The sequence below is a fragment of the Paramormyrops kingsleyae genome, chromosome 4 (assembly GCF_048594095.1).
Source record: "Paramormyrops kingsleyae isolate MSU_618 chromosome 4, PKINGS_0.4, whole genome shotgun sequence".
NCBI classification, from domain to species: Eukaryota; Metazoa; Chordata; class Actinopteri; order Osteoglossiformes; family Mormyridae; genus Paramormyrops; species Paramormyrops kingsleyae.
The window spans coordinates 4,538,844-4,683,022 of NC_132800.1; the positions used below are offsets into that span (position 1 = coordinate 4,538,844).

A 144,179-nucleotide genomic window follows, 5' to 3' on the forward strand; every position below is an offset into this window, starting at 1 on the left:
GTGTCTCACGGTCAGTGCACGAGATTTTAGAGCCCCGTCTCCCGCATTCATCGGATCTTGTTCTGCCAGGTTCATCTTGCCTGCACTCTGTGTGTATGCATCCATGAAATAATGTGCTTACAGCGGGATCACGTGTAACTTACACTATATTGCCAAAAGTATTGGGACACCTGCCTTTACACTTACATGAACTTTAATGACATCCCATTTAATGACATTTAATATGGAGCTGGCTCACCCTTTGCAGCTATAACAGCTTCAGCTCTTCTGCGAAGGCTGTCCACAAGGTTTAGGAGAGTGTTTATGAGGCGCCCGCTCTGGGCTCTGCACGGCTGGAACGCGTTTACTCGCGGAGCCCCCGCAGGCCGATCAGGGGTCTCACGCTGTTCCAAAGCTGCCTCGGCCTCTCAGAGGCTCCTTCCTGGTGCCCACCTGTATGACTATGTTTCCCATGTAGAACAGCTGCTTCCCGGATCTATCAGTTACTCCTGCTTGTAATCATACAGCATTGTGGCATTGTGGTGTTTACGTTTGCATCAGCACTGACCCCTGATGGTCTGTCTGCACGTTATAATTGCACATCTGACATTAATATTTCAATGTTTCGAAAATATTTCAAGAGAGGTGGTGGGGGTGAAATCTGAGGGGAGGGTCCTGTGGTGATAAAATGTGCCTGAAGAGGGGTGGGTTGGGGTGGCTTACCCCATGATAAAACACACCAAGCAGATTGATTGCGGAGGATCGATCTCATGTTCCAGATTAAATTGCATTTCGGTCCTGAGTCCGTCATTTGAGTACCCCTGATACAGTTGGTATATTTACCTTTAGATGAGTGAAAAATACAGAGAGCAATTTAGGGGGATGGTGAGGGGGGATGCTGTATTTTCAGAGGGGGTCAGTTTCTGTCATTTTTTCCCGCAGGGTGGACGGCAGCCACATGCCTCCCCTCACAACAGTAACTAGCCTGTATTGTGCCATTGTTATCTTCCTGCATTGCACTACTTGAATATGTGCAAACTGCTGTATTTATCACACACCTTGCATTTACTCCTCTCTGTTCTGTATACTGTATCATATCTTGCATTTAATGTCTGTCTGTGTTACGCCCTAATTGTTGGTTGTCTATTGTCATGGCGTCTCCAGCAGAAGGAATCTGTGCCAACAAACATTTCCTCGGTTGTGTGGCAATAAAGATTCTGCCTCTGATTCTTTGCTCTGTGCGCAGCGCCAGTATCTGATTGAGTGGCAACTAAGTGGATTCTGGGAACTATATCAGCATGCCGTTAGTAATCTTTAGTGTATTGTTGTGCTGGTAATTAAATCCATTGCGGAGTGTCATGACCGTTTCATGGCCTCGGGTACGACGTCATCGCTCACTGATCAGAGGCCTCATTCTCAGGCAGAGTGACACACTTCTACAAAATCTCCAGTCTCTTACGTTGTCAGTTCATCAAGGCACAGCAGGAGAAGCAGAGTGGATGTTTGTCATAAGGCCGCTCAGTCTCTCGACCCCAGAAGCGAGTGGCTGTAAATCGGCTCTCGGCACTTTAGCGCTCTTGTTGAATCTGAAACCTTTAACATGGTCACAGGTCACCCTTGATTTCAAGTCCTGTGCTGTGGGCTCATAGAGGGGGTTCTGGGGAGGGATTCTCTCTGCCAGACTCCCTTAGCATGTTTATTCTTGCAGAGCCATCCAAGACGGGGTTTGGTTGGTGGAGGACGTGGAGGAAGCAGCTGCTCTCCTAGTTCTAAGAGGTTCCTGCATATTCATTCTACCCCTTTCCCATGTGTCTTTTCAGGAAATACCCCTGTGAAAGGACACCCAGGGACACATGGACTGGGGGGGGGGGGTGGCAATGGGTGTGTGTGTCCAGTGTGCTTTCTCCTAAGAGCCTGGAGATACAAGGTCACTTCACGATCCACTCATGGTCTCCTAAGGTGAAGGTCCAAGTCCCTGGACAGGCCCTGCTATAGATGGAGATGACACTGGAAGTTACTGATAAAAGCATCAGTTAATATGCCCCTCCCTTCCGTGGTGTGTGGCTCAGCAGGTTAGGACACTGTGCCAGTGATCAGTAAGTTGCTGGTATAAATCCTGTGATCGGCAGAGTGATGTCACTGCTGGGCCTCTGAGCAAGACCCTTAAGCCCTAGTTGCTCCAGGGACTGTCTGACCCTGCTTTCTCAATATGTGTGTACCTCCACCCATGGAAGCAGTGGCAATGAGATTACACATGTTGTGTTTTTTGTGCACCAAAAAGCAACACATAAACAGAAACTCTTACCATTCTTACCATTATGTGTCTTTGTCCAGTCAAAATCATTGTGATTAAAACCCTCACAAATCTTTATTCTTTGAGCTCTTTGCATAGTCAGCAGTGGCTGGCAGTGTTTTCCTGATTCCGATACTTCTTATGAAAGTAATTAAAGTTGCCGTAAAGGCTGTGCTTTCTCACTTCTGCGTTGCTTTGGACAAAGAGAGACCAGCTCGCAAAGGGCCCCAAACGCCCTGATTCTCCGCACCTGTCATTGTGAGGCCTTTTCACATTCGCCGCTGTGCTAAGATTCCCGGGAAGCTATTAACCGGCCTACAACTGAATCGCTGACATTTCTATGACTCCAAGGTTAACGAATATATAAAGTCGATTTCATAAATCATCATATTCCCTTAACTTGCGCTGCAATCGTATGGCCACAGAGCCCTGGCCCTTGGACTAACAATTGAGGCAATTATAAATGTCTCACTGAAAACCAATATGTATTTTTGGTAATAGGTTAACAAATATCGCACATAATTACTGTTTGTGCAGGGCGATGACACTGATGATATACCCTCCAATGGATATTTTCATCTTCTATAATTATAAGTAATATAAGTAATTCGGCTTGAAAAGGGATTGAATCCATTTTTTGCATTCAGCAGAATTAAACGTAGGAAATAAAGCTGGGAATTAACATGAGAATGGCATCCACGCCAGCATTTACTAGACAGATAATTTGTAATACATTTTCACAGGAAGGTAGGTGAAGGACACATTTGGAATGTCATTCGGAACATTTCAGAAAAGGTCGTTTTTTGAGAAAGGCACGTTTGATGTCATTCTGCTTATTGAAGCCAATAAATCAGGGGGTGATTTTAATGAGAAATCACTTTTATTCCCCCGAAATCAGAGACAGCACTTTTGACTATCAGGAATAGGAGGACCACGTGCTAGATAATATCCAATAAGGGCATAATCCCCCCTCTGAATCCAGCCGCATCGCCCATTACACACCCACAGGTGGGGTGAGGGTGTTGATTTCCCACCCTCCCACCCCAACCCAGATGTTCTTGAAGAGTGGAATCGACCCCCCAGAGAGTATGTCTGTTTTCATGCAGGCTGTAAAAATAACCTTCTGTAATGTAGCCTGTACATTACACTCAAGGTCATTGCAGGGAAAAGGAAAAAAAAATATAGATTGCATCCTGACTGAGTCTGCAGTGTCTCCCCCCGCCCCGTAACGGCATTAGGAATGTGGTGGTAAGAGCCCCTTAGAGCCCCTGCACCTGACAAGATATCCCCCCTCCCTCCCCCCACAGAGTCATCATTCACAGCAAGGCAGTTATACATCTGCATGTCCTCTCAAAGTCATATTGTTTTCTCAAAGATTTCAGCTGCCCCCCTCCCCAGCTCAGCATTTACATACATCATCCCCACCACACCATAAATGTATGTCTATAAATACATACTGAGGCCTGCCCACCCCAGCCATCATCATCCTATCATCCTGGCTCATCATCATTGGTGGGGGGGGAGGGGCTTCCTCAACATGCGACTGGGAACTTGAATAGTCTCGGGGGGCTCCGAGTGTCTTGGCCCACAGACAGAGCCATCAGAGATACAGATTAGAGGGGTAACATCACAGCCTTTGATACTGAGGCACCAACTTCATGGAGAGGTGTGGAGACATTTCTGAATGCTACATCATCGCTCTTCTGCTAATGCACTGCTTAACTGCATAAGGAATGAGATGGCCCGGTGCATTGTGGGAAAAACACTGGCAAGTCACTGAGCTGGCCTGCTGGGTACAACACACAGCGAAGGGTATAGAAAGATGTTCCCAGGTGCATGTGAGTGCTCCCATAATGGTTAAGGATAAGCTACATAAATAGGCTTGCTGCTGTCGATGGTGGGGCTTTGTAACAACACATTATGTAATAATACCACATTATGCAATAACCCAACAGAATGTAACAAACTGAATGATGATAATAATGATGATGATGATTAATAATAGGGTAATTTTGCAATATAACAGTATAATGTAGTCAATAAATTTGTAACATTTTGTCGGGTTATTACATGATGTGATGCAACAGGCTTGCTGTAGTTCCTTTAAACGGCCTACAGAATTATTGATGGTCATGTGCTGCTCCAGATTCCTAAATGCTGCAAAGTATGTGTATGAAGAGCAGGTGGCCACCTCCTAACCACGGATGGAGGTTGCAGAGATTTTCCAAAGGTGTCCAACATCTTAGCCGGAGGATCAGCAACCAAAGTGCCCAAGCCCAGTAGGTTAGACCAACAGTGTCACCCATAAGGAGCATTCCATCACCTGCGCTGTGACTCCTCTCAATAATATCCAGGGTGCCCTTCGAGATGAAGCACCTTCTTTTGGGATCATTAGCAACATCAACACAACCCTCAGCAACCTTCAGGTTCTTGTCGCAGAAGGTCTCCCACATCGCATTAGTCAGCAGTCGCACCCAAATCTGCAAGTTCCTCATACACACTGCATGCAAACTCATTAGAAACAGCCTGATCTTGGAGTTTGGCCAGGTCATTCTCCTAGTAGGTGGACCTAATGGAATCTTCAGAGTAACAACAACAAGTCTGTGGTCAGGATTCACAAACTGGGCACATCTGTAGACTGTACAGTTCTGTAGGACCCTCCAGCATCTGCCCATGAGGATGTGATCGATCTCCTTCATTGCAGCACTAGTACTGGAGTACCAAGTCCAACGATGCAGCTTAGGGTGGTGGAACCAGGATCCAGCGACCCGCAGACCCTGACTCTTTGCAAAGTCAAGGAACATGGAACCACTTTCACCCCGGTCTCCAGACCCATGGGGACCAACACAGTCCTTATACAGTAGCAAGCCCTGTTAGTGCTATTCATCAAATTCTGGTCTCCCCTGACCAGAGCAGTGCCACCTTATGGTTACCCATGAACCATCAAGTGAAATTGTGAATAAAATGTCTCTGGACGAGACATCACTCACCACAGGCAGAGTGTACACTGAGACAACAGACAAGGCACCCAGAGAGTCTATTAATACCCAACTGCTGCAGTACAGCGGGTGACACCTCAGCACCACTCCAGTTCTGATCCCTAGCAGGCCTGACCTCATTGGTTCTCTGGTGGTTTTGACTCTTCCAGGGATGAGACCCCTGAGGGCTTTCCTCCATCCACTCCATGGTGCGTGTCGTCTTCCTGTGGGAGGCTGCAGCAGCGCTACTCCCATGGGGAGCAGAAAAGAATCATGTCTGCCATTTCGGAGGTGGGTGAAGTTTTTATGGTGGCTGGAGTGGCAATCCCACCACCAACCTCCAAATTTTTCCGTGCAAGATGGAGGGCCGTTTGCAGGGTCGGATGCAGTTTAACGTCAGTACTTTTTGTTTTAATTTTGTCTGCCTTTAATTAACACTAAGAATCACCACTTATTTAAACAACTAATTACCTATGTTCCTAAAGTAATACCCTAAGTAATACCCTAAAAGAGAAATTTTCTCCAAAATACAACTATCCCTTGACCGATGAATTTATGACTGATGAGTTTAAGTTTCATTGTGGTTCCTATGGCAACCAGCTGTACGCTCGCACTATTCTATCTGATGGATGAACATCAGGATTGCATCTTTACCAGTTCACAGCAAAACTATTGCTAGAAAACAGCAGCTTTTAAATTTAAAAAGTAATCTCATTTAAATTCCTCCTGATTATTGCCGGATTAATTCTCTCAACCAAAACACCCAATGTTAGTTCTTCTCGGCGCCCAGACATGCTTCCGGCATCTAATTTCGGCTGGAACAGCAAGCAGCTTCCAACTTTAATTTGTACAAAGTGGGAACACACCAGGTTTTAGCAATTTTGTATTGTTGTATTCATCTTTTATTTGCACAGAGCAGCGGGGAAATCTTAAATGGAGTCCAGGGGAGAGGCTATAATAGCAATTGGTAAATGATTGAGACTGTAATTACATTCTAGGAATCTCCCACAATCATCCTTTGTTGCCTCATCATGGCCCCTAGATAGAGTTCTGGGCATATTTACTTCAAGGGCAATGGAGTGTGTTTTTTGTCCTCTGCAAAAACACACCCGTTGAAACAGATCAGCTTGCCGAGAGCCGGCAGCTGGCACTGACCGTCCATGGTTAGAGCGACTCTGTGTGGGGCCGATTCCTGGCAGCTGGATGTATCTGTGGGGCAAGTCACTTTTGTAAGAACTGGACCCAGGATGGACCATACTTTGAGGGGGAGGGGGATCCAGGGTGACTCCCCTTATTATGCAACCACATGGCGAGCCACACATTTCAGACAGGCACAAAGCATGCTCTGCATGAAAGCATGGTCACCTCAAACTGCTGAAAAGCTGTCTCTTCTGTGCATCTCCCCTTTTTTCCCACCAGAAAATGGTTTGCCTTTTTCTCAGCTTTGGTGGTCATGAGTTGGTTGGCATGTGTGGCTAAGTGAAGTTTTGGAAGGTTGTTGGTTCAAACCCCACAGTAAGCAGAGCAAGGCCCTTAACCACCAATTGCTCCAGGGACTAGCTGATCCAATTTTATCGATAGGTTCTAGCTGGGGAATATAATGAATTCATATTATGTTTGCTTATGATGTTTAAATAACACTCTTCAAATGGTTGTTTCTATCCACACTTCACCATCTCAACAAACGTTTTGCTGTTACCATGAGCAGTAAACATTTCAGTAAAGATGTGAAGGGAATTGTTCAGGTATCTTCAGCACATGTGTCACGCCCTGCATTTCTTTCCCCTCATTCTCTCCGTTATGTGGCTTTAATGAGCCACCTCTGTTACTTCTTTTATCTCTCCTCTCATTACAGCCCTTGTGTGGATCCTCTCGTCTCGTCTACTGTCTTATACTTTGAGAGACTCTCTCAGCCCAGCTCTCCAAACTAAGAAAAATCATGGATTTGATCAACTGGTCTCTCAACGCAATTGACACCATCTTCTCGACAAGAAGCGCAGCTGGCTACACGATGGACGGATGGGAGAAGTGGAGGGTCGTGCATCTGGCAGCTCTTTCCGTGGAGGACATCGAAGATATCTACATATTCGGAACCATGATTACAGGTCTTATGCTGATTGGATTAGGCATTGCCCTGGTTTATTGAAGATTGAAGAAAACGGTGACAGCTGCTCAAAGCCCCACTAGGCTGGCCGGGATGGCAGAGCTGTTGGCACTCAGACTGTGACTATTGATCGCAAATTGGATAACATCACGGAGAAGCTCACGGCTTTGCAAAGGATTTTGGATGGCGGAGACCAGTGTGGACATTAGAGGAGCTGCGAAATTATAGCTTCTCGCCGGAAAACCTAAACAACCCTATCCCATCTGCTTTTGGCTCCCCCCTAATCAGCATTGGTCTCGGACAAGGCCGCTGCTGAATTAACAACTCCCCCGGAAGAACAAGGCAGTGAGACTCTCTTGCATTCCTTTCCCCCAATCCCAAGGACACCTGGATACACACACACATATACATACGTACAAATACGCACTCACCGCACCCTCCCCCCATCCCACGCCTTCGCCACTTCATACCCCCAGCGTGAACAGGCGGGTCTGTGACCGGCGCTGGATTTGGCTGCAGGACCGGATGGCTGTCTGTCTATGCTGGGCTACCTCCACCTCCCCATTTCCCTCCCCTGTTGCAAGTCACGACTTTTTATGTTGAAAGGTGTAGTGACCATGTGCTTATGTTGCTGAGGTGTACTACTGGAGTACAGTCTGGGGGCTGTTTTTTTATTTTCCTCCTCCCTCCTAATGTAATTCTGTTTTCTCTGTTCTTTCTATATCCCCCGTCTTCCTGACCTGTCTACCCCCTATAATGTGATGTTTGTATATGTATGGTCAGCTTGATGGCCAGTTTTTCGCTGGTACTTCTGACTAGTGACATGGTGTATTGCAACAGCAATAAAGGGTTTCATCATCATCATCATCTACGTGTAGTTGTGTTTAATAAAGCCCCTTTTGCTTTTCCCCATGCCTGCCTTCAGCTCCGTCTTTACCCATGACATGACAACATCCCTTCCCCAAGGTAGTTTCAATCCTCCCATGAAAGTTCCAGAGTCCTGGAAGGGTGCATATATTTTAATATTTGAGGAAAAAAATCATTTTGAGGGCTTCTGTATTCGGGGTATTGATGCTATATGACCATATGAAAGGCTGCCACCCCGTCTCAGGGTCTCCATGGTGGGGGGTGGGGTGCAGGATTGATGGAGCTGTGGGGGCCTGGTGACATGATGCATTAAGATGGGCATCCAGTGTGTGGAAAAACTGCGGAGCCCTAGTAAGAGAGCAATAAAATAGCAAAACAAGCAGCAGACGGAAACTGCTTGTTGCTTAATTTTATTGAGTTTTTATTGCGGGTGGAAGGGGGTGTGGGGGTACCCACACAGTGCCATTTTGAGGACCTTTGGAAACCACCCTGATTAATGAAGCTCCACAGAAGACCATAGCAGCTTTCAGTATGTGGGGAAATGGCCATTGTACCTCAGCATAGATATTAAACCTGATTATCTGACCCACAGAATACATTCATGAAATAATATTTGCAGACAATATACAATGCATTAGCCTTTTTCTAGAATTGCCCTAGCGGTGCCTCCAGACACAACTCCCATCAGGTATTGGGGCTTTCTGGTACTGATATGAAAATTGTTGTAAGGAATCATACATTAAGCGCCGTGGGAATTCTGGGAAGATCCTCCTCTGACTACGCTGCAGTCTCTGGTCCCTGAATGTGTGATATCTAGTTCCCCCGCGGCATAGCCGAGCCCCGCATCATCAAACCGGCGATGATGGCGGCACGTCAAGCAGGCTTCTGAACTTTCGATTGATATCAGAAAGTCTGTAACAGCATTCAAATGGCCATGAAGCTGTCTCCGCTTTATTCCTGCAAGAGGGGATCCCCACAGTGGGACGAGGGTGATGTGTTTATTTCGGTAAAGTGCTGAGCTCACCGGAAATTCCAGGAATAATGTAAGGTGCCAGAAAGACAAGGCAACATGAGCTAATTATTGCCAGGGTCAGCTCCTGCTGTCCCACTCTGTGTCCCTTCCCCGTTTGACCAGCAGGCGTTGCTGGTCATCCCATCCCTCGTGTTGTCAGTCTTTGTGTTTTCCCCTGCTCCCTGTTGGCTGCGTGGTGCAACTCGTTGCGCATGTGGTTGTCTGTGAACTCCTCTGTCGCGTGTCTGAATCCTGCCTCCTGTTTTTTGTATTTTCTTCCCTAGTGCTTCATTTGTATGAGTTTTTCTAGTTCCTGTGTCTGGTGATTTGTATTTGGTTTTGGTTTCATTCTTTGCGCCCGTGTTTGTGTTTCTACCTGTCAGTTATTCCCCCAGTGTTAAATTCTGTTTTCCCTATTTCTTGGTTAGTTCTTAGTTCCTTGAGTTAATTATTAGATTCACCTATGACCTGTTTTCCCAACTGTGTTGATTAATTTCACCTACCCCTTGTTAGTCTTGTTACCCCTCTGTACTTAAGTCCCTGCCTCTGTTTAGTTTGCTAGTGGTTCATTGATTGCTGGATGTTTGTGATGTAGGATGTTGGATATGCCTGCCTGCCTTCCTGCCCCGTTTTGTAATTAGTCTTTGTTTATCCCCATTTACTTTTGACCCCTGGGGGGTATTCCACGAAGCAGGACTAAGGGAAAGTCTTGCTTATTTAAGTGAGAGTTCCGTTCCATCAACGTGTCTTAAATGAATCCCATGGTAATTTACACCTGCGAACAAGTCTGCTCCGGACCAGGTTAACTGTCTTGCTTAGTTAAGCTTTGTTTCAAAGACCGTCTCCCAAAAGATCGTTCCGTTGGACGAAATTCTGTGATCTTACTACTCATATCATGTAATCTGTTGAATTATGTGTCCTCATCTGACATAATATTTAACATTATCTGATTGAATTATTTTGCTAATCTGTAAAGTGTACCAAAATGAAATGATTTTGTTTGAGTTAGTGGGAAAGTGAGTCTTATATATACGTATATAAAAAATGGAACCCTGCAGTCAGTGCTGTGAGTAAAAGCAAGCCGAGAAAGCTGAGAATAAAAACCATCTTTTCGGAAGTAATCCTCTGCATGATACTTTCATAATATGGAGAAGAGAGCTGAGATTGCTGCTTAATCAATATAATAAAGCCTATAAAATCACGTCTTAGCATTCCAATTAATTCCAAAATAATTACAGTAAAATCTCGTTATAGTGGACTAAACGATAACGGAATATCATTTATAACGGACAAGGTCCACTGGTCCTTTCCGTGCGCCTTTAAGAACATGCAGAAAAAGCATCGGATATAGCGGACTCACATATAACGGAATTTCGCTTATAACGGACAAACAATTTGGTCCCCAGGGCCGCTTTTAGCTGTAGTTTTGTTCGGCTATAACAGACATACAGACTCCGCCGACAAGGCGCCTGGCGTGCTGGTGATATCCAGCGCAGATACGTACGTAGTCGGGATTATTAATAGTCACGCATCTGCTCAGATAAAGTTGGATTACTACATGTACAATATAATAATCTATACCACAGGTGTCTACTGAGGTGTGGCATGAGTAAATGGTGTCCTGTAGTTGTGTTCTGGGCATACAGCAACTCTGGATATGACTGTAGCAGTAGGAGAAAACGAGGAGTGTGCGCTATTAAGTCCTGGGGGTGGGTAGCCAATAGGAGAGGGCACCCAGACTATGAGGGTTACGGGGTTGCCCCGGCACAGACGTGCTACGCTCCTTTTCGGCGGTCATTTCAATTGTTGGTCTCCCAGTTCGTTCGCGGATTAGTGGTCGGCACATCTTGTGTGTAAACAACGTGTGTTTAGCCCCTGAGCGGTGTAAATGTTACAAGCGGTGATAGGACGCCTAACTCACACCTTCTTCCAAGGTGTGAGTTAATTGTTTTGCCTGGTTTGTATGTAGGCAGATAGCGTTACATTATAATTAATCAGCCCCTTACCTTAATGTTTTATTACCACAGGGTCCCGTGTGCTGTGGTGCGGCGGTGACTGCTGCTTCCTCTTACGTGGAATCACTGCTGCCCTGCCTATGGTGGCTCTGCTCTGCCTATAACGGCTCTGCTCGGCCTCCGGCCACTGTTTGGTGACGCTTGCACTGTTTCGCGCTTTGAGCGCTTCCGGTTTGCCTTGTTGCACTCCGTCCAGCCTGTAGCCGGCCGATTTCATCAGCGGGTCCTTAGCTGGGGAGCTATTTTTTTTATTACTAAGTTATAAAGAGTTTATTACTAAAATAGCAAAGACAACATAAGGTTATTTGTGCAGAATATTTCACACGGATGTGATTTAAAGTATTTTATGGAGAACAAATAATATTATACAGTAATAATGACAGGCGAAATCAACACAGAAGGTTCCCCGTTGGCTATGGGGATCGAACCAGCAATTTTCGCATTATAAGGCGACGGTATAAACCACTGTACCACCATGCCACTGTACTAAACACGTTTAACATTTATGTAACTTATGAATTTAGTCTGTCTGCAATTCAGTATTTTTACTTATATATTTATACAGTTTTAGAAATTGTTTTCTATTGTTTTTATTGTCTATATTGTTCCTATATTGTTATTTTTGCTGATCCTATGGATCTTTTTTATTATTGCTGCTGTTTCTAAGGAATTTCCCCATTGTGGGATTAATAAAGTCTAATCTAATCTAATCTAATCTTCACTGCCAAGCCAAGTCCCTGGCTATGTTTATGGCCACAATATTGCCTTTTTTTTAACGATTACATCTTTGTATTTTTCATACAGCTCCACCAGTAGTGTTTGTTCTGCGGTGGAAAGAAACACCACTCTTGATTTACAGGTTTTCCGACTCATTTGGTCACATGGTTTTTGCATTTATTTCTGCAACAGACTTTTAAAGTTTTGTGTCATGTATACAAGCCTACAGTGTATATGTGTGCAGTGAAATGCTTTTCCACCTGCTTCCCAGATTGTGCTTGAAAGGAAATACATGATACAAAGAAAAACAAGATTATATAAAAGGATAAGATAAAAATAATACAATAGAGGACAAGGAAATGAAAATGAAAGTGTTTTATCATTACTGTTTGCGCCTGTAATACTAAATGTTCCCAAAACTTATTCATATCCAGTGTCACACCTGCAGACAGCCACGCCCCCATTAAGCCACGCCCACTCAGTTCCAGCTCCGCCCCCTGAACACTAAACCACACCTGTCCCTCATCAGCTGGATCAGTCAGGCTCAGATTAGAAGCGCCTGGGGTCTGAGATCTTCTTGTGAAGCACTGAGTGTTTCCCCCTCCCTGAGTGTCTGACCCCTGCTTGTGCTCCTGCTTCTCATGATCTCTGCCTTGCGTTTTAGGTTTGGTCATCGCTTCCTGATTTCCTGCCTGTGTTTGCACTATGGACTCAGATCACTCTTTGGATCTGTTTGCCTTCATTCGCTTCTACCTGGTTTCTGACCCTTGTGTCTGTCTGCAGACCATGACCCTGGAGTTAAACCTGGAGCTCCTGCCCTTGGATCCTCTCCCTGTCTGGTCTTCATGTCAGGATGATGACTTTGTTCCCCACAGATGGTTATATTTTGAAGCAACTATGTGCTTTTTTGACTTAAGTACATGGGACAATCGACCCCTAAATGAATAGATAAGTTGTGTGCAATGTATCAATGTAATGATAAACGTAATATCGCGATATTGTGATAAAAAAATACCTCAAAACCGTTGTCGGACTGTTCTGATATCAACCAAGATATCACATGGAGAGCGCGGGTTGTTTTTTTGTCGAAGCGGTTGAGGCTGGCTGCAGCTAGTGCTGCCATTGGATTTAGAATACGGTAAAAAGAAAACTTGATTTCACAGCTTATGTCGTGTAAGAAGATCTTTTTTAATTAACTAAACTAAAAGAAAGATGGAAGAAATGTTTTAAACAAATAGTTTTTTTTCTGCGCTACATTGACACTTCCGAAGATTTGGAAAGGATATTTCTGCATATGCTTCGCCGAACAGGGACCCACCGAACGGAGTTCATAGCAGAGTGACTGAATGGACTGATGGACTGAATTGAACTGTATATTAACCTTTGGACATTCTTATGCCTGAATTGAACGGTATATGAACCCTTGGATATTATGCCTGAATGGTATACAATGTGATTTTGTTTTTTGCCTTTATACATGTTGAATTTTGAGTTTGTAATTATTTTATACGACCTGTGCGCAGTCAAAAATTAGCAAAACTGAACTAGGATATAACTAGATTTAGACCTAGGATTAACTAGGAATAACCGATTTAACCACTGGACTCAGAACCCAAAACAAACAATACTTAAATCCATATTTTATAAAGAGGTAGATTTACTTTTTCCATTTAAATGTAAATGTATGTAAATATATTCATGATTTGTCATGTTCTACAATTAATATTTACTAAAGATAGCTGTTTGAAATTTTGAGGTGTCATTATCTTTTTCCCTACCACTCCCATGTACCTAGAACTGTCCAGTAGCACTACTAAGTGGAGCCAAAACAGGGTCTTAAATATTATACGTACACTGTTTTCACGCATTATTTAGCGTGTTAGTACTGTATGTATGGGCGTGGCCTATATTTCACGCGGCGAAAACACTACTTCGGAATTGCAGAATGTGTTTTGATTAAAAGATCCATCTGCTGCAGTAATAATTAATTTTTTATAAATGAACTACTGACTGCTTGTTTTTGTTTTATAATTAAGTGCATTGTTCAGTCATTCATTGAAAAGGACAATTACACCTATGTTCTGGCAAAGGCTTAAGGTCATAGCTGGATATTTCACTACTGAAGAAAAGCAGAAGCATGTTATGTTAAAAGCAATAACTAATTTGATATAAATGACACACCGAGCGGGGAAAAGAGGCACGGATCCAGAAATGCGAGGCAGCCGAGCTTTATTGAAGCTGACAACACACAGGTGAAGGTAAGCTGAAACAGGAGTGAGCTCCAGAAGGAGAGCACAGCCCTCTGGGAGACCGGAGCAGCTGTACCCGGTAAGTCAGCCTCTCTATAGGTAGTCCTCAGGCAGACGGGTTTGAAATCGGCAAGCAGGGATCGTTGTCGTCGTACGGGTGCGTGGGTCGTAATCTGGGAGGTCAGTCCAACGAAGAAGCACGGGACTGGACGACAAGAGGGAAGGAGGACAGGAGGCACCGGGCTCAACGAGGTAGAAGGATCAGGAACGGGACTGAGGAGGGAAGACACAGGAGGCAAGGGTTCAACAAAAGATGAATTGGAAAGGTATGTGACGGAGACGGAGGACAGAAAACTGCTCGGTATGGCGTCTTTTCATCAGCTCAATACTTCACGATCAGCTGGAGTTAGAGCTTCTCTTTTATAGAAGAGCTAATCTTCAGGTGCAGGGTTGCATCTGCTCGACCCCGCCCCTGTGGGCGTGACAATAAACATGTTGATTATTAATTATTAAAAGAGGTTTTTTTTTTAATTGTGATAATTATCATATTGTGAATTTTTTATTGCGATATTATCATACCGTGAGTTTTTTGTATCGTTACATCCCTAGTTCATAATGTATGCTGATCCAGAGATAAAGGAACTGACTGTTTTCCATGCTGGTCTGTGTTTCCGGCATAGCTGTGCTGGTCTACCTGCACATGAAGCTGGTCCACCAGCCATATTTCATTAATGATGCTGGTCCACCAGCACCAAAACACAACATATGCTGGTATAACCAGTATGCATTATGCTGGTCATGCTGGTAAACAACAGTACTGATCTATGCTAGTTTTTTCAGCAGAGAGTGAAGTGAAAAGTAAATTCATAGTATTCTCCATCTGAGCTTAAGGGTCTGTCCATATAGTGTAAGGAAACTGAGGTGAATGTACAGTATTTTCCATCTTAAGTAATAAAGGAAATATCTGTTACCTTTACGGAAAATGTAATGGTATTTTTTTTACAGATTTTTGTTTTACGGTAAATTAAATATTTGTAGAAGCAATTAAATTGCCTTTTTATTATTTGTAGGACCAATTAATTTGTAATAATTTAATACCGTAGGCTATAACCTACACTAGTGAAGTGTGCAATGGAACGTAATGAATGGCACGCTATCCAGAGTTGCCGACTCATTAGGCCGGAAGGTGAGCCACATTTAGCCCAGTTGGTGCTCGGGCTGACCTAGATTCAAACCAGAGGCCAGCCAATCATATTCAGGTCGATTGTGGCCCGACTGAATTTTGCTACCTGGTTTTATGCTGTTCTGCATACAGTTCCAGTGTCATAGTCTTCTCATACACAAAGCTTCCTCTACCCCTATTAACATTCACAACAAATAGGCATGTATGAGAAGGCTGTCCCATTGCTGTCTGGTTGTGGCAGAGGGTAAAGTAATGTTTTCATAAACTGTAGATTTAGGGTCTATGGATGGGCTCTTTTTATTATCAAGTCTGAGAAAGAGGGTTGTAGGGGAAAGGTTGTAAAGGTTGAAAGGGGGGGGGGGGTGTGATATTTGCTGATGGCTTCTTTATTTAACATGTTTAACAAATAGGCATGTATGGGAAATGTTGTTCAAGAGAGCCACTGTTGTATCAGAGCTGTCCAGTAGATCAGGTGCTGTTTATTGTACAGAGGTTGGGGGTTCAGATCCCCTGACTGACACCTTGATTGGGAACATATTCCACAGACTGGCATGTAAGAGATAGCTAAAGATTGTGGGTTCAAATCATGTTCTGTAACAGAGTGGTAAGGTGCTGGTTCCATAAGTTGGAAAGTTGGAGTTTGATTCTATAGGCTGTGTGTTTTTTTTAACATGTTTGCCAAACAGGCACGTATGGGAAAGGATGTCAAATAGAACCGTCGCTGTAACGGAGTAGCACAGCGCATACGGTGCCAACACCTTAACCCTCAATGGGTCCTTGTCAGAAAGTTACGTTCCAGGTCCTTGGGGTTCAAGTTGCACCCCTATCCATTGGCATATATAATTCAATGGTACCAAGCTCAAATTCAATTAACTAAAGTTAAGATACATTTATTAGTTAACTGAATGATGCTTGCACAGCTTACGCAGTGAGATAGTGCAGTTAAAGGGGTTGCGGCAGTGGGGGGGGGCAGCAGAGGGGACTGGTCATATAATGCACATTCCGACTGTATCCTCTTGCAGAATGTGTCGAAGAGCTTCAGCTGTGGAATACCTAGCCATGGTGTTATATCTTTTCTAACAGTTGAAATGTAAACAAAACAAAATGGCTGACTTTTTTTAATATCCGAAAATGTTCTAGAATATAATAACATAAAAAATTATAGTAGCAATTATCACTAATTAACTGAATTTGTCGATCATATCAATGTCATAAATTAACCCTAAAAAGGGTTATGTAATAGCAACTGGACTTTGTTTTTCATAGAAGATGTTTTGCACTCCATCCAGAGTGCTTTCTCAATTGTGACTGACTGGCATAGCAGGTTGATGAACTCTGTGGAATCCTCAAGTTGTTAGCACTAGATGGTCACCTGTGGGTTTTTGTTGTTCCTCCTGGCTTTCATGTGTTTCACTGATACCACCTGAGGCCGAGCGTGAACGACTTTGGAAGCGTCTTGGCAAAGGTGAAAGAACTGCATTGTAGGTGGACCGGGAGGACAACTGCTTCAAATGAATGACCGTCGTTGAACAGAGGAGGTGGCCTAAGACGTCTATCACCTACCTACAATGCAGTTCTTTCAACTTTGCCCAGAAGCTTCCACAGTCGTTCACGCTCAGCCTCAGGTGGTATCAGTGAAACACATGAAAGCCAGGGGGAACAACAACAACCCACAGGTGACCATCTAGTGCTAACGACTTGAGGATTCTACAGGGTTCATCAACCTGCTATGCCAACCAGTCAGTCAGAATTGAGAAAGCACTCTGGATGGAGTGCAACACTTCTTCTATGAAAAACAAAGTCCAGTTGCTATTGCATAACCCTTTTTTAGGATAACCATGACCTGGATAACTGAGAATCTCCACAGACATCTGTCATAAATTAAGTTTTTTTTGGGGTGCATTTTGCACCCCCGAAGAAAATACGCCAGCGATAATTGACGTAAACACTTTTTCTATCATTTTCTGCATGACCGTATGTAAAACTGGTGCACTTACAATATCCTAGAGGATAACTGCTGTAATTTTAATAACAACATGGTAGTAGCCATAGAAATGGGCAGGGGGTGCAGAACGCACCCCAAGGAACCATTGAGGGTTAATCTTGTGCAGCATTCAAATCCACTGATGGCTTCTTTATCTAATATGTTCAATAAACTGGCATATATGAGAAAGGTTGCCAGCTTCCAGTATGATTGTGGCGTAGTGGAAAAGGTACTGGCTCCCTTACCTGAAGGTTTACGGTTCAGCTCCATGGATGGTTCAAATATAACAAGGAACAACCTGTTTTCCAAAAAGTCCCGCAGGCAAACATTCATCAAGCAGTTAAGCTGAAACTGCCTCCAGCACTGGCTTTGTGGTGATGAGGGTAGGGAGCTTAGACAACCAACCTCAGCGTAGCAAGTTCAATCCCTGCAAGGGATAGCGGTACATTCAGACTGAATACCTTGGATGGCGGATGGAATGGGAAGACACTTCAAATACAATGCAACAAATTAATGGTCCTTTGTGGCCATTATGGTCTGGACAAAAAAGGCAGGAATAATTTTTGCTAACAAATCACTGCTTTTATAATTACCTGAGGACAGTTTCAAACCCAGCACCTCCACACTCACAGCCCAATGGCTTACACAATGAACCAAGGACATAACACATAGACTTACACAATGAACCAAGGACATAACACATATATGCTAATTCTTTCAGTTACTTTTATGGATAAATGTTGAAATCTTTCCTGCATACCACGACACCAGAGCCGATTTAAAAAGACAACTCAGAAAATGGCCATTAAGGATCCAACTAGGCATCAGTGATGCACAAATACATGGATTGTTTTACTGCAATAATGTGTAAAACATGAAACTCCCGCTATTAGATATGGCACTTAACTACTGACTAATATCTCACTAATTACCAGCATTACTGGAAACAATATGAATTAGCTTTAAGTTCACACTGTACGTACATTAGTAAGTTCTGAGTATCACGGTAAACGTGGCTATTGCAGTAACTCACTCATGCTGATGTTGTGTGCAGCCATATTTCTCCAGTAAATCAAACCTTACATTTACTGTGTTTACATACATATTTCTCCATTAAATCAAACCTTACATTTACTGTGTTTAAATACATATTTCTCCAGTAAATCAAACCTTACATTTACTGTGTTTAGCAGGTGCTTTTTCCCGCAGTGACTTATAAGTGAGACATGCAGCACATTACAAACACATGGCTGCCAACTAGGGAGTCGACTGAGCATAAGTGCAGCTAGGCTGAGCTTCCAGTGAAGGTTCAGGTACAAGTGTATGCAGTACTGGGGCAAGAGCTGTACAGACATCATTCAAGCAAAGCAAGAACCTCATAATGCAGCTACTCAGATCAACAGGCAAAGACTTTTAATATCTACCATTTAAAACAATGCTAAGTTTCCCAACCCTCCAGCAAACTGGCCACTGTCTCGCAAATTGACTGGAAATCAGCTGCGTTCAAAGGACCGAATGTGACAAATACGAACAGCAGAGAGTATGGGCCCCCTCTTGACTTAAACAGTTTGAGCCATTTTATTTACTGGCCAAGATGCTCACATGAATTTTTCCCCAGACCCACAAAAGAGGAAGCGATATTGATGTCTTGGGGTAATTATGCTTCTTTCAAAGCTGTTTGGAGTCAACTGGAGGAGAAGAGCTGGACCTTAAGAGGTCCCTTAATTGACCGATTCCACTCAGCGATCAATAAACAGCAGGTAGCACAGGGGGCTGCGTGCAGCGACGGTCTCGGGGTCAAAACTGGGGGGAGGAGGGGAGGGTCCTATTTCAAATGCACAGCTACCAGTAGATATTAATTTAACTCAGTAAGTATTTATTAAACAAAAGGCGTCTAGCAGAAATATCCAGAAGCTTGACAACTTATCTGGAGCAGGGAAGCAGGATCCAGAGCCGAGGAATCGGGTAAACTAGGGATTTATTTGGAGAATCACAAGAAACATGAGGCAACACCAAAGACAGATGTCAATGACCACACTGGGGAAACATACTTAATGCAGACTTAAATACACCAGACTAATTAGACACAACTAGAAATGGCTGGCAACGCAGGGATGCCACACAGGGTATATGAGGGGGCATGGCACACGGGAGGATCGGACGATCGGGGCAGGACACAACTAGGACCTGACCAGATCAGAGTCATTAAGTTAAAGTTACTCAAATGGTGAAAATATTGTAAATTTATTTGGTAGCAAAGAATATTTAATGTAGCTTTAGTAGATATTAACTGAGTACTGTAACTTGCAAATGTAGAAAATTTCAGTGTGTTCACTGGTAGTGTTAGTCAAGAGAGGGAGAGACCAATAGTGGAACGGAGATAGACAATCAAAGCAAAAGAAAGGATGAAAGAGTGGAATATACACAAATTTTGCAGATGGATTGGCAATGTTTATTTGAGGATGCAGTGGGACCATTAAAGGCAAACTGAAAAGAGCTGTTTCCTGATATGTGGGGGAGATTCTCATGCTGCCCCCTCATTACAAGCCTTTGGTTCTGCCACTCAGGTACGTCTGACTAGTGCACGGCATTCTGGGAGCTAAATGAGGTGGCCTCGAAGAATCCGGATCAGAGCCATCATCCTGTTAGAGCCATTTTATTAATAACTTTTTATTACTCCCGGCAGCTTAAAGCCGTGAGAGCGTACGGGTCCCGCTACCCTGATACACAGCCAATAAAATTCATATTCTATCTTATTTTCCTCAAAACAACATAATCTCAGGTCTTGACTGAATAAATAACGGTACTTTGGTCTGCGACTCCTATGTTTTTAAATTTAATTACATTGGGGGCCTCGTACAATGAAGCATTTGCTCCTGACAGATCAGCATTTTTTAAAATTTGCCAGTATGAGAAGTGATTGAAGACTCCCCACGTGATCCTGACACACTCATACATATTTAATGAGGTAAATGATATCCCACATTGCTGTCACAATTTGACTGGGCGAATCCGGCACACAGGATGAAATGCTTTTTTTCGTTTTGAAGTTATGGTAAGGTCGCCACTACTTCTCCAACCAAACCACCAGGGGACGCTCTGATGTTTACCTTCATGTCTCATTGCCGATACAGGAGGATGTACTCAGTTCAGAGTAAAGTTTTCTCTCTTGCTGTACTTACAGTATAAGTGTTTTCTTACTGGAAAAACTTTAACATGTAGGCTGCCCATGGGGCATAACAGAGTCAGAGACAGAGGAGACTCCTTAGTAACCAAAAACAGGTCTTTGTTTTTGTTAACTGAGGCCTAGATGGCTTGTAATGTGTCTGACCTGTGGGGTACCACAACGATGAGACTTGGACCTCCAGGGTCTGAATCCCCAATCGCATGTCCAACAGGCTTGCTAACGAGGCTTCTGGGTTCGTTACTTACCAGGACAACTTCCCCCTGAAAGCCTACTGCAGTAAGATAAGCACAGGGACAGAATGAGAAATCCTGACAAGTGGAACTGAACAAGTGGAAGAACCCAACAGGATGGGGTCCATTTGAGCATCAGACTTGCTAGTGGGCTGAGTATTTCCAGCAGAATTTGTCGACAGCTCTAAAAAAAACATGAGGTGCAAGCGAATATAACAGTGTTTTTTATTTTTTTTCCTATTGAGCAAGATAAATTGTTTCAATTTCCTCTGCAGAAGCACGACTTAGAAAGCTGCTGAAATATATCACGTGTAGGTATAAAGGCAAGTTACAGAGAGAAAGTTTTTGCTCTCCAGATTGAGCTCAAGTGCATTCATTCCCAAGATGATACCACAAAACCAGCCCTTTTAAAAAAAATATTCAATTTCACAGATTGACTGTTGCCTTGCATGTGAAGAGACTGTTTCAGCTCATAATATGTCAGACAGAATGGGTTATTTTCCCTAAATCTGTCACAAGCTGTGAATGTATTCCTCTTGCATAATTCCAGCGCTTACCATCAGAGGATTCCTAGCCGGCACGGACGGGGAGCGGAGAGCGCTGTCTCAGTCCCACTGTAGGAAGTCACTTGGGTGCTGCTTGCGACACTTCAGGCCCGGATGAGGATGTGCTGATTTGTGCTGATTTGGTTCTAGGCTGAATTAATGACAGGAGATACATTGAACATGGGTGGCATGGTGGCGTGGTGGTTGGCACTGCTGCCTTACAGCAAGAAGATCCTGGGTTTGGTCCCGAGTTCCTGCCTGTGCCCATTGTTCCCAGGGTAGGCTCTGGTCCCCCCTGCGGTCCCAGTTGGGGATGATGGATGGATACACTGAACACATCGTAGAACTCCAGAATGGAGATTCCTCTTACAGAGGAGAGAGTCAGGGGAATTAAAGTTGTAGTATCTCCATCGAAACATGCAGTTGTAAATAAAAAACAAACACTGTGGATCACATTTACTGTGAATTTATTACGTTTTTGTGTGCACTTTTTGAAAAGAGGAGAGGAGAGGCAACAGAGGGCAAAAAGTATCTATCACTCCTAGTTTAAAAAAAAATCACCCCTCCCTTGGTTATTCCAGTGATTTTATACCTCTGTTGGGGGCTGTTGGGTGGGCTATGGTAGCAGAGATCAACTACCGGAAGAATCAACCTGAGAATTCATGGTCCCAGTACTCATCTACTTAGAAATAAATGAGAAATGTCTTGATCAAAACCCAGTATTACATCAATATCCCTGTGAAGGCGATAGCCTCTCTGGGGGGGTTGGGGGAACCCTGAAAATGAATTGAAACAGATATGCTGTTTATGACACACCGTGTTGGGTTGTCCCTGTCTACTGGGGACAATGAAGGAGGTGACAGAGGCTAGAATCCCAGGTCACTCTGTTATGGTGGCCTGTTGATGCCTTTGTTCAGAAAAGCCTGGAAAAGGTGGTATGTTTTCATTCAAAGAAGCTTGGACCAGACGACATAGAGAATCTCTTTTTATTACAAGAACTGTGACATCATTACTCAGGCCACTCTCTTGTTCTCTATGGACTAGCACTGTGACATAGATCGACATTGTTCTGCTTTTGTGAAAGACCAAATGAAGACCGTTTGGTTAATCACACAGTTATCCTGTTTAACATACAGGCAGCATCAGTGCTTACAGTCACTCATGATCAAACCACACGTCTATGTGGGGCTCCTGAGGTTTGGGGCCCCCTGTTGGGCACAAACAGTCACTACACCAAATAAACATGTTCCTTATTTAGAATATGCTGAAGCAGTGTGTTCTGCTAAGCGGCTAGCCAGCTAGAATCCTATGACTCTATAGAATAATTTAGTTTCTGAAACAACTGAGGAGGGTTGGGGGGGGCTTCTGAGTGGGGCCCCTACATATTGGTGTATAATCAGAGCCTCTCCTTTGAATCATGACAATGGGGTTAGGGTTAGGGTCCCCCCAGTCTCAGAGGCGCTGCTCAGAGTCAGATATACGGGGTCCAACTGTCCCCCCAGGCTCAGAGGCACTGCTCAGAGTCAGATATACGGAGTCCTACTGTCCCCCCAGGCACAGAAGTGCTGTTAAGAGTCAGAAGTACAGTGTCCTCCCACATACCCCCCACCCCACCCCACCCCACAGAGTCAGATATAAAGTGTCCTAAGCCCCCCTCTCCCACAGGCTCAGAGGTGCTGCTCAGAGTCAGCTATACAGAGGCCTACCTTGCCCCCAGGCTCAGATGCACCATTCAGAGATATACTCCTCTCACACCATTATTTGTCACAGTCATCTACCTTTAACCCCCCCCCCCCCCCCCAAGTCCTGCCCATATCATTGTTTTCTTATCTGACTTTATATTTGTCTCGAGATGCTGTGCTTTTTGGCAAAAATGGATAGTAAGCAGTTGTTTGATCTGTGGATCAGCCAAACTGTACGTTGGGATTCAAAGGGGCTCGCCAATAATGTCACAGGGGCAACGATGTGAATACAAAATCAAAAATGGAGACACTGAACTCACCATTGGGAATTCAGAACAGTTTAATGAAAACCAACTCATTGAAGGATAAATCAGGACCAGTGCCAGAGAGTTTGGGCAATTCCTGAGCATCAGATTTATCAGGAATTACAACTACTGCATATATATGACTTTTGCGTCCTAAAGATACAAACAATAATGAGCGTGCTAATGACAGAAACAATACAGATCTGAATGAAAGAAAAACTTACAATGCAAACACACAGCACAGACAGTATAAATACACAGCAAAGAGAGTACAAACACACAGTACAGACAGTGCAAACACAGTACAGACAATACAAACACACAGTACAGGCAGTGCAAACACAGTACAGACAATACAAACACACAGTACAGGCAGTGCAAACACACAGTACAGGCAGTGCAAACACACAGTACAGACAGTGGAAACACACAGTACAGACAGTGGAAACACAGTACAGACAATACAAACACACAGTACAGACAATACAAACACACAGTACAGACAATACAAATACACGGTACAGACAGTGCAAACACACAGAACAGACAATGCAAATAAAGGACAAGCAATGCAACCACATAGTACAGACAGCGCAAGGACCCTAAAGCCTCATTTCCACCAACACGGTGCTGGGCTTTGTCCCAGCGCGGCCCTGGTTCTGTGCATTTCCAAAAAGCCCAGAAATAACGGCTCCAGCACAGCACCACAGAGAAGTTGGGCTTCCAAATTGCTATATCAATGATGGAAAACAGCGAAAAATTAAGCCAGTGGTTAGTGGACGAAACAAATGCCCGAGTTAGCTACATGGTCATCAACTGTGATGCAACATTAATTAGAAAGCATGCACTGAAGTAAGGTATATGGAGAAATAGGGTCGCGATTGGAGGACGCAGGCTATCGCAGACACATACACCAAATAACAAACTAATTTTAAAAAGTTAAAAAGGATAAAAAAAAGAACCAAGATAAAGTGGTGGAGAAAGAAAACAACCATAATCCAGAATAAATTTGTACCTGCTGCACAACGTGCTTAGCGATAAGCTTCTTCATAGTACACACGTTTAATTTAGCTTTTTAAAAAAAAATCGACAATCTTGATGACAACACTGCATCTAGGGAAATTCAGTGAAGCCGACGGCACCCACAGAAGTCAGAGGAGGTAAACAAACGGATATACTTGCCGGTGTTTAGCTTGTGCAAACCTCCCACCATGTGTGCATCTTGCAGTTCAGCGTCTGACAACCTTGTGTTTCCCGTCTGGGTTTTTGATTCGCTGCTCGTTGGATGCCTGATTTAGTCCTTTTAAGGACTGCGAATAAAGAGCGTGTTCTCCCGGGCAAGCAAGTGTCTGTGTCTTTCTCTGCTCCCACGATGCCTCGGTCTGCCCAACGCCACAATATCATTCTGTCCTATGACTATGAATGTGACGATACATAAGTAAAAGGTGGGGTTCATTTTCGTGTGCTTTGATTTAATTTTCCCAAATTCATCTAAAGGTACCGACGCTCCTGAAGATACTGGTTCTACTTCATGTACCAGTGGAACTCCACAGTCATCACCATGTACTGTAGAAGGCCCGCTGTAGCCAGAAGAGGTAAAAGGAGGACACTTCATGCAGTACAGCCGCAGACAGCCTTTCGTGAATTGAATGTTTTTTCAGCACTGCTATGTTCTTCAGAGGGAAAAGGAAGCCAGAAAGACAGGAGCTGTTGGACTATTTTGAGCAATCAGATGAGTGATTCCTGGACCAGAGCAGAGCAATGACTGCCTGGTCAAAGAGGAAACACGACATCGGCTGTGCTGGGCATCATGGAGCAGATGGTTTCAGCTACGGAGAAAGAATAGTTAGGGCATGGCAAAGACTTGTCTAATTTATTGGGATGTAGCACTCTGGACTTTTCAATAAAGCGTTTTGTTTATAGCTTTGTCTTCATTTATCAATTGTGCACATAAAATGCTTTTGCTTTTAGAGAGCAGCTTTATTTTCAGCAATCACAGACTTAACACATCAATTTAAAATGTGTACACTCCAAGACATTTTCACTTTAATTTCTGGAACGCATCAATTTTCCTGGGCATTGAAGCAATCCATTAATATAGCTAGAACTTCACTTCCTTCTTGCTGGCCAGTCTCGGGTAAAACACTGAGGACTCCACGTTCAAATGCTCTTCACAAACAAGTCACAATTCTCTTCACAAATGTTGTGCAACACACACGTGAGCAGCATTATTTTTGTCATGTCCACTTTGCAGTCATTTCTCTTTGACAGACACCACCATCTTCCTTTATGCCTCCCAAGTTATATAAAGATAAGTTATATAAGCAATTCCAGTAACATGTATAAATGGGTATGAACATCCTAATACACCCTGGATTGGAAGCTGAAACACTGTAGCTACATACATGTTTTCTAAAGAGGCACATTGGTGACGTCTCTCACAGGATCTGAGTTATCATTCCCAACCAATTGGGCTCATGTGGAATACTTCATTAAGCTATGGTCCCACACGGATGCACAGAGAAGGACATTTTAAATGACAAGCAGTGCAGCGTCCTTCTTTTGGACAGAGAAAACTATGAAACAAAAACACTGTATGCTGTTTGTCATTAAATAATTTAAATCCACCTCTGTATCCCATTTATTTTACTGGTTCCCTGACAGTGTCTGACAGCATATACACTATATTGCCAAAAGTATTGGTGTGCAGTCATGTTGAAACTGGAAGGAGCCATCCCCAGACTGTTCCTACAAAGTTGGGAGCATGAAATTGGTTTCAAATGCTGCAGGACCTGTTCATTCAGGACCTGCCACTGCAGGTTCCATCGTACAAACTCAATTCGTGGGGTCTTTTACCATTTCTTATATGATCAGCCCCTTGGCGGTGCGTTTGAAGCTGTGTAAGAATTGGATATCCATAACATGCAATATCGCACGTCACCCTGCTCTGTAATATACTACAGCCATTTTTGCAAATCAGTACAAGTTGTCATTTGGCGCCGGTACCAGTTTTTATGTCAGTATAAAACCAACACCTTGAAGTACCACACTTTTGGACCTTCTTGGGGGGGGGAGCAGAGACATGGAAACATCAGAAGATCCCACACAGAAAATCCTGAGGCTAATTTTGACCACATTCAGGTTATTGCTGGACCTTGTAATTCTGCTATCAGCTTCGGGGCTGACCAGCAGTGACAGGGGGCTTCCCTGGACGTTTACATTAAAGGCAGGAAGCGTTCTGTGACAGAAGTGCTCAGCCTTAGGCGTCTCACGGGGCAGTTATTCACCATGCCGCAGCTGTAAAAGCCTTCACCAAACAGTCGTTTTAAAATGCATTAGAAAATGCTTTGGCTGCAGGAGCGACTGTCCCCACCGGCTTCTGCGCGACTGCAACATTGCATTTTGTTTACTGGCTGCAGCCACAAATTCAGAGGGGGGACCTCTCCTCCCTTCTTTTGTGTCTGTTTTGTTTTTTTTTCCCTCTTTCTTTTTTCCATCTTTACTGGGGACTTGAGAATGGCAGCCAATAAGGAGCAGAGTTTCCCCTCCGTCTCAGCCTCCCTGCCACTGAAAGTGATGCTGCGGGACACAGAGGGGAGGAGGGAGGGAGGCAGGGGGTTAGAGAGATACAGAGGGAGATAGAAAGAGGGAGTGAATGAGAGAGAGAGAGAGAGAGAGAGAGAGAGAGACGCAGCTGGGCAGGGGACTGCAAGCCACAGAGGTTATGCAGCAGTGAAGGGCTCCGTACCGCTCCGCACCTCTCAGCGTTTAAGGAGAGTCTCCCAGCTGGACACCGGTAAGTGACAAGCAAGTTTATCCCCACTTTCCCTTCGTCTTAAAGCCCGACGATTCTTCCGGGCACTTTGGGGAAGAATGCATATGGAGAGAGCAAATGCGGGCTGCCGCGAGTCTTAATATGGGGTTAAAACATGCATCTGTATACGGGAGTTATAGCATGTATGCGCTATGCACGCGCCTCGCACCTGCCTCTGCGGTCCGCACGAGATAAAACACACTGTGCCCCAGATATTGCATTTTAATGCTGGAGCATGCGTTAAACCGTATGCACAATTTAAAGATTTATATCGTTCTTAAAAGACCATATCACTCATTTGCCCAGTTGTATGCAGTAAATGGAAAATGTACACATAGGATGTAGGGTACCTCTCACTTTACAGTAATAGTATTTATTCAGTTATTAAGATGGAAATTGCATATTACTACCATCATCTGAGTGTGGGAAAAAAAACTCATTGGGAATCATGTGGAGTCTATATTTGCACGTTTTATAATCACTGGTAACTATGGCCTGTACCTCCTCACCACCTCCACCCCAAGTCTGTTATCGTTTTACCCACCCCCCCCATTTGATTCTGCTTTCTATGTACAGATAGGTGGAAACATCAAAATGGGTTTTCATTACCATCCTGTCCAGGGGTTGGGATGGAACTCCAGTGGTGGGGTTAGGGTTACACATGGACCATCCTGCAACATACGATTTCCACATGGCTGGCTTGCATTGTTTTAGTTATTAAAGAGGCGCATGCATGCAAAAGGCCAGAAGATGAGGGATCGTGCATATAAAATGCAGCACTGTACTGTAATGGGTCTTTCACGATAGGGGGAAGAAACTGGTTTGTCATGGGGATCTCTGTCAGAGTTTTCCGGGGCTGTGGAGCAGTGTGGCCGTGATCTGGGTGTTTAAACGCCCTGCCCCCCGTGTACACTGGACTGGTTCGGGTCGACATTAATATATAAGGGGCACCTTGCAACATAAATTACGCTAAATTTGCGCGGATGAATATCCCCGGCTCGGGGAAAATGCAAGCGCTGCAAACATGCGCATTATATGCTGTGGCTGGAGGGAGGGGATGAAAGGAGAAAAGGACTCAGCGCGTGTTGTGATGTGATGCCAGAGGTCCCTGTGGGACAGAGGGGACAGCTGCACGAGCGCAGTCCCGGGCTCGCGTGCCCCACAGTGGGATGGGGGATCGTTGAATGGACCTTTAACACATAATTATAATTTCATTTGAGGATCTGAAGGGGTTTTACAGTGCCTGTCTTGGTTTGTTTTTCATGCATCACTAGATTACGTGCAGTTAATATGACGTTGGCCATTTTAGTTGAAAATGATAAATGATGGACATGGATTGGATTCTGCACGTTCAACATCTGTACAATGCAATTATATATAGCATAAAATAAAGAAAATGAAAAATATATATTTGTTAAAATAAAAAAAGATATCTTACATAGTCTATATACATATTTTACTCATTGTGTATAATTGTTTAGACAGAAAAGGACTGTTTATTACCAAGATGTGGCAGTTTAATCAGTTTGAATCAATATTTGCAACAAACGGACAACAACAACTGAAACTGGCCAGCCAATCTAAGTGCCAGTTTGAGGAAAGTAAAACTAAGTCTTCCTTTAGATTGATTTAAATTGTCCATCCATTCATCCATCCATCCATCCATCCAATAACTTCCGCTTATCCGAGGTCAGGTCGCGGGGGCAGCAGTCTCAGCAGGGAAACCCAGACTTCCCTCTCCCCGGCCACTTCCTCCAGCTCCTCTAGGGGAATCTCGAGGCGTTCCCAGGCCAGCCGAGAGACATCGTCCCTCCAGCATGTCCTGGGTCTTCCCTGGAGGCTCCTCCCAGTGGGACATGCCTGGAACACCTCACCAGGGAGGCGTCCAGGAGGCATCCTAAGCAGATGCCCGAGCCACCTCATCTGGCTCCTCTCAATGCGGAGGAGCAGCGTCTCTAGTCTGAGTCCCTCCCGAATGACCGAGCTCCTCACCCTATCTCTAAGGGAGAGCCCAGCCACCCTGCGGAGGAAATTCATTTTGGCTGCTTGAATCTCGTTCTTTCGGTTACTACCCACAGCTCGTGACCATAGGTGAGGGTAGGAACGTAGAATGACTGGTAAATTGAGAGCTTTGCCTTTTGGATCAGCTCCTTCTTCACCATGACAGTCCGATGCAGCGCCCGCATCACTGTTGATGCCGCACCGATCCGCCTGTCGATCTCCCGCTCCATCCTTCCCTCACTCGTAAATAAGACCCTGAGATACTTAAACTCCTCCACTTGGGGAACGGCCTCCTCCTCGACCCGGAGAGATCACTCCACCCTTTTCCGGCTGAGGACCATGGTCTTGGATTTGGAGGTGCTGATTTTCATTCCAGCCGCTTCACACTCGGCTGTGAACTGCTCCAGTGACAGTCGAAAGTCACGGTCTGATGAGGCCACATCATCTACAAAAAGCAGAGAACTAATCCTGAGGTCACCAAACCGGACACCCATGCTCTGGCTACACCGAGAAATTCTGTCCATAAAGGTTATGAACAGAATCGGTGATAAAGAGCAGCCCTGGTGGAGTCCAAGCCTCACCAGGAACGAGTCCAACTTACTGCCGGCAATGCGGACCAAGCTCTTACACCGGTTGTACAGGGACCGAACAGCCCTTATAAGGCAGCCCGGCACCCCATATTCCCGGAGCACTCCCCACAGGACTCCCCACAGGATTCCCTGAGGGATGCGGTCGAATGCCTTCTCTAAGTCCACAAAGCACATGTACACTGTTTGGGCAAACTCCCACGCAACCTCCAGGACCCTGCCAAGAGTATAGAGCTGGTCCACTGTCCCACGGCCAGGGCGAAAACCACACTGCTCCTACTGACCCTCCTCTCCATCACCCCCGAATAGACCTTACCAGGGAGGCTGAGGAGTGTGATCCCCCTATAGTTGGAAAACACTCTCCGGTCCCCCTTCTTGAAGAGGGGGACCACCACCCCAGTCTGCCAATCCAGAGGCACTGCCCCCGATCTCCACGCGATGCTGCAGATGCGTGTCAACCAAGACAGCCCCGCAACATCCAGAGCCTAGAGGAACTCCGGGCGGATCTCATCCACCCCCCGGGCCCGGCCACCGAGGAGCTTTTTAACCACCTCAGCGACCTCTGCCCTAGAGATAGGCGAGTCCACCCCCAAGTCCCCAGACTCTACTTCCTCATTGGAAGGCGTGTCAGTGGGATTGAGGAGTCTTCTAAGTTTTCCTTTCACTGACCCATGACGTCCCGAGCTGAGGTCAGCAGTGCACCATCCCCATCATAAACAGTGTTGATGCTGCACTGCTTTCCCACCCTGAGACACCGGATGGTGGACCAGAATCTCCTCGAAGCCGTCCGGAAATCGTTCTCCATGGCCTCGCCAAACTCCTCCCATACCCGAGTTTTTCCCTCAGCGACCGCTGAAGCCGCGTTCCGCTTATCCCGCCGGTACTCATCAGCTGCTTCTGGAGTCCTACAGGCCAAAAAGGCCCAATAGGACTCCTTCTTCAGCTTGATGGCATCCCTCACCGCCGTTTTCCACCAGTGGGTTCGGGGATTGCCGCCGCGACAAGCACCGACCACCTTACGGTCACAGCTCCGGTCAGGTGCCTCCATAATGGAGGCGTGGAACATGGCCCATTCGGACTCGATGTCCCCCGCATCCCTCGGGACATGGGAGAAGTTCTGCCGGAGGTAGGAGTTGAAACTCCTCCTGACAGGGGATTTCACCAGACGTTCCCAGCAGACCCGCACTACGCACTTGGGTCTTCCAGGTCTGACCGGCTTCCTCCCCCACCTGCGGAGCCAACCCACCACCAGGTGGTGATCGGTAGACAGCTCCACCACTCTCTTCACCCGAGTGTCCAATACATGCGGCCGCAAGTCCGATGACATGACCACAAAGTCGATCATCATTGTGTTCATTCTTTATTTGCTTTTTAAAACAAGACCTATATTATTTACTGACTGTAAAGGACATGCAATTTTTCTAGGTAATATAGACCTACATCGCAAAATTATTTTAATTGCATTAAAAGGTTGATGAACAAAACCCATGCTAACCCAGAAACAAAGGTACTGTGAGGGGTCAAAACAAAGGCAGACAGGCTAGAGGAAGAAACCAAGGCTAGAAACTCAAGGAAACACTGGCGTAACAGTAATACTTACCTTTAACAGGGGGTCCAAAACACATGTAACATCAGCAATCCATAAGCAGGGAAAAACACCCAGCACTAACAATGACTGACAGAGAACCAAAGTAAGGGTAGGTGCATACATTATATTGACAAAAGTATTGGGACACATGGCCAATTGGTCCACCCTTTCCAGGTATAACAACTGCCACTCTTCTAGGAAGGCTTTCCACAGATTTTGGAGTGTGTCTGTGGGAATTTTTGCCCATTGATCGTCGATCATTTCTGAGGTCAGACACTGATATTGGACAATCTCTGTTCAACTTCATCCCAAAAGTATTTGAAGGGGTTGAAGTCAAGGCTATGTGCACTGTGAGCCAGTCAAGTTCTTCTGCACCAAATTCACCCAACCATGTCTTTATGAACCTTGCTTTGTGTACTGGAGCACAGTCATGCTGGAACAGAAAAGAGCCTTCTTCAAACTGTTCCCACAAAGTGGGAATCTGTCGTGACTTGTGCAGGCACAAACCGAGGAAACAGGAGCAAGAGTCGGGAGGTCGGGTAACGAGGACTTAATCAAGGAGAAAACACACTTCGGAACAGGACACAATGATTAAACGACGTTAATGACCGGACTGGGGAAAACATACCTAATGCAGACTTAAATACATAGGACTAATGACTATAACAGGAAACAGCTGGTAAACACAGGGAATCCACATGAGGTAGATGAGGGGGGCATGGCACACGGAAGGAGCAGACGAGCGGGGCATGACAGAATCATAGAATTGTCCATAAGGTCTTGGTATGCTGAAGCATTAAGAGTCCCCTTCACTGGAACTAAGGGGCCTAGCCCAACACCTGAAAAACAACCACATTATCCTAACATCACTTCTGTCACTGCTAATATTCTCAGGTCTAAAACTCTCAACCTCCCATCTAACACCAAAATTACAAATCTCATTGTTGAGTAATCAGAGGAAAGTATACGTCTAAAAAATCTTACACCTCCCTTTGAAGCACTGTTTAAGTACCCAGGATGTTTAATTATAGTGTGATTGCTGTTGGCATGTGGACAGTGTTCTGGCCTGTGCATGGTGTGAGGTTTCTACTTCCCATGAAAGCTTTTTTCCATTGATTTTTTTTTTACCTATATTTGTTTTAATTTACTGGAAATTAAGTGTTCTTTTCTCTCTCTTTTTTTTAATATTTATCTTTTAAAAAGAACTGGTTACAGTGGTCAGGTGTATAATTAAGATGGCAGGGTAGAGCCATCTTAGGGATTGGGGGGGGGGGGGGGGGGGGTGATAGCACACGTGTGCGTGTGTTTTTCCACAGAAGATTGGCGACAGTCTGGATGGATTAAAGGCCAAATTTGAGACAAAGTGATTGGGAGGCTGGAACAGGGCCAAGAGAATATCATGTCAGAACAGCAGCTGCCCCAAAACCGGTACGGGATTTTTCGGTTTTTGGTTTATTACTTTGCCAGGAGATCAAGGATGCCTGGATTTACAAGGGGTGATCATCTCCACGGTGACGACTGGGCTGGGATGCAGTGGCCAGCTCTGGTTTATTAATCTGGACCTTGGCAACATTCCTTCCATAAGGGCATGACCCTGTAACTCAAAAAGAAGGATTGTTCTGTGCAGGATTTTCCATTCAGGTGAAAAAAAAAACTAATGATGAAAGCTTCTATTCTGTGCTGTCCAGGCAGCTCTTGTTATTTCATTTACCAGATGTAGTTTTCTAGCAATCATGAGCTGGAATAGAGGTTTCTGTTTCACAGAGTTGTAGCTCTCGAGATCCGGTCTTGGTCTCGAGACCGGTCTTGAGACCGCTTGACCTGGTCTCACCCTTGTCTTGGTCTTGAACCCATTTTATCTTGATCTTTCCTTGGTCTTGGTCATACTGTAAGTCTCAAAATATTACAAAACATATTATCTGAATCGATATGCAAAATTCATGTCCTGCATAATGTACTACATCTCCCAGCTGCCCCTGCGGTAATGCTATTGGGAAGCTTCAGAGGGTGCAGGGGCTGCTGGGAAGAGATACTGAGCAAGTCGCCCCATGAAAAATGAATATGAAAGATGCCGGGGAGATCGCGATCATCCATCTATTTGTTCATTGGTGTCTCACACTCAACTGAATGACAACTCAACCACCTTTGATTGCAGTTTCCCACTGCGCATAGTGACGTCGGAATGACATCTTTAATATGTCGTTTTTGGACGTCCAATTTTGGTCCACTGAAGGGGTTGTTTTGTAACGCCAGGCGACGTCTTTTTTTGACGTCTAATGAACGTCTAGTATTGACGGCCGTGGGACCTCCATGTATGAGCTATTTATAGTCCAAATGTGGTCGTTGTGGACGTCTTATAATACCAAAAGCAGACTAATTTTAGACATTGTGTATTTCGTGTCTCGACTAAATTCATATATAAATGAATAATTTCACCATGCTTTCAATTAAAACTTAAATTTAAATAACGCACTGCTGCGACGGGCAGATGGAGGTATCGCGAGCAGAGAAACACGGAGACTATCCTGTCGGGGAAACACCCACTCAATTAATAATCCGTACAAGGATTACATCAGGCACCCAAAGAGCACCAAACATAATTATATGCAAGAAACACAAGGTTGTCAGACAACGAACTGTAAGACGCATCCACGGTGGGACATTTGTGTAAGCTAATTACACACGAGGATCAGACCGGGTACACACAAGACACATGTAAACACATGCGCAACAATAAGGAATTACCTTAATTAACAATAACAGCAACAACACAACAATGGCTATTTACAACTGCACGCGGGGCATGCTGGGACATGAGCCCCGCCGGTGCGACAGTGTATACAACAGAACAGTACAGAGCTAAAGTATCATGAAAAGTAAAAAACATAATTTAGCATTAACCTGGTTTAGCAAGCTGGATGTTAATTTGTTCGACTGGGCATCAAGCTGCTGCCAGATTTTGAAATCCCGCGTTCTGCACGTGCACAAAAGTGTCCGCGAGGGACGTGGATAAAACTGTTACAGCTGCTCTGCACTACTCAGTTTTCACATGGTTTTCAGAACGAACATAAAAAACAATGCACGATATAATTTATTGTCATACCAGCGCAAATGCACATAAAATACGTACGCATTGGCATAATAAATCATGTTTGTTTCGAAATAATCATCTGTATTCACATTTATTATGTTGATAACAACAATGTTGATATTTGTAAATAAAACTATATTTCCTGCACCTGTCATAGTCGTCCAAATAACGTCAAAAAAATTATGTTCAAATGTTGAATGTCATATTGACGTGCAAGTTGGGTCATGGATGGACGTTCAAATTGTGGACCTAATTTGGACGTTGTATAGATGTCCAGAATAGGTCATGGACTGACGGACCTAATATAGACATGATCTGCACGCCTATCCGACGTCCAATGTTTAGTGGGTTCCATCTGGATGTATGTGCTGTCTTGTGCCTGCTTGTCCGTGTGAATTCGTCTTGAGTGGATACGTCATTGGCTGGGGATCACTCCAAATCAGGGCTGTAGCCAGATATGAGGTCATCGAGGTCCATACTGTCACAGTTCGGCAAGCGGGCGAGCGGAGAAGCAGGTGAGCGGAGCCGTAGATACGGACAAGCGGGGTTTCAGGGAGACAGAGGCACACAGCAAGGAACGTCGAACAATACGTAACATTACACCACAGATCTGACGCATACAGACTTAGACACGGACTAAATACACCAGACAGGCTGAACTGAACAAGCAACAGGTGATCACAATCAGGAACTAACACGAGGTAATGACGGGGGCGTGGCACACATGAGGATCGTACGAGCCGGACGTGACAGAACCCCCCCCCCAAAGGCACACACACTGGGCGCGCCCCAGGAGAGGCGATGGACGAGACGAGACCGAGGAAACAGGACCTGAAAGACAAAACCAAAACCATCACTGGGGCACAGGAAACAGGACGGAAACACAAAACAGGCACAAGGGCAAAAGCCAGGACAGGACCTGACACAGAACAGGGAACGCAGACAAACAGACCAGGAAGGGAGAGACAGAGGGCACAGAGAACGGAGGAACAAAAGGACCAGGAGTGAACGGAGGCACGACAAGGGGACGAAGAGCAGAGACAGGAGGGACAAAGGGACCAGGAGCAGACAAGGGAGACCAGACAGGAACGGACGGGGGAAAAATGGGAGCCGAGGGAGCCCAGACGGGCGACGGGCGGCGGCCGGAGGGGCCGCAGGCGACTGGGAGGAGGGAGCAGGGGGGGACCACAATGGGAACAAGGAGACAGGATGAGGGACAGACGGAGGAGACAAGGAGGGAGTCGGAGGGGACACCAGCGAAGGCAAGGAGGAGGGGGAAGCCGCAGCATATAATGTCATTAATAAAAAAAAATTATAAACAACTTATGAAGGGTATGGTATCAGTAATAGTGTCCATAGAAACATTTCAAAGCCAAATTTGGATATCAAAGCAAGTGTATTTGATTTTGGCGTGTAATGATTTGTTAATATCAAGTATTTCTCTTTCATTTTTATCTTTATATATGGTTAGAAATAACCTTAAATTACATACGTCGTACCCATAATATTTTACTGCCCTGTAATGTTCTTATGATATTGACCTAAATTCATTCAGTAAGGCTCATTCATATAATAGCCCCACATAATTTGCTGTAACATAAACTATCAGTTAATTGATATGAACTCTCATTTATACCCCAGAAAACAAGCCTCCTGTATGTAATGTGTGTTTGATGAGACCCACCCCCCACAAACCCGTTCACCCTCAGGTCCCAGACCTCGCTATTTTTCAAACCCTGGCTATGGCCCAGCTCCCAATCCCCTCACGCCACATCAGGAACTGGTACGTTCCTTTCAGAGAGCTGATCTTAAGGTATTTCTTTCATTCATCCATCATCAACTGCCCTTGTTATGCTGGACTGTTTTGGACATTGTTGGTAGTGTTCATTGTTTAGTGTTGTTTGTTAGAGTTGCAATTTACTATCACTGTCAGGGAACTGGGGGAGGGCTTTGTATGTGATTCTGTTATATTGTGTGTTTTTTAAAACATCTGCATTATTATTTAGAGTATGTAAACATTAACGTTTTTCAATAATAGAGTGTTTGGGAATTACATAAATGAAAATATAGCCCCAATTTGGGTGCACTCTATCAAAAAAATATCTAAATTCTGATTGTGAATTTTGAAGTCTTAGTCTTGTTTTGGTCTCGATTAAAAGTCTAGATATTGTCTTAGTCTTGGTTGGGATAGGTCTTGGTCTTGACTTGCTCTTAGGTTGGATGAGTTTTGATCTTGTCTTGATCTCAAATCAGATGGTCTTGAACACATCACTGCTGTTTCCCACGTTGAATCATAAACCTGAGTGGCCTCATTGGGAGAGGAGCCACTGGCATCTTTTACTCCAGTCGGATCTGATCCGGTAAACAAAGAACGAAGGTGACAGATTGTCAGGGAATGAAGAGGATAATGCGGCGATCCAGCGAGACCCAAACAGGTCGATACCGGCAAGCGGCCCCAGGCCAGCCGGCTTTGCTCCGGCAGGGCAGTGACAGACGGCAAGCAGGAGTGCTTAAACAGGGCGGGACTTAACTGACCCTGCAGTGACCATCTGGTGCGGGGATGCCATTCCGCCACCCAGCCGGTTTATGGTGCAGGGAGGGGGAGGCTGCCTGTCCTGCCGAGAACCAGGCGTATACTGTAGTCATTGAGGCACTGCTTAATGTACTTTGTTAGTGAAGTGCAACATCCTACTGCTCCTCCATCCTCTCTCTGTCTCTCGCCCTCCCTTCCTTTTTCCCACTCCCTCCCTTTCTCTGTCTCGGACACGCTCCTGCAGATGCCTGCCTCTTATCCCAGTCCAGCGAGAGAAGCACACTCATAGTATGCCCCTTTTACTGGGAGGTATACTGGCTACATCCTCTGATTAATAAATAAAGTGACTTATTAATAAAGGTCATTAATAAAGTTCTTTGAATCTTGAATTGAATCTTGAATGATAAACACATTTGAGAAATATACCAAAATTCATCCTTTTAAGGGTCTTATCATTAACTCCCTCAAATGTAGTGAAAAGAAGATCTTGTAGGTAGATGGTAGTGCAAATGGCTGGGTTGCTTAGTGTCGCCCCCTGCAGAATGTGGGCAGCAATGCAGCCAAGGCTATTAGCCTGGGACTGCTGTCAGCATCCTGTCAGCTACAGTGCATTGTCCTTTAAATAATCCCCAGGCTGTCACACGGACATCTTCCCTGGAAATGCCTTGCTCTCCAAAATTCGCCTACCTGGGCCTATTTAATTACATACATGGTCATCTGCCTTGGGGCGGATCAGCCAGAGCTCTTTACCCAAGCCATCCATAGGCATGTGGGGGTAGCAGTCTGTTGCCATGGAGACTACTGAGTCACCCACACCCACATCGCAGGTGCTGGTCCTCTTACCTCGCCACTCCACCGGACCACAGTCCATTTGGAGGAAACACGTCTACACAAAGTGGTATCAAAAAGAGCATTAGGGCAGCGGATGGTGATTGTTTGTATAAAATATGAGACACGGTTTGCCTTAAACACCCAGTCATCTCCCTCACCGGTGACATGGCCGGCATTCACTGAGCTGTCCCCTGTCCCCTGTCCTCCTCGCTGGCTCCATCTTCTGCCTTCTGGGCTGCGTCCAAACCGCTTTACACCAGGGAGGGGCTCGTAGGCATTATAACCTGTAACAGCTAGGGGAGTGTTCCCCATTGTGCTGCTGCCCCCCAGCTGAGGGAAGGAGGATAACATCACCCACCCCCAGATGTTAAAAAAACTAACCAAATAGCTAGTGAGCAGAGTTAGAAGATTGTAGCTTGTCCTAAATAAGGCAGTTGTGTATTTCACATTTACTGTAGTGACTGTTTGTGACCAACAGTTTGTTTCCCGGTTTATGGTCTTCTGCTCGTTTGACCCTCTCATGTTTTCTTAGAAGAAATACCAACTTCTGAAACACAAGCAGGATTTAATGTCAAGAAAATGTACCGTTTCCTCCAGCTGGCATTTAAACAAAGTTCCTGTCATTCTGACAGGTAGCCTTTAAAAGTACTTGAAGATAAACAGCGGGTCCCCTCCCATAGACAGCTGTGTCTCGATGGTAAAATGACAGAGCACCCTATAAAGAGGACTATGACAATCACCAGAGGTGGCTGATATTTCCGAATCATTAGAAGGGCACAAAAACATATAAATATTCATACATAGACCTATTACTGAATAAAAACATCTGCACGCCGTTGGGAATAGTGAACAATCGGCTGAAGCGCATTAAAGTCAAGAACTCAAAATCAGTGGTGAAGCAAATCACCTCAAGAGATTTGTGTTGGCGAAAAATGTCAGTCACAACCAGCAATTCTGGTTTCCTGAGACAGAACAAAAGCCCAAGAAGGAAAAAAACAGCTGAGGACAGCTGAGATGTATAAAAGAGAAAAGGAGTATCAAGCTGGCTTCCACAAATTATCCCGAGCCTAACAGCTACCTAGAGCCAGGGGTGATTCTAAGGGCTTTTTAATGGGTTTTAATGGGTAAGAAGGGCCATAATTCATTGAGAGGGGCTCACCTTATCATTAGCCAATGGTATGTTCTGAATTGGTGAGGGGGCTCTCCGGGGGCCAAACAGCTTACAGGCTGAAAATTATGGCTCTTCATATGCCCCCACATTAAAAAAACCCTAGAGTTGCCTTCACTTGAAAGGGACCTATCTCCAAACACATGCTATGTTTTCCCCCAGATGATTTAAGAAATTTACTCAAACACGTTTTGGCTAAACTTACAAAAGGTATTTTGTGTTTCCAGTCAATCCCACACCCCACCATTAGGTGTCATCCAATGACACTTTCCAACATGAACCGGCGGAGCCAGGTGGTGATCCAGGCCAAGGACACGGCAGGGCAGATGCGGGCGGGTTCCCCGAATCACCATGGCCATCATCATGTTGTTGGATGTCAATGACAGCCCCCCCCCCCCGGTTCCCTCAGGGTAAGCACATACAGAGGCCCTGGTGCTGCAGTCTCAGCTTATGCTGATGATGTGATGATTTTCATCAATAATGATGATGATGATGCCAAGCTTCTATACTTTGCTCTCAAGTTACATGAGAAGGCCTCAAGTGAAGTGAGCTGGGAGAAAGTGAGACCTTATGTGGAGGTCAGATACCAACAGAAGGGATGCCACAGCTGGCAGGAGCTGACCCAGGTAAACGAGCCATCTTCAGATTGGATCGCCAGCAGAATCAGGTGGTGGCAGGAGTATGTGGGTTATGGAAACCAGCTGTTGTGAAAGATTGGAGGCAGGATCGAAAGTGTGAGTTTCCTTCTTTGACTGTTACTACAGCTGCAGGGCATTGGCAAGAGGATGAGAGGCTCATAAGGAAAAAATGTTCATACACTATTTGAGTGAAAGTGTCAAGGGTGTAAACCTTGGCTATAGTGCCCTGAAAAATATGGACTATGTTTCTTGGTACAGGCCAATTGATAAGTGAACAGCTGATCTCCAATGGAGTGTCGAACATGGGGCGATATCTACGAACAGACATCTAGCGTAGGATCAGCTTTTCACTTCTTTGGGCAATGCAAGGGTAGGTTATTTATTTTCAGTACTAACCTGTTGGTTCTCAGTATTAGGTGAGAGGTCATCCTTTTAACAGTTTATTTTGGGACCAAAATATTAGTCATAAATATGTGTTGGTTTTCATTGATTTCTTGTCTGGCACAGCTAGGTTAGACATTTGGAAGACTAGAAGGAACCAGAATTCAGGGCAGGATGCAGTGGATTCAGCTGCGATGGTGCAAGGACTACCTGCAGGGCTTCGGGTAGAACGTGCATACTATAGGCTGGACGTTTACCAGTGTTTGTGGCGATCTGGGGGATTAATGGAGTGTTATCTGCCATCAATGAAAATGGTGATTATTTATTTATTTTTTTGCTGTTGTTTTAACTATATTTACTTCTGTTGGGTTTATTTCTTCCTGCCACCTTTTCCCCTTTTGTTTGTGTTTTTTAGAGCCTGTGCTGTAGCGTGAGTCTGCTCATTGACCTGAACTGAAACTGCTTCAATAATGTGGGCTTCTAAATAAAATTATCCTTCTCTCTCTCCCTTACTCTCCCCTCGCTCTCTTTCCCTCTTCTCTCCCTCTCCCCCCAGACCACTCCTCTCTCTAGATGACAGGGAGGCAGATGCCAGGGGTATGTGGCTCCCGATTGGCCGCCATGCACAAGTTCCTGATTGAAAGAGGAGGAAGGGGAAAGGAGTCAAAAGAAGAGTGTAAAGAAGGGACCAATGAGGAGTGCACTGGAGATGGATGGAGAGAAGCTCTGTCTCTCCATGGCTCCATTCAAATCCCACCAAGTGACATTATGGATGCCAATGAATATTGTATGACAAGGGGCTTTTCACCCTGTTTCACACAGATCCTGTAAAAAAAACACCATATTTGTTTTATTTGCCCACTTTGGTATTAATTTTAAGCAATGTTTTTCTGTGTATGTTTGTATATTTACCCGTTGTGTACATGGGACTTTCAGGAAACATAAAGCATATACACTCACCTAAAGGATTATTAGGAACACCATACTAATACGGTGTTTGACCCCGTTTCGCCTTCAGAACTGCCTTAATTCTACGTGGCATTGATTCAACAAGGTGCTGAAAGCATTCTTTAGAAATGTTGGCCCATATTGATAGGATAGCATCTTGCAGTTGATGGAGATTTGTGGGATGCACATCCAGGGCACGAAGCTCCCGTTCCATCACATCCCAAAGATGCTCTATTGGGTTGAGATCTGGTGACTGTGGGGGCCATTTTAGTACAGTGAACTCATTGTCATGTTCAAGAAACCAATTTGAAATGATTCGAGCTTTGTGACATGGTGCATTATCCTGCTGGAAGTAGCCATCAGAGGATGGGTACATGGTGGTCATAAAGGGATGGACATGGTCAGAAACAATGCTCAGGTAGGCCGTGGCATTTAAACGATGACTAATTGGCACTAAGGGGCCTAAAGTGTGCCAAGAAAACATCCCCCACATCATTACACCACCACCACCAGCCTGCACAGTGGTAACAAGGCATGATGGATCCATGTTCTCATTCTGTTTACGCCAAATTCTGACTCTACCATTTGTCCCAGTAACTGAGCAGATTGTGAAATACTCAGACCGGCCCGTCTGGCACCAACAACAATGCCACGCTCAAAATTGCTTAAATCACCTTTCTTTCCCATTCTGACATTCAGTTTGGAGTTCAGGAGATTGTCTTGACCAGGACCACACCCATAAATGCATTGAAGCAACTGCCATGTGATTGGTTGATTAGATAATTGCATTAATGAGAAATTGAACAGGTGTTCCTAATAATCCTTTAGTTGAGTGTGTATATATATATATATATATATATATATATATATATATAAATAATCATAAATGTGCAAACTTTTAGTGAATACCTCTTTCCTGAACAATGAGAACAGTTTCTTCATGAGAGGTGCAGAGCATATGCCCTGAGAAGGGCATCCACACTGAACCATGTGACCACAGAAGATCCGTAAATATGTGATTTGTGTATGTATCTCTAGGCGTATTGTTTTAATTAAGAGAAGCAGCTAGCCACAACAGTGTGAATTATTCTACTTTATTAAAGTTTTTACAAATTGCACTCTCAAGTTTTCCACAGAGGAAGCCCGAAAAATTCCCATAATTCCACACAGGAAGTAAGAGGTGGCACAGTAAACATCATGTTCTACATTCCGTGACGTTCACATATTTATCGCGTAAACTTCCAGAGTGTAATAAAGTTTTAATGAAATAAGCTGAATTTAAATAAATCATAAAACACATAAATGATCCTATGCTAATCGAATCGTTAGCCCTAATATTTACTTATTCATTTCCCTAATGAAATATGTCTTGGTAGACCTTCTGTTCCCCAAAGATAACAGTGACCTTCTTCAGCTTTCCTTTATAAATGTCAGTACTGTATATTTTGTCGTGCCATTTCTGGTTTCTCTGCCCCATGGTGTGTTATTTTTGCCAAGAGTCAGTGGAAGAGCCTGTTTACTTTTTCTAGTGGGTGCTAAGCATACCGGCATAGCCTTACCGAGAGAGTAACATGCGAGAGTCTTACTTCTGCAGCATAAGACGGACAATCTGCTGAATTCATTGCCTCAACATTCAACAAATATCACAGTGGCCATATTCACCCACAGTGTTATTTCTATTTATTTTGCCTGTGACTAAAATAAAATGTAAATTTCTTCAGGAAAAGCTTGCTTGGTAGATTCCCAGTTTTACGTAAAATATGATCTTATTGGTGATTAATTTATCTTCACAGCTTTTCAAACAGTAGGACCGGTATTCTTTCACTGGCAAATGAGGTCTTTATTTTTAGTCATGTGGATGTTTTAAACTCCTTATTCATATTTTACCTCACACTGTGTCTTGCGCTCTCATTGGCTATAGCCACGACAGTTTTCACCCCTGCAGGATTTGGAGTCACTGACAAAGTCTATATTTTTAGCATGCCAAATATCTGGTGGGCATCTGCAACACATTGGCATCCACAAGGGGGCAGGTCGCGTCTTTGAACAGCTCACAAATTGCGATGGAGCGCCGATCGAACACTTGCCTTAGATTTGGGGGTTTTGTTAGGAATCTCAAAAAACTGACAGTGAGCGGAAAATCTGGGCTAAAATTGTATCGTTTGAACTTAGCTTTAGTGCACCTATGCTTGATCAGTTAATTAGAATGTGTACCAGCAAAACAGGGAATGACCTCTGTTTTAGTTTTCACGAAGATAAAATATTACATTTCACTAGTTTCCTTCCTATAAATTCTACCATGGCTCCAATCACTATGAAAGGCTATGCTTTGTCACTGAGGGATCTTCAGATGAGGACTGAATCATGAACAAGTGGCAGCTGGTTAGCAGGGTGGTCAGCAACACTGACGAAATCCCTTCTCTACTTTTCTGGATTTGTACAACACTATAACCTCAGTCCATTTTAATGCCAAGTGTCAAGGTCCAGTTCCTCCAGTCCATCTGAACACTTCACTAGAGTAGTTTTGTTTTACTGCCTTCCGGAAAAGCACAATAGAATCTGCTAGCCTGATACTTGAACCAACAACTTCTTGGTGAAAAGGCCACGTTTAAACAGTGTTAACATACGTGTGCATGTGTATTATGTTAACCACATCTACACCCTGCATACTGCTTAATATTAGCCCATGTGACTTTATGGACTCTATTAAAAATTAAATTAATGATATTAGACTTCAGGTTCCACTATTAGCTCAGAAAGGAGCATGGATCACTCTGCCTCTGCCTCTAGAACGTTCCTCCTGTCACGACTCGGGACCTGGGATCATCCACACGAGGGCTATAACAAGAGGCACCTGGGACCATCCACACGAGGGCTGTAACGAGAGGCACCTGGGACCATCCACACGAGGGCTGTAACGAGAGGCACCTGGGATCATCCACATGAGGGCTGTAACGAGAGGCACCTGGGATCATCCACATGAGGGCTGTAACGAGAGGCACCTGGGACCATCCACACGAGGGCTGTAACGAGAGGCACCTGGGATCATTCACATGAGGGCTGTAACGAGAGGCACCTGGGACCATCCACACGAGGGCTGTAACGAGAGGCACCTGGGATCATTCACATGAGGGCTGTAACGAGAGGCACCTGGGATCATCCACATGAGGGCTTAAACGGGGAACAGGTGTGGCTAGTTAGCACCACACCACAGGCGACACAGGGGAAGAGGCATGCGGGGCGTGACACCTCCAGTCCACATTCTAAAGAAATTTTAAATGTTCTAAATGTTAATTCTCATGTACCTAAAGACCTATAGATCTGATTAACACATCCCACTCTTAAAAAAACCTTTAAAATAACAGCCTCAGAGTTCCTGGCATATTAATGTTATAGACACACAGAGAGAAAGTTTCTGCGTCTGCCTTGAGCAAAATACAAACCACCCCTACAGATAGTAGATGTATCAGAGCCAGCCAACTTCTGTACTATTGTTCACAATTATAAACCCTGATCCCCATCTTGGACTGATTTATACACAACCCTGCCTAACCTTGCACCGATTTTTCTTATAATAAATCATTTTCAGTACATAATGAATTTGCATACTTTACATTCTGATATCAGAAGCAGTCCCATAACAGAAATGTAAAGGGTGTACTCTATTTCCCAACATAAGAATATGGCCTGGAGATTTCTGATTTGCTTCGCTGGACTGGGACAAGACACCTGCATGTACCAAGAAATAAATTAAGGGTAACGGCAGAAAAAACATCCAGCACTAAGCGACAAAACATGAATCTGACACACTAGATCTGATGCCAGGTAGCAAAAAGTCCAATAACGCCCCAAGTTTTGCAGCTTGGCTTTATATATAGCCAGGTGAGCTCGTTAACCAACTGCTCTTCCAGGTCAGGTATGATAATTATATTAGTTAATTAGTACAGGCAGGTCTAAAATACGGCATAATATATTTGCATTTTTTTGGTCATAAAATATTTTGCCTCACACTTACACCTTCAGCTGATAATGATGTGTCTGAATCCAAGGGTTGAAATGTGTTGAAAATGACATAAAATAGCATCATAAGTCTGTAGAGTAACTTTTTCTTTTAACTTTTGATCCATGACTACTGAGTAGAGCAAATATATTGTTAAGGTAAGCTGACTGGATCATATTAGGAAGGATTTATGCATGTGGTCTCTGCCTTTGTAGCCCTAGTGTTATGGATACTTAGTTGATGGTTAAAATGTTCCGGAAGGATCCAGTAGCCCCTTGTTTCAAATAATATTCTGCATATGGTCACCCCAGAATGAAAGCATCCAGGAAAGCAGCATGATCAGAGTATATGGGGAAGCATGCTTCTCACAAGGCAATGAGCAAGCATCACACCACTTTGATCAAACTCTATATTGATAGATCAATCAAGATAGAGATACATGTATATTATATATATATATATATATATATATATATATATATATATATATATATATAATTTAACATAAGAACATATGCAAATTAAGAATACAATAAAGTCAAACAAGAATTTCTTCTGTTCTCCAAAAGGTTACTGATATCTTGTTGGTTGGCTAGATGAACATTGATTCAGTTCCCAAATCTCTCGTCAGGGGCAGCCCTGTCATTTCTTCTTTCTTTACATCCATCCATCCATCCATCATGTGTTAATAAACTATATGGAGAAAGTATCGGGATACCTGGCCATTACATTTACAGGAACTCCCCCCCGCCTTTGCAGCTATAATAACTTCCAATCTTCTGGGACATCTTCTTCTGGGACATCTTTGCTCATGGGAGTTTTATTTACACAAAAAAAGTTCTGAGGGCTCAATGAAGAATGACTGGCTCAATGAAATAACCAATCAGATTGTACAGGAGATAGAACTAGATTGATAGATTGAACTAGAGGAAGTGGGACTAACCAATCATATGTCTTGGCCCCACCTCCTCTACTGTCTCCTCTACAATTTTTCGTTCAGCCCTCAGAACACTTATGTGTATGTAAAACTCCCATGAGCGAAATCTTTCCACACGATTTTGGAGTGTGTCTGTGGGAATTTTTGCCCATAGATCAAGAAGAACATTTGTGAGATCAGGCACTGATGATATACATGAAGGCGTGGCTCACAGTCTCTATTCTAGTTCATCCCAGAGGTGTTCAGTGGGGTTAAGGTCAGGGCTCTATGTGGGCCAGTCAAGTTCTTCCCCACCAAATTCACTCAACCATGTCTTTATGGACCTTGCTTTGTGCACTGGGAAGTTGAAATAGAAAAGAGTTTCCGTCATCGGTACTAACAGGCCAAGCCCAACCACTGAAAAACAACCCCAAGCCATTATCTCTCCTCCATCAAACTTTACAGTTGACACAGTGCAGTCAGGCAGGTAACGTTCTCCTGGCATCCGCCAAGCCCAGACTCATCCATCAGACTGCCAGACAGAGAAGCATGATTCATCACTCCACAAAACACGTTTCCACTGCTCCAGAGTCCAGGGGCGGCGTGCTTTACAGCACCATCTGATGTGCTTGGTGATATGAGGCTTGCATGCAGCTGCTCGGCCAAGGAAGCCCATTCCAAGGAGCTCCCAGGGCACAGTTTTTGTGCTAGGGTCTGTCCTTCAAACTGATGCTGGGATGCTATACTTTACATGATTAATATTTCTATATCTATATATATATATACACACACACACACACACACATAATTCATACATAGATGAGCATCCGATCAGAAAGGCACCATCCAATTTCTTGGTGTGTGCTTGTTCTTGTCCTTTGTCCACATGCTTGTTTGATTCCTGCTTTTCCAATTTTTACCATTCACCTGTGACCAGTTAGCACACGTCAGACGCGAGACTGTTACCCATGGACTGACAGAGATTGGGGATCATGCATCATCCCTGCTGTTAGACTCACATGATTTGATTTGAGGTTTGTCATCGGGACTCTCCAGATGGGACCCGGACAGCCACGGTGCTGGACACAGCAAGGACGTGCCCGTAATAACTTCTCTCCAACAACTAGTCAAATAATACTCTGCCTTCTGGGGCCACTATGTTACATCTCGCAACATATTCTGCCTGTCCTTTTTCTGGGCATTTTGATTGTAAAAAAGCTGGTTTGTTACATTTCAGGCAATTAGAGATTGATAGAAGCTATAATGAAACCCTACTTGCAAAATATAATACCAATATTAAACTGTATTATTGCCGTTCATTATCACTGTTTACTCTTCTGGCCTTTCTTGGAAAATTAGAAAGAAAGGAATGTTTTCAAATGAAACTTCCATAAGAAGCATTTCTTTATTGATCCAGAGCTGAAAACAATTTCGAGACAGTTTTGAAATTTTTGTTTCATCCCCTCAGGTTTTGTCTTTTGATGTGAAAACCGAAATAAATCCACGTCTTACAATGCTGTGGCTTTGTCATCCCTGAAAGCAGGCCGAAAACACAAAAAAACAGGACTCATCATTAAAAGCGAAGGGCCAGTGTTTCAATGCTCTGCATAAAGTACACGTCTTCCTGAGCTTTTAGTTCACATCCATGAATAAAGGACAGTTACTTTTTCTCATTAAGATCTTAATTACTGTTTTCCAGTTTGAATATACAGAACTTGTTTTGATCACCGTTCTTATTTTGTCCATTCATATAAATAAACATTAATCTTAAATAAACAATATTAATATGTAATGTGTTTTTTGTATATAAATTTGCTGCTTACTTGACATTTTTATCCAAAAATAAGTGACATTATTATCGGCATCGCTTTGTCTGGCTGGCTGTTTCGGTGGAGCTGAAATCACAGTCTGTATTTAATCACCAATCCGCCCGCCTGTAAATAGCTATCGTGACGACGATCTCTTTGGTTTGAGCGACAGAGAGCCTTCCCCGCCATCACTGGTCGCATTTTTCTTCCTGTCTCACCTTATCTACCACGAAGGGACATTTTTCTTCATCCCCGCAGACACGTCTCACAGATAGTCTCTGCTCAAGCCTGTAATTAGATGGAATCTGAAAGCTCATCAATAATGGTACAAAAAATGGTGCCCTGTGACCAGCGGCTCTTGGCTCCATGCTAGGTGGTAGTGGATTTTGTTGGTTTGAGGGGAGTGTCTTTGTGACTGTGAGAAGACCTGATCTTTGACTGGGACTCACTGTCAAATATAGGATCTCTGTGCAGAAACAGAGTAACAGCAGTGAGAACTAAAGCCACTTCAACTTTCGCCTGTTGAACTTTGAATAAAAGTTTGTGTCGGTTCTTTGACTCTTACCCACCTTCACAAACACAGGTTAGAGTTACAAAGAATCATAATTTGAATTGCAGCTCAAAACTTGCTGTTTAATTACTTAAAAACACATCAAAAGAAGGTTGAATAGCACAGTATTTTCTTATATCATCACCATTATATAAACTGAGGCCTGCAGGAATACAGATAATTCCTATTAGCAGCTGCAGTTGATAAAAACACTATAAGAGCAACAAAAATCTCCTCAGGTTTGGTTACAGCCAGTTTATCCCTTTCGGGGAATGAGATTATGGGTATAAATTCAGAGCAGCGCCCCCAGAGTGACTGGCCTGGTCGGAGCGCTCTTTCCGGAAGCTTCTTCAGCTCAGATCGCAGTTTGAATCAGCCCGGTGTCAGTCACTGGTCGTGACCAGGAGCTGGCTGCCAGTGGGATTTAATCCGCTTTATTCTAATGAGTGGGGATTTCAGGCAGTCTGGCTTTGCCCAGCCGCCACTGAGCAGAGTGGATTTCTTGGACCGCCAATCAGGTGTGGCTCGAGCAGCTGCTCAGGATGCCAGAAAGATTTGCTATGTGTGACATGGGTTGGGTGATAGAGGCAAAAGGGAGGAGTCTCTGGTCTTTCAAGTAATGCTAAGGGTTTATTCTTATGGGTTCAGGATGGCAGAGAAAAAGTAGGCAGTGCTTCATGTCATTTGGATTATTACAGTAATCTGAGTCACACGAGACACAATAGTTCCCTTCATTTAAATATTCTTTGTATGTTAATTAATGGGTCATTGAGTGACAAGCCCATCTATTTTCCACAAGCTTGTTCTGCTAATAATAATAATTTGGTGTAATGGACATATATGAAGATGCCCCAAAGTAAATTATACACAATATCCAAGTTAATAAACAAAGTTAAACCTTTGGCAGTATGATTCCTCAGTTGTATTAGCAGCAACATGCCAGAAGTCCAGCGCCACCCCGAGGAGCGGAGGGTAACAACATGGTACTGTATCACAGTTGATGGAGAAGCGTTACATTTAACAGCCATCAGTTACTTTACCGCTATGGAAGAAATGAGCGGAACTGAAAATTTGTAATCTAATTTTTGCCTGTTACATTAACCTGTTTTGTATGTGTGAGGGGGTCACACACCGGTAAACATACGTCCCCAAACAAACCAGTGTTAATTCTGGCAGCGACTTTAGATTTAGTCTTAGTTTTAATCTTTAGACAACAACACTAATTAGTTTTAGTGACAGTTTAGTCATTTCTATCCTTTATAGTTTTTGTATAGTTTGTGTCTCTGGCCATTCCATCCTGTCACTCCTTGTCACGCCCTTGTGTGTTTTCTTCTGTTTCCCTTGCTGCCAAATAGCTCAGTGGGCTGAGTGTGCAGCTCAAACTGAGTCCTGCTGGCGTTTGGGTTGGCTTTGGGCCAGCCTTGTCTGTTTATTTTCATTTCTTCAATTTTGTTTTTCAGCGTTTTCCATTAGTTTTCTTGCCTTAGGTTGTGCTTGTGTTCTGTTCCTTTTTGGTTCTGTTTGATTATCCTTGCATTTTATTCCCAGTGTTTAATTCCCAGTAAATGTTTTCTAGTTTTTGGTATTTGTAAAGCTCCTTAGTTTCTGTTCCCATTAGTTATTAGTCCCACATGTTGCCTGTTTCCTTGTGACAGTGTTTGTTTATTGTCTTATACCTTTTGTCGCGCAGGATAGGGAGACACACGCCACCAACAAATATATTTTAAATGGGGATCAGAGCATGTGAGCGGAGCGGAGCGGGCGGAATTTGGTCAGAGCGCGGAGCGGGTTTTCTAATTAAGGCTGGAGCGGTCGCTTTGTCTCGCTCCAATTTCGCTCCGATACCGCTCACACTACAATTCTGAGGCGTGCCCAAATCTACCCAGAATTCATCTGTACAATTATCAAGATTGTTACACAAATTGGCCGAGATGGAATTCGCAAAGTATTTCACAAAGGAAACTGATAAGTCATACAAGTGTACTATTCTTATCAAACGTACTGTATAGATGACAAGAATGTACAGCAAGAACAACAATGTGGTGAAACTGTTTCAGTGAGTAAAGATTCACTTTGGAATCACTTTTCTCAGAAACATGAGTGTGCTACGCGAACAAGCGGAAGCCAGAGCAAAACGCGTGCAAGTTTTATATGGTTGTAGCATATCAAGTCTATAAAGTAAATTAAAGTATAAAAGCCTATAAAGTAAATATTGGTAATCAAATAAATTCGTTTTGTCATTCAAAGTAGGTCTAATAAGATTTTTTTTTATTTCACGTAACGTAAAATTTTATTTTAGAGACGTGCTGCATCAACAGAAAAAAATTGAGGAATTTAAAACGTGTCTGTATATTCTTTAGGCTATTAAACCCACTGATTCCTTTATTTTTAAGCCTATTTTTGTGTGGAATGCCATTTCCAAACCTGTCCGTTGTTGCCGATAGGTTGCTTAAAAAGAAATATTTTCTGTTCTGACTGGCAATGTTGCCGTTGCTCATATTTCTTTATGACATGATAAGGCTTCGGGTTAAGGTGACATTTGTTAGGCATGCAGATTATTTGTTCCTCTTTTAAATTGGAGCGAGCGTGGAGCGATTTGACTGGAGCGGGAGGACATTTTAGTGGAGCGAGGAGCGGTGTTGAGCGGAGCGGCTTAGTGCGAATTAGAGCGGAGGAGCGGGCGGAGCCAACAGCCTCGTGAGCGAGGAGCGGAAATTCTCACCGCTCCGCTCCGCTCACATGCTCTGATGGGGATCTTTATTATCTACAAGACCACTAAGTAGGTACTTGGAAATCCTGACGTCAGCAGCGTCAATTTTCTCCACTGTCACCTGTGCGCGAGGATCGCAGGGGCTATGGCGCTACTCCCAGAAATCGGCGACTTCATTGGCTTAGAGGAGGTAAGTCCCAGTGATTCTTTGATATGACGTGGGTAAACCCTCCCTCTTCAACCTTGTTCCCGCATTTTTCACTTCATTTGCGTATTTGATCAACTTTATCACGTCTGACATTTTGGCTCGCGTTCAACCCTCTTCAAACCTGTGATCGAACCTTCTGGATGTATCGAAAGGTATATAGGATATTAGAATATTGCTTAATATAGTTTGTGACGAAGTTTTAATACGTACTGAAGAGTAGAAGGTGTGTTTTGAAGCCGCGAATCTGACCCATGTTGAATGATGTTCAGCCGGCTAATCAAAAAATGGCAGACCCTGAATTGTGAAAAATGCTCAAATAATGTATCGTAAATGCGTTGTACCCATATGACATAATTAACATCTTTAGATACAATATACCATGATTTTTTCCCTGTTGAGCATTAGCTATTGTCGATTATTTTTGATGTTAGTCGGGTTGGTCTGTCAGAATTTTTGACGCTAGCAGCCGGTTTAGGTCACGTGACCGATCAAAATTTGATCACAGATTTTTCCTTTGTTCCCATTGAAATAAAGGGGCATTAATTAGGGTTGTTAAATTTAAATTTCTCTGGACTGGCTGGGTGGATTTTGACAAATGAGGTGTCATTTTGTTCGTGTGCTCATGCTCTATCCAGTAGACATATTAAAAATGACATTTAAGCATTTTGAAAAAAATGTCCAAGTACCTACACTAAGAGGGTCTAGTCGGTTTCCTTCACAACATGTAACAAAATAAAAGTATACAGAAAAGGAACAGAAATAACATACACAATGTAATTTGGTTTTAATTTGGCAAAACCGTATTTCTCCCTTTACAGTCCGGAAATATCAAACAAATATTCAAATAAATAACACACTCGAGGTGCAAAATAAAAATACTCTATATGCTCTTAAAATAGTACCAAATGAACGGCAGTGGTGACACTAGGAGGACAAAACACAAAACATAAGCACCGGACACGATACATTTGTCATGTATTACCATTAGACATCGGAAATACTTACAATTTAGTTACCCCCGTAACTAACTTTCGTAGGTTCTCAATCCTCTGGATGACTCAGAACTAAATGAAATAAAATAATTAAATGAAATAAAATAATTTATAAATCCGCTAATATCGCCCACCTAGACCACCCGCCGTTACCATGCACAGTGTTCGACCCACCAAACGAAGATAATCTTTCGTGACATAAGGTACTACTATGCATTAACAGCCCCTTACTCTGGACACTTTCCTTCGATGAAGGAAATCCATTGATCTATTTCCATACAGCTCTACAACTTTTACAACTTATTTTATGTACTTACAACAGAAGCAATCTGCAGCTACTCAGCGCCCAACAGCCGCTCCGACTAACTCCCGGCTTTTTTAGTCACGTACGCACAGCAATCCCAATGAGCTTTGCAAAGCTCATTCGCGTACAACAAAGTGACGTCACTGTAGTCCTTCTCTCCCAAAGGAACATACGCCTGAAACACCACACAACTATTTAAATGTGTTCATCCCATCAGACATGACCCGACTACATACCTGTTCCTTGTTTGCCCCAGCTTTCTGTGCATTTAAGTGCCTACCCTTCTCTGTTCTCTAGTCAGTCATTGTATTAGGGTTATCTGCTAATGGTGCTCTGCTTGGTTTCCGTAGTCATCCTCCTTAGTTGTGTTTAGTTATGGTTTGTATAGTTTGTTAATCTGTGTTTTTTTTTTTACTGTTTTTCTTTTTGAACACTTGTGGTAGAGCCCTGCGCGGGACTGTTTTTCTAATCCCGCTCCCACTGAATTTCTGACCATTACCGCCTGCTCCCGCTGTCTGTCTCTGTCCCTCCTGCCCGCACCCGCAGACCCATTAACGAATATACTGTACAATGAAATAAGTGTATATGCGTTAAATGTTTTATTCCAGTCGAACAAGGACTGAAAAAATTAAACAAATTAAAAAAAAAACTTTGAATTGCAAATAAATGTAAACTGAGCCCAAAAACTAATCAGATGTGCAAATATCTGCACAGTTATTAAAAAAAAAACAATAACCAAATCGATACAACAAATGTTTAAATATCACATTACTATAAACAAACAAGAGCAGCTTAAAAACAGAAGAGAACCCTGAACCCTATTTCAAAGAAATACATTCAAACTAGCTGAACATCACAACTTAATACAATTGCTCAGAACAAACACGAATATATAACACAAAATAGTGTTAGAAAAGCAGCTTCCTCTGACCGGGGAGTACGAAGCAGATGTGTCGCTTCAACCCTGAAGTGCCAGATTTGTGCCCATTGTATACAAACACTTTGCCACACTTCTCAGTCCAGCTCTTTACCTTCTTTGTTTTATAACAATTTTAAAGCTTTTCCAGATATCTGATTTTCCACTCTTTTCTTTAGTTTCATACTCTCCAGCCTTAATTTTATTATCAACATCAGTTACATTCTCCATCCTGCCAAAAATCTTGGGAACCGCTGTCTATTTTTAGGAGCCCGCTCCCGCCCACGGCAACCTTAAAACCGCTCGGTCCCGTGAGATTTCCGTTGGGTCCCGTGTTTGTCCGTGTTTGTCCATGTTTGTCCGATTTCCATTGGGTCCCCCTTGTTTGTCTCTGAGCGGCAAGTGGATCATCACCTTTCCCAGCCCGCACTATGCCACGGGTCCATGATAGATAGTACATTACACACAGATAAGTTGTGTAATGTAAAGCGGTACCATAGTCAAGAACCTAGACATTCTCTCTTAAGCCATCGTGGTTACATTTTTTTTCTGTTTTTAGCTCTTGCTAAAGCTTAAAGCTGCAGGGATTTTAAGAACTGTAGCAGCTTGGATCAAAAATTGGTTAATAGACAGGAAGCAGTGAGTAGTTATTAGAGGCACAATGTCACAGTGGGCCTGCGTTCATAGTGGGGTACCGCAGGGTTTAGTTTTAGGACCATTATTGTTCCTAATTTACATGAATGATATTGACAACAACACATACAATAAACTGGTTAAATTTTCAGATGGCACCAAGGTGGGTGGTGTAGCAGATACTAAACTAGCAGCACAGAAGGTACAATGGGATTTTGATTTAATTAGTGACTGAGCTGATACCTGGCAGATTAAATTTAATGTAGATAAATGTAAGGTAATTCATGCAGGGAGCAAAAATATAAAGTACAGATATTTTATGGGTTCCACTGAAAGAAAGATCATTATGAGAAAGACCTCTGTGTGTATGTTGATGCTTCCATGTCCAACTCTCACCAGTGTGGGGAAGCAATTAAAAAGGCCAATAGGATGTTGGTTTATATCTCTAGGTGTGTGGAGTTTAAGTCAAGGGAGGTGATGCTACGATTATACGATTATAATTCCTTGGTAAGACCCCACCTAGAATATTGTGTACAGGTTTGGTCACCATACCTTAAAAAGGACATTACTGCCTTGGAAAAGGTTCAACTTAGGGCTACAAGAATGATTCCTGGTCTTAGAGGAATGTCTTATGAAGAGAGGTTAGATGAGCTGAATCTGTTCAGTCTCGCAAAAAGGAAATTAAGGGGGGACATGATCCAAGTATTTAAGATTCTAACAGGTCTCGATGCTGTTCAGCTAAACGGCTACTTTAATATTAGTTTAAATACTAGAACTTGTGGCCATAGGTGGAAATTAGCGGGAGAAGATTTTAAACTGAATTTGAGAAAACACTTCTTTACACAGCATGTAGCGTATGGAATAGTCTTCCTGCTAGATTTTAACAACTCTGAGCTATTAGTAAAGTTCTCCCCAAACGAGCTTGATGGGCCGAATCTGGCCCTCTTGTTTACACACCTCTGTTGAAAATTGAGCGTACTTCATCATCCACTCTGTCAAATGATGACTGTGCATTAGGGCCTGTGATTCCATTAGCTTTCATTCCATATATATATCAGCTTTCATTCCATATATATCAGCTTTCATTGTATATATATCGACATTCATCCCATATACAGTATATTGGCTTTCATTCCATATATTATGGGTTTCATTCCATATATATCAAAGATGATTAAATATGTCCTGTTTGGCATGCCATAATATGTCGCCAGTAGTATCAAAGTACCTCACGAGGCCGGTATTTTGGAAACTCTGAAGTACAGCTGCCATCCGTCACATATTGTACATGACAGACAGCAGCTGTCTATCTTGTACTGTAAAATTATACGTTGCATCCCGTTTTGAATTTGTCCGTATTTTCGGACTGCATAATTGGGAAAGTTTATTGTGCCGAACCTGGGTGGAAGAAGAATCCTGTCACGCCCACTCGGGCGGGACCTAGCAGTACGAGGCAATATCCGCTAATTGGCTCTGCTTCTTAAGCAGATTAGACGCTACTCTCATTGCAAAGTATTGTTGCCAATGAACCGGAACATTACCAAGCATTTTCTTGTCTCTCCCTGTTTCCCTGCCTGCTGTGTCTGCCCTGCTTGTCCTGCCTGCCCTGCCTGCCTTGCCCGTCCTCCCTACCGATCCCGTCTCCGTCGACCCTGCCTCCCCGCTGTCTCCTCGTCCCGTCCATATCCGTAGGATTGACTCACCCGGCTCCCGACTTCTGGCTTGTGCACAGACTACGATTCACGTCTCCTGTCTTGGCTCTGGTTAATGTGTTTTGGCAAATAAAACTGCTGGTCATCCGCAACCAGGGATCCACTTTTTTTGTGCCGTTGCCACACAACACATCCCTTATTTTTAGGGATGATGGTGAATGAGCCGCTGAAAACAGGTGGAATTAATTAGTAGAATTGATATGGAAGCACAGAGAACCAAAAACACACCACAGCACATAAATTACAAAATGCAACCAAATCTTACTTCTCCACTCTTCCCAATTGCCTACACATAGCTCCTATCTAACACTTTGGTGCTGTTCATTTTTAATATTTATTAAGTTTAAATATCGGCTGGCAATATTGGCTAAAATTGATACATCTAGACTTTTAGCGAATTTTGACACCAAACTTACTTTGCTTACATTAGTTACCTACAGGAACCTACTGGGTTTTTTAGCTTGCAAGCTAGTTAGCTATAGGTAGTAGGGATGGGACAGTAGCCAACGTTGGGACAGTCATATCCATGATGATACAATCAAAGAAAATATACCGTTCTGTCAATCTTGAAACTTGAGCTTATCTCATGCTCCCTGTTGGCTGCAGATCTGGACAAGAACTCTATTGGCAGTCAACTGCTCATTCTGCTAGTCCTGTACGTAGAAGGTTGAATTTCGGACCGTATTTTAAACCACTGAAATTTTGGCAGGGTATTTATAAAGTGAAAATAAAAGGACTGGATATTACCCCTTGAATTATGAAGATCGCATGAAAACCCATCAAATCTTTCCAGCTGAATTATATGAACGTACAAAGTATATGAACTGAATTCAGGTGATTGAATTATAAAAATGAACTGTATATTTTGGAACTGAACTGTGGAAGCCGAATATTTTTGCATTGATTATTTTACTAATGAAATTACAACTGAAATATTTTCAACTGAAATATTCAATGTTTAAATGTACATTCACGTTATATTACAGCCCTCATTATTAGCTTTGATTGGTGTAATTCAATATCCTTTTTGGTATAAACTTTTGTCAATAATTTACTTCCATATAAGCCTTGCATGTTTCACTTAAGCTTTGAAATTAGCAAACTGAAGTTAGCTAACTTAAATTAAGCCAGCTAACTAAGCATGGCTTAGTAAGCTAATTAAGCATGGCTAACATACTGTATACTGTGTTGTATGTGAGAAAAAACTATTGGCTCGTGTACATATTTGCCATTTAGGTTGACACAGCCAACTGCCCAATAACAATGACTAGCAACTTTACATTCTTATAGCAGGACTTATTTCACCTTGCAGTTAGCTAACTTACCATGGCATAAATAACAGGGTGGTTTGCCTTAAAGTGCCTCTTGAGTTTGTGGCATTCTTCCCAGCCATTTTTAAGCCTCTTCCTCTTCCTTCAATACACTGCATTTTGCATTCTGTTCAGCCGAATTATGAATAAAGTGTCCATAAATCTTCCCGTATAGGCTCTGGATCCCTCACGACCCTGAACAGGAAAAGTGGTGTCAGGAAATGGATGGATTGATGGATGGATGGAAATCTTGCGTCTTTTTCACTCAAGCGAGCCTGTTTACATCGAAGCCACGTTTCCATCCATTTGCTCACTTGCTGGTTAAGGGCATCAGCACCTGTATGGCTCTGCCTTGATCTGCACATTTCCCTCAGCTAATCCAGCCAATGGCAAGGATGCATTGTTTAAATATGTTGACAGAGACATTTTGAATGTCTGATCATCCAACAGTTACCATTTTAGTCGCATTATCAAAAACAAATATACATTTCGTCACAACTTTGTCATCAATGATCTAACTTGTCGATGTCTCATCTAAGTCATGGAGAAAAAGGTTCTTGATGAACATTTTTCGCCATGGTTTTTGTTAATGAAATTAACACTGCAACAAACCCACTAAGGCTGACTGAATCACATACACAGTTAGGCTGTTGTTACTTTGTTGAGTAACCATGCCAAGCATCAGTTGTCAGTCTCTGGTATGGGAAACAGCTCCATCCTCAGTGTCAGCCCATAGATATTCATTTATTCCATTGACAGAGTGGAATAACTCGACCGCAGCAAGACCATCGCACTTCCCACTGATATCTCCTTCAACTCAGGACTCTGCATTTGCACAAATCTGATTGTACCTGCTGTACAGTGCTCATTGGAACCTGCGCATAACTGGGAGAAAGAGTTTTCTCTATAAAATCAAATAAAAAGCACTAATAAATACAATGACTAATAGATTTTTTTTGCCAAATGTTTCTACATGTTGAGACTGGCACCTGCATTTGACTAACAGCGAGTTCAGGTGAATGTCTTGCTGTGTACCAAATGAACGGCAGTGGTGACACTAGGAGGACAAAACACAAAACATAAGCACCGGACACGATACATTTGTCATGTATTACCATTAGACATCGGAAATACTTACAATTTAGTTACCCCCGTAACTAACTTTCGTAGGTTCTCAATCCTCTGGATGACTCAGAACTAAATGAAATAAAATAATTAAATGAAATAAAATAATTTATAAATCCGCTAATATCGCCCACCTAGACCACCCGCCGTTACCATGCACAGTGTTCGACCCACCAAACGAAGATAATCTTTCGTGACATAAGGTACTACTATGCATTAACAGCCCCTTACTCTGGACACTTTCCTTCGATGAAGGAAATCCATTGATCTATTTCCATACAGCTCTACAACTTTTACAACTTATTTTATGTACTTACAACAGAAGCAATCTGCAGCTACTCAGCGCCCAACAGCCGCTCCGACTAACTCCCGGCTTTTTTAGTCACGTACGCACAGCAATCCCAATGAGCTTTGCAAAGCTCATTCGCGTACAACAAAGTGACGTCACTGTAGTCCTTCTCTCCCAAAGGAACATACGCCTGAAACACCACACAACTATTTAAATGTGTTCATCCCATCAGACATGACCCGACTACATACCTGTTCCTTGTTTGCCCCAGCTTTCTGTGCATTTAAGTGCCTACCCTTCTCTGTTCTCTAGTCAGTCATTGTATTAGGGTTATCTGCTAATGGTGCTCTGCTTGGTTTCCGTAGTCATCCTCCTTAGTTGTGTTTAGTTATGGTTTGTATAGTTTGTTAATCTGTGTTTTTTTTTTTACTGTTTTTCTTTTTGAACACTTGTGGTAGAGCCCTGCGCGGGACTGTTTTTCTAATCCCGCTCCCACTGAATTTCTGACCATTACCGCCTGCTCCCGCTGTCTGTCTCTGTCCCTCCTGCCCGCACCCGCAGACCCATTAACGAATATACTGTACAATGAAATAAGTGTATATGCGTTAAATGTTTTATTCCAGTCGAACAAGGACTGAAAAAATTAAACAAATTAAAAAAAAAACTTTGAATTGCAAATAAATGTAAACTGAGCCCAAAAACTAATCAGATGTGCAAATATCTGCACAGTTATTAAAAAAAAAACAATAACCAAATCGATACAACAAATGTTTAAATATCACATTACTATAAACAAACAAGAGCAGCTTAAAAACAGAAGAGAACCCTGAACCCTATTTCAAAGAAATACATTCAAACTAGCTGAACATCACAACTTAATACAATTGCTCAGAACAAACACGAATATATAACACAAAATAGTGTTAGAAAAGCAGCTTCCTCTGACCGGGGAGTACGAAGCAGATGTGTCGCTTCAACCCTGAAGTGCCAGATTTGTGCCCATTGTATACAAACACTTTGCCACACTTCTCAGTCCAGCTCTTTACCTTCTTTGTTTTATAACAATTTTAAAGCTTTTCCAGATATCTGATTTTCCACTCTTTTCTTTAGTTTCATACTCTCCAGCCTTAATTTTATTATCAACATCAGTTACATTCTCCATCCTGCCAAAAATCTTGGGAACCGCTGTCTATTTTTAGGAGCCCGCTCCCGCCCACGGCAACCTTAAAACCGCTCGGTCCCGTGAGATTTCCGTTGGGTCCCGTGTTTGTCCGTGTTTGTCCATGTTTGTCCGATTTCCATTGGGTCCCCCTTGTTTGTCTCTGAGCGGCAAGTGGATCATCACCTTTCCCAGCCCGCACTATGCCACGGGTCCATGATAGATAGTACATTACACACAGATAAGTTGTGTAATGTAAAGCGGTACCATAGTCAAGAACCTAGACATTCTCTCTTAAGCCATCGTGGTTACATTTTTTTTCTGTTTTTAGCTCTTGCTAAAGCTTAAAGCTGCAGGGATTTTAAGAACTGTAGCAGCTTGGATCAAAAATTGGTTAATAGACAGGAAGCAGTGAGTAGTTATTAGAGGCACAATGTCACAGTGGGCCTGCGTTCATAGTGGGGTACCGCAGGGTTTAGTTTTAGGACCATTATTGTTCCTAATTTACATGAATGATATTGACAACAACACATACAATAAACTGGTTAAATTTTCAGATGGCACCAAGGTGGGTGGTGTAGCAGATACTAAACTAGCAGCACAGAAGGTACAATGGGATTTTGATTTAATTAGTGACTGAGCTGATACCTGGCAGATTAAATTTAATGTAGATAAATGTAAGGTAATTCATGCAGGGAGCAAAAATATAAAGTACAGATATTTTATGGGTTCCACTGAAAGAAAGATCATTATGAGAAAGACCTCTGTGTGTATGTTGATGCTTCCATGTCCAACTCTCACCAGTGTGGGGAAGCAATTAAAAAGGCCAATAGGATGTTGGTTTATATCTCTAGGTGTGTGGAGTTTAAGTCAAGGGAGGTGATGCTACGATTATACGATTATAATTCCTTGGTAAGACCCCACCTAGAATATTGTGTACAGGTTTGGTCACCATACCTTAAAAAGGACATTACTGCCTTGGAAAAGGTTCAACTTAGGGCTACAAGAATGATCCCTGGTCTTAGAGGAATGTCTTATGAAGAGAGGTTAGATGAGCTGAATCTGTTCAGTCTCGCAAAAAGGAAATTAAGGGGGGACATGATCCAAGTATTTAAGATTCTAACAGGTCTCGATGCTGTTCAGCTAAACGGCTACTTTAATATTAGTTTAAATACTAGAACTTGTGGCCATAGGTGGAAATTAGCGGGAGAAGATTTTAAACTGAATTTGAGAAAACACTTCTTTACACAGCATGTAGCGTATGGAATAGTCTTCCTGCTAGATTTTAACAACTCTGAGCTATTAGTAAAGTTCTCCCCAAACGAGCTTGATGGGCCGAATCTGGCCCTCTTGTTTACACACCTCTGTTGAAAATTGAGCGTACTTCATCATCCACTCTGTCAAATGATGACTGTGCATTAGGGCCTGTGATTCCATTAGCTTTCATTCCATATATATATCAGCTTTCATTCCATATATATCAGCTTTCATTGTATATATATCGACATTCATCCCATATACAGTATATTGGCTTTCATTCCATATATTATGGGTTTCATTCCATATATATCAAAGATGATTAAATATGTCCTGTTTGGCATGCCATAATATGTCGCCAGTAGTATCAAAGTACCTCACGAGGCCGGTATTTTGGAAACTCTGAAGTACAGCTGCCATCCGTCACATATTGTACATGACAGACAGCAGCTGTCTATCTTGTACTGTAAAATTATACGTTGCATCCCGTTTTGAATTTGTCCGTATTTTCGGACTGCATAATTGGGAAAGTTTATTGTGCCGAACCTGGGTGGAAGAAGAATCCTGTCACGCCCACTCGGGCGGGACCTAGCAGTACGAGGCAATATCCGCTAATTGGCTCTGCTTCTTAAGCAGATTAGACGCTACTCTCATTGCAAAGTATTGTTGCCAATGAACCGGAACATTACCAAGCATTTTCTTGTCTCTCCCTGTTTCCCTGCCTGCTGTGTCTGCCCTGCTTGTCCTGCCTGCCCTGCCTGCCTTGCCCGTCCTCCCTACCGATCCCGTCTCCGTCGACCCTGCCTCCCCGCTGTCTCCTCGTCCCGTCCATATCCGTAGGATTGACTCACCCGGCTCCCGACTTCTGGCTTGTGCACAGACTACGATTCACGTCTCCTGTCTTGGCTCTGGTTAATGTGTTTTGGCAAATAAAACTGCTGGTCATCCGCAACCAGGGATCCACTTTTTTTGTGCCGTTGCCACACAACACATCCCTTATTTTTAGGGATGATGGTGAATGAGCCGCTGAAAACAGGTGGAATTAATTAGTAGAATTGATATGGAAGCACAGAGAACCAAAAACACACCACAGCACATAAATTACAAAATGCAACCAAATCTTACTTCTCCACTCTTCCCAATTGCCTACACATAGCTCCTATCTAACACTTTGGTGCTGTTCATTTTTAATATTTATTAAGTTTAAATATCGGCTGGCAATATTGGCTAAAATTGATACATCTAGACTTTTAGCGAATTTTGACACCAAACTTACTTTGCTTACATTAGTTACCTACAGGAACCTACTGGGTTTTTTAGCTTGCAAGCTAGTTAGCTATAGGTAGTAGGGATGGGACAGTAGCCAACGTTGGGACAGTCATATCCATGATGATACAATCAAAGAAAATATACCGTTCTGTCAATCTTGAAACTTGAGCTTATCTCATGCTCCCTGTTGGCTGCAGATCTGGACAAGAACTCTATTGGCAGTCAACTGCTCATTCTGCTAGTCCTGTACGTAGAAGGTTGAATTTCGGACCGTATTTTAAACCACTGAAATTTTGGCAGGGTATTTATAAAGTGAAAATAAAAGGACTGGATATTACCCCTTGAATTATGAAGATCGCATGAAAACCCATCAAATCTTTCCAGCTGAATTATATGAACGTACAAAGTATATGAACTGAATTCAGGTGATTGAATTATAAAAATGAACTGTATATTTTGGAACTGAACTGTGGAAGCCGAATATTTTTGCATTGATTATTTTACTAATGAAATTACAACTGAAATATTTTCAACTGAAATATTCAATGTTTAAATGTACATTCACGTTATATTACAGCCCTCATTATTAGCTTTGATTGGTGTAATTCAATATCCTTTTTGGTATAAACTTTTGTCAATAATTTACTTCCATATAAGCCTTGCATGTTTCACTTAAGCTTTGAAATTAGCAAACTGAAGTTAGCTAACTTAAATTAAGCCAGCTAACTAAGCATGGCTTAGTAAGCTAATTAAGCATGGCTAACATACTGTATACTGTGTTGTATGTGAGAAAAAACTATTGGCTCGTGTACATATTTGCCATTTAGGTTGACACAGCCAACTGCCCAATAACAATGACTAGCAACTTTACATTCTTATAGCAGGACTTATTTCACCTTGCAGTTAGCTAACTTACCATGGCATAAATAACAGGGTGGTTTGCCTTAAAGTGCCTCTTGAGTTTGTGGCATTCTTCCCAGCCATTTTTAAGCCTCTTCCTCTTCCTTCAATACACTGCATTTTGCATTCTGTTCAGCCGAATTATGAATAAAGTGTCCATAAATCTTCCCGTATAGGCTCTGGATCCCTCACGACCCTGAACAGGAAAAGTGGTGTCAGGAAATGGATGGATTGATGGATGGATGGAAATCTTGCGTCTTTTTCACTCAAGCGAGCCTGTTTACATCGAAGCCACGTTTCCATCCATTTGCTCACTTGCTGGTTAAGGGCATCAGCACCTGTATGGCTCTGCCTTGATCTGCACATTTCCCTCAGCTAATCCAGCCAATGGCAAGGATGCATTGTTTAAATATGTTGACAGAGACATTTTGAATGTCTGATCATCCAACAGTTACCATTTTAGTCGCATTATCAAAAACAAATATACATTTCGTCACAACTTTGTCATCAATGATCTAACTTGTCGATGTCTCATCTAAGTCATGGAGAAAAAGGTTCTTGATGAACATTTTTCGCCATGGTTTTTGTTAATGAAATTAACACTGCAACAAACCCACTAAGGCTGACTGAATCACATACACAGTTAGGCTGTTGTTACTTTGTTGAGTAACCATGCCAAGCATCAGTTGTCAGTCTCTGGTATGGGAAACAGCTCCATCCTCAGTGTCAGCCCATAGATATTCATTTATTCCATTGACAGAGTGGAATAACTCGACCGCAGCAAGACCATCGCACTTCCCACTGATATCTCCTTCAACTCAGGACTCTGCATTTGCACAAATCTGATTGTACCTGCTGTACAGTGCTCATTGGAACCTGCGCATAACTGGGAGAAAGAGTTTTCTCTATAAAATCAAATAAAAAGCACTAATAAATACAATGACTAATAGATTTTTTTTGCCAAATGTTTCTACATGTTGAGACTGGCACCTGCATTTGACTAACAGCGAGTTCAGGTGAATGTCTTGCTGTGTCAAGGTAATGCAGCCCGCTGATCAGGGATTAAAAAAAAATAGAACATTAAATGTTACATGTTTCACTGCTCTTTTCAGTTGAAGGAGAAATAATCACAGTAAACAAGTGAATATCCATGATAAGCCAACTGTGGTTCCTCAAAATGTTATCGTTTAACAGGGTTGATTTTGACATCACACTGAAAGATGGCTTTTGATGCTTTTATGTACTACGCTGTCTCTGGAAATGTACAACACATTTGTCCCATTTTATGAGGGTAATTAGGATGAAGTGCACTGAGCCATGAGCAGATGATTTGTTAACTGGCAGGATATCTCTACCTCTAATAATCAGAATATGTTCTTTTCAATCTCAACTGAATTTTCAGTTTTTGGGTCCTGATCTCCTAAAAACACATTATCTTGACTAGATTTTGATGGAATAAATTCTCTCCAAAAATAGATGTGTGTATTCATATCAGAGCACAATAAAAGTTAGATTTACAGAGAATTGAGAAAATGTAGATGCACGTAGGAACAAATATTTGCTTTGTTTTTTTGGTCAATGTTCTGATTATCAAGAAACAGTCTCCAACTTCACATAAATATCAACAAAGTAAGAAGGCAATAAAAATGACAAACTGTAAGCAGAAATGATAAAATAATGCTGAAAGTACCACAACTGTGCCGACCCACATCTCCGTAAAGTGATGCTTTCAGATAAGAGGCACCGATTTCTCTGTCCTACTTGATGTGTCTGTGCTTATGCCTGAGTTTGTGCATCTACATAAACTAAAAACAGGTGTTTCTGTGTGAATGTTTATGATGTTATTGCCTGCAATTTTTAAAACAGCATTCTATAGAAGAAATGTGTTTACAGTATTAGCATTACCATGCTGTATATGATGTTCATGCTTATTTTACGAAAAAGCCTTGACTTGACATATCCATTGTCCATGCTGACTGTCATGCTCTGCTTATGCTGATCCTCCCGTGTGCCACTACCCCTCATCTACCCAATGTGGAAACCCCATGTTACCAGCTGTTTTGAGTCATGTTGGTTGTTGCTATGTATTTAAGTTCACATTAAAGTATGTTTCCCCAGTCCCGTCATTGACATTGTGATGTAGTTTCATATTCCTGAGTGTATGTTATTCTTATTAAATCCCGTGTTCACCCGATTCCCCGAGGCCTGCCCATGTTTCCCAGCTCCGTAACCCACAAGTCGTGACACTGACCCTTTTAACACTCGGATATTTCTAGAAATATCCATTTGAAAATACAATCAGCCATACATGCATGACATCGTAATGCAACTTTTTTTTGTTCTGTTCGCAAACTGCTAATGGCTGAAGCGTGTTATCTGCAAACAAAAAACATTTCAAGATAATTAGCTATTTTGGGTTCCGTAAATAGTCTTAATTGCTTATGATAAGAAGCTGAACATTTGGACCTCTAGTGCAGTCACAACCACATATTGCTAATTGCACAAAAAGCGTGAAGAGATTATAGTGGACCTATATGTAACCCTTTAACATACAGTACTGTAAATAATAGATTCTATCTATGTGTTCCTCACAAGTACACATTCACATACTTGACTTACATAACATATTCTTATGTTTATTTCCTCCACTCATTCTTTTGTTTAATCTTTTCCTTAAAAATCTTTTTTAGTTTCCTTAAAGATATGTACATACTGTAGCCTGTACAGTTTAGTTTGTGAAAAATTAGATGTCAATCACACGTGAATGAGCCAAGACAAATTCCTCGGATGTGTAACATACTTGCCAAAATTCTGATTCTGATATTGCCTTTTGACTAAGAACACACGAATCACTTAAATAAAAACATATTGTTTCGGATATCCTACTTCCAGGACCCAGTTTATAATAATTCCACAAGTAGTTTACATGGTGTACGAAATCCAAAGCCGAGAGTGTGGGGCTGGGTCAAAGCGAAGACTGGGGGCTCCATCCTCCAACGACGACCTGCAGTCGGCTGATTGGTAACGGCCGCCTGGCGGAGGCCGAAGGGTATTCACTGAAACTCATAAAATCCCACTGGGTCGCTGAGACCTGCCTCCTTTCTGCTTTGGGAATGTTCCTCAACCTGCCAGTTGCTGCTAATTAGAGCTGGGTTTTCCATGGGAGCTTATCGCGGCCCAGCGTCGTGTCTCAGATATCACTCCCTCTTCTCCTCACCTCCTTGAAGGTCATTGCTGCTGTTGGCGCCGACCACCTGCTTCGGTTTGTACTCTAAAGATCACCGGAGGAAATACTCAGAAAAGAAGTACCTCATAATTTGGACTTAATATGCATACATAATTTTGGCTTAGGGGAGACCGTAGGTACCCTTATAGAAATGGCCCACTTAAACATCTTAGATGTCACTTGGATGACTTTCTTTAGGCTCCCTAATTTCCGAGAAGACCATGGCACGCCCTCTAAGAAGCCTTAGTTAAATTACCAGACCAACAGCTCCCTGGCAACTAGCTAATAAAAGTAGCTAGAAAGAAAGTACCGCTTGTGTCCTTCTAGGTGCACATGCAATAAGAAGCTGCTGATCCATCATTCCTTACAAAGAAAAAAGCGCTACATGCTACAGCCACTTTATCCCTGTACATTACCATAAATTCAGGGAAAATCTGATCATCACGCTGCCTCCCTGTAGCCTCCGTAAACCTGACCTGCGGTTCTGCCTCTCCTCGCACAGCCCACAGGAATAAATCGCATTTCTGTGCCATGCAGCCGGGCCCCCAGTATTGCTTTCGGCTGCAGCTTAGACTCAGAGAAAAACTCCATTCCTGGATCGCTCCCTTTGAAAGTTCTGAGGCACAGGGGAGTGATGCCATGGCGAAAGGGCCGCCAATTTCTGCGGCGGCATCTTGGCTACATGTAAGACCGGCTTCGGCTGCTGCAGTGATGCGATAATGTGGCTGAGGGAACTCCTTTTCGGGGGAAGTTCTGTGGGGGTGGAGAGTATTAAAGGGTCGCCACCAACCTTTTAAGAGATCCTGCCCTGCTCCCTGCCACTGGCTCACTGTCTGTCTCTTCTGTCTCCAAGCCTGAGACTTCCTGAATTTCTACTTATATTCACCAGCCTCTGATGTTATTTTGATGACAGTATAATGAGGGTGACATTGGGTGCACTGGTGTCTTCTGTCCAAGACTATCAGCTAGTTATGGCGACAGATGCAGTACCTGTGCCATTCCGGAAAGTGTTCGAGCAAAAAAAGTGGACGCGAGCAAAGCCGTAAAATGCAAAAAAAATTCTTTATCTATAAACGTAAAGTCCAGTTCACAATATCTTCTTAAACCAAAAAAAAGGCTTCACAGGCTGTATTAACACGTTCAAGAAACTGTTTTGCTCCACACGTAAATTCCTTCTTTCCATTTGTCGCACTTGTTTTTTTTTTCTTTTAATAAATCAATACTGCACGTGACTATAGGGCCCTTTTGCATACAAAAAAGGGTCATACCAAAATGATCAATATAGTGGTCTTAACCTAAACTTAAATGTTAACTGAATTACTATAACAATATCTAAGAATTAAATATTCACGCCTAAGTATACAAAAATAAATAAATATCAAATTCTTAGACATTGCATACAAATTATACATGAAATGCAATTACCAGCTATGGCTCTAACACAGCTTGCTAAGTCAAGGCCCCTTTAGAAAATGGTGCCCTGGGCAGTTGCATTTGTCCCCTGATGGGTTAACTAATTCTGAGGGTGACGCTTCAGATCTCTTCTGCATGCTGGGAAAATCACAATGCCATGGTTCATTGTGTCACACGCATTCAAAGAGGACCAATAACAGCTGAAATTTTCTCTGATTACTCTCAAACCCATGACCATCATTTGAAATAGAAAACTGTTATCACTTGCTTTCCCAAAAAGCGACATCAATGGAATCATTCACCTTTGTCTCAAAAAAACACTGCCACTGGCTCACTGTCTGTCTCTTCTGTCTCCAAGCCTGAGACTTCCTGAATTTCTACTTATATTCACCAGCCTCTGATGTTATTTTGATGACAGTATAATGAGGGTGACATTGGGTGCACTGGTGTCTTCTGTCCAAGACTATCAGCTAGTTATGGCGACAGATGCAGTACCTGTGCCATTCCGGAAAGTGTTCGAGCAAAAAAAGTGGACGCGAGCAAAGCCGTAAAATGCAAAAAAAATTCTTTATCTATAAACGTAAAGTCCAGTTCACAATATCTTCTTAAACCAAAAAAAAAAGGATTCACAGGCTGTATTAACACGTTCAAGAAACTGTTTTGCTCCACACGTAAATTCCTTCTTTCCATTTGTCGCACTTGTTTTTTTTTTTCTTTTAATAAATCAATACTGCACGTGACTATAGGGCCCTTTTGCATACAAAAAAGGGTCATACCAAAATGATCAATATAGTGGTCTTAACCTAAACTTAAATGTTAACTGAATTACTATAACAATATCTAAGAATTAAATATTCACGCCTAAGTATACAAAAATAAATAAATATCAAATTCTTAGACATTGCATACAAATTATACATGAAATGCAATTACCAGCTATGGCTCTAACACAGCTTGCTAAGTCAAGGCCCCTTTAGAAAATGGTGCCCTGGGCAGTTGCATTTGTCCCCTGATGGGTTAACTAATTCTGAGGGTGACGCTTCAGATCTCTTCTGCATGCTGGGAAAATCACAATGCCATGGTTCATTGTGTCACACGCATTCAAAGAGGACCAATAACAGCTGAAATTTTCTCTGATTACTCTCAAACCCATGACCATCATTTGAAATAGAAAACTGTTATCACTTGCTTTCCCAAAAAGCGACATCAATGGAATCATTCACCTTTGTCTCAAAAAAACATCTGGACATTTTAAGACATTATTTACTCTAGTCTCCTAACCCTTGTCAGTCCTTGACACTCAGATAAAAATATGATGTTTTATATGAGCAGAATTGTCAATTTTATGGATACTCTTTTGTTTCCAACATATAATAAAGCTAGATAATTTGCATAAAAGTCTGTCATGAGCTTTTGAATTGCGAAATAACAAAAACGACTTTCTGACTGCTTTCAGCAGAAACCATCAGTTTTGCCTTCAAGAAATATGAAGCAAAAGAGGCTTTCTGATCCTGTTCCTGATGAAGGTCTCTCAGCTCTGACACAAATCTCTTTTATTTTGGCAAATGTGTCACCCGCTCTTCTAAAAAGAGCTGTGTTTATAGTGTCAGCGATTTTTCTGTAAAGATTCTGAGTAATTAGTGATTCTCACCATGCCTGTCGTTTAAATTAATTTTAATAAGGCCACTTGCAGCATCATTTGAATAACAATGACACCCAGATCTGACCTCCAATATCCACAATTTAACCATAAATTTACTGCAGTATAAACCAAGCCGCACGATCAAAATTGTCTATTTAAAATTAATTTGCTTTTCCTGTTTATTGGTTGTTTTCAATTCCTGTCATCTGTTTGGCCAAGGATTTTAAGTGGAACTATCTCAACATTTCTACTTTTGAGGAATGCAGATGAACTGGTGGTCTAATTATTGCTAAGTGCCTTCAAGTCAATGCTGGTGCACACTTACCATGTATATCCTTCCAGAACTTTCTGTCTCCCGTGCAGGTTTTCAGGCTTCCCAATGGTTTGTACATTGTTTTGACTATCCACCTCATCGCTGGTCCTCCTCTTCCTCTTTCACCTTCAGCTTTGCTGATTATTATGATTTTATTCCATAGTGCTGGCCATTCTCCTAATATTCCTAAAGACAGATTCAGGCAGGTCATGTATGTTCTGGGTGAGAAGAGCTGAAGGATGGACTGTGGTGGACGACAAAAAATGGCCTGCAGAGTCCTGCTGGATGGAAAATCGTCCCTGTAAATGCGACAGATTTCCCAAGAGGAACTATTTATGAATTTGCTCACGCCATAGCTGATTTAGACCTCAGAAATAATTTTGGTATTTAACATTAATAATGGAAAAAAATATATAATTCTCTATTCAGAATATGAATTTTAATGGTCTAGATGGCTGTCATTGATTCTGCATTTTGCTTTCCTCTCCTTGCTGCCTTGCTTTAAGTAATGATGCTGTGGTCCAGGGTTCGGCAAATCATAGACCAGAGGACCACGTCCACTGAAGGACTTTCTGATTAGTCTGGCTGTAAACAAAACTAGCAGCTGACTAGGATTTTTTTTGTTAATGATGTGCATTAGAGGGGCCCCGAATCATTAAAAAAAAATCATTATCCTATGATATGTTTTGAATTGGTGAGTGACAGGGGAGGGGGCACTCCAGGGACCAATCAGCTTTCAGCTGGTGCCAGTGCCCCTGTGGCCCTGCCCTGTTGCACCCCTAGCAGGAAGGGCATTTACCTCTGAGGTCATAAGTCAGAGCTGGAAACAACATCATAAGCGAATTAGCTGCATTCCAGTACACAAGCCATTTCGTGATATCAGTTTTCCCCAGGTTCACTGTTATCCATTGTTAGCAATACCAGCTGATGATAACACATCATGTGGTATTCTGCACATACAAACACCATAGCAACATGTCCACAGATGTTGGACAGTATTGTGTGTATGACTAATTTAATGAGACACAAATTAGAGATACGTGTTAATAAACAGTACAACTACAGCTTTCACTTCTGTTGCTGAAGAGTGCAGCCATCTTGAATTCTCAGATCAGGGTTGCTCTGATTTTCCAAGTTGGATCTCCGACTTCCAGTTGAAATTTCCAGCTAGGAACTTCGGGGTTCAAATGGAACACATCATAACAACAGGCTCACCGAGAGCAAAACACTTTATGACATTTGTTGCACTTGCTTCCTGGTCCCTTAATATCTGCCAGCAGCTTGTAGTTTAACTGGGAGCCACTTAGATGAGTCAACCGCCCCTAAATAAACCACCACTTAGTTCCCCTTTGCCAACATCCTTTACATCACCTTCGTCAGTTATGTTTTATATTTGTCAGTATTTATAGTTTTTTTCCGTGTCATCTGCAGACCACATACATTCATATTATTAGTTTCCCTGGAGTTTTAATAACAAATTCTGTCAATTTTCCGCTCTGTAATATAAACTAAAAGTGCCTTAATAACCAGTCTTATTTCCGACTGCAGTAAAAGACATCCCAGGCATCGGTATTCATGGGGTGTCTGGGGATGCAAAGGTCAGCACTGTGAGTGTTGCAAAATAAATGCTGCGGGAGACAAAGCAATGACCCCAAGATTGTATCGGCGGGCTAAAAATAACTCGGCAGAAGGTCACATCTGCATTTGCTTTATTTAAATTTAGTTGGTCTAAGATGGGGCACGACATAATTTTCTGTGCACTCAGACACACAGAAATGATGGACGTCAAAGCCCAGTAAGGAGAGATAATGTCCAAGAAAGTTTGTTAACAGGAATAGTGATGATTTTCTACAACCACTGACTGCATACATGCACACAAGGTTTTGTAATGCAGATACTAAATTCATCCCTATGGGGAAATTGTCTTTTCACCTATCTAGGGTGACCATAAGTCCCAAAGCAGGACACTTCTGTAGCATGTATGTGTCACCTGAGATATGTTTGCTGCACATTAACATTTTATTTTTTACGTGTGGTGTGTGTGTGTGTTAAAATTGGATCGTGTTGTTGTATTTAAGTGATTTCTCAGGACAATCAGTAATCTTGGGGGTCACAGCACAGGGTCAGTCAGCCTGGAGCAAAAGATTAAGAGTGTTGCTTACAGGCCCAACGGCAGCCTCAGTCTGCTGGTTCTGGGATTCCCAGTCATGTGGACAGTACCCTAATCCACTGTAGGTACCATACCAGCCACCAGGGGGTGCTTGCACTGGGACCACTTTGCTCGCTCCTCTGGCTGCAAGGGCCACCCCTTAGGGTCAGAAGGAAATTACACCGGGGCTATAAAGGACCAGGACACCCACTCCCCACTCTTCTGTGCTCTTGCCACTAGCCACCAGAAAAACACTCACAGTGGTCCATTCGGACTAGTGTGGTTTGAGGTATCACGTGCCACATGGCTGCACTCAGGTTCTCATTTTTGATGTGCTTTGTCGTGTGGTCAATGCATGCTCCTTACACACTGTAATCGATGCATGCTCCTTACACACTGTATCAGTGCATGCTCCTTACACACTGTAATCAGTGCATGCTCCTTACACACTGTAATCGATGCATGCTCCTTACACACTGTATCAGTGCATGCTCCTTACACACTGTAATCGATGCATGCTCCTTACGCACTGTAATCAGTGCGTGCTCCTTACGCACTGTAATCAATGCATGCTCCTTACGCACTGTAATCAATGCATGCTCCTTACGCACTGTAATCAGTGCATGCTCCTTACGCACTGTAATCAGTGCATGCTCCTTACACACTGTAATCAATGAATGTCCCTTACACACTGTAATCAGTGCATGCTCCTTACACACTGTAATCAGTGCATGCTCCTTACGCACTGTAATCAATGCATGCACCTTACACACTGTAATCAATGCATGCTCCTTACATACTGTAATCAATGCATGTTCCTTACGTACTGTAATCAATGCATGCAATCAATTCATGCTCCTTACACACTGTAATCGGTGCATTCTCCTTACACACCGTAATCAATGCATGCTCCTTATACACTGCAATCAATGCATGCTCCTTACACACTGTAATCAATGCATGCTCCTTACACACTGTAATCAGTGCATGCTCCTTACGTACTGTAATCAATGCATGCAATCAATGCATGCTCCTTACACACTGTAATCAGTGCATGCTCCTTACACACTGTAATCAGTGCATGCTCCTTACGCACTGCAATCAATGCATGCTCCTTACACACCGTAATCGATGCATGCTCCTTACACACTGTAATCGATGCATGCTCCTTACGCACTGTAATCAATGCATGCTCCTTACAGTACATTCTGTAATCAATGCATCCTCCTTACACACTGTAATCGATGCATGCTCCTTACACACTGTAATCAATGCATGCTCCTTACGTACTGTAATCAATGCATGCAATCAATGCATGCTCCTTACACACTGTAATCAGTGCATGCTCCTTACACACTGTAATCAGTGCATGCTCCTTACACACTGTAATCAGTGCATGCTCCTTACCTCTTTCTATTATACTTCTTGACTGGCCTCAGTCTTTGTTCTTTACCCAAGTTTCTTGCCCAGGGCAGACCTATGTTACAAAGAAATGTATTAATTAAATAAACTAATCACAGTACTAATTAACTGGTTCTCTTTGCTGCACCAAAATGGCCAGACCCTGTTTGCTTCATTAGGTTGACTCAATTTATTAGGTCGTGTCCGCCGGATGAGATCTAGGTGCTCCCCAGTCTGGTCATTAACGTTACTGCTCCTGAATATGTCCTGTGTCTTGTGTTCCTGCCTAATCCACATCTTCTTGTCCCTCTCTCTTCCTCATGTTTCTTATCTGTGCCTACCCTGCCAAGATTATCCATCATTTCTTGTTTGTGTTATTTTATGTAAATAAATGTCTTTTTATTAAATCAGTCGTCTTGTGGTCATTCACATAAGACAGAAGCCACACTATCCAAAGAACTCCCAAAGTCTTCAGATGGATTTTTGGTACCAACTTCTTTAGTTAATCCAATGGTTTTGGTGTAATTTGCTCTGTTCTCCAGCCAGTCATTGTATAATGTGCTATGCTAATGGAATGGGTTCCGGTCCATTCCTCCATTTTTTGTTACTCTTACTTATCTCTTGTTTTCCACATTTGCTTTTGACACCTTGTGGTCCTGTTTCTTTGTGCATTTCTTCAGTGTTCTTTGCTTATTTCAATAAACCCTTGTTAGTCTTTCAGCCGCAAGTAGATCACCACTTCATTTCCTGCCTGAACCATGCCCCAAGGCCGGGACGACCAGGAGAAAGATCAGGAGAGGGAGAAAATACCATCAAAACCTCATTGACTTGGCAAGTACTTTAAGACTTGACCTGTCTGGGAGTACTCTGACGAGCCAGTGATGGAAAGAAATGATTCTGTCATTTTCCTGAAATTGAAAGAGACATTGCCAGAACTAACGCGGAGTCTAGGAATGAGAATACTTCAGCCCAAATTAGACTGACGTGTGTAAATGAGTACAATCAATAGACACACTGCCCCAAAACAAATTATCTCCCACGTCTGTTTCCAACCCTCCTGGTATCTCTCGCCTCCAACAACAGCAGAGGAAGGCTTTAGATATTCTCTGAGTGAGACATCATTTACGATTTTACATATCAAACCTATTTCTCAGCGGCCAGCTTCCAGACATTCAGCCAAACGAGGACATGGATGCTCTCAGGCAACGGCCTCTCAAGTGGCGTACCATCCTCTGTGAGTCCCGTTACCATGGTGTATTGGATCTCTTCACATCAATAACAGAGTTTCCTTCCTCTGTCAGGCTCATTACTACTGAATCATACCAACACACAGACACTTCCCCAGCATTGCACAAAGCCGACTCGAGGCTCAGAAATGTGACCAAGCAGGGTCTTGACAAGATGGAAAGTTTAGGGGAATCGAGTACTAAAGATTGATTTATTCTCAGTAACAGTTCTGACTTTGTTAGATTCTGGCTTAGCCGCCTGTCAATTTGCAATCATGCCACAATTATGTACAGAAGAAGCCTTATCAAAATATAAAAGCAATATTTGTGTAACTAATAAGTTCAAATGAAATATTGCAGTAGGCTTCTGATATTCCTTCCTGGAGTAGAATTACTCATTGGACCCTAATTGCACCTTGAGCTTGTGTGAAAATGCTAGCGCCGTTGTGACACCCTTATTCAATTTGACTAAGCAGCACTATGAGCAAAGATTATTCAAAACAGAGCTGCGATATGATTAGATAAGGAGTCGCAGGAAGAAGGAAGGCCCTATGAACACCCCGGAGAGCAAGATGCCCCCCCCCCCCATTCCTTGACGTCCTACCAGGGTGAGCCAAGATAATCAAATCCTTCATTATTTTATAAAACAACTTCACAGCTAGTTCCGAGTAACCTGTTAGATTTGTGGTAACCTAGGGTGTCATCTTCTGAGGAGACTACGCCTTGTATCCAGGGATGTAGCAGTGATGTCTGACATCAGGTAGCTGGGATGTTGAACACGGATATGTAGGATAATATGACATGCATGCAGATGTTACAGAGATACAGTCAAACAGATGATGGTGGGCGGAGCCAGTTTTAATGAGCTCTCATACAGATGTTAGTGTGATACAGCCAAACAGATGACTGTTGGCAGAGCAGGTATTTTAAGTTGTACCCTGGAAGAGCCTCAGAACAATATTCAATGAAATATGAATTCTCTTGATGGAGATGATTGTTTGAGACATGCTGCCTCTTTTATGATTTGATTTAAAATAAACAAATTATCAGCAGAGCCAGATGGTGATCGGGAATAACTCCATGAAGGTGGATAGTTTCAAACAACGACAATAGAACATGGACATGCACACATGAGATATTAGTAAACTCAGCAGCAAACAGGTTTAGCTGATCCCAGCCCACTTTAACCTTGTGACAGTAATTCCTCTTGTATGAAATCCCCTTGCAAAGATTCTCACCCGCGTACTTTCTGATTGTTTTAACTGATTTATTATTGAAAATAATGTTATACAGCGTAGACACAGTTTACTGAAAGGTAGCTCAAATGGAAAATAAGGATAGGTCGTTACCCCCCTGTATGCCCCACTGAGCCTCCCCAATAAGGCACCGTGTACAGGTGCTGTGAGTGAATCTTGCAGGCTGATCTCCTGGGGTGTGAGCATCTTGTGACAGGACGGGCAGCCAGTGCTTGGATGGATCCCACGCTGACGTCAGCAATGCACAAGTAGACGCAGGTTCTAGAGATCTCCATCTGTTACAATAAGCGCTCTACATGAAAATATTTATTTCAATTTATGGTCGTGGGGCCCCGAACGGTGTCCACAATAATGGGACGCCCATTATCCTGGCAAAGTTAAACTTCCCCGATACTCATCGACACTCCTGCCAGCGCGAAATGATTGATGGTGAGCACAGGCGTGACGTGTATGAATCTTGACATTCCTGACAGTCCTTTCACTGAGCTGAAGGCCCAGAATGTGTCTGCTATTTAGACCTAAATGCCCGTCAAGAATCCACCGCATACAAGCCAAGAACCTGATGGCTTTTTCATTATGAATTCAGTTTTAAATTTATACATATAAAAATGTATACATACAAAAGATATTTCCATGCAACACATGGATACTCAGTATTTGCGCATGTTTTATTTTACATAAGGATGCAGCTTGATTGCATCGATTACCCATATATGCTACTGACAGCCCCAGTACAATCATGCTGTTCCAGAGCCTTCCATATGGTTAGTCTGACAAGAGCTGTGGAAATTGGGCTTTGATTATGACAGGAACAAAATACATTAAAAAATAAAGATTTCTTATTAATTATTTTAATATTAATAATAAACCATTAATACATTTATTTATAATAATATTATTGTGCCAAGCGGGGACAAAGCAGGTTTCAACCTCACAAAAACAAGGGCTCATGGCAGAAATATCATCGGACACTGTGCCATTATCAAAGTCCAAGATAACGTGGTGACAACATAACAACGTCTGCAGCTATCAGTCAAAATGCCATCCTTCACCATCATGCAATTGTAGGCCCATACAATATTGCACACATTATCATCTTTCTGGACACCCTCCACAACAGATTCATTCCTAATGATCATCTGGGATGACACTAGTTTCCATTTGACTTGCGTGATCCACAGTTGGTTCACAGGTCACCCACTTTTCATGGCACTCAATCTCCCAGCCCCACCAACACATACCCCTTCTACAGGCAATGGAGCATTTTGAGAAAAACAAATACTTTTATCTCTTTATGTGTACTGATAGTGTGTTATGTTCACAATACACATTCAAGCTTTACAAATTGTATGTGTGTTAACTACATGTATGATAGCAGTCTTGCAAACTGAAATGCTAAAGTACAACTACTTTTCATTTATGCTGTTAGTGTGTAGTTGGCACTTATGCAAATTTAAATTATGGTTTCTGTGTACTGTTCTGATGCAAAAACATAATATTTTAAAAGAGTTTGAAGAGTTTTGCAAAAGCTATTTGCGTTTTCAATATAAATACATAATGTTTTGTGGGTTTAGTGTAAGGTTTTGTGCTTAGGGTGTAGAGTTTTGAAAAAACTCTAGCCTATAGTTTCAAAGATAGTGCCTAAGCATTCAGAAAAAGACTGTAATTTCCTGGAGGTCCATGATAATGGCCACAGTCCAGCGGGCGAACATGATGAGTGTGGCTCCATTTCAGGCCCATAATGGACTTCAGCGTCATCTAAGGGCTGGCATTTACTAGCACAGTACATGCTTTTATTCAAAGTGACTTATGTGCCTCATAAAACAGCCTGGGCTTTTCCTCAAAGGTAGAGGGCCCTCAAGGGACTCAAACTAACAACATTCAAGTTCACATCCATGTACCTGATGTCCAGACTCATTTAGTAAATAATAATAATATAATGATATGACAACTATTGATTAATAAATTTGCATGGAGACCCAGCTATTATAGTGTAAATTAATCATAACACCCAGGTGAAGTACAGTAATCATATCTGGCAGTTATAATGAGACAACAGAGAGGCCAAGGTAATTTACTCAATGGTAACTCTACTTATCTTCTGGGTTTTCCAGAAGTCTTTCATAGCCCAACAGGTCCATTTAATTTATCGCTATTTTTGCATTTGCCCCTCTGTGTGTGTTGTGTGGGTGAGTCTGTGTGTGATCGTCATTGACAGTGATACAACAAACCATTTGTATTTCCCTCTCTGCTGGTCATAAGCATACATCCCAGAGACACCAGGCCGAATATTCCGGATTAAGACTGGTGGCAGAATTGTAATAATTTATTAGCAAAATCCAATCTTGTAGTTTAAGTTGGGGGGGGGGGGGTATTTTTCAGGGACAGGTTTGTTCACCATGCTTAAATTAAAATGATCCATAAGGCTAATTAAAAGTTTCGGTCTTCAGGTCATGAAACAGGTGTCATCTTTTGTCCTTCTGTGATGACAGATTACCTTTTCATCATCGCATTCCTTTAACTGTAAAAATCCTTCAAATTGAAAACAGAATAAAATTGAGGAATAATATTGGCAGAGAACAGAAAAATAAATAACACCGTATAAGAAATAGTGCTTAAGGAGGCATATAAGGGCAATTTCACAGTATATGAAGTTCTGTTAAGGCCAAAGCACTTGCCTCTGATTAATGCTCCGCTTCATGTGGAGTTTTCAGCTGTGCCAGCCCAGAAATAGCCTTATACTGTTTGTGTGTATATGTGGTTCTGGATGCTGGTGCGTCTTAAGAGATTTTTGGGTTATTTTATGGGGAAGATGGTGGCGCGGGAGGTAGTGCTATCGTTCGGCAACCAGAGGGTTGCAGGTTCAAGCCCTGGTTCCTCCTGACCCCATCAAAGTGTCCTTGAGCAAGACACTGAACCCCAAATTGCTCCCGGTGTGCAGGTTGGTGCCTTGCATGGCTGCCTTCGCCACCGGTGTGTGAATGTGAGTGTGGATGGGTGAATGTGAGGCATGTATTGTAAAGTGCTTTGAGTACTCGTAGGAGTAGAAAAGCACTATATAAATGCAGTCCATTTACCATTTACCATATGAACCGTGATCCGTGCAAGCCCCTAGCCCAACAGACACACCGTTGCTAGTGAGAATATTGGTGACTGGAGTCTCAAATCAGCCAAGCTAAATTAACTTTGGTGACAGCCTCATCAATTAAAGGAACTAGTTAATTAAAGAGTCAGAACAGGTGGAGGGTGCTACTGTGTAACCACGGCACCCCCGCACGTAGGTGACATCGCATTTCCCCTCCATATTCCCTCATTTGCTTACTTAAATTTCTGCAACAGCAAATAGGTCAGGCGGAGGCTGATGGATTATTGATTACTTGTTTTTTCTGCAGAAGAATACTTTTATGAATAAAAGTACAGTTTTATAAAAGACACAAAAACTTAAACATGGTTAAAGAGAGGATCTTCTTAAAAGATCAGTATATTGTTAATTTGCTATTATGGGTTGGGGACTTCTGTGCCTCATCTGACCAACAGAAGGGTGGCATCAATTAGACTTAAATGTACATTACTTTCTGGTGTCCCCATAACACAGGTCCTCATAAAAACAAGGTTTTTCTTACATTGTGTTCCTATCATTTATCCTTTCAATAAACAGATGTAAACACAACAAACAGTGCTAATAAAGAAGACAAAACACACTGATACATATTTAATAAAAGATATAAAAAAGAACATGGCCCAGAGGAAAAGAATTACTTCAAATAACAGATTCTGCAGTAATGCAGCCACACACTTGAATTTTTGTGAGAAACGACAAGGTGTTGATTGTAGAGTTTGTTTTTTCGCCAGTGATAGCAGCTAGTCAGATGAATTTTTAGAAGTTCAAGGGGAAGCAGAGGGGAAGACCTTATCATTAGCCAATGGTATGCTTAGAGACAGTGAGTGACACGAGAAGTAACCAATCAGCTTTCAGATGGGGCCAGCACCCCGGTGACCCTGGTGGCACGTTTGTTTCTGTGCACAGGTGGATTTGGTGTTAACTACATGTGGGACACTGCCAATGACAGGGCCAGAGATATACACCTTGCGTGTTTTTTAGGTATTCGTGGGTATCAAATTCAGGATCGATGGGGCAGCTTTTGTTATTGATCTTTAGTGGTTTCAAAAACTGAGGCCAGCTGTACATGCAGTAATCTGCTTAAAGTAAACTGCAAGATCACTTAAACAAAGCTGCAGTTCAGGTTATGTAGCTATGAATTGCGTTTTCAGGACACATGTTGTCACATGAGTGTCACACGGGTTGTATGGTGGGGCTTCGTACGTTGTGGATGATCCTTAGGCGGACCCGGAGTCAGATGATTCCACATGCACTTGTTAATTCCTCTCTTCGCTTTCGTTCACATTGTTTATTCGTTTGTTTAGTGCTGCTCCTATTCCCTCCTGACCGATGCCGTCCCAGTGCTTGATCTGCTGACATGTGCTGCACCATGCCAGGCCAGACTGGAGTGGACTGGACCTCGTGGCTGGTCATCCTTCATGCGCAGAGCCAGAGGAGTCCACACATGCTGTTTAATTTGGGTTTCTTTTTATTGTATTTATCTACTTTTTAGGGGTAAGCTGATTAGTCTTTGCACTGAATAATAGAAGAAGAAGAATCGGTTGAATCATGGCAATACCATGTCAGTGATGCATAAATCATGGATTATGCCCTTTGGCCTGGGTGCTATATTAACTTGTCAAAGTCACTGCTATAAAATAACAACAATCACTGAGTATTAAGTTTTCCCAAAACCAGCCCTTCACAAAATGTTATTAAAAAAATACATTCCATCCATCCATCCATCCTCTAGGTGGTCATACAGTACAGGATCATCATTTTACAATGCAAAACACATCCAGCAGGTGGCATAAAGGTTAAAAACCTGTACTTTCACATAAAGGTTTATTAGCTTGAACCCCCCCCCCCCCCCCCCCCACAAAAAAAAAAATGGGTTAAGGTAGTTCTGCACCATTTTATACAGAATAATCTTCAAAGATAAGTAGAGCTTGTTTGAAGGAGTCGTGCAACATAGAAGGAAAACCTGTGCATTGTGTCTATAGACAGACCTTGAAATGATTACCTGACGTGTGTCAAAAAGCAATATGGCAGAGAGACCTCGTTGGATGGGGTCCCTGTGATGCGAGTTTGGTTATTTTCATTCTCCGGGCGTGTTTGTGTAGGGTGGCGGAGGCCACGGATACAGTGTCCCTGGGGTGGGGGGGCAGCAGTAGACTCAATCAGTTTTATAGAAGATGACAAGAACATATTATACACCGAGATGAAGTTACAGCGTAGACGGCATGATTGGATTGCTGCTTGCCGTCAGACCCTCATGATAAGATTGAATTTCACCGGCGTCCCTTTGCAAGCCGGGCCGGAGACACTTACGCTGGATGCCATACGGGGCCTCAATCAAAAGAAAATAATATATATTTTTTAAATTATTATTTTGGAAATGTGAAGCCACTGCTGCAGAATTCTGCAAACAAAGCTGCATAGACATGGATTCGCATTCCTGCCCCATACATGTTGCATGTAACAGCTCAGCCTGACACTTTGATTCCGGGTTTGACGACCCGACATGAAAACGCATGTTAAAATGCCATGGAGTGTGGCGGCTGACTCATTCACAAAGTGAAAAATACCAAACAAACAACGATGAAGGACAAACGAGGAGAAACTCTGGGAACTTTTTAACACGTCTTCAGCTACAGCTGTGAGATTCACGGTCCTCTCTGCCTGCATCTTTTCTCATGACATCATTCTACCTCACACACAGCATGTGCCAGCGCGGGGTTACTGAATTATTCAACCACAAGGCATGGCTTTTCTTTGTCCACGATTTGCTCTTTTGTAATGTTCTGTGAGGAGATCCCGCTGCCCCCACAGCTGTTCAGTGCTACAGTATGTCCTCTCTGGTTTACACTCCCTGTGGTCAGGTGTACGAACAGCAGCAAGACCCATGTGCCTTGGATGATTAATTACCAACTTAATGCTAAGAGGAGCTGTCAGCAATGTGATCTTCTTCCATTTCATAGATTAAAATGTATAATACTTTTTTTGCTTGAGTGAATGTGCTGTTGAATACTGGGCAAAAGTCGTAGGCAGTCAAGAAAAATGGATATTTGCTTGGACAAAAACATGCTATTTAACATATGCAAACTGAGAGTAACTCAATAAAAACTAACAAGAGTTACTTTATTCTTGTCGTATGGCTAGGTGAACAGCGCTTCAGTTCCCAAACCTTTTCTGGGGGGCAGGTACCCCACCCATTTTCCTTGACTGCCTAAAAGTTTTGCACAGCAAAGCATCATTCAACCTCACAATCCTGAAGTGAAGATGGGGCTGGTGTATGGCTCAGTGTCCACCAACGCGGTGCCGGAGGAGGTGCTGGACTTTTTCCCCATCCATAACTGGTTCTGTACATTTCCACTGCAAAAAACTGGTCCCGGGCCAGAAAAAAACGGCTCTGGCACAGCACCACAGAAAAGCAGGTCTTAGAATTTTGAACCATAAAGTCAACAAAAGTAAGACGGGCTATTGCATCCAAACCTTCCACACACCCGGAAAATTCAATTCATACCAATATAGTTTTGTCTAATAACGCTGGTGCTGACAGTGAAGCAACTTGCCAGCTTATTAGTGGAATAATGTTACATATATTTTTTTTATTCGGTGGAAAACAAGACAACAATTTGCTGGCTAAAAAGCAATATGGCAGTCAGACCTCATTGGATGGGTCCCCTGTGATGTGAGTTTGCTTATTTTCATTGTGCGAGCACGATTGTGCAGGGTGGTGGGGGCCATGGATAAAATATAATAAATGAAAAACATACTGCAGGTCTAATAAATTAAATATTGCGGCACTCAAGTGGTGAAGAGATCATAAGGCTGACAGCAAAGTTACATTTTTAGCAGACTCTTTTATTGTACGATATTTAAAAACAGAGCGGTAAAACGGCGAGTGAGAATAAACACATTTACACACACAGACAGGGAGCCTTTACAGAGATGAAAGTGGATACAGGCAATAGAGACAGAGCGCAACAAGTCATATTTTTTTTCGGTTCGGCATCTTATGAAAACTTGAAATCGAAAACAGATCGAAATTAATCCGTAATACATATGATCCTTTACTCTCACGTCTGCTTGTAACATTTCCATTCTGTTCATTTTTGATGAAATGCGGGCAGGTTCTCAAAAGGCACTAAGCAAGAACTAACCCAGCACCAGCACCCCTTCCATGTTGGTGGAAATTTGGAATGTGTTTGTAATCAGACGGTCGCTGGTTCAAATTCTAGGCTCAGCAGAATGATGTCACCATTGGGCCCCCGAGCAACGCCCTTAACTCCCAATTGCTTCCGGGACTGACTGGTCCTGCTTTCTCAAAAATGTAAGTGTCTCTTAAATACCTTAATTAAATCTATGCTGCTTTCCATCTTTCAAGAACAATCCCATAGATATGCATGAATTCAATAATTGCAGAATCTCTTGATGTAAAAATAAACTAAAGTATAATCTGTGGATATCACTGCGTTATATCAGTGGGCATAATTTTGCTGCAGATTCTACCTTCTATTTTTCCTTCTGTTCTGCCTACTGTATTCTACCAGCTACTTTCTATTTTGGTGCAGTTTGAGATGTTATACTCAATATTAATATTACTTCATAAGAAACATTTAAGTTTTCCTCTCTCCTGAGACTCATTTGTGTAACTTTGGCCTACTGAGCTTTCATTGGTGTCCACCATCATCCCACTGCTAATTAATCTAGCAGGAGTGGACGTCACTGGAGGGACTTCCTAATGAGCTGAGGTCTCTTGCCATGTGACTCCCTCATTTATTTTTTTGCCTTTCACCCAGTAGGATCATGATGACAAGAGGCTGGTTTTTGGTTTGGTTCCGAGCAGCCTGATTTTCGTGCAGGAATCGCAATCACCATGGGGCTTGGAGTAACTTAAGAGCCGGGCTCAATCACGGTCATTCAGATTGTTATTCAGATGGCTCCTGAAATCATTCTTATTCATCATTATTCAGGTAATAGCCCCTTATATTGTGTTTCACACAGAGGCCAAATTACCCCGCTGGAGACCGTCTTAACCTGGATAGCCTTTTACTGTTAATCATCAGACCATGGATAGTGTCTTGTAAAATACAAAGGAGCTCGCAACATTTGGACCGCAAAAGTCTGGGCTGAATGAGAAGCTGAGGATCGATTGTAATGCAAAGGCAATGTGTACACCGTGATTACTGTGAGAAAAGGTCCTGCGTTTCTGGGAAATGGGATCACCCCAGCTTCCGGTTAAATCTTACTTACAGACTGCTGTCATTTCTCATTTATAAAGTATAATTTTATGCTGACTTGATACAAATATGAAACTATAGATATTTACGCATACATTAATTCACAAGGTGATTAAACAAGATGGCGTCGGAATGGGGCTTAAGATAATCAAATGACAGGGAGGAATCGGCGTCGGCACTGTGCCTGCCTTTGTAGAAAATGAGAAGTAGCCAGATCGCATTCTGCATCATGTATAAATCAGCTTGAAAAAGTAAACAAATGAGTGAATGAAGCAGTTACTGACTAGAACTCGAATTTCTTAAAAGTCGAACAAACCAGTTTGACCTAGAACTCGATCCGTGAACACTGACCAAATATAATTTGTATGTGCCAGGAAATGAGTCATACTACAATGCAATTCTTACTTGAATTCCTTCTTCACAGACTGGACGATTAACCAAATAAAGCAACACAACATTACAGTAATTACCGGTAACAATAAATAAACCACTAACTTACATGTACTATTAGAGCATTTATGTAATTTATTTAAACTTTATTTTACCAGGTAAATTAACTGAAAACCAGTCCTCGCTGTTTTACGTGATATTTGGGAGAAACTGTAGATTACGCATCGGAACTGCCTGGGATACAAACGTCATACGTGTTCTAAACTCTTCAGCCAATAAGGGCAAAGGTGTGTCGTCACGGAGGTGTTTCCAGTTTGTGCAGCCCGGTGAGAGGTTGCAATGCATCTAACCGTAATGCATTGCGTCAGGATCAGAATGCGTTGCTTTAAGCCAGCGCTGTAAGCAAGACTGGGGAAACAAACTGAAACGCGGACTTAATACGGAGGACTGATGACAACAACCAGAAACAGGTGATCACATAGGGATCCCACACGAGGTTAACGAGGGGACGTGGCACATGGAAGGAGCAGACGATCGAAGCAGGACAGGGGTAAATTTGGGATAAGATCTGTATCGTTTTGGAAGCTATTAAGAAAAAAATGCTCTTCTTGTTTTATCCTGTTCATTTTGTGTTTAAATGCTAAAATAAATAAATTAATTAATTAAAAAAACATATTTAGGTGTAATTTTGGGGGGCCAATTAATTAGTTTTCCATTATATCTTATGGGAAAAATTCGATCAGAACTCAAACTTTTTAGGATTCGATCCGGAGTCCGGAACGGATTAAGTTCGAGAACCGAGGTACCACTGTACACTGATACACAACAGGAATAAGACAAGAACCAAGCATAAAAAAACACAAACACTACAAATGGGGGGTCAGATGACAGCCAGCTGCTTAACCCAAAGGGTTTTGCAGTGGCAAGGGAAAATGGGAAACACTAGGAGCTAAGGACACAGAATGGCCAGTGACACCTGCTGGCCAAACAGGGAACAGACATACCGAAGGGGCAGGGCTGGGACCGATCCTGACACGTCCTCCCACTGGTCTGCTGAAACAGACCTTCAAAATGCTGCCAAGCAATTGGGCTCAGCTGATGGGAAATCCCCCCCCCCCTCCTCCTTTATCCCTGGTTTCAAATCCCTGACAGACCTCAATACAGTATGTAGGGTAGGGGGATTTCAAGGGTCTGATGGAGTAGCCAAAAACATGTTTCATCCCAAACATCCTCTTGTGGTTCGAGTGTCTCTCAAAGACTCTCACCTACATGAGTGAGGCTCAATTCATTTTAATTAAAAAGAGTTCATGGAGGATGCAGGGAAGGAAGGACAGAATTTACACTGTTTGAAAGACAACTCTGACTGCAGCCCCTCGAGGACAAAAGCTGCCCTGTGTTCTGCCTGCTCAAGTGTAGTTGTAGCCTTGGGCATCGTACCATCATATTCATGTATTTATTTTCTGTTTTCATTCGCTGGGGCAGTGACACTGCCGTGGCTATAGGGGGCTGTACTGTGCTGTGCCTCAGTAGCTGGTATTGAGACCAGAGCACAACATTTTGCCACATCTTGGGACTGCAGCCAGATATTCTCTTGCAACCTGCTGGCATACTTTCAATATTTTTAGCAAAACTCTCATCCCGCTTAAAAGCTGGCTAAGCAAATTTCTCTGGATTTTCTCCTCTGGCACGCATTTGATCCCATTGTAGCTGCTGAAAAAAGCTCTCCGATCATCGACGGGTCAGATGGCATCAGCTCTGGAAATGTGACTGTCTCTGTCAAAGGAGAGCTGGGTGGTAAAACATGCCAGTAGATAGCCATCCAACAGGCATTCCCAACACAACACAAGGTGGGATTAGGAATAAGAAACTGTGCGGTAAGTATGCAATGAGCATGTTAATTTGGTTCTTCAATCAGTTTATCGGTCGCCATTCCGAAGAACTCACTGCATTCAGCAGCTATTTCAAGCATACTGTACATTTATCGTTGCACTCAGAGTTGTTTAGCTTTCAATAAAACTGATTTTAAATCGCACATATTATTTTATTATGCATGGTGGTCAAAACAAACTTCTACATGATACTTGACCCTACATAGTAAAATATCCAAAATAAAAGTAACCAAAAAAATTAACAGCAAAAAAATATATATATTCATGTATAATGAAAACTGAGATTTAGATTCACATATCCTTCAATTGATTAGTTAAGTGAAATGAAATGCCAGTTATGCACTGAAATGTATTCGCACCATATTAAGTAATTTCTTGGTATGAAAATAACAACTCTGGCATGTAACAATAATTGATACTTTATTAATCCCTGTGGAGAAGTTGTCTTTACAACTCCCTCAACTTGCTCTTTGTAGAGTAAGCTGTCTATGAAGGGCAGCTACCTGTAGTAGCACCCAGGAACCGGGGGGTTAAGGGCCTTGTTCAAGGACCCACAGACATGCTGAGACGGGGTTTGAACTGGTGACCTTGTGATTAAAGGAACACAGGCCACAGAGCCACAGAGCACTATGCTTTATAACAGCATACATCGTATATATTTATAACATTTATAACAGAGACGGGCCAATCATCAAAAAAATGGAAAAACTTCATAAGTTTCCGAGTAATATCTTTTGATTTTGCTGTGCCTGCGCTGAGTTCTCTTTTGGTATCAAAGGCTTGTGTTACTGCCGGACTAGTATTATTCAGCAGTACTGCAGCCTTCTTTATTGGAACGGATTTGATTTTCCGGAACTCTCCATACTATTCACTGTCTCGCCTTAAGGTGAGCAATGAAATGTGCTATGGAGAAATGTTTGCAGCGATGTTTGCAAAATGCATTCCTAACAATGAAAAATGTCTGCTGTGTGGAATTATTTTAACAAACTGTTTAGTACGGGAGTCAGCAAAATAATTTAATGGGAATTATTGGTGGTAAATATTGGCTCATTTTTGCTGTATGAGCCAATGCCAACAGTTGGCAGATACAATCGGTGCATCTCAATTAAAAGGAAGACAGAGTGTAAGAATTTACCAACATCTGGTCAACAGGTAGGAGCTCTTATAGCTAACAAAAAGCAAAGCAGATCCAGGATGGCCATGAAGGCAATGGGAGAACCAGAAAACACGAACTTAACATCACTAAGAAAAAGAAAACCACATTTAAAATGGGAACATGATAGATGATTTTGATGAGAAATGACTGTGTGATCTTTTGTGTTTCCACAACCACTGATCACCAGCCCTGGGCTACCGCTTACATCAGGTAACGACATCCAGCTGACCCCAATCAGAGCTCATAGAAGGATTTAACTAGGCCAGCTGGATGGAGTCATGCCTCCGGGGTTAATATGAATGATAGGCAGTTGTGTTTACTGCATGACTTTGCCTTTAGGGATCACTACCCTCACTACTGAGTACAAATGAGTAACCATATTAATAGTAATAAAGCCTATTTGGCTTCGGTTAAACTGAAATCTGGCTGAAATCTTAATCCTCTGCCATGTCCTGCCATGTCCGGCATTGACATATATCATCCAAATGGAGGGTGACCCCAAATCAATCTGTGGTAAACTGCAGTCGATTGGCAAAGTTACTCACTTGTACCGTTAAGCAGTGCAGTGTCAATGGAGTACTCCTTCCCCTTGACACCATTATCTGACATTTTGATGGCAGAGGAGCAAAAATGGAGTATTTTTAAGTAGGAAAATGTTTTTTGGGGATGCAAAGATGAGGCTTTAAAAATGATCCCCTCAGGAACTAATTAACAATATAAGATGCACCACTCACTCTGAGTCCAAGATGCTTCATATTTGCAGTCTATTATAGACTGCATTTGTGCCATCTTGCGGTCGCAGTATTCTGATATTTTCTTAGTAAAATAAACAATGTGGTAAACTCAATTGTCTGCCAATTCAAAATGAGTCAATAATTATGGTAATTGACTACAGGCACATTAATGATATACCACATGAACCAGAAAATAAATTTGAAATCTGACTGAAAATAATATTTCTGCCTTATTACAAACCCCCCCGCCCCCCCTACCCACTGACCCATGTTGCTCAAAACTCACCCTTAGCGGAAATAAAACAGCTCTGAATCGGAAAGCAATACCTTTCCAGCGACATTACTTATTATTTTATATCATATGTATATTTGATTCAGGTTGGGGGAAGGATCCAAACGGGTCTTTCCAGTGCAGCCAAGAGGCGGCCATTACATGTCAGAGCCAGATGGACGAATCCAGCCACAGGAGGGTGCCAGCAATCCGATTCGCCAGATCCGAACCGTGACCCAGCCCCCCCATCACGCAGCCGCCGCGTCCAAAATTAACGATGCACTTTCACAATATCGGGTCGTATTAAGTGCACCTGACACAGTGTCACTTTGTGTCTCTACACACAAGGAGGCTAATTAATTTAAATGAAGCCGAGGGGGGCTAATTTGTTTTATAATTGCAGAAATGCTGAGCATTTGATGTCAAGATTTTCTGCCTGATTGTAGATCATTACCCCACCTGTGTGTGAGTTTGTGTGGACCAAATGTTCCCCACAATGTGATAAAAACCTGTTTATTTTTTTTTGTACATTCTAGGGACCATTTTTCAGGTCCCTACAAAGATCTGTGAATGCAATTAAAAAACGAAAAATTCCAAAAATCTCATAATTTGTTTACTTACGCGTAACGTTAGGGCTGGGTAGGGATTAAGGTCATCCTGTTGGGATTAGAGTTTTCCCTGTAGAAATGAATGGGGAGTCCCCACAAAGATATAATTACAAACCTGTGTGTGTGTATTGTATTATGTATGGGCAGTATTGTAAAGTTTTGGGACGATGCCTCCTTAAAACAATAACAGATCATGAGACAAACACTGAGTGGAAATTGACCCAAAAACTCAAGTGTGTGTAAAAAAACATGAAAGGCGATTAAAACACGACACAGTTTCTTGTCACCATGGTAACTGGATCACGCCAGTGACAACATGGACTGGGGCCAGGCTGTTCCGTTGCCTCACGTCATTTTGGAATTGATCTCTCTCTGTGTATCACCCTGTTTTATGCTAACAGGAATTGTCATTCCTCTTCACACAGTTAGGGGGCACCAGGATTTTCTTCCCTCAAAACAGCAGATGATTTCTCAGCATCAGCTTAAGATATTCCAGCTTATATAACCACATGCTGTTGGAGCTGCTCCCACCGGCCCGTCCGTCACCGCGGCTACGACGTGGACCCCTGTGACTCACCCTTATTATTTTGTTGTAACCAGTTGGACTATTTCTATTGTTGTTGTTGTTGTTCTTCTTCTTCTTCTTTTTCTTATTATTATTATTATTATTATTATTATTATTATTATTCCACTGAGACACAGAAGTGCTGATTCTGTGCCTCACCATCCACTGGGGAATTGTGAATGCGATGAGCACCACAGATATTTCTGTACCCAGGATGAACATAATGAGTTTGGCCTGTGGCTAGTTCACTTGAGTATACTATTGTTCACCTCTTTCTGGCTCTCTGTTAACCTTTTGTTTATTTCTTTTCCCAGTAAGTGCTGTCAGGGCAAAATGCAAATCATTGTGTGCATCAATATTTAAACTGTATTTCATTTTGAAAAGACATTTCATGTTAAAATTCCGGCCAGCACAACACCACTCCCATCATTGTCTTCATCACATTCCTCACACTTCCTGTGTCGTCGGGTTACTTTAATCCAGCTTTCCAGCAGAAACCAGCAGAGCGTATCAGCTGCTTTCAACTGCTGTGAACTGGTCAGTGTTAACTTATCAGGAGATCCGATGAGAGACGCAGGTACAGTACAGTGGCTCGGTCTAATCCGAGATGGCAGAGGCTCTCTGCTGTCCAAAAAAGCCGTCCAAAGCCAGCCAGAAAAAAAAACAGCAGAGTTTCTGCTGGGGCAGAGCTCAGGGGCGAAGATCTGCAGTACTGAGCAGACATGAGATATGAGGAGGATCCACAAAGCCTGTCAGATAGGGGGGTTCTTTAGGTCCCAGTCTGACCGGGCTGAGCTAATAAAAGTCAACTTTAACCTACCCACTGGCCCTGAGTTCTCTCTGCCAGGAAATAACTTACAGCAATATTTATTTGCCCCATCAAGAAAGAGTATCAGGAAAGTTTTGCCTACCGTACTGATTTCTGCGACACAACCACCACCACCAGGGCGGTGCTATTGTACTGCCGCTCCCCAAAATCCCCTGTTCATATGTAGGGCTCCTTAGGCATCCCCTAATTATCCCTGTAGTATGACACATAACAAAGCTTCTGAAAAATCCCAGGCGATGTGCATTTTACCTTAAACTTAGTCTTCATTATACTTGCAATTTCCTTCCTGAGTGGGGAAATAAATTGAATATAAAATTAAGAGTGCCCCAGTTGCTGCATGCTGATTCCCATTCATTTCCCCCTCACATAAAAATCACAGAAGACAACATCTAATAGCAGCAATTTGTTTCTCCTTCTTATTTCTTTTTATTTATTTAGAGGTTAGCTGGAGAGAGTCTATTGGTCACGGAACAGGACAGCAGAAAAACAGTCACCCTTCACTTGCGGTGGCGATTAGGTGGCGACATAAATTTTTTTTCTTTTGAGTTACGTAAATAAAAACAAGTTTATGCGATCGTTCATGTAAAGCACTTTTTTTTAATCGCATGAAACACTTCAGTGAAAGACCATTAATTAATCACTTCACCCAACATGACTCTTATCCCAGGTGGGCTTTGGTAGCCCCTGTTCTCTTTTCCGGAACATTCCCTACTGCCCCCTGGGTACCACAGCCTGACACGATGCCGCTCTTTTGCAACGGGGGCAGCAGCTTGATTTATTCCCAGTTGAGCGCCTGTCAGCCACATCCCCACAGCGACAACATCCCCACAGCGACAACATCCCCACAGCGACAACATCCCCACAGCCAACGCCACCTTCCGGGCTCAGCTGCCGTAGGAGGAGGGGGGAGTATTAATTAATGTGCTGGATTTCAGAGCAGGAGGAGAAAAATGAGCCACTAGCTTTCTAGCCCAGTATTTTAAATGTCACTTTTATGAAAAACTTCAGTTCAATTTATTTTTATTTAGTTCCTTTCAGAACACTTATCACCCCCAGATGCTTGACAAGAGTGTGTGGCAATCCATTAGCACATCATTTATATGAGAGGGTGCATGAAACAGCAAAAAAGGGAAATAAGGAATACCAGAAGACAACCAAGGAGAAGAACCAAAAACTGAAGGGAAAATAAAACCACTAGAGGTCCAAGGTCAGCTGGCTGCACAACTGCATTGCCATAGGCCACACCCACTGTGTCAGAGACCATAGGCCACACCCACTGTACCACAGATCATAGGCCACACCCACTGTGTCACAGACCATAGGCCACACCCACTGGGTCATGACCACAGGCCACACCCACTGTGTCACAGACCATAGGCCCCACCCACCGAGTCACACACCCACTGTGTCACAGACCCACTGTGTCCCACACCCACTGTGTCACAGACCATAGGACACACCCACTGTGTCACAGACCATGGGCCACACCCACTGTGTCACAGACCAGAGGCCACACCCACTGTGTCACAGATCATGGGCCACACCTGTTGTGGATGCATGGTGGAATAGGCAAGGAAAAGAAGGTGACAATACACTGGTGGCTCCGAGACAAACAAGAGTTTATTGAATTAAACAGAACACAAATGTGGGAAAGGTACAAATTAAAGGGACAACAAGGGGTCAAAAAACTAACAGAGAAAAATAAGAACCAACTAAAGAAACCATAAAATAATAACACCAGCAAACAAAGCAACACGGGGAGCAAGACTAAGGAGAGGAAGGAAGGGAGGGAGGAGGAAAGAAGGAAGGAAAGTCCAAACACACCGTAACATGGGCATAATGATTGACTAAAGGTCAGGACAAAAGCAGGCACCTAAATACAGTAAACGCAATGACTGTCAAGGGGCAGGTGTGGCTGTACAGGACTAGGGGAGCAGGTGAGGACAATCCAATTAATTAATCAATTAGTGTACAAGACAACAGGTGGAATATATTTACAGACACAGGAACAAGGGACCACTGTCAAACACTGAGGGCAAACACTAGGAAGTACAAGGAAAACAAACACAAGCGGAACATAATTAAACAAGACACACACAGAATAGGCTAAAACAGGGAAGCAAAGGACTAATAAAACACTAGGAAAACAGAAAACAAATAAACAAACAATATAGTTGAGACTAGACTGCAGGAATACAGCCTCTGTGCCACACAGTCAGCCCATTGAGCAGCAGTCTGGAACATAGGGAAAACACAAGGATCTAGTAAAGACAGGAGGGAACAGGGTGGCTAGCAACACCTGCTGGCCAAGTGGGAAAATGACATGAAGGGCAGAGACGGGTAGGTGCTGACCCTGACGACACCCACTGTGTCTCAGATCATGAGCTGCACTCATGATGTCACAAAACCCCACACTGGAGTAGTCTAAATGCAATATAGTGCAAATATACACATACAAAACCAGATATTGTAGCTTCACAAACCTGACAGGGATTTTTGTTGTCAGTGCAGAGTATATTTACCTCTTGATCCCATACACAGAATCATCAAATATCTACCCTCTGCTCACATGCCCCACGACAAAGGCCTGAAACAGAATTCATTGTAACTCACAATTAGCGGGAGTTAGGAATGAACAGATTTCATCAGAGGTATGTGGGCTCTGGTGGACCCATTGTCAGGTTTTGAAAAGCACTGTGGTTTATGCAACAAACACATAAAAACCTCACACAGACACACACACTTTTGTATTCATATCTTTATGGGGACTCTCCATTCAGTTTTACAGGCATAAACCTAATGCCAAAGATGACAAACTTAGCTCCTACCCAGTCCTAACCTTAACCATAAGTAACCAAACAAAATACAAGACTTTGTACTTTGCCCAATTTAAGCCCTGCCCAATCCTATGATCAATGTGAGGTATCACCGAGTGTTCTATTAGTGTTCTAAACTAAGTGTTCTACCCTGCATCTCCTGTCTAGCTTTGGTCCACCCTGCCTGTCCCTTCAACAACTTCCTCCTTATGTCCTCCCCGTGTATAGAGTCTGCATCTCTGGATTGATCTACCCAGCTTTGGACCTTTTGGATTACGGACTCCCGACTTTACCCACTCCCTTACTGTCCATCTGCGGAGGGTATCTAATAAACAGCCAAGACCTCTCAGTCCATGTGTGAGTGTTCTGTCTGATACCCTAGTAAACTGGCCTAGATCCTGAAATGCGACCCAAAACCCATTATTTGTTCCTGTGCTGATCTTCAGTTTTTCTACTTCCCACTCATCTGTTAAAAACCGGACCCATTTGCATACCCGATGAAGTTCCATTCCTTACTCCCATTCAGATCTTACATGGTTCTGTTCACCATCCCACCCAGAGGAAGTGCTACGACTTATTTTTGGGGGCTGGATGCGTGGCTGCCCTGCTGCCATGTTGATCTCTGCATTTGTCCACATCAGCTGTGTTGCTGCTGCAGCACTGCTACTGCAAGCCTTATAGTTTACCTTTAATAATGGCCATCAATAACAGAATGTTTGGTTTAGTAAAGTTAGAAATGTGATGCCCATGAAGTTAACGAGTTTTAACAAGCAAGCAGTCATGTGATTTTTGTTTACCCCCCCTTCAGAGTGAGAGAGCGCGCCCCTGAAAACTATTGTGCTTCACCTAATATTCTCTAAACTTATCTAAAGAATATAATTATTGCCTACACTGGGTTTACTGCTCTGGCCAGAAAGGGCCACACCGCCTGAGTCCCAGGCTGCTAGCCCCAGAAAGACCTCACCACTGGCATCCAATGTCGCAGCAGCCGTTCGACCACACCTGACCCGAGAGATGCCGTTCCAGCTGCATCTGACCCAGCTTGGGCAGCTTGGGCTGCTATGTCTCACCTGCTGTCCCACAGAAAACCCCAGTGGTCGTGTCTGTGTGACCTCACTGTTGCCACCAGGTGCCCCAGGTGCACTCTGCTCACCTGGCCACCCCTTGGAAAAGAGAGCTCCCGCCTGCCATCCCATCAGCACCCACCTCGTCTCCTGGTTTCCATACGGCGCCCACCTTGTCAGTTCCTCTCTTAGTTCCTCAGTGCCGCCCTCCTCATCTCCTGTTATTGCATCATGCACCTCTTCCCCCTTTGCCAGCCCCCGGTGGCCTCCTCACCGCTTCCAGGTTTCCGGTTGGCAGTCTCATCTCCTGCAGTGGCTCTTCGAGCGACCAGGACGATGCTTCCCTTACCGAGGTGGCTCTGTCTCTGTCAGGGAGGGTGCTGTCACGTCCTGCCTGCCTCCTCCTCGACGTGACCCTAATGAGCTATGTCTGTTGCTTGTTGTATCCTTGTTAGTCTTTGTATTAAAGTGCCAATTCAGTCATTAACATCAGTCCTTATATTGCCAGTCCCCTTTCCAGTACTAGTCTTCTCATTTTGATCCCGCATGGTCCCATTTGTTTTCCGTGCCCCTGTTAGTTTAGGTGTGATAAAGCCCCTTGTAGTTCTTCTTATGCCTGCCCTCGAGTCCCTCATTGCTCATGTGACAACAGCACTGGAGGAAAGATGCAGACCTCTGCTGGATTCTTTCCTGGAGTCTGACCATGTCACCTTTAATGTGTCAAGATATTTTTAGAGGAAAAATGTGAGCCAAGTCCATATAGACAAGATTTAATTATGAATTTTCCATTAAGTGTGAAAGTCAAATTCAACGTACTGCAGTAGCTAATTTTGCACAAAATTTCAACAAGCACCATTGTGAAATACTAAAAGCATCAAATATTACACTACCAGCTGTCATGACCTGCTCCTATGATCCTCGTGTGTGCCACGCCCCCTCATTAGCTACGCGTGTTACCCCGATTGTGATCACCTGTTGCCTGTTATTTTCTGCTTGTCTTGTGTATTTAGTCCGCGTCTGAGTCAGTATTCCCCAGATCTGTCATTGTCGTAGTGTGACGTAGTTTCTGTGTGCTCCCAGTCGTCCTGTCAGTCCTAAATAAACCCCGTTATACTCGTACTTACGGCTCACTCGCTTGCTTCCCCGCTCATTACACCATTACACCAGCAGGAGAATAACACTTTTTTGCAGAGAAGATAAGACAGAACTTTATTAGTCCTCATGGGGATTGGTTCAGTATCACAGAATGAAATGCAACTAAGGACAATGCATGTAGAAATATACATCATAAAGGATAGTGTAAATAAAACACAAAAGCAGTAATAAAAGCATATTAGCATATAAGTAATAAATTAGAGAACAAATATTAGAATTGTGCAAAACAATGTAACAGCGTGCCATGGTAACACAAGATAAAATATGAATTGAAAGAGGACGCAGGATTTGGGATCACAGGAAGGCAACAGTGAAACATCTTCCCAACAGGTGGTTTTGTGTGCATGAGCAGGGAATAGATGAAGCACTAGAATTTAGATAGAGAATCCCACAAGCCAAGACACAGACAGAGAAGGTCACGATTTAATAGAGCATATGATGCTAATGTGTTCACCAGCACTTCCCGCGTTTCTGACAGCAGTCATTTGGAGCGACCACACATGCCTGCACTGGATCCTTCATTAGCTGCTCATTAGTTTAATGATTTTATGTGGTTTACATCCCATTTTCTTTACAGGGAAAAAAATCACCTGATTTAAAAGAGAAGCACTGTGAATAGGTCAATATTGCTGATGGTCGGTTAGGTGAAATCATACTGCGGTTTCAATTCAACTTTCAATTTTCAAATTCAAGAAAAACTGCCTGTTGGTGAATTTCCTATGTAAACTGGCAGACAAATTATTTTGTGTCAAGAACCTACAACATACTCGGATAGCAACAGTAGCAAAAGCTGAAGACCCCTGCCTCTGTGGCTGCCCCTCACTCTCGGTGAAGGTTGCATTTGAACACTGCCGAGTTGGTTTTCTCTACATGAGCAGTAGTAAAGAACGATAACTGTTTATAAGAATGCCATCTGCCTCGTTCAGCTGGGCTTGTCCTGCTGGTATAGCAGATATTTGGGAAATACAGATATTTTTAGAAATGCAACATAAGGTCATTCAAGGAACACAGAGAGGCATCAGGCACTGAGTTTTTTCTACTTTTTTCACAACATGTTAGCCAGTCCCCATGAAGTTATTATTGTTTAGCGGCAATTTCTACGAGTTTCTGTGGGCCCACACACACACACACACAAGTTTGTAATTTTATCTTTGTGGGGACTCTCCATTCATTTCTAAGTGTAGAACTCTAATCCTAACATGATGACCTTAAGCCGTACTGCTGTAGCTCGTCCCTGATGTCCCTGCGGCTGTACTGACATACAGTACAGGGGCTAGACAATGAAACTGAAATATCTGGTTCAGTCAACCATGATAATTTACTATTATGGTGTAGGGCCTCCTTCTGTGTCAATGTGACATCAGTTTGTCTTGGGAATGACAGACACAAGTCCTACACAGTAGCTAGAGGGATTTGGGTATGCAACAATCCAAGTAGTTAACCTCCTTTGGGCTTCTCCACACTGTAACTCTCCCAGATGTGGGAAAAAACATGAAGGTGGACTCAATACAGGTTTCACATTGTTCACATCTGAATGATTCCATTGTTTGGCATTGGTACATGTAACCACCAATTTTGCTAAGGCAGATCGAGCATGATTACTGACCCTGTGAAGTTCCCAACGAACAGTTTTGGTGGAAACAGGAGAGTTGCAGTATGCATTTAATTTTGCACTGAGTTGGGCAGCTGTGGTTTTATGTTTTTTGGATACAATCCAGACATCCTCCTCTTGCATTCACAGTTACTCCGGTTGAATATGGTCCATCATTCATGGTGATATGCTCTCAGTACTCCGCAAAGAACTACTGTTCTAGTAACAGATGCACCAGCGAGACACGCGCCAAAAATTTGTCCGTTTTTAAACTGTCTCCCATTATGTTTTGTGTATTGCAATATTTTATGTACAGGTATGCTGTTGCTCTGCAAATTCAAGCTTCACACTGATGAAATGTGAAGATCGCCCACCAGGGGCCTGTACTACGAAGCGGGGTTACTGGCTTATCAGGGTAACTTGTCAGATTTAAGGTACCACAGTTTAAATGCACTTCATATTCGTTCACTTACATTTTGCCCAGATTTTCTAGTACAGGCCCTAGGCCACACATAAACATCTGATTGGGCAGTGTTTGGTTTCATTGTCCAACCCCTATGTGCTGGGTGCTGTGTGGCCACAATGCCAATAGCACTTAGGAATTTGACACGATGTCACCCAGCAATTCAACAATTACTAAATCAATTTCTTAGTACACCTAAGAAACAGCAGGACAAAGGGATAGCAGCCCAACGACTCCCACTGGGGGGGGATACAACATGTGGATGCCCCCACTGGCCAGATGAAACAACACGGCAGTGCCATGTTACTGACGCACTGAACTGCGAATGCGCCTCTGGCTTTACGCAAATTAGACTTCTGGAGGTAGCTAATTTCTCCCGATGGCTGTGCCTTTTTTCCGTTTGAATGTGATATTCTGTTTTCTTCAACATGTTTAGTATTTAATTCAGACATTTAACACCAATCACCTGGGGAATATTACACACAAAGGGGGTGTCATTACAACCTAAATGGAACTGAACACTGCTTTGAGGTATAAATGGCAGAATGATCAACCCTTAATGAGGAACATACACATGACCTATGCAATAGTGGTGTGACTAAACCGAGTGGGGGCACAATGTTCCAGAGATCCCTGACTTGACATGTGAGCAGTCTAAAGGAGATGACTGACACATTATGGGCGCTTTTCCACCGCAAAAAGTACGGTACTTTCGGTACGGTACTTTCGCTTTTCCATTGACTTCCGGTCGAGTACCAGTACCGAAAGTTCCAGTACCGAAAATGCCAAACCAGCTAGGGTACCTCTTTGGTACTTCGGTACTTTGGGGTAGGACTTGCAAACATATTTGCTATCGATTGGTTGTGCAAATAGCCTGCCGCTGAAACACAAAATACAATCGGCATGTTTTGAAACACACAGCGAACAGTGAGAAAGGAAATAAAAAGCAGTAGAAACAAAAATATAAAAAAGTAAAATGGAAGGATGGACAAACTAGGAAAAATGGGCTTTAATCGCCATATGCTCGGATGAACAGATCCAGCGGGATTTGGATGGCACGACTCGAAATAAAAAAGGTTTTTCCGTAATGGAAGAAATGGGGTACACGTGAAACACCGAACAATGCCGCTTGAAAATCAAAAAACATAAGCAGGACTACAGTAACGTGAAGGATCTTAATAACATGTTTCAATTCAGCGAAAGAAATACCGTGCCGCGCTTTGTGATTATGTCAGTCAGGGGCGGTCACTGATGATGTCATTTGCCGCCGGTACCAGTTTTTACGCCAGTGGAAAACCAACACAAAAGAAGTACCATATTTTTGGTACTTTATGTAAGTACCGAAAGTACTGAAAGTATGGTACCTGTTGCGGTGGAAAAGCACCCTATGGAGTACCTGTTTCCCAGCTATAACTCTGAGGCAATTGAGAGGGAAAATACAAACATATTTTCCTTCATGGTGTCAGATAGTTGCTTCTCCTCTCGCCTTGCTGGTCCAATACCACGTGGCCACATGCTGGGGTGAGGACCTGATCCCCCTGACGGTGTGGCCCCCCCATCATCACCGCGGACTCCTCAGGGCAGCACATGACTGCAGGGATCAGAGACACGACCAGGATGCTGTCATCCACACAGCCGGGGCTTTGGGGATACGCTGCCCCTACAGAAAGTGTCAACCTGCCTCTTTCTATCTCTGCTGTCCAGGTGGGACTGAAAGTAGCTGTTAGGTGTCAAAGTTGAACAGGTGCACATGCTTGTTATTTTCTCAGTCTTTCATCACTTCCATTTAATGCAGAAGTTACATTTTAATATCACCTTTTCATCCCGTAATGCCCGTTTGGTTGCTGATCAATCTTCCTCTCTCTCTGACTCAATCTCTGTTGTATGTATATGTATCAGATGACTCCTTTATTACAGTACAGGTTATACTAGCGATTAAAGTAGCGTTCACTTATGGACCAAGTTCAAGGGGACAGTGTGAGCTCCCAACCTAGCCCCCAAATCTCTGACCTCTTCATTACAAGACTGATTCGTCTTAACCGGTGGCCCTCCCATCTCACAATGCCCCCCTGCTTGGTCAACACCCCCTTCAAGCATCATCTCTTCATGCCATACCAATCTTCCACCCCCCGAAATTTGTTTCCTGTCAGTGTTTCTACACACTATTTATATTTTTATTTTATTGTCCTTGAGTGTCTGGAAAGGCGCCTATAAATAAAATGTATTATTATTTTTATTATTATTATTATTATTAAAGGCTGTCTGTGACACAGTCATGCTGGTTAATTAGCCAGGTCTCTCGAAGAATTCTTAAGGAAGATATCATAAAGGCTAACAAGACGTCACACATCACAGACTGCAAACCTTAGCAGAAACATCAAATCATCCCAATGTACGTCTCTTAAGAGATGCGACAGGCTGCTGTGCTGCCAATTAACATAAATTTTCAGTATGATATCTCTTAATTCATTTCTTCGCTGTGATGGCCAATGTTTATCATTATTATTCATTTTGAATCCATTTGATGAACAACATCTGTAAGCTCATAATTGTAGTCTCTCATTGGTTGAGGCTGAAGCCAAAACTGAGTTAGACGGATCTGGCACATGTTACATTTTAATATTGGGCTTTATTTAATGTGAGAAATTGCCCCCACTGGTGCTATTATTTTGCATTATTTCCCCATAGCAGGTGGCCAATCAGCAGAAGATGGCCCCAACACATGACCTCGGAGGCAATTTGTAACTGGCTACTGCCAAAGGTCACAACCCGGATGTAAATAAACATAAAATTTTGTGAGTCACTGGTAGAGCACATGTCTTACCATAATGACAGTGTGTAGTTTGTAAACTGAGCTGCCAGAGCTCATGATGAGCACAGAGACATACTGCAACCACCATTTTTTGAAGAGCTGGAGCACACCGACCTTGAATGACAGACGTACAAAATGATCTTTAACAACAGTAATGCACTATTAAGTTAAACCCATAACAATGCAGTATTTTCTATCAATAACTGTTAATTACATCAAACTGTAAGACAGACTTAGCCTATTAGATGAGTTCAATGGTGCAGTAGGTCACCTCATTGTCATAACCAAATGTAAAAGCATGTCCCACTGGCAGGCTGTGGTGCAAGCAAAACCCCTCGCAAGGATATTTTTTTATTATTCATAGGAGACAGGGTAGGAGCATGGAACAAGCAATGAGTAACAATGACTGATTTAGTAAACACTGAATCAGGACACACTTAAGTACACAGACAATCAACAAACAGGAAACAGCTGATGATGTTCAACAAGAGGACAACTACAATAGGTAAGAATTGGAAGCACCGGGTGTGGTCTGCTACAGCCACACCAGGAGATGCTGCAACCCTGAGGCGGAGGTCCCAGAGCTGAGCTTCGATGTAAATTAAGCAATAACCAATTATTCATCTTTGGGTTCAAATCATTTTCTTTCACCTTTCTCTAAAGCCACTTGACAGCCTAGCTTGCCAGAATTACTGTGGTGGTGTTTTAGATCATCAAGTCCAAGCTACATAAGAACATAAGAACATAAGAAATTTACAAACAAGAGGAGGCCATTCGGCCCATCAAGCTCGTTTGGGGAGAACTTAACTAATAGCTCAGAGTTGTTAAAATCTTATCTAGCTCTGATTTAAAGGAACCCAGGGTTTTAGCTTGCACTACACTAGCAGGAAGACTATTCCATACTCTAACTACACGCTGTGTAAAGAAGTGCTTCCTCAAATTTGTTTTAAAATGTTCTCCCGCTAATTTCCACTTATGGCCACGAGTTCTAGTATTTAAACTAATATTGAAATAGCCATTTGGCTGAACAGCTTCCAGACCTGTTAGAATCTTATAGACCTGGATCATGTCCCCCCTTAGTCTCCTTTGCTCAAGGCTAAACAGATTCAGCTCAGCTAACCTCTCCTCATAAGACATTCCTCTAAGACCAGGAATCATTCTCGTAGCCCTCCGTTGCACCTTTTCTAAGGCAGCAATGTCCTTCTTAAGGTATGGTGACCAAACCTGCACACAATATTCTAGGTGGGGTCTTACCAAGGAATTATATAAATGTAACATCACCTCCCTTGACTTAAACTCCACACACCTAGAGATATAACCCAACATTCTATTGGCCTTTTTTATTGCTTCCCCACACTGGCGAGAGTGGGACATGGAAGCATCAACATACACACCGAGATCTTTCTCGTAATCACTTTACTTCAGTGGAACCCATAAAATATCTGTACTTTATATTTCTGCTCCCTGCATGGATTACCTTACATTTATCTGTGTTAAATTTCATCTGCCAAGTATCAGCCCATTCGCTAATTAAATTCAGATCCCTTTGAAGCCTCTCTGCAGCTAGATCAGTATCTGCTACACCGCCCACCTTGGTGTCATCTGCAAATTTAACCAGTTTACTGTATGTATTTCTGTCAATATCATTAATGTAAATTAGGAACAATAGTGGTCCTAAAATTGAACCCTGCGGTACCCCACTATGAACGGAGGCCCACTGTGACATTGTGCCTCTAATAACTACTCGCTGCTTCTTGTCAGTTAGCCAGTTTTTGATCCAAGCTGCCACAGTTCCTAAAATCCCTGCAGCCTTAAGCTTTAGCAAGAGCCGTGTAGGAATTATTAGCTCAGGTAATTTTTAATATCTCCACCAATATGTTTGAAATTAATTAAAGTTTAATTAATTATTATTTAATGTTGATTATTAACCAATCGTTATGCCGAATGGTCGGCTCCTTCAAACTCAATTGCGGTACCCCTGTGAGTCTGTTAATGTGAGACTTAAATGGGATTTCACTAATTACCAGTATCGCTTAGTAACCTGGGTTAGAAGGCTCGTCCAGCGAGCTGCATCACCAGGTAATGTAAACGATTGGTAGCGAAGCTCCCCTCACGGCCGATGAGAGAGAGTCTCGCGATATTTCAGGCGAGTTTGAGGTTCAGAGCGTGTAGCAAGATCGCACAAAGGCAGGAACTTAGTGTGAGTACTCAATGACGGAGGCTGAAGTTGTGTAACAGACATGCATTTATTCCTAGCTAACGCTACAACTGTTTGCCAAGTCGAGGGACCCCTGTCCATTAGGTCCACTCTGCTTGTCTGTAGGTCCCTAAATCTTTGGGCAATAAAAGTTGGAGTGCTGGGCTCCCTTGTTATCTGTGTGTGTGTGTTTATGTGTGTAACCTCCCTTTGGTGCCTCTCGTACCAGGCTCGGCCTTGTCTCAGGCCACCTGGAATTTAGGCCCTGTGATATGTGCATGTGTGATCCTACAGCAGTTTGTGGGGGACAACATCAAAGGCCTTCTGGAAATCTAAGTAAATCACATCATAGGCCTTTTTGTGATAAATTTCACTTGTAGCTTCCTCAAAGAACTCAAGTAGATTCGTTAAGCAGGATCTACCTCTCCTACAGTAAATCCATGTTGGCTATCCTTTATAATGTTATTTGCATCTAGGTAATCTACCATTTTCACTTCAATTATAGCTTCCATTATTTTTCCAGTAATGCTACTTAAACTGATTGGTCTATAGTTTGCTGGATTACTTCTATCCCCTTTTTTGAACATGGGTGTTATATTAGCATGCTTCCAATCTGATGGTACCACACCCGTAGATAACGATTTCTGGAATATTAAAGTTAAAGGTTGGCTAATAATATCCCTCATCTCTTTTAAGACTCTAGGTAAGATGCCATCAGGCCCCTGCGATTTATTTATTTTGAGTTTAGCTAGGCTTAGTATCACATCAACCTCAGTTATACATATATTGGTCATAGACGATGCTGTATTCGTATTAATTGGTGGTAAGTTACTTGTGTTCTCTACTGTGAACACCCTTGAAAAATAATCATTAAACTCATTTACTATATCAATTTCATTATCAATTATAAGTCCCTTACTATCCTGCAAATTAGTGATTTCAGCTTTTAGTGCTCTCTTGGAGTTAAAATATTGGAAGAAACCTTTACTGTCATGCTTAGCCTCCAATGCAATTTTTCTTTCTACATCCCTCTTGGATAGCCTAATGTCATTTTTTAACTCTGCCTGTAGACTTAGATACTCCTGCTTAATTTGAAATCATTAGTTATTTTCCAATTGTGGAACAGAGCCCTTTTCCTCCTGACTTTATTCTTAATTTCCTTATGGCTAAGTATTTCTAGACCATTACAAAGGAAGCCAGGTCTATTACCCGTCTGCCAAGGATCCGAGTGGGGGGGAGGCTCACACACTTAGACATGTGGCAGTCCTGTAAAATGAGGACTCAAAAGTTGAGAAAAAGCCAAAACAGGTCTCTGGTGCCTCAGAAATAAAACCGAATAATTATTTCTCAGTCTCTCTGCACAATAATATAAACTCTATTCTATTACCATTTGATGTCCCTCCCATTTAATTACTACATATAGCAGTATGATAATTTGCACTTTACTAAAGTCAAGAGACGTCTGAGTGCTGCAATAAATTATACATTCAGACATTTGACTGGGAGCTCGGGGTGGGTGGGGCGGAGCCCAGTGCTCCCAGACAATACAGCAGTCTATGCAGCCTTGGGCTCCAGCCTCCTCTCTAATGCAGCGGTAATTAAATCCGTCCAGTCCTGGTGGGGGGGCTTGTGGGGTTTGAGGGGCAGTTGAAATGCGAGGTGCTCATATCCAGCATGGAAATGAATGAGATCTGCCCAGCTGAGGCAACTGGCTCTATGCGCTTGATTGACAGCTGTCAAGGTTTGCAGATGGATGATATTGTGATATCTGGGGAGGCTCAGCATAGCCATCGGGCCCATCTGGAGTGGGGGGGTTGGTAGAGTGGTGGAGCTTGTTCTTTAATTATATTTAGGCCAGTTTTTCAAATAATAGGGGAGATAATCTTCCAATCACTAACAGGGTCAGACAGCTGGGAAATATGTGCAAAAGCTGCACAGATGCGGGTAAGGTTTTCTTTATGATCCACTGTCTGCAGAGCTGCAATATTTCATAGATTCAAAAACATCTGTACCAGTGGATTATGGGATTATTACCAGATGGAGTGCTAGCTCACTTAATTATTAACTATTGTCATTGTCAATTAAAAACAGCCAAAGCCTTTGTGGTTTTAGGCTAATAACCAGCCCCAACAGCCATATACTCACCCACACACCAACATGTGCATCAAATTCATCACAGATTCATTTTCGCCGCTTCTTCAAAAAAGACAATGAGGAATGTCTGTTGACTATGCAAGCCTTCATTCTTGCTTGCAATAAAACGTGTCATCAGCATATGATTTCATTAGAAATTTGGATTTTAATGAAAATCAGCCCAGATAACTTTTTGAGAAGAAAAGACAACAAACTGTCAGGGTCGGCCTCCCGCTGTGGTCCTTCCGTGCTGTGGTCCTTTTGATTAAAACCCTGTTTTGTTTGCTGGAGCCGCAAGTGGGTCGTCCGCCCCTTATTTGTGCATCATGCCCCGTTCCCGTTCCCGTGCCCGAGATGCCCGCAACCATGACACAAACACAACAAACAAAAATTCCAAAAATCATTTGACAATATATATATATATATATATATATATATATATATATATATATATATATATATATATATATATATCCCTCATCACTAAGAACAATTTCTAAATAGATTGAACAGATTGAACTTTTTCCACCTTTTTCAACTGCTCCCTCAGGTTTCACCTCACCCTATGTCTTGCGCTCTGATTGGCTGTAGCCGCAACACTTTTCACACCTGTGGGATTTGCTGACAAAGTCTAGATACTTAGCATGCCAAATATCTGGGGGTCGTCCGCGATGCATCAGTGACTCCATCAGGTCGCATCTTTGAATGGTTCACATGTAGGACTGAGCACCAATTGCCAGGGCCGATCGAGCACCAATGTCATTCAGATCTCGGGATTTTGTCGGCGATCTGCAAAAATTGTCGGCAAGTGGAAAATCGGGGTTAAAATTGTGTAGCATGAACTTAACTTTAGACTGCTGCCCCTCCAACCTGTCCCCTGATAAGCGACAGAAAATGGATGAATGGATCTCACTTTGCACCAAACATAGAAAACTGCACCTAAAAATCAATAAATACTAAATGGCATAGCTTTATTAAATCAGATTTCCTCCAGCGAGGTCCAGATGCCAGGTTATATTCAAAAGAAGCTAAATTAAATTAGAATATACCATGGGTGGTTTTGTATCTGCGACATACAACCATGTGTCCACTTATTCAGTTAATGAGGCCGATTTGACGGCCTGTTACTTTTCCAAATGAGGACAAGAGCCAGCTGATCAGCACAGATCCAGGGAACAAACATGCTGATTTAACTTGAACATGCAAACTGCTTAACCCGACTTTCCCCGACTGACATCTGTCCATGCATGAAATAGATGGCACCCCTCCCCTTATTAAAACAACATGTGACCTCAGGGCCGGTTAGCATAAAACTTCCTAAGAATGGTCTTAAGAATGGTCGTACACTTGGACTTAAGTGTTAAAAAAATCTTAGCAAAAAGTAGGACCTAAGAACATTGTATAAAGCTGCTAAAAGTAACTTTCTGCAAAGTCTAAGCCCAATTCCTAAGTGCTGACGGAGCCAGCATTTAAGTGTCGTGAAATGAGGACTACAAATAAAATCCCGCCCCAAATACTGAGTTCAACCAATAGAGGAGCTGCACGGTGAATATATTAGTGACATTAAACTGTTAATGTAGAGCTTTATACAACATACCTTTCTGTGATCATACCTTTAAGTGGTTTTACGAAAATCTACCTAGCACATCACCGATCAATTTCCACTAATAGATGCACATGTTGTATAAATTATGGGTCAAACGCAAAACTCATAGCAAGACATTGGATTCTAAAAGAAAACCAAACTGGACGACAAACAAAACGGTTCTTTTGGCACAGTTGGTGCTGCAATGGAAGGAGGTAGTGCGAGGAAAGTTTGGCCCAGCTGTTACAAGCACGGACATCAGGTTCTATCGACCTTGCAAAAGGAAATCACAGTTTATAAAGCAAGCATGCAAGCTACAGGTTTGTGTCATTACTTATATTGCTGTTATGACCCTCGCTATAATAGATGATGATAATCATTATATTATTATGTTTTTCCAGTTGTCAAAAACGTAGCATCATTATCACCTTCAGTTCAACTGTAAGTGCATTGTTAGGTGGTGTAGGAGATTGTATCCGGTTCCTAATTAGGTTGGTGACAAAAAGATGAGCCTGTACCTTTTTATCAATTCATTATTGTCATACGTCTGCAGGACGTCCTTTCTTTGACGGAAGTGCGCGGTCTCCGTCTGGGTGCGCATAGTGCAGCTGCCATCATTCAACTCCGAACCGGCTTAGGAGTCCTCTCCAGCTCTCTTAAATAATTTAGGAGCTGAGACCAAGTCTTAACACTTAAGAATGTTTATGCATGCCACTTATTCTTAAGTCTGGGAGTAGGAGCAAAATCACGTCACTCTTAGAATTGTGACGCATTTAAGAGTGAAATTTTCCTCTGAGTAGTTTTATGCATACTGGCCCTGATGGATGGATGGATGGATGAACCACAGACATGTATGAGGTACATTTATAACATTTATTATTGTTAATAATAATAATAATAATAATCGTCATCATCATCAACCCTGTGATGGGTTGGCGTCCTGTTCTGGATTGGTCCCTGCCTTGCACCCGTAACCTCCGGGATAGGCTCTGGATCCCTGCAACCCTGAACAGGATAAGTAGTTTCAGAATATGGATGGATGGATGGATAATCATCATCATCATAATTATTTTATTTTACATAATATGTGGAACTGATATAGAAACAAAGCACAAAGAGTTTTGTTGTTCATGCACAATGACAATAAAGATGTTCTCTGCTTTTCCTTTCTAAACCCAGAGTCAGCAGCTGCTGCTCTGCCCCTGGCCTCCACTGTAGATTCCCAGAAAAGCTCATAATGAATCCCCGATACCGGATCAGAACATCTGTGTGTGAGGGGAGTGTGGCCCCGAAAGAGGCCCCGAACGAGCTTGGTATACATCCGTGATGCTCGGGGATGCCATTAAGGTGGCATCAGTCAGACAGCGAGCGGGTAAGGAGCGTGGAGCGCGGGCTTAGCATTCCACGCACATGGGGATGCGATCTGCCTTTCAGCGCCGTGTTAATGCCGTATGTAAATGGCACCAACGCTACATTCCTTTTTTATTTGGCCTTGTACCAGTTGCTTAGGAACCGGGGTGCTGTAACGCCGTGATTAGGTGCCCGCCAACCAGTCGTTTGTGCCCTTAATTATTTTTCCATTCTTTTTGCCTTTCAAAGATTTCCCGAGTAGCATTTACAAAACACATTATCCCTTAATGAATTATTAATAAATAACCATTTATAATGAAATATCTGATATATGATTACCCCACATTAAAAAACATATTTAGTTTTCTTCATTATATTTGGAGTATTTCAAAAGTTAATTCTAATTGTCTAATGCACAAAATCATACCACCCATGGAGCAAAATGCTGATTCCCCTGTTTGTTTAGAGCAGGGGTACCCAATCCTGCTCCTGGAGAGGTACCACCCTCCAGAGCTTGGGTACAGCCCTAATCTAACACACCTGATACAGATAATCAGGCACTTCAGTATCACCTCAGTATTAGAGTCAGCTATGTTCTATGTTGAAGTTAAGCTGGTTCTCATACTGAGATATAACTGAAGGGCCTGATTATCTGTATCAGGTGTGTTAAATAAGGGCTGTACCCAAGCTCTGCATGGTGCTAACTCTCCAGGAGCAAGATTGGGAACCCCTGGTTTAAAGTGTGTATGCGATTCACAAATACAAACCCTGTGACCGTGTCCAGAATGAGGTGGATGGATGGATGGACAGAAAGACAGGACTGGGTTTGGCCAGAGGCAGTCCATGGAGGTGGAGAGGGCAGAACTGGCGAACTGATGAAGGCAGGACAGCGAGACCCTGTGGGCATTTGTGGCAGACCTCTTCATCATTGCAGGGAGGGGCTACCCGGACTTCCCTGGCACCATGCAGGAAGAGCTGGCTAGGCATGCCTTTGTCAAGGCAACAACACCTGAGCGGCTGCGGCAGCACGTCCGATTGCGGGCACTAGCCACGCTTGTGGAGGCCTTGGCAGAGAGGGCCGAGGAAAGCCTGTCCCCACCAGCAACATCATGCCAGTCACCAGCTACACCATGCCGAGGCCACACCTGCGCGCCGGGGGGCTCTGACAGCGAGGAGTGACAGAGCATTCGAGCAACCCACACAGAGCCCCACCAGCAACATATGCCAGTCTAACCCCAACAGCTGTACCTAGAGTGGGCCAGCTTGGTGAGGCTATGGGTCCGTACCTCGACTGCCCGGTACCCAAAACACCATGTTGAGCCCTGGTGGACAAAAAAGCCAGCCATTGTGCGAAGGGAGCAGCCTGCAGTAACTGGGGAAAGAACACCAGTGACACAACCCCAAGCCCTGCCCCAGTCGCAGAACACAGTAACTTCACAGCGGGGGTATCTTCCGAGACGGAACAAGCTGTACGGAAGGTGTGGTAGCATAGCAGCCTGGACCTGACTGCGGAGCAGCAGGATGAGCACAAGGCTCGGTTTGACTCGTTACCGGATATCTTTTCCGCCAAGGACGAGGGGTACCTGACCCACCAACCTGGCGCAGCACCGCATGAACATGAGTGATTTCGCCTGTACCCACATAGACTGTCCCTGGCAAAGCGACAAACAGCAGAGCACAGAATCAGACAGCTGGCAGCGGCAGGAGTCATAGAGCCATCCGATAGCAAATAGGCAGCTCTAGCAGTCCTTGTTTCCAAAAAGGATGGGTTGCGGTGCTTCTGCGTAGACTACTGACGGCTGAACAGGGTGACGATGAAGGAGCTCTATCCGCTGCCATGTATTGACGACACACTGGACTACATTGGGTCAACATGGCTCAGCACCCTGGACTTCCAGACTGGTTACTGGCGGTCGAACTGGCTCCAGGAGCTCGCCCAAAGATGGCTTTCACCATTGGCTACGGTCTATGTCACTTCTGGTCGATGCCGTTCAGCCTCTACAATGCCCCAACCATGTTCGAGAGGCTCATGGAGCACATCCTGGCCCATGTCCCCCAAACCAAGTGTGTTGTCTATCTTGGCGATCTGCTTGTCCACATCGCTGACTTTGATGGGGCACTCTGAAACCTAAAAACTGCATTTTTGGCAATTGGCTGGCAGGGTCACAGCTGAATATTTTGCACCATTAAAGTGGTAGGCATGTTGTGTACATAAAATTATGCTATCTACTAGGGCTGACTTCTAATAGTCGAGGATTCGACGATTCGATTCGTAGACGTCTGATTCGACTATGAACCTCATAGTCGAATAGTAGGAAAGTGTTATGTAACCAATGAGTAGGGGTGGGCGATATACCGGTAGACTCGACTAACCGGTAGAAATTTGTCAACCGATAGAGATTTTGGTCTATCGTCTTAATCGCGATTGAGATCACGTATCGTTGCACGTTGGGTAACCACGCAATACACATTCACTTCGACAATGGAAGAAGACGGTGCAGCGGTGAGTTTGCTTACATGTGACGAAACCAACAAGGAGGAGATTGTAAAGAAAAAAGGTGCATCGTCTGTGGTGTGGAACAGAGCATGTGAACTTTTTCTTTTGGGACAATGTGAACTTAAGCTGAAGGCTGCGCGCGAAGCGCAGCAACGAAGACATCCTTTCCTTTTTCTTTTTTTTGCTGCATTTGCACTTTCTGAAGCCCATTCGATTATGACTTATATTAGGCCTATATTTATTTTCGTTGTTGTGTAATTGTTTTTATTTATTCAGGCAGGTTTATTGTATTTTGAAAAATGTTTATGACATTTTGAATTTGGACTAGTGCCAGGCTGTTGCGCTAAGTTTAATTTTATTTATTTATTTTATCCCGATTCCCGAGTGTGAACTGTGGCCTATGTTTATTTTCGTTGTTGTGTAATTGTTTTTATTTATTCAGACAGGTTTATTGTATTTTGAAAAATGTTTATGACATTTTGGACTAGTGCCAGGCTGTTGCGCTAAGTTTAATTTAATTTATTTATTTTATCCCGATTCCCGAGTGTGAACTGTGAATTAAAAGCCAAGAAATAGGTTCATAAGTGAGAGATAAAGGCATGTTTTGGCACGTTGTTGTTTTTGAAGACATTTGTTCCTATTTTAACTTTTCTGATGTTTGATATATGTGAGATATGTTTTGTTCATCTGGCTTTAAATGAATAAAAGGTATTTGTTACACACCATGTTTTTCTTTTAGTTTTTTTTAACTCTTTTGTTTGAAATGGAAAAAATCTAGCTGCTATCTAAAAAAAAAAAAAAAGGTTCGACTATCAGTCGACTACGGCAAAATCGAACGAATCAGATTCGACTATGAAAATCCTTAGTCGAAAACAGCCCTACTATCTACCCAAAAATCCATTTTAATTCCAGCATGTGATGCAAAAAAAACAGGACAAACACCAAGGGTAATGAATACTTTTGCAAGGCACTGTATACTGGCACAAGCTTGTCAAAGGTCATCTATGGGGAAAGACCCATGATTGGAACTTTAGGAAAAGGAGTCAACTATGTCTGTAAATTTCTGCAGGCTTCTAATGTAGCCCCTGGCACTTTCCAGAGCAGGTTAAGACCTGGCGGGATACAACCTGTTATTACAGATAAACTTATGGATATTTAAACACAATAGTTTGCTGAGTACAGAATAATTAACAAGCAGCTGTGACTATTTAACAACCAGAATTATTGCATGATGAATAAGTTAGCATGCTATTTTTCCCCCACATGCTCAGCTGATAAATGTGTTATGATACAAATGTACATAATTACTGAGGCCTAATCTGAAAAAATGATCTTCTCTGTCCAAATGATATATCTGCATCCTCCCTTTGAATAAATATTTGTTTGTGTGGCACCATTAGTAAATTAAAACCCATCACGACTATGTTTGAGTAATTGTGGCAGAGCCATTCTGCTGTCTGCTTTTGCAGCCAAACGCTTTGCCAGCAAAGGTGGCCTCACAGGAAGCGAATACTGGCAAACGGAGCTCCTTTTGTTTGTTTGTTTGTTCGTTCTTGTGAGGCTTTGCCACAGCTGAAATCTACTGTCGTTTTGTCAGGCTAGCGCATATGGCGGTTAGTGAGAAGCTGCCAGATGTAATAGCTGACAGAAAAGAAATCAAAGCACAGCCTGAGAGCGCCCGCCGAGCCGTTCGGATGTGCAAATCACAAGATAATTCCTTTCTTCCCTCTCAATATCAATGCTGAAAAATAGTTTTAAAACCTTATTGGTCATGTTCACTAATTTACTTCAGTGACCTTTTTCTGTGCCAGTCTGTGCTGGAATGAAAGGGATTTGTGGGCAGGAGAAGGTTCTGAGCCAATCAAAGCGAGCAGGACCTATAAACGCTGTTCTTAATCACAGAAGTCATCGGAAACAAAGGGAAAGTGCGGATCAGCATTAACCCCAGCATTTTGATACACGGTACAAACACAGTCGCAGCGCCACCCTCCTGCTTAAAAGCGGGACCCACGTTTCATGCACGTTCTTTGTAAAAACACCGACTGGGGGTACAGGCCACGCTCCTCTGTTTTATTTTGTTTCTCTCTTCTGCCGACGAGGCTGCTATGTGGTGCCATGAAGTGGCTGCATAGGACATCAAGACAACGGTCCCCCACTGACATCTTAATTATGTGCTGTATGCTGCTGTGACCAGCCCAGGACCATCAATTTAAAGATAAGAGCCTCTCGACATCCACTGTAAACAGGCTAAGCCTTTTTTTTTTTTAGAGTAAATGGATTGGTCTGGATACGTTTCAACAGGATGTGTGTTTTTTGCTTTTGTTTTGTTTTTATCCTTCCCTGATCTGTTATTTGCTTGTAGGATGTGCCATGACAAGCTCTTAGTGCTGAATTATTCACTCATTAGTGTCCTTCCTCAGCCCGTTCAGTGACGTTTACTGTACCTGCTGCCTGTCAAGAGAAACTTCCAGATTGTTACCTCCCAGCCTTCTGCCCCAGGGTCCAAATGTAACATTCCATCCTGTTACCTTCCCGTCCTCTCACTCCTAGTCGGGGACCCGCATGAGGCCGCTCCTGGGATTAGGCAGACATGCAGCTTTGTTTGGATAATGAATAATGCAGAAAACAAGCTACAAGGTGCTGATGCCTGCATTTATCAGCCGCCTGATGGGGGGCGACACACTGTGATTCTCCCAGGTTGCGACGCCAGGCCCACTCACTCTCAGCCCCTGGACTGGAGGGGCCCGTGCGGGGGGAGCGGTATTCTGGACATGAGGCGTCATTCAGCATAAACGTTAGGCTTACACGTACACTCATGGAATATTCTGGATCCTCGTGTGATGGCTGCTGATACAATGGCCCTCAGAGGACGTGGAGATTAATTTATAAAGAATGCTGGGGTGGATTGACATGTCCAGTGGCAGCTCATTATAAACATTCGGGGGACCATTTTTCGCTCCGTAACGATGGCAGATTCCCATCCCACTTGTCCCATCACCGGACAGATTTTCACTCTGCATTTCCTTGTGTTTTTATAGTGTAAAGTGCCAATTCTGTATTCCCTCTTGTATTATTATTATTTTGCAGAACATGCAACATTACTGGCGAAACCTAAAAAAGGCAATCAAAATACCATAGGAATAAGACACAAAACTGTCCAACCATTTTTTTGAACTCATTGTTGCATTATGCATTATGAAGAAATTCTCTGACACACAAAATTATACAGCACTTAAAAAAATTTGAAAAAACCAACAGATTGGCCTTAAGTAGCGCACAAGCTATTTTTAAATTAATAAACATTTAAAGTATAAACCTTCTTCCATTGTAGCATCTCCTATACATTGCTGTATCAGTCTGAGTTACCTCGATTATATCTGTTGTGCCAGATTATAGTGTCAGCCTGAGAAGTTCAGATCTTGGGTATTCAAAGACACACAATACAAAGTGAGCACATTCAGTCATTGATTTCCCTGCTTCATTTATTTAACTTTTCCCAGATGAGGTCACATGGTTTAAGTGGATCTTCTGAATGAAAAGAGCAGGATTCTGCAATTGCCTGAGTCTGATTAGAAGATGGCTGTTAAACTCAATATTTGTCATATGTTTCTTTAATGCAGGTAATATAAAGAATTGTTAGATTCTGAGTTTAATTGAGTTTAATTTTTATCCTTTCTGCTGCTGATCTAAAATGATCCATAAGCATCTTGACTGTTTAATTACTGCTGATTTTGAGTTGATCTTCAGGCCTGATCACTTGATACCTTCAAGATCTCATACACGCATTCCCATTGTCCCTCTTAGCCCCCCCAAGAGACCCTCCCAGCAAGAGAGACAAGCACGTTAATCACGGGCAGAGATTTAGAAGCAGACACTTCTCAGACTTAACGTTTAATTTGTTTTGCTGACACCTCTCGCCAAAGCGGCTTACAGGTCAGGGCAAATAATAAGGGAATTAAGAGAGAGACAAAATATCTGAGCAAATATAATCAGTAAGTACCAGAGGTTGGAATGCATGTGGGTGAGAGAGGGGGCAGTGTTTAATCTGCAATATACCCTGGCAGCCAACAGGAGGCAGTGCTAACCATGTATATATATATATATATATATATATATATATATATATATATATACACACACACACACACACACACACACACACACACACACACAATCACAGAGTACTCCACTGATTAGTCGAAACAAAATCTTGGTCTGGACTTTTACTCTCTGGACCTGAACTACCAACCTCTGATTTTAAATACCTATTCTTTATTTAAGAATATTTAAGAATATTGTAGCCTAAAACTGAACATTTACATCATTTACAAATTTAATTAACCTATGTGACCATGGTGCCTGTTATGGCCAACAAGTGGAGTGTTTGCTTGTATTGTTTTTCCTGTTTAATTAGAAAGCTTCCCCAGTCCTTGAGGAATGCCCAGAAAGTCTTCTGTAATCATTGCTGACATTTCGACTGTGACTCGGAGCGATCAGGCGGACTGTTGTATGTTTGCTCAGAGAAAACAAAGAGCGGACACAAAACACAGGCGGTTTCATCGTCGGGACTCGACTGTGGCCTTCATGCTGTTTATTTACATCTGGAATGGGGCAGTTCTGCCAGAGGAGGTGCAAACAAACCAGGCCCCCTGTAGAATCAGCATGAGGGCGTCTAAATTCCAATTAAGTACCGCGTTTCCAAAACAGGAAGTAAACATACCCAAACATACCTGTCATTTTCAGGGTGGATGAATAAAAGGATTCAGTGAAGCTCTGGTCACAGAAGGAGGAAAAGAAACCAGCCTTTTCTCTTTCTAATATCTCTCTAGTGTAATTCCAGAGAAAAATATAATAAAAGATACAAATTCATATTATACAATGGCACACTGTCTACTCAGCAGAAAGTAGCTTTAACAAAATTATACGGAACCAGATGAAAGATTTTTCCCCCACAGTCGGGACAATGTGCTGTTTCATTTTAAAACGACGCATCAAGCTGCCGGTACAGCACCCGAAATGGACCCTCTGGGGCTCATTACCATACACTGGAATGTCCTTTACGCCACGCGCGTACACACAAATGCACACGCAGGCACGCACACGCGGGTGCTTTTCGACACGGTAAACTCTGAGCATGTTTAACTTATCGCATAATCAGGGAGGATGAAACAGCATTCATTTTCATTTCCAATGAGTCCCATTTTCTACCCCTCCAATCCATTTATGGCGAAGACATGAGATTTTTCCACACAGAAAGTCCTGAAATCCTTGTCCTTTCATCACTGAAATAGGACATCGGAGATTTATTTGCCGGTTAATGCCTGCTGGTCCTGCAGAATCATTGTCAATATGATTTACACGGCCGGCCACGTCGCTCTGTGCCTCATTCTCTCCCTGTGGGTTCGTATGCATTATCTGCACTGTCAGTCCTCACCTTGCAAACATACCGCACTTCAGCTCAAAGGCCATAAGCCAGAGTCACGTCACTGGATTTTGGATAAATTAAAAAAAAAAAAGAATTACACTCACTAATCATTCAATCAATCAATCAATCAATTAAAAAGCTATGCTCAGCAATGCTCTGATTGTGTCCGGAATAGCTGATGGACCTGAGAGCGCAGGGTGAAACTCTGAGGGAGGGTTAATTGTTTCTGAGGCCCATGCGCCCTCCCAAGAAAATGACTGTTTGTGGCTAATAGGGGGCCCCCAAACCTCACGGTCTCCCTCAAATTCATGGTTTGGCTGGTGGCAAAGACTGCTTCTAGATACTTGTAGTTTACTGGCCACTCCCATAATCACCATGGTTATGCCAACTGTGGGATTGATGAGGTGACCACTAACAGGGTCTTCTAGCTTTGGCATTTGTCCTGACAAAGACGTTCCCCAAATTCCTCATGTGAGTGAGACAATGACACACTGGCTGATCCTCTTAAACCCAGAACGGGTATGATGAACTAGATATTTATCAGGCAGACTGGTAACAGAATATTCAGGGTTGGCGCCCATCCAACCCTGCGCTTTGTGTCTCTTCCGTGTTTGGCCAGCAGGTGTCGCTGGCCATCCTGTCTTCATCCTTTTCGCTCGCCCTTCAGCCCCTATGTGCTTCTCCTACTCCCTTGACTACCACATAGCTCTGGGTGCTGTGTATGCAGCTCCAAGACTGAGAACCTGCTAGTCACAGGTTTGAAGCTGCCTAAGAACAAGCCTTACCTATTTTGTTTGTTTTTTGGCTTTTGGATTTCCTTAGTGTTTGTTATTGGTTATCAGTGATTTCCTGTTGGTGTTTGACTATTTCATTTGCTTCCTTGTTTTTTGCTCCTTGTACCTGTTTGCTCAGTTTTCCTTGCTATAGTTAATGTTAGAGCCAAATCATAGGAAAATATTTTCTTAATATTTTTGTTAATATTTCGAATTTGAATATTATTTCATGCATACTTAATAATGGGTAATCTGTAATAATTGAAAATGTGGATATTTAGGTAGCATTATTGATGCTGAATTTCTATTGGTCAGTATGTGGATCCTATGCTGTGCACGTGATATAGGTTTTTTTTTTGGTAGCGAAATGGACATATGCGCAGCTTGGAAGCATGTACTGTAGCTTTTTGACTGTGAATCCTTATCCGTTATCGCTCTTCTGTGATTATTGTTTTGGAAATATTTAAACTTATTCACGGCTGAACGTGATCCTGTCGATGACAACCTTCTGAAAATAAAAGAGATCAACGGTTACAAGGATTTGGAGTCAGTGAGTAAACTTGCTAATGAGGTGGATGTTAGAAAGGATGTGGATACGAGTCAGAAAATGATCTAGTCTGCTCATATGAAGAAGTGGTGAATTTATTTAAGTAAAACACAGAAAATTTGCCACTACAGTTAACCTTTAGTGTTTGTTAATTTTCCCTGGCCTGTTTATTTGTAATATGTCACACCTGTTCTTGCTTGCCCTGAGTCCTTGTGATTGGTTATTTGGTTATGATTCTCACCTGTCCTGCATCGTGTCTTGTTAGCTGTTTATTTAGCTGCCTGTTCTGGTTCTGCTCTTTGATGGTTAATTGTAGTTGCATGTCTGGGTTCAGAGTGCTTGTTACTGTCTGTTATTTGCTTTGCTACCTAGTCCTGCTCCTGGTGTTCTTTTAGTTCTCTAGTAGTGTTTATTCCCTGTTTGCTTTTTGATCCCTCGTGGTCTTTTTGTTCTTGTGTCTTCCATGTTGTGTTCCATTTTGTTAATTTACCCCTTTTTCTTGGAGCTACAAGTGGATTGTCACCTTTTTTCTCCATCTGTGCCATGCCGTGCTATGACAAGATTATTTACAGTACTAACACAATAATGTCAGTGTATCTTACCTTAAGGTATATCATGAAGATATGTCTGTGATAATACCTGCATAAGGTGCCATTAACAGCGCATAACGGTCACCAGAACACTACTGGTTCAGCTCCCATAAAGGCTGGGCTTCTGTACTCTTGAGGAAGGTTCTCAATCAGAATTCTATCATCAAACCATCAGTTGTCTGATAGTTGGAAGATCCCCACGCTAATAGCAGTTTGTATAGTGCTGTGGATCTTCACAGGAACATATAAAAATCACCTGCCAGTCCCCAAGCCAGCAGGACCAGGCTCCCAGTCTGGGGGCCCCACTAAGGTTGGGGTATACTGTAGCTTTCCGCCATAGAGCAGAAGCGTGAAGTGGCCTGAAGCATAACATAGAGGCAGGGGGGGATTCTAGGATTTTTAAAGGTTGTGGGCATGAGTGGCTTTAATTTATACTGAGGGGCTGACCTTATCATTAGCCAATAACATACTTTGAATTAGAGGTCGACCGATATGGGTTTTTTAATAGCCGATGCCGATAACGATATTTAGGAGTCAGGGTCAGCCGATGGCCGATATATGCTGCCGATATTTTTTGGCCGAAAATTGGACGTTTTCCCCTCTATTTGCATGATAAAATATCACATTAATAATAAACGATGCACAAAATTTATTATCTATGTATAAGCCCGTATAAAGGATAGACATGTTTAATAAGGAAACTAACTGCGCAAAGTCATGCACTTTTTATCTAGACGTCTGACAAATTGTTTGAATCTCCGGTCTCAAATGAAAAAAAGTTGCACAGAAGGACCATTGTCAGCATCAGCTCCAGTAAATGGTAACCACGCTTTCGAACAAACACTTTTCTCCACCATGCATTGTTCTTAGCAGCTCTGTGTCTCCGAGGACGGCGCTGTCTGTGATCAGGGCAGAGTAACGCAACTCTCACACGCTGCAGTATTTGAGAGCTGCCTGCTCCGCCCCACACACACAGAGTGAAACTCTCCGACACAAGAAAAAAAAACATAACTGATAACATTTTAATTATTACCATATCAGCCCGATGTTAACAATTAAAATGATTTTTAACGATTAAAAAACGTCTGTGAGCCCACCAATAAGCGTACAAAACGAACTCTATTAGAATCAATGATCCTTAATGTTACCTGTAAGCTACAGTTGGTTGAAGGCTCATTATCATTACCGCAGTTCCCAATAGCGTAATTCGCGTTTTCTTTTAAAGCAACATTTCATAGTACTTAAATAAACAGGTCATTGAAAGATCAGAATTTAAGCCTTACCGTTTTATCCCAGGACTCTTCCAAAACTTCTGGCTGTGGTCCTGCACAAGGCAGCATGGGTCACGTGTTCCACAGCAACAATAACACTGGGCTGCCCGCAGACGTGCCTGTCTGAAAATCGGCGTAGTGCACTCGGATATCGGCCGATGCCGATACATTAAAAAATGCTAAATATCGGCCCGATATATCGGCCGGCCGATATATCGGTCGACCTCTACTTTGAATGATGAGTAACAAGGGAGGGGGCACTCAGGGGGCCAATCAGCTTTCAGCTGGGGCAAGTGCCCTTGTGGCCCCGCCCCTATATCCACCCCTATTTGGAGTAATACAGACACAGAGAATAATTTCTTCTCTTCTGAAAAAGAGTCATTAAGGGCCTTATGTAAGGTCCATTCCATGCATTTTCTGTGGCACCACAGGCTGCAGCTGTGCATTAAAAAATAATTCACATCTGGTTTACAGGGAATATGAAGGACTTTGATTGGGAACATAAATTGGGAACATAAATGCATAATTAAACTCGGCTCCCCTTTCATATTCCAGCACCATAAAACATAACAAAGTTTGAGCTCAGGTCCTCGTGTTTCTCGTTGTTACAATTCAAGCATTATTACCACACAATTCTGCTCTTTTATGCCATTACATCCTTAATGGTGGTTACCCAGGACAGTCTGAAAGGCAGTGAAATGCTTGGAAAGCTGTTGTATTATATATAAACCTCCATTCAATATGCAACAGATTAATTTGAGGCAATACCTCAGAAATATCAGAAAAAAAACCTTATGTTTATGTTTAGCTCCATATTGAGAATGAAAATAGCTTGGTGATTTAAGTCAGATTTAAATAAGACATACTTATTCCGCGGCATCGAAATCTCATGTACTTACAGAAAGTTGTTTACTACCCTCCTTCCTATATTGCTCATTTGGTTATTTATTTTATTTTAAAAATTTAAGAACAGTAGCTAAGCTGTTCTGCATTTAGCTTCCTGTTTTTTGTCTTTGATCTTAGGGCACATCTTGATGTTTCTCGTGTATGTAATTCACCTTAAGGACTCTCCTGTTGCCTATGGTGTTCCGGAAGCCTCCGTTGATTTAATTCAAAATTCTTTTGTATTGGTACGTGGCACCTGCTAACCCGTCTCAACATGCTTCCCAAAATTTGCTTTCCTGTCAGCCAAATTTTTGTAATATTCAACGTGACTCACAAACGCATCGCCATGCTCTGTACAGGGAGCACTCGACGTGGCCCATTCTGCCACTAATCGACCAGAAAAGCATTTTACTCTTGATATCTATGCAATTCTACTCAATGGCTTGGAAATCCATCAGTAAATATGTAAGGAATAATTGACGACGGGCCGTTGAATTATTAGAAAAATAATGCACACCCGAGGTGGTGATGCGGCCACGACGCGAAGCGGAGTTATTTTTCTAATAATTCAACGTTCCGGAGTCAATTATTCCGCTTATACTACGGTTGCCACACCTCAAGACATCGATCAGATGATATATTTCAAGGGATTCGTCCGGTTTTTCTACTTAAATCGCTATTGTGAGTAGGATTATTTCTTCCGCATCTCATCCAACGACTCTTTTGCTAGTTCCAAAACGTCATTTTAAAGCTGGCAATGGAGGCTTGAGCCGTTGATAGCAGACTAATGCAGTTAATAATGAAGTTATTAGAAAGAGAGCGAGAGAGACAGAGACACAGAGAAAGAGAAACAGAGAGAGAGAGAGAGAGCTTGTATGAATTAGGCTACCTCTGTGTGTCCCTCAACAGTGTTCTGAAGCACCGTCTCTAAACTGTAAGTCTGCTTTAAGATGCAGCGCTGTTATTACCTCGCTAGTGAGAAATGTCATGTGTAGCCTTTAAGTTGCTACACTAGGCTAACTGATAAAATCGTCAGGGCAGCGCTGACAACACGTTTTTGTGTGAGTGTGTAACCGCAGTGTGCGTGTGCAAGGACGTGTGATTGCAGTAATGAGACAGAAAAGCTTGTGCATGTATAAGTTTCATATTCACCGTAAATATTAAAATTTACTTTTGGAAAATCGTCTGTCATGTTGTTGTTTTTGTTAGTCCTGTGTGCTGTATAGGTACTGTATGCTAATTTCCGTTATTACAGTTAACTATGCGAAGTGATATGGAACTGTAATGCGGTCAAGAGAGCTGCCTGGAACTACGTTCGCCGTGCGTTTCCCTGAAAATAATTGCACACCTCAGAACGTTCGTCAGCCAATCAGATTCAAGCATTCAACGGTCCCGTAGTATAATTATTAATAAGCATTATATTTATTCATTATTGTCATATTAGATGGATTGTTTCGTTTTTCTCTCTCAGTACCATCTCTGGTTATTGAATATATATCTAAGTACATACTCAAGTGATCATAAATTACATACTGAATTGATCACAGTTTCTATACTTCTGTGTATTTACTCAGTTAAAATGTATTTACTCAGCTGTCCAAACAACACAGAGTGCTGGACTGAATTGGATAACAGATATTGACGTGGTGATTATCAAGGCAGGTACAAAGCACAGTGCAATGTCAGCCATTACTTTCATACAGCGTGGAATACATGTTATTATCTGGAGGTGTGTGTATTTCCAGGACAAATGTGATATTAAAGTTTGTGCCATTATTTATTTTTTTGCCTTGATTACCAATGGAAAAAGGTGCCTCGTGATCAAGCTACAGAACCAGCCACTGGTTTGTTACTGCAGGTTAATGTGCTGATCCCAGATGTGATTTTGTTTGTTAGATGTACTGAGTGAATATTTCAGCTGTGGTTCCTTTATGGCACTATTGCCGGTTGCATATTCCATTTACACACCAGGATACAGCAGTAATAAGCACAAACAATTATGGCAGTGTAGGTATTCGTCTAGATCTGCCTGTTAATGGTGGCAAACGCATATAACTCCGAGCTCAATCCTATAATTATCAAGCTGGATCAGCTAGCCTCTCCCGTCACCTATAAAAAAACAACGCAACACCTCAAAATTTCACATTTTAAACACTTTATAGAAAATGCAGTAATGTATACATAAGTAAGCAATTTACATAAAAACCCATAACAAATAATAAGAAAAATATGGTTAACTGGAGTTCATTACAGTACTGTAACATTTTACATCAGGCTGTGTTGTATACTACAAGTCTCTGTTGGCTCACACTACCTACAGCCCACCTACCACCTGCCTGCGTGTTTTTAAAAACAGCGGCTGCTATGTTTGCCATTGAAACACAGATTACTTTTTTATTGTAATTTTTTAAGACACGGCCGTTCACACGAATGGATGTTGATTCAGTGGATGTAAGATGGGGGAAACCTGTTCTGTATTTTTTCTATGTCTTGCATTTATGTCTCTTTATCGTGTATCTCTTGTCTGGTATTTATTCTCTGTCTGCATTCCGTCCTAATTGTTCAGTGTCTATTCTCATGGTGTCTCTAACAGTCGCAAGTGGTCATGTAGCAATAAAGATTCAGATCTAAACAAGAGCCAGAAGGAGGAGGAACAGGCCCATCCCAGTTAGCAGAAGGAGGAGGAACAGGCCCATCCCAGTTAGCAGAAGGAGGAGGAACAGGCCCATCCCAGTTAGCAACTTTCTTTCCTCTACAAAACTACGATATGGCTCCACTCAGCTGACCAGATATGTTCCTGAAAAACCCATTGGATCCTTAAATTGGATTATTAATTAGTCTCCCTCCCCATTGCCAATATTAATATCTGTTAATGGTCCAATGAAGGTCAATGCGGATCCACATTTTGGTTTGCAGCAGTAACAGGGACATGATTACAGAAAGGTGGCGGAATCTTGCAATCCTCATTGGCTGGATTAATGGGGTCGTTTATGTTGCCTCTTGGAACATGGTGGAAAGGGGGAGGAGGTTACTGCTTTGTGAGACACATCCCCCCCCCCCCCCCCCCACTAAACAGCCCACTCCTTCACTGTCACCGCAGCTTTTTATTATTACCCTGTGATTTCTATTTACATTTTTTCAATGCGTCAATGGTGAGTCTTCATGAATCAAGCCTTCAGGGGAAAAGATAACCTGTGAAAATATGAATGAATGATGTTATCCATCCTTACATCCTCATGCTGTTATGCTTCTTCCACAGCATGAACACCTGGTGTGGGGCAAACTACCCAGTAATGTACCTGTGTCCCCGGGCAGCACAGTAATTGTGGAGACCAGTAGCACTAAATCCAGGCCGAGAGACATTCTTATTGGTCGGGTAATCATACCTATGTGGGGTGATCGGTGGGTACCGTTGAAGGTACCTAATCTCTCGACAAGTTCAATTACACTAAGACGTAATTACAAGATTGCAGATCTTTCGGCTTACCTAGCAGTAGAGGACTTTGACATTAAACAGAGCTCCTGTAAGACAGTGAGTCAGGAGCAGGTACAGGACAGACGATCAGCTGACATTGGGGCTAATTTCAAGGAGAGGTTGACAAGCCTCGGTTTGGGTGATCTTGATAGACTCGTGTCATGCTGACTCCCGGTTTAAAAAGGAGCTAGTTGACCTCATAGAGCAAAATGAGGATATCCTTTCCAGACACTCGACTGTGGTGAAGCTAAAGGGATTGTGCATCGTATACGCTTGGTAGACGACTGGCCATTCCGCATGCCGTATCGAAGGGTGCCCACTCTGCACTACCAACATCTCCGGCAAGTTCTTACAGAGATGGAAGAGAGAGGGACTATTTGAAAATCCATCAGTGAGTATGCGTTCCCTCTTGTGATGGTTTGGAAGAAAGATGACTGCATGAGAATTTGCACAGACTTTAGATGGCTAAATGCACATACCTTGAAAGACGCCCATCCGCTTCCTCATCAAGCGGACTGTCTTGCAGCGTTTGGGGGTAACATTTTCTTCAGCAGGATGGATTTAAACTCTTGGTTTTATAACATTCCCATGTGCAAAGAAGATAAGTAGTACAAAGAAATGTCATTTATTGCGGAGGTCAGTCAGGTTCCTTGGTCATGTCATCGACAAGAGTGGAGTGGCTGTGGACCCAGCAAAGGTAGATACTATCTCTAAGTTACCGAAGGAGGCCGTAATGGAGTGTGACCACACTCCCTCTGTAAAAAGGCTTAAGTCCTTTTTAGGTATGGTGTTCTTCTAATAGAGCTTCATTCCAGGATGTTCACCTATTCTGAAGCCCCTTTTTGCATTGACACCGGGTCAGAAGAGGTCAAGGCGGATTGGAAAGGACAGGAGAAATTTTGGTATGTTACTGCGGCAGATTGGAGCCCCGCTTGTGAGGAGGCTTTCTACAGATTGAAAAAGGTGCTCCTCAGTTGTGCAGTGTTGGCTCAGCCTGATTTTTCAAGGCCTTTTATTTTGTCTGTGGACGCGTCGTCGGAAGGACTGGGAGCAGTGTTGTTACAACTGCCGGTCCGAGAGAATAAGGCGCGTCCCATTGCTTTTGCTAGTAAGGCTCTTAGTAATCCTCAGCAGAAATAACCTTCCTATCACCTGGAATTTATGGCATTGAAGTGGAGTATTGCAGAGAAGTTCATTGGCTGAAAGGGCATCACTTCACCGTGTGGATGGATAACAACCCACTCACCCACATACTTACCAAGCCTAAACTAGATGCCTATGAACAGCGATGGGTGTCTAAATTGTCGCCCTATAACTTTGATTGGTATGGATATATGTAGGACAAAAAGGTTCCAGTTGGTGTTGCTTGGTGAGGTTGCAGGGGAGGGCATTGGAAGGTGTCCATGATTTGGCTCGACATCAAAGCCAGGCTAGGACCCTCCATCTGGGGAGACAACTTTTTTTTTTGCTCAATATGGAGAGAGACGTGAAAGAATACGTCCAGTGTTGTGAAAGATGCATGCTCGCCAAGACCCCTGAGCCCGCAGCACGAATGCGTCTAGAGAGCATAAAGACCACAGCTCCCATGGAGCTTGTTTGTGTGGATTTCCCGAGCGCATGCATTCAGATCAGGGTCCTAGTTTTGAAAGTGACCTGATGACTGAGTTGCTGCAATTGTCGAGAGTCTCCAAGTCCTGTACTACAGCTTACCATCCGATGGGCAATGGTGGAACGGAGCGGTTTACTTGCACTCTTGGCAATATGTTGTGAACACTCCCTCTTAGAGCCAAGCAGGAATGGCCACAGCAGATAAAGACATTGACTTTCACCTACAACGCAACTGTTCATGAGACCACAGGCTTTGCACCCTTTTACTTGATGTTTGTTCGAGTTCCGAGGCTCCCAGTGGATATTGTGTTCAAGTCTGCCCTGTATAATCCTGTCAGTGTCGATTTGGGGAGTTATTCCAAAACTCTCCTGATATATTTGGTGGAGGCTGCTAGAATAGCCCAACAGCACACTGATAGGGAGCAAGAATACCAGGCTCGGCAGTATAACAAAAAGGTTAAGGGCTTCTGTCTACAGGTTAGTGATCGGGTGTTGTTCGCCAATAAGGGTGAGCGAGGCAAGAAAAAGCTCGCGGACAAGTGGGAACCCATGGTGTATAACGTTGTAGAGAGAAATCCTAAGACCCACATTTATAGGATTAAGGACACCGCAGGTCAATGCAAGGTTGTGCACAGGAACCTCTTGCTAGACGTCACTTTTCTCCCCATCCAGGAGACACAGCGGAACCAGTCATTAGTCAGTTCATCGGTTACAGATGGTTTTAGTGATTGTGGAGAGCTGAGTGGACCTAGCAGCTTAGGGGAACAGACCTCTCGCACACGAACATCCCTGTGGGTCCATTCCGATCCAGGTGTCAGTGATAATGATGGCTCCGTGATGGAGGAGTCTGTATCACAATTTACGGAAGGACATGGTGACCCTTGTAATGAGAGGGATTACCTGGATGACCCCTCTGTTGATCTTACTGGGACCCGTGTTGGGGGAGACTCTGACCCTAACAACCACCTTAGTGACTGCCCAAGGATAATGGCTGGGGGGTCTGAAGTCACTGCCGCGGAACAAGTCTAAGGTTTGAAAGGGGTTTAGAGTGGTTTCAAATATACTTGGTGTGCGATTAGCTGGGACATTATCAGTTTTGGAACCAGGTGAACGGGGTGTAGGCTGCACCTCGGCGTTCTTGGGGAGGTTTGAGGTTTGATCAACTTTTTTTCAACTCTTTTAAATCTGTTCTAAAGATAATTTCATATTGAACTAAGGCATGAGGTCCTTTGTACCAAATGGTTCAGATGGGCAGAAGTGATTGATGTCCGCAAACACACACACACACACACAGATTAGAGTCTGTTACCAACACTTGAAAGAACTTGAAAGCAGTGATGCAGTGGTTAACACTGTTGCCTTATACCTCTGGGATCTGGGTTCAAGTCTCCACCAGAGTTCCATGTGTGTGGAGTTTGCAAGTTCTCCCTGTGTCGTTGTGGGATTTCTTCTGGGTTCTCTGGTTTCCCCCACAGTTCAAAAATATGGTGGAGTTTTCTGGAGTTACTAAATTGCCCATAGATGTGTGTATGTGGGAGTATGCCCTGTGAAGGGTTGGTGCCCCATCCTGGGTTGTCACCTGACTTGTTCCATAACCTATGGCATAGGCTTCAGATCCCCTTTGACCTTGAACAGCACAAGCGGTAACAGGAAATTGATGGAGCGGTTATTAATATAAAAATTATGCATAACATTCACTTTCTTCATCTAGTAACAGTCTTCACAGGAAAACTAAAATGACATAAATTGGCACAGAATATGATTGGATACTACAGAGGAACAAGGCTGCCACTGATCCTTTATTATGTTGTGTTTGTTAAAAGCATTACTTAATAGTATCTGATACGTAACACTATTTGTTACTAAAATTAATCATTGCTTTGTGCACCGCTTAAGTTTGGTTATAATGCTATGCAACCTCAAAGGGTTCACACAGAATTAATTGGGCTTTTCGCAGAAAAGTGATTTGTTTCCTAGCATTTTTCTTTTGATTAACCTTCAATTTTCATTTACACCAAGTTAGCATAATAGATAGCATAATATTACATGCCAAAAACTATTATGCACTTTTCCAGCTTTATAACTGAGCCTAACGATTTCATTCAGACAGGGTATACAGTAGGTGTATTTTGGCAGTGTGTTGCCTAGTAACGCTGATGCCGGAGGTAGAGCAGGGGTCTGTAGCCACTAAAAATCTAAAAATTTATCTTCTGGGCATTGGTCCTACCCGGCTGCTTATGACAGCAGGTGACAAAAGATGGGGAGGAAGGTCATGGAGCCTGGACAGAGCTAAGCCAACCAATTAGCTAGCTAGTCTCATTAGTTCACTCAGTTTTCCGGAATGTTCTCCAGACCCACTGTCTCAGGCAGGCCTCTTTGGCATCCTCAAGAAACTAATTATCAAATTACGGCTGAGACAGTTTACGCTGTATTTTTTCTTCTGTGTGCTTGCATTCAGGTGCCTGTGATGTATTCAGAAGGCTAGAGTATCCAGTCAGACAGACCTTACATATGATTCTCATTCTATGGTTTTCCCCATTAATGAGATTAATATAACCGGCATTAATTTACATGAACACCTGTCGGTGCTTTGCCGCCCCCTCTGCTAGTTAATGATGATTTTCTTTATCTGAAAGAATCCATCGCAGTTTCTTCTAAAGCCAGTTGTTATTCAGAATTTGAACGCCACAGACAGAATCACACACATCTGTGCTCACGCCTGCACTCTGTCCCGGAGATTACTCAGCATTCTCACCTAAATCCTGAATTGTGAATAAATTGCTGTATTTACACTTTAGGTGTATCTCAAACTATCTGAACGGCCAAAGCCATTACTCTCCCCAAAACCTCCAGATGGTGCTTTTTTATGAGGACTTTCTATTATCCAGACAATGCTGTTTAACAAAACATCTTGACATGGAGTGGGCACTACCAGGAAGCTAAAAGCAGGAAGTGCATTACAATGCTAAAAAAACAGGCTTATTCATTCAGTTTATAAATGTCGCTATGTGCTTTTTACATGTATGTATAATTATTTAAAATAAGTGTAAAAGGTATTTAGATGGATGTGTAGGATTACACATGCACATACGACAGGGCTGAGATTCCAGGTTGCCTGAGACAAGGCCTAGCCTGGTACGAGAGGTAAACACACACACACAGATAACAAGGGAGGCCAGCATTTAGACTTTTATGGCCCAAAGATTTAGGGACCTACAGACAGCAGAGTGGACCTCAAGGACAGGGGTCCCTCGACTTGGCACACAACACCCTCCCCATACATCCTGCCTTGCATATCACTCAGCCAATCCTCTGTGGCTCTTATCTGATCTTTGTGGCCCATTAGCAAGCTCTTTGTGCTCTACCATGCTGCATTAAAAGAACTGAATTAAGGTGTACATTATCCATTCTGGAGAGCAGACCAATTGGGATAAGCCACACCAACCAAAATATGTTTTCCCCAGATGTGCAATTTAAATTGGTATTACCACAAACAGCCACGCCTATCTAAGGGTGTTTGAATGTGAATATGTAATGTAATGTCTGTACAATTTACCCAAAGTGTAACATCTGTTGAGGTGCAACCCAAAACACCTATACCGTATACTGATGTGAGTCAGTAACATACATAATATGTTATATAAGTAATTGTTAATCAACTAATACAGATAGTATGAGGTGTGAACCTGTGAAGCTGGTATGGCATTTTTAGTGTCAAACTGATGGAAAATCACTCCTGATTCCAAATCTGGTCAGTGGTTATCATGAGAGTGTATGTATCAAAAGTTACACCAGCTTAATGAAAATCATCAGTAAAGGGGAATCAGTCTGGTCATAAATCCCAAAAGGACTGCAACAGACACCCCTCTGAAAGCCCGCCAAATGGATGGTCAGCCATTGGTTCAGGTGTTGAATTCCTGGTCATCCCTATTCATGAACTTTAGACCATAAAACCTGGAACCTCAGACCAAAGCCAGGAGTAGCAGAAAAAACATCTGCCCGAAGAGAGGCGGAGAATATCAGCCCAGGAGAAGAGAAGCCCACAAGAAGCCCTCCTGAAGCCTGCTGGTGAAGGCCTGCTACCCAACAGAGAACTGCAACCAAGACAAAGCCTTTCACCTTAAAGCTTCACAAGGAGAGAGAATCCAAGGGGCTCCACTCCAACAACCACTCTAAACACCACGCCTTCCTGAGTGCCATCATCTAGTCAGCTCATCAGCCTCTGCAACCAAGTAAACCAACTTCCTTTCATCTAACAACCTAAGCTGTTCTGTTAACCTGCTATATGACTTTCGGGTTGTGTTTCCACAAACTGTGCTTGCTTTGCAGAACAGTATTTCCCTTTTAAGGTTACTCATTTAAATCTGGTCATTGCATTTCCATAATTGCATTCAGTCTGCTTCTATTCCATTATTTCGTGTTTGTTGTTTGTGTTAAGTGTAATGTCTGTTTTATGTTAGTTGTAGTGTTAGTTAGGAATAAATGCATGTTTTTTACACAACTTCAGCCTCCGTTCATTGAGTGCTCAAAATCCCCTTATGAGGCACTAGCTCCTCCTCACCTCCAAATGCTGTCGTATTGTCGTATCACCTTCTGCTCCCGACATTACGTCTCACTCTGTCACAGTTTGAGGTTGCAGCTCATACAGTGTATACTTTCGTTCACCCCCTGGTGGTTGGCTGACTTTTGGTTGAGAAAGTGCTTGATTTGATATGCAGCAGAGCCCGCTATTCAAATGTGAATATCGCCGACGATCATCTTAATTTAATTATGGCAGCCAAAATCGTGATTGTGATTAAAATTCAATCAATTGTGCAGCCCTACTCTGTATCCCATTGCAACCATGAGCATCCCAAATTATAGTGTCACGTTCTGATCGTGCCACACCCCTTCATTAACCTCGTGTGGAATCCTCTTGGTTACCAGCTGTTCCTAGTCTTGTTTAATCAAGTCTGTCTATTTAAGTGCCTCCTAGTCAGTCTTGCCCCAGTCTTGTTATTGACGTCTTGTAGTTGCTAATGTTTCTCCGTGCGCCTGATTGTGTCTCCCCGCTAATAAACCCTGAGTTTTCCCCTTATTCCTGGACTCCTGCGTTTGGCTCCCCGCTGTGCTCCCAGGAGTTTGTGACACTTTGTAGCTAGAAAGCATAGAAATAGAGAAACCACAGAGAGCTCAATATGAATACTCAATATGAATACTCAGACTCAGGGATGTTATAAAAATCGATCAGGCCCTTCTGCTTATGCAAGTAGACTTTGAATTAATTATTTATTATTAAATTTTGCTTGTCACAAAAATCAACACTGTCCAATATATCAACACCTTTCAGTAATACAAATTTTACCTACCTATTTGTAGTTTTACTTGCTAATTTTAGCTTACCTACAGCCCTGCAAGCGGTCCTCCAACTTGCAAGGAAAAATTTGGGGGTTGATGGCTGTACTGTAATTTCAGTCACCGTAAAAACCTTCACACAGCTCCGATGAAGCACCTTTCTGCTCTCCATGAGAATAGCTCTTCTGCAGCCACCCACAGGAAGGCAGCACACACCACGAAGGGGATGGAGGAAAGCCATTGGGAGTGTGGAATGTCTTGTCTCGCTGGCATGATAACCATCCTCCTCTGCTGTCACAGGAGTTTTGTAAACTGCACATTCAATGGCATATTATGACACTTAAAGATTAAGGAACTCTCTGGGTGTCTTATCTGTTTTCTCAGTGTATGGTCTGACTGTGGTGAGTGATGTCTCAGTGAGGGAGACTTTTATTCACAGTTTCACTCAGTGGTTGATGGATGCTCATGAGGTGACACTCCACTGGTCATAGGTAACTTCAATGCAACTACTGGCACTGACAGGACTGGCTATGAGGATGTGTCAGTCACCATGGGTCTGGTGACTGTGGTGAAAGTGGGTCCATGTTCTTTGACTTTGCAAAAGGTTCTGCGGTGGTGTTGCAACGATCACAATCACATCCTTGTGGGCAGATGCTGGAGGTTCCTACAGAACTGCAGGGTCTACAGAAGTGCCCAGTTTGTGGATTATGACTACAGACTTGTTGTTGCTACTCAACTTAGATTCAACTTAGATGCAATAGGCTACCACCTACTAGGAGAATGAGGCTGGACCTGGCCAAACTCCAAGAGCAGGCTGTTTCTAATGAGTTTGCATGCAGTTTGAGGAACTTGTAGACTTGGATGTGACTGCTGATTCTAATGTGATGTGGGAGACTTTCTGTGATAAGATCCTGAAGGCTACTGAGGTTTGTTTTGGTGTTAGTGTTCCCAGAAGGAGGTGTTTCATCCCGCAGAGTACACTGGGTATTATCGAGAGGAGTCATACTGCATAGCTTGATGATACCCCAGGTCTGTACTGGGAACTGAGAAGGATCAGCTATGAGGGCTCGGAGGGCAGATAAGGAGGTGTTTGTTGAAGGGATCCGTAAGCAAGTCACACACCATCTATGCTCTAGTGATCCACATCCTGCTTGCAGAGGAATCGAAGCATTATGCACATCTTAGTCTATTCCTCGGAGAGTGCAGTCAGGTCGGGTGATGGAATGGTCCTTACGGATGACACTGCAGTTGTGACCCACTGTGCTGGCTACTTTCAGCGGATGTTTAAAGCTGATCCTCTGGCTAGGACATTGGGCATCTCAGAGTCCACAGTTCTTGAGGCTGATCCTCTGATTACCTGTGAACAACCCAATTTCACTGAGATTGCACTAATGGTGAACCAGCTGATGGTTCAGTAGGGAAGGCTGCAGAGATCTTCCAGGGTGAACTGTTCCAGGCTGGTGGTAAGGCTGTCCTCCTGGCATTACAAGTAATCTTTGCTTCCATTTGGGAGACAGGCATCATCCCAACTGACTGGGAAACGGGACATCTTGTCTATATTTGGAAAGAGATGGGTGATCGTCTGGATTGTGGCAACTACAGAGGGATAACAGTGCTGTTAGTGCCAGGTAAGGTCCTTGCTGGGGTCATCCTCAATGGAATCCATGATCACTTGCTTGCCTACCAGCGACCGGAAGAGTCTGGTTTTACGCCTAAGAAATCTACCATCGACTGCATTCTGGCACTAAGGGCTCCTTTCAAGCACAGACGTGAATATCAGCTGAGTTTTTTTGCAGCCTTTGTTGATTTTCATAAAGCATTTGACTCAATTTGAGTTCAAGCTGCCCTGTGGGACAACCTGAGACTTTGTGGTATTCCCCTGAAGTTGCTGGACGTCATGACTGGCCTGAATACTGCTACTGTGAGTGCTATGCAGAGTGGGGGCAGAACCTCTGCATTCTTTTGAGTTGTTTCTGGGTTGTGTCAGTGGTGTGTTCTTGCTCCTACTCTGTTCAATGCTTACAAGCAGATCCGTGGGGTCTAGCGGCTGTGGGGCTGATTCCCTGATGGTGATCCCGCTCTTGGGATCATTGTTGCTGAGGATCCAAACAGCTGGACCATGCTCATGTAACACCTGGCTGTGGCAGATAGACATCCTTTTCAAGAAGGTGGGACATGGACTGCATGTCGGCCTGGGGGTCGCCAACCAGGATCCCGAGGTGCTTCGTCATGTGGTGGGTGCAGCAACATGGTGTACCAGTGTATGCTCCCCAATCTGACCTGAACCGTAGTACTTTATTTGTGTTAGTGAACCCCCTGCCTTGTATCCTACACTGCTTTGGATTGGTTTCAAGTTCACCCGTGACCCTGACTTGGATAAGTGGTTGGAAGATGAATGGATGGATTCCTGTCCCCCATCCTTCTGCTCTTTTAAGCATAACCTCATGTTAGGAGTCGGCTATCCTGCCCACAGTACAAAACAGAAATTTCGACAAACTGTTTAACAAACTCCACAAGCTTTTCTCATAGAAACATTTAAAAAACACTCACAGAAACCTTGCATGGTCTTCTTTTCAAATATATATATAGACAGAAACGAAATATGTTTTTAGAGCTTTGTAAGGAGAATAAAAAGAACAAGAGTGACTGAGTCTTGAAGCAGCATTTTCAAATAGTGCTATTCATATGATAACGATACGATAATCCTGCATATGGTGAAACATATGGTGTCTGATAAAATACGGTGCCCTGCCAAAGAATTGGAGCCTCCTCCTTCCTTAAAATGACTAGATTTGCCTGAATTACAAATGACACATGCACATATTCTTCTTGTCAGTATTTCTACTGCAAACTCATTGTTGATTACAGTAAATTGTCAGTGAATCTATTAAAGAAAAAACCTAAACTGAAAAATATTGCTTGCATAAGTATTTGACCCCTATGCATTATTATGTGCAGTGTAGGAAATTTTTTAAATGTCTAATAATGGGGGATTTTACAAACTTTTGGGGGCACTTTTAAAAAATTGTAATTAATGCAAAGGTTTATGTTTTTAACGTGAAATGTGCCCAGATTAAAATGCATACAGTAATCAGCACCTTGTGCCAACATGAGCGAATAAAAATGATGCAATTGCTATTCCAAAGAGGAGTGTGCAATCACCCGAATGTATACAGAATCTGAATGTGAGAGAAAGCTGGGCTGTTAAATAACCCATGTATTTATGTATAAGGCATTACTTTATAGATAAAGTAAAAAATGACAAAGGAACTACATTGCGTTCTTTAAAAAACTATTGAAGGTCTATCAAACACATTTGGGAAAACGAAAGGCATAAATGCAAACTGGTCCCTTCAACAAAATAATACAAATATTGCAAATTATGATATGAAATGAAGTAAGTACCAATTATTCTTCACCTTTATCAACTATCCCGTGAGATGCTTACTGAACGAAGCTGAGAATTCTGGGAGTCTGTGTAACATCACAGCTGAAGTTGTCTAGGGACTACAGATGTAAACTAGCGATTGTGCTACAATCTGGCTCATTTACAAGCATTACTTGATTATTTCATTGTAGTGTTTGTTCATTAATGTGCATTGTCCCAAATAAATAAATAAATAAAATAAATAAGTTGTCACATTTACAAGCAAGAAGGCTATAAAAATTATGGTTAAAAGGTTTTTTAACACACAATAAAAGGTATATCGATATAAACAGTATTGTGTCATCCTAACTCCATCCAACCATCCAACGGCCCATCTGTTTTCTAAAACCACTTGCAGGAGGTTCAGAACCTATCCTGGAGGCTATGGAAGCAAGGCAGGGAACAACCCAAGATGTGGCACCAACCCATCATGGCACAGACGCACACACCATTCACTCACACATGCAGACCTACAGACAATTTGGTATCTCCAACTAACCTCAGCATGTTTTTGAACTGTGGGGGGAAACTCCATGATGAGTACCCGGAGGAAATTCCGTGATGGCACGGGGAGAACATGCAAACTCCACACACATGGAGCCACGGAGACTCCAAATCCTATATATTGAAAATACATTGATATACTATGACAATGCGATATACTGCCCAGCCTTAGGCGACTATAAAAGTTGGTGATGGGTATTTGGTAAAGCCATGGGTAAGCAAACAATCTATAGCCCTATTATTCAAATCACGGTCCTCGAGGTCCGAGCACGGCTGGTTTTCCAGCCTTCCTTTTCCTGTGAGTCAGGTGTGAAGCCTCTGACCAATCAGAATCAGTAATTATTAAACTAACTACCTGAGACAATTGAAAACAAGGCCTGGATTTGGAATCGAGGTCCAGATTTGAAGAACCCTGATCTTTAGGCTGTTGCTCATTATAAACACATGCATGTTGGAGAGACCGGTTTATTTGTTTTTTAATAAATGGTTTATTAAAAAACAAAATTGGCCTATGGTAGGTATCATAACAACGTAATATAGTAGTATGTATTACTACTATTTTAGTTATGTGTCATGCATGAGTGGTCGCAAAACAAAAGGCGTTGTGCTAAACTCATAAAAAACATGAAACAGCAAATTAACCAGATCATGAGGGATCAAAACGGGAGGAACAGAGAAAGGCAAAGCACAGGCAACATGAGGGTACGACGTCAATGACTGAACTAACGAAGATGGGACAATCAGGTCCTGCTGTCCAGAGACTAATAAGGGCCAACAAGCATCAGTTGTGGCCCATCAGTGAAATTAATAAAAATAAAATGATGGCTTACTGTAGGATAAGCTTATTGGCCTAAATTGGATATTATATATATTTTTCAGAAGCAATTGTTGATGTCAGGACTCAGAACACACAGCTGCTTCTTTTTAAAAGAACCTCATCAGATAATTTCTGATTCTCTAATTTATATTTCAGAAATACACTCACCTAAAGTATTATTAGGAACACCTGTTCAATTTCTCATTAATGCAATTATCTAATCAACCAATCACATGGCAGTTGCTTCAATGCATTTAGGGGTGTGGTCCTGGTCAAGACAATCTCCTGAACTCCAAACTGAATGTCAGAATGGGAAAGAAAGGTGATTTAAGCAATTTTGAGCGTGGCATGGTTGTTGGTGCCAGACGGGCCGGTCTGAGTATTTCACAATCTGCTCAGTTACTGGGATTTTCACGCACAACCATTTCTAGGATTTACAAAGAATGGTGTGCAAAGGGAAAAACATCCAGTATGTGGCAGTCCTGTGGGCGAAAACGCCTTGTTGATGCTAGAGGTCAGAGGAGAATGGGCCGACTGATTCAAGCTGATAGAAGAGCAACTTTGACTGAAATAACCACTCGTTACAACCGAGGTATGCAGCAAAGCATTTGTGAAGCCACAACACACACAACCTTGAGGCGGATGGGCTACAACAGCAGAAGACCCCACCGGGTACCACTCATCTCCACTACAAATAGGAAAAAGAGGCTACAATTTGCACGAGCTCACCAAAATTGGACAGTTGAAGACTGGAAAAATGTTGCCTGGTCTGATGAGTCTCGATTTCTGTTGAGACATTCAAATGGTAGAGTAAGAATTTGGCCTAAACAGAATGAGAACATGGATCCATCATGCCTTGTTACCACTGTGCAGGCTGGTGGTGGTGGTGTAATGGTGTGGGGGATGTTTTCTTGGCACACTTTAGGCCCCTTAGTGCCAATTGGGCATCGTTTAAATGCCACGGCCTACCTGAGCATTGTTTCTGACCATGTCCATCCCTTTATGACCACCATGTACCCATCCTCTGATGGCTACTTCCAGCAGGATAATGCATCATGTCACAAAGCTTGAATCATTTCAAATTGGTTTCTTGAACATGACAATGAGTTCACTGTACTAAAATGGCCCCCACAGTCACCAGATCTCAACCCAATAGAGCATCTTTGGGATGTGGTGGAACGGGAGCTTCATGCCCTGGATGTTCATCCCACAAATCTCCATCAACTGCAAGATGCTATCCTATCAATATGGGCCAACATTTCTAAAGAATGCTTTCAGCACCTTGTTGAATCAATGCCACGTGGAATTAAGGCAGTTCAGAAGGCGAAAGGGGGTCAAACACCGTATTAGGATGGTGTTCCTAATAATCCTTTAGGTGAGTGTATATGCCCGTCGTTCTCATGCCTAAGTGCAAGTGGACACTGGGTGAATTACTCATATAACATTTAATTAAATTTATCAGCGTGACATGACTAACTTGAATATGTAGAAGTAGACGATGACTGCGTTTTTGATGACTGAGCTTAATGCTTGCATACATTATTTTTTTACTCCTTTATTTTGCATATTTATACCAGCCATACCGCAAACTGAACATCTTACTGGATTACAAATATCTTTAGGATCATGGAAAAATTTAGAGAGATGGATCCTCTTTTCCAAAAAAGTAGTAGTGAGTAAAAATAACAAAGTGATGTTTAACAAAAAGTTTGAGCCCTTACAGAATCAGAGTGTTTTTAAACAATTTCCCTTTTTGCCTTTTGGTAGATGCAGTTGTACATACATTCTGAGTTGGTGAGTCAGTATCTCACTTGGCTTTGAGTGTGCTTTGTGCAGTGAAGGAGTAATTTAAATGTTTGACAGAGCTGATCTTTACAAAAGTGCTCACTTCTGCCTAGAAGCCGTGGGTGTCATCACAACAAACTAGTGTGACATATTCTCTGTGAGCCGCAGTCCCAATGCCCCCCCACCCACACCCACACCCACACACACACACACACACACACACACACACATATATACATATACATCCATGTGCTGTCGAATTTTTCAGCTCACCTCTCCGTCGTCAGTGAGACAGACCCATGGTGAGCCTGTTAGGAACTGCATCCATCATGTAGTCATAAATTAAGGTCGAGTAAGAGTCTGTTGTATCTGTTATCTACAGGAGGAAACTGGAATACCCAGACTACTCTGGTTTAAAATAAAACATTTAAAACATGAAAACTTAATTTTCTTGTATGTGTTCAGATCTTAATTTCTTTTTTTAAGGGCTAAACAAGGACTTATGCATATTCAATCAAATTCTGAAAGATAATCTGAAACAATGGTTCTGGATCCTAATTCATACTCTATGTGTGCAATGCTCATTATAACAAGTAACTAAGTTATTACTTTTATATAGTAAATTACCTGTATCTGTTTATGTTGCATCCATTCTATGTCTGCTTCTGCATATTGGACACTGTACAAACTGCTAATTTATACTTTATACTCCAATACTTTTTTATTTAATTTTCATCTTTATATTTAAAAATGTGTGTGACTAGCTCGGTGGCTTATCCGGGACCTGAGTACTTAATTTCGCTCCACGGCATGTGCGCACATGTGTGGAATGACAATAAAGTTCTTGAATCTTGAATGTAAAATAGACATAGCATAGACCTGGCCTATTCAAATAGCGGCCTGCGGGGCAAATGAGCCCCAGCAGCAACCTCCAGGTGGCCCAGGCCGTGTTCCTGACAGAAAATGCGGTGCACCAATTGCACTTTTTCAGTGCCAGTACAATCTTGATGCTCGATATCCGAAACCAGAGCTCTTTTTTAAACCAGTAAATACACAGGAAAACAAAGTATTTAATCAGCCTACTAGAAACACATACCTTGCAGTTCCATTTGGTTTTTAATATCTTTTTTTAAGCGTTTTTGAGGCATATGCAGTTCAGCTTGAATGTCTTCGAAAAGAGTATACGCAAATGACAAATGCTTAAAATGCCCCACAATTTTTCTTTGACTGGCAACAGCATCACTTACACTTCATTGGAATAGCAGCCACTCATGTATCACAAGCTGCAGTGAGTGTGCAAAACCCATGCTAGTGACCCCTAAATAATCCATTGCTTGTTTTTAACATTATGCACAATTGCATGTGCTTTGTTTAGAGGGAGTTTTCGCCAAATGCTACTTTTACAAGGATTGCAAATCGCTATGCTACTAGTTGTTGTTCTGATGTTCATGCTCTCCTTGTACTGCAAAGGGTATGCATATGATGTCACAGCAGGCGGAAGTCACTGCTGAGTTGTTTACCTGAGTTGTCCTGTTTCTCTGTTCAACCTGACTGGCTGCCTGTCTGCTGACCCGGTTTTTTTGCCCACCAGACCCATCCTGCCCTTCTTACCTGACTATGAACATCACCGGACCTCCGCCCGCTCACCTGTTCACCTGACCACCATTTCCATCTTGCCCCCCTGCCAACCAATGCTCATCCCTCGACTACGGCATGGTTTATCATTCGGATCATGTTTTGGGTTTTTCTGGCTTGGACTTGGACTGTTGACTATGAGTTTGGATTACAACATCATGAAGAGGCCCTGCAATTCGGGAGAAACTCTCAATAAACTTCCTGAATCCGCACAAGTGTCCTACTTTCCTGTGCATCTTCCCTCACAGATTTAATTTCTTCTCATTTAATTTTTTATTCATTTTCAAATGTGGAACTACTTCTGCTAGTACTAATGCTAACACTAGCAGCTATTGCAGCACTACAAGCTGCATTGATCCCGAAACGTTCATCACAGCTTGCCGGTTGAACTTAAAGCCCCTCCATGATTCTCAGGTGGACCGTTCTATTCCTGTCTCTCCATAATGATTTACTTACGTAGCTCCTGACACATAAATCGACTACAACGGCCCATGCGAATAGGCTGGCCTTTTTTTAATGTCACACTTACTGTTACTTAGGTTAGCAAAGGGTGCCCCACTTGGGACGCCATGGAGACCGAACTGCACAAAGCAAAAATAAATGTAATAAATGTGTGAGAGAAATCAGGAGAAAATCAGGGCTGAAAGAGATGTACAATAATAACACAGCACATGTAGCAAATATGGCTCGTTTACCACACTCTTGTTTTCCTATTTACACATCTGTTATTTCCCATATTGTTTTGAAAACTTGTTAAAACAGCACTATAATTATGGCAGTTCTTAAGCGAGGATGTGTAACACTTCATAGCTGAAGGCAAATGTGAATGAAAAAATAAAAAATAATTGCTAAGTTACTTTTTTTTATTATTATTATTATTATTATTAAGCTTCAGTATTTTATATTGCAGCAAGAAACATAGCATATTGAGCTCTTTTCTGGCATAAATTACTGTAACACCCCATCCGTTTTGCAATTACAGGAGACTGCAAAGCTTTTGAATCGCTCTCATTAAGGTTGACAATAAGGAAAAGTCTGGCATGCGGCCTAATCCTCAATGTAACTGGTATTACTGTTTAATTATGCACTGAAAGGTATTATGGCGACAGTGTTAAGCATTACAGAATAACTTCCCAGACTGCTGTTCTTACCACGCACTTTTGCATGGGGATTTGTGGAAAGTGTGACATCTGAAAACTTTTGATATTTTGTCTGCCAACACTAATTTATTTTTTTTGAGGAAAATTCTGGAAGGGAGGTGTAATTGTATAATTGGAAAGGCTTCCATCTCAATCCATCTCAATCCTGCCAGGGCGTAGAAGGATCACGTTACAGGGACCCATAAATACATACATTTGGACAGGGGGAAGAACAAGATACAATCTTGTCAGAAGTTCTAGCTTTTCCCCTGCCAGTGATCGACAGAGACACACCTGTGGACGCCCATTTCTGCCATTTGATGTAAAAGAACAAAACATTTCTCTCATAATGCTGACTTATTAAAATGAAATTCTAACTTGCACATTTAAAATTCTGATTTTTATATCTCAGAATCCTGACTTTTTATCTCATTCTAACCTATTAAGTCAAAATTCTGACTTTTTCCCTCACAATTTTTAAGTGATTTCCTCTTTTCTATTAACTAACAAGTAGCCTGAGCTTTTGCTGCAGCTTCAATGGTTCAGTGCGACGCGAGTACAGCAGCGGACAGGAGCAAAGGCTGCAATTCCTGTGTCTGCACTGTCCAGGCATTTTCATATTCCCAATTATCTGTGCAGTGATAGTTAGCCTGTAAACGTTAACCAGGTTTGAAATGAAAAGGGGCAATAAAACTTTCTTCTTTTGCGTAATTAGGTGTGATACAAGCATATGTGATTGTAGCCAGTAGGCAGAGTGCACCGTTCAGCTGTTTGTATGGCATGGTGTGATTTGATTTGGTAATTCTTACCATTTAACGTTTCCTCCCTGTTGCGTTAGTGTTGGCACTTTAAGAGCAGCAAAGCAGCAGTACACGCGAGTAACGTCAGGCGCCAAGTATCGGCCATAATGCGGTAAGTTCATAAGACCAGTGTTGCCAACTTAGCGACTTTGTCGCTATATTTAGCAAGGTTTTAGACCTCTCCAGCGACTCGTTTTCAAAAAAGCGACTAGCGACTCTAGCATGAAAGCACGTATCGTTCTGACTCTTCTCACCGAGCAGAGGGTGCTGCCACGGGCTCCTCTCCTGTCCCAAAGCGCTCACAGGCGGACAGTTGTAGTCAGAGAAGGAGATTTTCGCGAATCCGCCGCTGGCTGATCCTGCCCTGGCTTAGTCAGGGCGGGAAGTAAATGTAAAATTTTCTTTGTCTAAAATAAATGACTGCACTAAAATAAATCGCCGATTTGACTCACACAGCCTCAGTCACTTACTCACCTCGTCCACTGTGTGTGCGCCTCTCTGTGACATACGCTAAACATTCATCATGCTTCAGTCTAAACTGTACTCTCAGAAATACAGAAAGGAGTGGGAATCAAACCCTGAATTCAAAGGCTGGTTGAAGCCATGTAGTATCTCTTGGACATACTTCACGGGCATTTTGCCTGTATTGTAAGGCAGATTTCTATGCCAAACTTAGCGATGTAAAAACACACATGACAACTCAAAAACATACGCAAAACCCTATAACACTTCCACCCAAAGCACACTGCCATCAATGGTTAAAAAATCTGATTCCTCAAAAAAGGTAAAAGGTCACCATGGCATTAGCTATCACTGAACACTGTTTTATGCTGGAATGTGATCACATTGGAGGAGCACGTAGAGCACGTACAACAGAAAATGACCCAGCTGCTCCCCTGTATGATGATGGAGGTAACCCCTTGGTGCAGCTGCAGACCCAGATTTTGGAACTGAGTAGAAAGCAAGATACTGTAATGTCACGTATTGCTAATCTGGGTGATGTGCAAACACTGTCAATTGTTTACAATCCAAGAGAAAAACAGATTGTACCTTTTAGTACTGAACCAGGATTAGATATTTACACTGTAGATTCGTTTATAGAGGAGGTGGAGCAGGTGGTGAGAGCAAGGAGTCTACAGGGAGAGGATCAGGTAAACTTCATCCTTTCACTACTAAAGGGCTCAACGTTTGAGGAGGTCAAGCTATCTATGGGAGGACAGGCTAGGCAACCTGCTGAATTGTTTCTCTACTTGAGGGAAGCCTTTAGAGAAAAGCCCACTACTCCACAACTCTTACATGCTTTCTACGCCCGTAGGCAGTTAGATGGGGAAGACTTGAGGGAGTATTCACACGCGCTGTCTCACCTGCTTAATTCTGCTCTCCAACAGTCCCCTAATGTAGTGGCTGATGTGCAGCTAGCACTTAGAGACTATTTCATTGAAGGTGTGTGTGATTCCACCCTTCGGCGCAAATTGAGAAGGCTTATTAGACAGAAGCCTGGGTCTAATTTGTTTGATGTATTCGAAAAGGCATTGATGTGGGCTCTCGAGGACCGTCCCCGCAGTACCAATGTGACGAGGAACAGAAAACTAGTAGGTGGTGCACTAGATCAGGGTTTGGAAAACGTAAATCTGACCAATAACATACACACTGAGGTGACAGTGACTCTGCAGGAGGTAGTTAAAATAATTACGCAGCAGGGTAAAGCTATTGGCAAATTGACTAATGCAGTCCAGGAACTTACTATGCAGAATGCCTGCCCAGAAAATGTTAGTAAGAGTGGTAGACCTAAAATCAACCCCAGGTACACTAATGATGGACAGCCTTTCTGTCTGCGCTGTGAAGGGGTTAGGCATATGGCTAGAAATTGTACTACCCCACGTAAATCCGGTAGTCAGTCTGCTGCTACACCTGGTCCTGTAGTGCAGGGAAACGAGGGCACACCGTTGCTATGAGCCGGGCAATGCAAGGCAAGTCAGGAGGCTCAAGGGACCTTAACTAAAGAGCATTTCCTGGAACATGCTGTAGGTGAGTGTCCTGAAGTAGTCATCCAGATAGGTGGTGTCCCCCTTAGGTATTTACTGGACGCAGGAAGTAATGTAAGCACTTTGACAGAAAGTTTCTTCAGAGACCACCTCCATAGGGAAGACAAAGACCTGCACTGTACAGCTAAATGGCTCAAGATAACGGCAACTAACAAGCTACCCCTACCCTACTTAGGCTATGTCGAGCTTGACATACAGGTGATGGGGCTTACTATCCCTGAGTGCAGCTTCCTAATAATCAAAGATGATGATACAAAAGAGGACGATGCTAGAGAACCAGATTCATCTCCACCTGGCATTATTGGAAAGAATATTGCTAAGTGGTGTAAACAGTTAGTACACTCAGAACTTGACACAGCTCTTCAGGGTAAGTTGAATTCTGTTTGGAGAGAGGCTTTCCACCGAGTACAAGAGGCAGAACTTGCTGAAAGGGTGTCCACAGCTTGTGTAGCTAACAGATTTGAAGTTTGTGTGCCTGCTTTATCCCCTGCCACAGTTTATGCAAGGGGGCTCAGAGGACAGGGTGATGGTAGCTGCAGCATGTTGCTAGAGCTAAGGAATATTCATTTGGCTAGTGGATTAATGGTTGTTCCCACTATGATAATGACTATTAGTCATGTGTTTCCAGTCCAAGTCATTAACCTCTTGCAGGAGGATATATGGTTGTCCCCTAAGGCTAGGCTTGGTATTCTTAGCCAGTGTCAGTGTATTGAGGGTGACCCATATGAGGTGAAATTCCAGCGTATTTCTGCAAACCATGAGGAAGTGTCTATTAACCGGAAGGACAATCATGGGTCTCACAGTGACCTATAGAGATTAGTAGGCCAACTACACCTAGGAGGTATGCCAGAACAGCAGGCAGAACTAGAGGCACTTCTGATGAAGTTTGTGGATGTGTTTGCAACTCATGATGAGGATCTGGGATACACTGACCGGGTAAAGCATGAGATCCCTTTGGTGGACGAGACATCGGTCTCCCAACCATACTGGCGCATACCACCTATTCAGTACAGGGAGGTCAGGGAGTATACTTATGAGTTACTCAGGAAGAGAGTGATTCAGGGGAGCTCGAGCCCCAGTTGTTTTGGGATGTGAGTCTGATGGAAATCTACGACATTGATAAAAGTCTGGATGCTTTGTGTGGTGCGGAATTCTCCTCAACAATCGACCTTGCGAGCAGATACCACCAGGTTGCAGTACATGAAAAGGATAGGCACAAAACGCATTTAACATGCCATTTAGCCTATACGAGTACCTCAGGATGCCCTTCGGACTGTGCAGCGTGCTGGCTACATTTCAACGGCTGATGCAGGCAACCATGAGTGACCTAGTATTCCAGATTTTGCTGATCTACTTGGATGATTTACTTGTGTTTCCACGGATGTTCCAGGAACACCTTGCGAGGCTTGAGATAGTCCTTAAGAGGTTGCGGGAGACAGGACTAAAAGTCAGAATGGAGAAGTGTCATTTCCTCAAATCTGAGGTCAGTTTTCTGGGTCACTAAGTTTCAGCCCAGGGCATAAGTACAGATCCTGATAAGATAGAGGCAGTGAAGATGTGGCCTTCCACTACCACTGTAAAGGAGCAGAGGTCCTTTTTGGGCTTTTGCAGTTACTACAGGATGTTTATTGAGAGTTTCTCCCAAATTGCAGGGCCTCTTCATGATGTTGTAAACATCTGTACCAAGGAAAGTAGCCAGGCCAGAGTTATTTAGTTGTTCCGGACAACTTCGATGCCACAGTGCCCATGAGCTTTTGAGCTACTGAAGGAAAAACTTACTAGCGCTCCCATACTAGGCTATGCAGACTTTACTGGAGACAGATGCCAGCAGCCTAGGTTTCGGTGCAGGGGAGGAGGAGGAAAGCCATAGCCTATGCAAGTTGGAGGCTCAGAGAGGCAGAGAGAAATGACCTGAATTACAGCAACATGAAGCTGGAGCTTCTTGCACTACAGTGGGCGGTCACTGAGAAGTTTAGGAGTTATCTTCTGGGGTCCAAGTTCACCGTCCTCACGGATAACAACCCACTGTGTCATATCCCCACCGCAAACTTAGGGGCCATTTAACAGTGATGGG

At 42.8% G+C, this 144,179-nt stretch overlaps 1 long non-coding RNA gene across 1 annotated transcript; it reads left to right on the top strand.

Moving 5' to 3' along the window:
• The first annotated feature begins 26,870 nt into the window (after positions 1-26,870).
• LOC111850888 (uncharacterized) lies at positions 26,871-118,875 on the top strand. Its single transcript, XR_011990184.1, has 5 exons — positions 26,871-27,126; positions 39,171-39,353; positions 39,465-39,569; positions 40,519-41,280; positions 118,619-118,875. It is a non-coding gene; the product is annotated as an uncharacterized lncRNA (long non-coding RNA).
• The last annotated feature ends 25,304 nt before the right edge of the window (positions 118,876-144,179 follow it).